This window comes from Schistocerca cancellata, chromosome 6 (assembly GCF_023864275.1).
Source record: "Schistocerca cancellata isolate TAMUIC-IGC-003103 chromosome 6, iqSchCanc2.1, whole genome shotgun sequence".
Classification (NCBI taxonomy): domain Eukaryota; kingdom Metazoa; phylum Arthropoda; class Insecta; order Orthoptera; family Acrididae; genus Schistocerca; species Schistocerca cancellata.
The window spans coordinates 630,523,234-630,667,412 of record NC_064631.1 but is presented as its reverse complement, the minus strand read 5'-3'; the positions used below and the strand labels follow the sequence as shown (position 1 = coordinate 630,667,412).

General features: G+C 42.1%; 1 protein-coding gene across 2 annotated transcripts; it reads right to left on the bottom strand.

Annotated features, from left to right (window-relative positions):
* Positions 1-37,712: 37,712 nt before the first annotated feature.
* Positions 37,713-125,937, bottom strand: LOC126088110 (luciferin sulfotransferase-like). Of its 2 annotated transcripts, none has more exons than XM_049906205.1 (6): positions 125,753-125,937; positions 125,566-125,665; positions 74,969-75,107; positions 68,032-68,152; positions 39,694-39,788; positions 37,713-38,034 (listed from the first exon to the last, which is right to left on the bottom strand). In XM_049906205.1, the coding sequence occupies exons 1-6, from the start codon at positions 125,826-125,828 to the stop codon at positions 37,771-37,773; spliced, it is 795 nt and encodes a 264-aa protein (XP_049762162.1). In that variant the 5' UTR covers positions 125,829-125,937; the 3' UTR covers positions 37,713-37,770. The 2 variants fall into 2 exon arrangements, with proteins under 2 accessions (XP_049762162.1, XP_049762163.1); XM_049906206.1 differs by having other exon boundaries at positions 125,566-125,609.
* Positions 125,938-144,179: the final 18,242 nt, after the last annotated feature.

Sequence of the window (144,179 nt, the reverse complement as noted above, 5' to 3'; positions counted from 1 at the left end):
GACCAACGCCAGGACAACCGAAAATATTAGCGACGATGGAGATCCCAGAAGCTCTACGTCTTAACAATTGGCGTCTAAACACAGTCAAGGCACAGTAACCACTCAAAGACAAAAAATGAAAAACACCAAAGCTGTACAACTACACGCCGTGGAGACTTCCTTGCAGCTCTCTCGCAACCGACCGACCGACTCACTACTCCAGTACGCAGACAGCATTTATCTACCCAGTGGATATCACAGAAGCTACAAACGGTTCCACGTAAACACTTTCATCAATCCTAAAACCAATCACCGTGGAACAGGAAGAAATAACAAGTCACAAAAACAGAGAGTTTCCATAAGCGGTCTGCTACCTAATACACGTCGTCCGATGAGACGATCGACCGATCGACGAACCAAGGTCGTCCCCACTCATATTATGAGTGTCGGCAACGGTCGGCCGAGTCTTGGCTGTCCGGAGCTCGCTGCAGCTCCAACCCGTCTCAACTCGATGTACGATTGAAACTTGGAGATACGGCTACCCGGGCACACTGGCTCGTACCCAGCCATTCAGAGGTAACACTTGCCTCGTTGGTCACGACATCTCTGCACAAGGAAGGAACCGACCCACGTCCGGCAAGATAACCAACTGACGAGGCCCAGAAACGGTCAAAAGACCAAATACACTTCGCCCCGTGAGACGACCGACCGAATTACCAACTAGCGGTCGATCCCGCTCCAATCTCCTTCCGTCGGAGAGTTCCTGTGTGAGGCCATCGTTCGGCAAGTACTGGCTGTCCGCACCTCACTGGCGCTCCTTCCCCCCGACTGAACTCACGACAGACAACGACCCGGAAAGACTATCGGTCGCTCCAGAGATGGTACGACAGTTGGGTTGTTTTGGGGAAGGAGACCAGACAGCGAGGTCATCGGTCTCATCGGATTAGGGAAGGATGGGGAAGGAAGTCGGCCGTGCCCTTTCAGAGGAACCATCCCGGTATTTGCCTGGAGTGATTTAGGGAAATCACAGAAAACCTAACTCAGGATGGCCTGACGCGGGATTAAACCGTCGTCCTCCCGAATGCGAGTCCAGTGTCTAACCACTGCGCCACCTCGCTCGGTGGTACGACAGTGCACGTATCGATAAGCGCTGCTGCTGCCACTCATGGATAAGCAAACAAGCAACCAAGTGACGCCAGTAAATCGAACTAAAAGAAAAACGACGTGACAGAACCACAAAAACAAGATGACGAGCAATAAACGGCAAGACCGCGAGCTACACACGGCTGAATCACGTCTGCACCGTACTGTCATGGTACGAAATTCCAAGATAGTCCCAGTCAGATGTAACGCACTCTTTAAGCGAAATTAACGATAGTGCACATTCTGGCGGACATCTCCAGTGCTAGGCATGGAATGTCAGAGGGGGGGGGGGGGGGGGGAAGGGAGACGGGGCGGAATGTCGATGTAGGCCAGGAGCAAACGCCGGCTCGTCACTGAGACTCACGTTGACTGCTGTGTCACGTACTGTGTTGAGGAGGTGTGACACCACGTGAGTGTTTAATTTGGGCATGGTTCGACCGCTGGCCCGTATTGAGGTTGTTGGCGATTCAGCATGTCCTTCGTAGACGGGAACTAAAAGATACGTTATATAGAAGTCCCAGAAGACCACAGCGTAATAGCTGGGAAAACTTTGGTAAAAAATTTTCTACCGCCAAAATCGCTTCAGTACGTCTTTATTTCCGACAATCGATTACGACAGATTTTGCTGTCATTTTCTGGACTTCAAACACTTTTCCTAAGGAGTCTATCGATACCATTTGTCCCAATAAAGAAGTGTGTGCGGTCTTGGGGCATAAACATAGGAACTAAGCTCCTTCTCATTTCTCAGTATGAGAAAATTCAATCGGAGAATATTTGCAGTTTTAAGCTTTCCGTCCCTGGTAGTCTGCTGTTTACAGATTTTGTTCTTCTTAAAAGAGGAAGTAGAGCTCAGACTTTTACGGTATTGCTCGTGAGTGCACTTCGAAGGGCTATGTGGATCCCATAAGAAACGTTCGTTTTGCCGAATCATAATTTAATTACTAGCATTGCATTCATCAGCGAATCATTGCTTATGCTGCTATGAGTTTCTACCGTTGTGTAAGTGTACAAATTGTGACTGTTCGCGTAAAGAGATTTGAAAGCTTTTATCTCGCCATAAAAATTCAAAATGTCATTCTGATTGATAGTCAGAGATCTATTCTACCATTGTGTAAGTTGCTATAGTGTTCTTCAGTTCGATGACTGGTTTGAGGTAGCTGTCAACGCTATTCTACGCTGTGCATGCTGCTTCATCTCTGAATAACTATCGCAATCTGCATTCATTTGGACCAGCTTGCTGTAGTCGGGAAATGGACTCCGTCTATAATTTTTACTCTCACACTTCCTTCCATTATATAACTGCCAACTTCTTGGTGCCTTAGGAAGCAGCTGCGCGGTGTAGCTGAGCGGTCTTTAGCGTGTTGCCACGGTTCGCACGGCTCCCCTCGTTGGAGGTTCGAGATTTCCCTCGGGCCGGAGCGTGTGTCCTGACCTTACGGTAAGTCAGTTTAAATTACATTAAGTAGTGTGTAAGCCTAGGGACCAATAATCTCAGAGTTTGGTCTGTGGTGTCACCGCCAGACACCACACTTTCTAGGTGGTAGCCTTTAAATCGGCCGCGGTCCGTTCAGCTACGTCATTTGCTACGACCTAGCAAGGCGCCATTAACAGTTACTATTGATACTGTAAAACATGTACCGTCAAGAGCTATGTTCACCAATTATGGATTAATGTTAAGTATTCCAACAGATACGACCTTTTTTGCTAAAGTCTAACTTCCTTGTCCAGTTCCAGACCTCACGCCAGCCTGCGTGAGCTTAAACGCGTGCCTTTCGGCTTCCTCATAGTGGATTGGCTGTCTTGCCAATCCACAACATGGTCCCCTAAGAACTTATACAAATTTCCAAATTTTTCCTTAGAATGCGTCCGATCAACAAATTAGAAGTGCCATAAGTGAACTTTTTTTCCAGTTGCCTACAGAACGTCGCACTGGTTACTCTATGTGCCCCTCTAATGTTCAACAGTCTTCTTCAAAAGCTTTTGATCCCGCCTTGTCTGAACTGCTTATCGCCCAAGTTTCCCTTCCATGCAAGGCTACACTCCAGACAAATACCTTCAAAAAGCACTCCCAAGCACTTGCAGTTACACTAGATAGTATCAAGTTCCTATGTTTCAGTTTTGTCTGTTGCCAATATGCATTTTATATCCTTTCTTGTTCTGCCATCATCAGCAGTTCGGCTACCCACGAAACAACATTCGTTTACTACGTTCAGTACCTCATTTTCCAATATGCTTCCGTCAGCATCGCCTGTTTTAATTCTACCACTACCGTTGTTTTAGTTTTATTGATGTTTAAGACACTACCCATTCTGTTGAATTACACTTCCAAGCCGTCGCCGTATCTGACAGGTTTAACTATTATAAGCAAACCTTACCAATGTAATATCTTCTCTCTGATCTTCGTCTCCCTAGCTAACCACTCCTCCTTTTCCTTTCATGATTGCTCAATTAACAGATTGATTAACATCTATTGATATTCATAGGTGCTTCTATTTTCTCTATGTACCTCTTTACATCTCCTAGGAATTCTACTACGTCTTGTCTTTTCACATAACTCTTCCCTGTGCTGTCTTCTTTGTTTCCTCTATCAAATATCAATTCGCATTTTTTCCGTGCTTCAGTGAATCGTTGCACTCTCAACAAACTCTAATTCTTTGAATCTGTACCTTACCTATCGCCTTTCCGAAATGTCTTTAGTTTTTATCTGCTGTCGAAGTTCAGATCTACGCCTGAAAGTGTTTTTCAATTTAAAAGCTGCGCCATAAACCTTAGTCATTCAGTTACAAGATCAGGCTGATACTTTTCGATTTCGCCAGCTTTCTTCTTCATGTGCAAGTTCCCTTCTTTACAGATTATGTGCATAATATATCTTTGCGTACATGCAGACTAAAAATGGAAAATTGACCAATTTTCTCTAGTATCTATTGTGTACAGTAACCCGTGTTGAGGAAATGGAAATCTTGATTTCAAGTAACTCTCCTTGTGAAGCTGATTTATTCTGCAACACGTGTAAACTTCTATTACTTCCTTTTGTAATGACACACTGAACCGTCACATAGTTTTATCGATATATATTTCTTCATTTAATATTGTTACACATTTTAATGATCAAACTCTTCAGATCAAATGACACTACATTGAAACTAACGACTGCCGCATACATCTGTATCCTAAATCTCTAGCATAGAGAATTAAGATTATGGTAGTATTCATAATCTGAGACGTACCATGCGTTATATTTTCGATATTGATAGGTCACTGGCATTCCTTTCAGTGAGAACAGCTCATGTAAAAAGTTTCAATTGACTCGTAATGACTACGCATTAACATTGCAGCTGTACCACTTTAACGATGCTTATATATCGGAAATTACCACTATAAAAAGGTTTTATCCTGATTTTCGTCAGCAGTCGTTTTTTGTTTAATTTCGTCGATGGTTATTTGCATATGTTTTTAATGTTTCAGCACCACGAATGACCGAATTTTGAAATGTCAGTAATTTTTTATGCTACCACCAATAGTGGATGATAGTTTTATGAAAATGTCTGCCATCGTACTGGTGAACTGAAAGAAAGTCATATGACAAATCGCTGTACTGGTGGGACTCGAACGTCCACTCCAACGACCATCAGAAAATTTCATACGAAAGAGTTGACTTTTCCTTTTTTTTCTCTTCAGACGCTATAACTCTAACTTTCAAGAGTCAACTTAAAAAAACTATACAGTTTTTCATTGTGCTGCGTCATATCGGTATTAGCTATTTCTCCTCAAGAGGTGCAGCCAAGAATCAGTTTTTTTTTTTTTGATAAATTCTTTATAATTACGAAACTGCAATCTCTTACACGGCCTAGTCATCAAAATGCTTAATTTGACGCACTCCAGGTTCGCTTGCGCAGAAAATTCGTGTAGAGACACCTGATTAAATTCCTCTTAAGTGCTGAATTCAGTGATCTGCCTCTTTCCGAAGACTTGGGCAAATGAAACCAGCTGGTCACGATGGAAATCTGTTCCGGAACTTTCAGATCAACACTTTTGGATGCAGGCTGTTCGATCTGTCTGAACAGCGCATACTTCCGCACCAAAACAAATGTTTTCTAATTTTGTCCTCTTCGACCTTCTGGTTAACTATACCGACTAGCACTGATGGCAGTACAGATTACAGCTTATGCTGCAGAGTCTACCTCATGACTGACATAATTTCTCCTCTTCTATCCACGCTACTTTCTTACTGTCTACGTTGTCTATCCTTAAAGAATTCTGCACTTGATGCCTGCCTGTATTTCTTTAAACAGGACAACACATGTGTTTGCTCCTAATTTTTCAAGTATGGTCCTTTCTTAAATCCCATCACAACGCTACAGCACCTGCTATACATGCTTCCTGACCTGTGATACGTCGTTTGACTTCCTCTTTCGAATCCCTAATTACATCAACATCCCTGAGGACACGTTCCACCCTCCACTTCCAGGAACCCCTCTCCCCTACCTCCCCTACATCCCCCGAACTCAGCTCTGAGACACATTGTTTCCTTCCCACACTGGCCCATAATCCCCAGTGTCAACAAGCGGCTTCCTTGCATGCTTCATTTCCGAATGGGCTAAGCTAGTTGTTGCACATGCAAATGTCCAGTCCATGCTAGCTCATCTCAACGATTTCCGTCATGTATTTCAAGACGTAGAAAGCCGTGTAATAACATTGTTGGAGACCTCTCTCAGACCAAGTACTCCGAAAATTTCATAATACCTAGACATCTACCTCTTTCTAGGGCAAAACGAAACTGCAGGGGTGCAGCAGAGGCGTACGTATTCTGTGATTTATCACCTATGGTGCTAGAAATATCCAACAATAATTGAGATGAACAAGTGGAATATATGCTCATAGAGATAAAATCCCTTAACAGAAATCGGCTGATACGTATCTTATACAAACTTTGTAAAGTAGGCGGGATTGCCTGCATCAAAACTGCACTTTTAACTCTCGTATCGACATATTAGCATATAAGTATGCCTCGTGATTTCTTCTTCTTCCTCTTCTTCTTCTTCTTCTTCTTCTTCTTCTACGTTATCAGGCTCAGTGGATCACACGCTGCTACAAGCTTCCTCCTCCATTGTATTCTGTCCATTGCTGCTATCCGCCATCCGTTCACATCTGTTAATCCTTGGTTTAAATCATCACTGAATATGGAATACATAGGAATATAAAAAAGGGAGGAAGGTTTATGTGTTTAGCAAGAGTAATAGAAGGCAGATTTCAGACTACCTAACAGATCAAAACGAATATTTCTGTTCTGACACTGACAATGTTGAGTGTTTATGGAAAAAGTTCAAGGCAATCGTAAAATGCGTTTTAGACAGGAACGTGCCAAGTAAAACTGTGAAGGACGGGAAAAACCCACCGTGGTTCAACAACAAAGTTAGGAAACTACTGCGAAAGCAAAGAGAGCTTCACTGCAAGTTTAAACGCAGCCAAAACCTCTCAGACAAACAGAAGCTAAACGATGTCACAGTTAGTGTAAGGAGGGTTATGCATGAAGCGTTCAGTGAATTCGAAAGTAAATGTCTATGTACCGACTCGACAGAAAATCCTATGAAGTTCTGGTCTTACGTTAAATTAGTAAGTGGCTCGAAACGGCATATACAGACACTCAGGAATGATGATGGCATTGGAACAGAGGATGACACGCGTAAAACTATAATACTAAACACCTTTTTCCAAAGCTGTTTCACAGAGGAAGACCGCACTACAGTTCCTTCTCTAAATCCTCACACAAACGAAAAAATGACTGACATCGAGATAAGTGTCCAAGGAATAGAAAAGCAACTGAAATCACTCAACAGAAGAAAGTCCACTGGACCAGACGGGATACCAATTCGATTCTACACAGAGTACGGGAAAGAACTTGCCCCCCTTCTAACAGCCGTGTACCGCAAGTCTCTAGAGGAAATGAAGGTTCCAAATGATTGGAAAAGAGCACAGGTAGTCCCAGTCTTCAAGAAGGGTCGTCGAGCAGATGCGCAAAACTATAGACCTACATCTCTGACGTCGACCTGCTCGCGTATCATGTAGTTTCTGGAAACCCAGAATCTACTCTGTAGGAATCAACATGGATTCCGGTAACAGCGATCGTGTGAGACTCAACTCGCTTTATTTGTTCATGAGACCTAGAAAGTATTAGATACAGGATCCCAGGTAGATGCTATTTTCCTTGACTTCCGGAAGGCGTTCGATACAGTTCCGCACTGTCGCCTGATAAACAAAGTAAGAGCCTACGGAATATCAGACCAGCTGTGTGGCTGGATTGAAGAGTTTTTAGAAAACAGGACACAGCATGTTGTTCTCAATGGAGAGACGTCTACAGACGTTAAAGTAACCTCTGGCGTGCCACAAGGGAGTTTTATGGGACCATTGCTTTTCACAATAGATATAAATGACCTAGTAGATAGTGTCGGAAGTTCCATGCGGCTTTTCGCAGATGATGCTGTAGTATACAGAGAAGTTGCAGCATTAGAAAATTGTATTGAAATGCAGGAAGATCTGCAGCGGATAGGCACTTGGTGCAGGGAGTGGCAACTGACCCTTAACACAGACAAATGTAATGTTCTGAGAATACATAGAAAGAAGAATCCTTTATTGTATCTTTATATGATAGCGGAACAAACACTGGTAGCAGTTACTTCTGTAAAATACCTGGGAGTATGTGTGCGGAACGATTTGAAGTGGAATGATCATATAAAATTAATTGTTGGTAAGGCGGGTACCCGGTTGAGAATCTTTGGGAGAGTCCTTAGAAAACGTAGTACATCAACAAAGGAGGTGTCTCACAAAACACTCGTTCGACCAATACTTGAGTATTGCTCATCAGTGTGGGATCCGTACCAGATCGGGTTGACGGAGGAGATAGAGAAGATCCAAAGAAGAGCGGAGAGTTTCGTCACAGGGTTAACTGGTACGCGTGATAGCGTTACGGAATTGTTTAGTAAACTCAAGTTGCAGACTGTGCAAGAGAGGCACTCTGCAACGCGGTGTAGCTTGCTGTCCAGGTTTCGAGAGTGTGCGTTTCTGGATGAGGTATAGAGTATATTGCTTCACCCTACTTATACCTCCCGAGGAGATCACGAATGTAAAATCAGAGAGATTCGAGCGCGCATGGAGGCTTTCCGGCAGTCGTTCTTCCCGCGAACCATACGCGTCTGGAACAGAAAAGGGAGGTAATGACAGTGGCACGTAAAGTGCCCTCCGCCACACACCGTTGGGTGGCTTGGGGAGTATAAATGTAGATGTAGATGTAGATGTAGAACACTTCTAGGGTCTCCCTGGGGTTCTCTCTGCTGTAAGTGTGAAATCCAGGAGCTTCCGAGGACATCTGTGATCTTCCCTCCGGGCAACATGACCGGTCCACTGCATTTGTTTGGCTTTGACAGTTCCTGCTATGAAGGGCTGCTGGTGAAATTCCTCAAGCTCTTGGTTGTGTCGAATCCTCCATTCCCCTGTGTCTGCATCGAGAACCGGACCGAAGATGTCCGGAAGCACTTTTCTCTCAAATCGAGGAGCTTATGGAAGTCCTATTTCCGGACATTCCATGTCTCACAGCTATATAAACAACAGTCTGGATCAGGGTTTTGTACAGTCGATTGTTGAACTGTCTGGTGAGATATCTGGAGCAAAGCAGTTGTGCTAGGCTGTGGTGAGATCGGTTTCCTGCCTGGTGACAGTAGCATAAATTTTCTATGCAATTGGATGGACAACTCAGCTTGCTCCGACCCTTTATACGAACAGTAGATATATTTGCAAAGAAATCTCCAAACGGAGTAATTCGTAATTCTTAAGTATCTGCACCTGGCATGTCGGGCCATGACATAATTTTCATGGTGCACTACCTAGAATGTCCCAGAAAGGAACCGCAACGGACTACATACCTTGACATCTGAACTAGCAACTGGAGGCGCAAGAAATTCCTTAGCTGGAGTCCTCTTGTCCGTTCTCGGACATAAACGGAAAACGTCATGGGTTTACTAGCAAATTAATCAACTGTATGACAAATGTGCCCCCTTAAAGAACGGAAAAGCAAGAAGGAAGCCAGCAGCTTGGCTAAAATACTAAAACAGCTCACTAATCTTAGAGACGCTGCATATCGGGCAAAAAAATAGCGCTCCGGCCCTGCAAATCATATTACGCACAAGCAGAAGCGGAACCGAGTCAGTTAAGTTGTGATAAATGCAAAACGCAGATTGGCCCATACATTAAACAACAACATAAATAAGCCACCTGTCCTATGGAAAATCCAGCGTGGTCTTGCTACCGACGTAAAAACTGCAGTTGATCCCTTTGTCGCAGCCGATGAACGGAACCAGTACTTCACAATACTTGCAAAGACAATTGAATCGTAAAAGAACAGAGACTTGTTGATAACTTCATGGAGGAAAAGACTAAATTCTATCTAAATCGTATTATCTGTAACGGTCAAAAAGGTCATCATGCGAATCAGATGAGCTTCTGGACGCCATGGCTGATTACCGAAAGATTACTGCTCACTATAACAGATATTTTTAACCACTCATTAACCAAAACTGTTTTCCCTGAGGCCTGTAAAAAAGGGAATGGTTAAACCATTACCTGCTGGAACAACCTCTGATTACCGACCTATCTACGCTCTTCCTGCATTGTCCAAGGCCTCAGAATATATTACCCATGGCCACCTAGCAAAATATCAAACCACAAATGACCTACTAGATGAATACCAGTGAGAATTCCGTAAACATCGCAGCACAACATCTGCCTGTACCTTGCCCTTATCACGTAAATTTCTGTTACGGTACAGGTCTCGTGAGCGACAGCTGCCACCCATCATTATTTTCAATGTTATTCTAACAACGACGAAACAAAATAAGCTATATACTTTCACAATGATGTAGGATTTAATTATCAAATTACACACTCCACGCTTCAACAACAATATTACGTGAAAAAAGTTGCTACTCACTACATAGCCGAGACGATGAGTCACCGATAGGCACAACAAAAGGATGTTCACAATTAAAGCTATCTGCCAATGACCATCGCCAACAATAGACACACATACGCATACGCCCACACACTTAAAGAAACACAACTGACACACACGATTGCCTTGTATATCTTCTGTAGTCATTTAGGATAACAGTCAAAATTCGGTAAAGATTCGTTTAACTGATGATTTTCCGGTGCGAGAAGCTCCATATCGATCCCCCCACCCCCCCCCCCCCCCCACCCATCCACCTCTCCGCCGAAGGTAAGGACGTGACTAAATGTCAATCACTTGCTAGGGACGGGGTTATTACGCCGTCCACATCACCTTACGCTTCCCCTAAAGGACAAGATGAAGATTACAGGTCAATTGTTGATTACAGGTCACTAAATCATAAGTTAATTCTGGAATCTGTGCCGCTTCCTAACTTGCACAATGGTTTTGCTTGGTTTTCTGGGGCTTGTTACTTCACGTCGCTTGACCTTAGTTAAGTCTATTACCAGATACTGTTGACCGAAGAATCTAGCCATGTTACTGGATTCTGCACCGACTGGAGTCTGTAGTTCAGTTGGGTGCCCTCCGACTTATTTACTACCGCCACGGTGCCGTCACGCCGGTTGGATCATGTTCTCGGAGACTTCAAGTTCAGCTGCGTTTGTAACTACCTTGATGACTCTCGTGTATATAGCTGTCCATTTGACTAGCCCTTGTGTCATTCCGAGGAAGTGTTGAAATGTTACAGCTATTAAATTTAAAATTAATAGTAACCACTACAGGCCATGTTGTCCATGTCCCTTTAAGTTCTACCATATGTTGCTGTACTTGGAGCTAAGGGAATGTACTAGTGTGTTTAGGCGGGTAAAAACTTAAGCTAACTTTCGACATCAATCAGGGCAACTCATGCACCGAGAACTGTGAGATGCTAGACATCGTTCTGCCTAGTGAATAAAGCATATTGCCACGAGATGATAGTGTACAATTAATGGAATTAGACGAAGAGGGATTAGGACTGAACCACCTATCTCTACAGTTCCGAGGGCAGAGGCAAAGGCTGAAGTAATCACGGAATATAGTGAGTCTGAGTCTAAAGAACCCCGTGAGGAGTAACAAGTTTTCCCTAGCGATTCCGAGGCTTAAGAAGTTTATTACAAATAAATAGGGTGTATCGCATTAGCTTTAGGCAGGTAAAACTTTAACGCGTTTCTCCATGCAGATGAGTTGATAAACGTGAGCTTATAACTATCAGAGGAAGATAACGACTCAGATGGAGGTGAATTTGAATATATGAACGGAAATTAACAATAACGATAGAGGGGCTATAGCACTACCTTGGGGAACGCTGGATATTACCTCTGTTTTACTAGACGGCTTTCCGTCTATGAACTGTGACTTTTCTGATCGGAAATCACGAATCCAGTCGCACAACTGAGGTGATACTCCGTAGGCACGCAGTTTGGTTAGAAGACACTTGTGAGGAACGGGGTCGAAAGTCTTCTGGAAATCTAAAAATATGGAATCATATTGATATCCCCTGTCGAGAGCACTTATTACTTCATGAGCATAAAGAGCAAGTTGTGTATCACAAGAACGATATTTCCCGAAACCGTGCTGACAATTGTCAATAAATCGTTTCCTTCGAGGTACTTCATAATGTTTTAATACAATATATGTTCCAAAACCCTGCTGCAAATCGACGTTAGTGATACTGGCCTGTAATTCAGCGGATTACTCCTACTTCCGTTTTTGGGTATTGGTGTGACTTGAGCAACTTTCCAGTCTTCAGGTACGGATCTTCCTGTGAGCGAGTGGCTGCATATAATTGCTAACTATGGAGCTATTTTATCAGCATACTCTGAGTGGAATTTGACTGATATATAATCTGGACCAGAAGCCTTGCCTTTATTAACTGATTTAAGCTGCTTTGTTACACCGAGGATATCTACTCTAATGTTTCTCATCTTGGCAGTTGTTCTTGATTGGAATTCAGGAATATTTATTTCATATTCTTTGGTGAAGAAGTTTTGGAAAGCCGTGTTTAATAACTCTGCTTTAGTGGCACTGTCATCAGTGACTTCACCGTTGTTATCGTGCAGTGAAGGTATTGATTGCGTCTTGCCACTGGTGTGCTTTATGTATAAGTAGAATCTCTCTGGGTTTTCTGCCAGATTTCGTGACAGGATTTCCTTGTGGAAATTATTAAAAGCATCTCACATTGAGGTACGCGCCTTGTTTCGAACTTCTGTAAAACTTTGGCAATCTTGGGGACTTTGCGTTGTTTTAAATTTGGCATGCATATTTCGTTGCTTCTGCTACAACGATCTGACCCGTTGTGTGTACCATGGGGGATCAGTACCATCACTTATTAATGTATGTGGTATATATCTCTCAATACATGCTGCGGGAACTAGATTAAGAAATGAGACACTAAATGTAGTAAATGAGTTTTGCTATTTGGGGAGAAAAATAACTGATAATGGTCGAAGTAGACAGGATATGAAATGTAGACCGGCAATGGCAAGGAAAGCGTTTCTGAAGAAGAGGAATTTGTTAACATCGAGTATAGATTTAAGTGTCAGGAAGTCGTTTCTGAAAGTATTTGTATGGAGTGTAGCCATGTATAGAAGTGAAACGTGGACGATAAATAGTTTAGACAAGAAGAGAATAGAGACTTTCGAAATGTGGTGCTGCAGAAGAATGCTGAAAATTAGATAGGTAGATCACTTAACTAATGAGGAGCTATTGAAAAGAATTGGAGAGAAGAGAAATTTGTGGCGCATCTTGACTAGAAGAAGGGATCGGTTGGTATGGAATATTCTGAGGCATCAAGTGATCACCGATTTATATTGGAGGGCTGCGTGGAGGGTAAAAATCGTAGAGGGAGACCAAGAGATGAATACCCTAAACAGATTCAGAAGGATGTAGGTTGCAGTAAGTACTGGGAGATGAAGAAGTTAGCACAGGTTAAAGTAGCATGGAGAGCTGCATAAAACCAGTCTCTGGACAGAAGACTACAACAACATATCCCTCAATTGCTGCCAATACTATCTCTTTGAAATCATTCCACAACTTTTCTACACTTACTTGATAGATCGGCAGGAGTGAAGACTGTCTCTTAAAAAGGCGTTATTCGCATTTTTATCAGCTGTTTTAAATAGATATACTTCGCGTTTCATTTTGATGGTTGTAGGTGTTACGGTATTCAGTCGAGCACCAACTGCCCTGTGGTCGCTAATCCCTGTATTTGTCACAATACTCGCTATTTGGCCACGATTATTTGTTGCTAAAAGTTAAAGTATGATTTCGCAACCATTTACGCTTAGAGTGGGCTCATGAACTAATTGTTGAAAATAATTTTCTGAGAAAAAAATAAACGTCTACGAACCAATTGGCTCCGTGTGGTACAATTTTGCAACGAGCGTTAGTTAATCATCGCTAACATTTGGTTTAAGATCCATGAAAGAAGGTTGTGTAAGTGGAAGAGATCTGGAGACGTTAGAAGGTACCAGACTGATTATGTAATGGTTTAGACAGTGAGTTAGGAAAAAGATTTTAAACTGTGAGACATTTCCAGGGGCAGATGTGGCCTCTGACCACAATTTATTGGTTATGAACCACAGATTCTAACGGAAGGAATTGGAAAAAAGGTGGGGAAACTAAGAAAATGGCACCTGATTAAACTGAAAGAACAAAATGTTGTTGCGAGTTTCGGAGGGAGCCTTGGCGAACGGTTGACTAGAACAGGGGAAAGGAATACGGTAGAAGACGAGTGAGTAGTTTTAAGAGATGAAATAGTGAAGACAGTAGAGGATCAAGTAGGTAATTGACAAAGCCTAGTAGAAATCCTTGGATGAAACTGAATTTAAAGTAACCAAAGGATAGAATTTAAAAGTGCAGCAAATAAAGCAAGTGGAAGGGTATAACAGACAGAAAGTGTAAAGCTACTAAGCAGGAATGGTTAGAAGACAAATGTGAGGATTTAGGAGCATATTTCACTAGGGGAATGATAGACGCCTTTGGGCAAAAGAGAAGTATCAACATCAAGAGGAAGGAAAAACAGAAAGGTGAAAGCGGTATGTAGAGGGTTACACAAGGGAAACCAAATTGAAAACAATATTAGAGAAAGGTAAGTGGACGTTGAAGCAGATGAGAGGGACAATATGGTACTGGGAGAAGAATTTGACTAAGCTCTGAAAGATCTAAGTGGAAACAAGGACCAAATAATAGATCTACGTCTACATTTACGTCATTACTCTGCTTTCACAATAAAGTGCCTGGAAGAGGGTTCAATGAACCTCCTTCAAACTGTCTCTCTACCGTTCCACTCGTGATCGGCGCGCGGGATAAACGACCACTTAAATTTTTTTTTTGAGCGCTGATTTGTCTTATTTTATCGTAATAATCATTTCTTCCTATGTTGGTGGGTGTCAACCGAATATTTTTGCAATCGGAGGAGAAAACTGTTGATTGAAATTTCATGAGAAGATCCGTAGCAACGAAAAACACCTTTGTTTTAATGATTGCCACTAGAATTCACGTATCATGTCCGTGGCACTATCTCCACTATTTCGAGATAATCCAAAACGAGCCGCCCTTCTTTGAACTTTTTCGATGCCATCCGTGAGTCCCACCTGAGCGGATCCCACACTGCACAGAAGTATTCCAGCATAGGGCGGACAAGCGTGGTGTAAGCAGTCTCTTTGGTAGACCAGTTGCACCACTGAAGTGTTCCGCCGATGTGAGGATTTGTTTTACCCACAACACTCAATTTAGGTTATTTGTAATTGTAATCCCTAAGTATTTAGTTGAATTTACAGCCCTCATATTTGTGTGACTTACCGCATAATCGAAATTTAGCGTATTTCTGTTACTACTCATATGAATAACTTCACACTTCTCTTTATTCAGGGTCAAGCCATTTTTATCACCATACAGATATCGTATTTAAATCAGTTTGCAATTCGTTTTGACTTTACAAGGCGGTAAATGACAACATCATCTGCAAGCGATCTAAGAGGGCTACTCTGATTGTCTCCTACGTCGTTAATATAGATCAGGAACAATGGAGGGAGTATAACACTTCCAATGGGAATGCCCGATATTACTTCTGTTTTACTCGATGACTTTCTGTCTATTTCTACGAACTATGACCTTCCTGACAGGAAATCACAAATCCAGTCTTACAACTGAGGCGATATTCCATAGGCACGCAGTTTGTTTAGAAGACGCTTGTGAGGAACGGTGTAGAAAGTCTTGCAGAAATCTAAAAATATGCAATCAATTTGACATCCCCTGTCGACAGCAGTCAGTACTTCATGAGTATAAAGAGCTAGTTGTGTTTCACAAGAACGATATTATCTAAATCCGTGCTGAATATGTGACAATAAATCGTTTTCTTCTAAGTAATTCAGAATGTTCGAACGCAGTATATGTTCCAAAACTATACCGCAAATGGACGTTAGTGATATGGGCCTGTAATTCAGCACATTACTCCTGTTTCTCTTTCTGGGTATTGGTGTGACTTCAGCAATTTTTCAGTCTTTAGATGTGGATTTTTCTGTGAGCACTTGTTCTTGGCTGGAATTCAGGAATATTTCCTTCGTCTTCTTAGGTGAAGGTGAATCGAAAAACCGTGTTTAATAACTATGCTTTAGTGGCACCGTCATCAGTGCCTTCACAGTCGTAATCACCCCATGAAGGTATTGATTGCGTACTGCCAATGGTGCGCTTAATGTATGACCATAATCTCTACGGGTTTTCTGCCAGATTCTGAGACAGAGTTTCGTTGTAGAAATTATTATAATCATCTCGCATTGAAGTACGCGCTATCTTTCGAACTTCTGAAAACTTTGCCAGTCTTGGGGATTTTGAATTCTTTTAAAAACCTTACCCGTTTTGTGTACCATGGGGAGTCAGTTCCATCAACCATTAATTTATGCGGTATATATGTCTCAATTCACGTCGATTCTATATCCTTGAAATCATTCCACATCTTTTCTACTCATACTTGATCAGACCAGGAGTGGAGACTGTCTCTTAAAACGGCGTTAAGAGCATTTTTATCAGCTTTTTTAAATAAAGGTACTGCATTTTTTATGGTTGTGGGTGTTACGGTAGCCAGCCTAGCAGAAACTGCTTTGAGATCGCTAATTCTTGTAACAGTAATGGCACTCCCTATTTGTCCAGGATTATTTGTTCCAAAGAGGTCAAGTATACTTTCGCAACCATTTACGCTTCGAGTGGGCTTATGCACTAATTGTTGAAAATAATTTTCTGAGAAAGCATTCATTACAGTTTCGGATGACGTTTTATGCACATCGAGGGTTGATTTAAGTCACCACCTACTATAATTCTATGAACTGGGTCCTATTTGAAATGAGACTCAAGTTTTCTTTGAACTGTTCAACTACCTTACTGTGTTTTACCCGCCCCCCTTTAGACAGACGACCTTTCTACGGTATCCTGAGACCCTCTAACCTAAAAACCGTCCAGACCCTTCCACACAGCCGCCGCTACCCATATAGCCGCTTCCTGTGTGTGGTGGACTCCTCACCTATTAAGCTTAACCCGGAAACCCACCACCCGACTGCGCAAGTCAAAGAATCTGCAGCCTGCACGGCCACAGAACTGCGTGAGCCTCTGATTCAGACCCTCCACTCAGCTCTACACCAAAGGAACATAGTCGGTTCTATCGATGATGCTGCAGATGGTGAGCTGCGCCTTAATCTCAGAAGCAAGACTGGCAGTCCATACCATTTCCGCTAGCAGCACGAAACCAGAGAGAATCTCCTATGATACAAAACGACACACGTCATTGGTACCCACATGTGCCACCACCTGCAGTTTGCTGCACCCTGTACCCTTCATGGCATCCGGAAGCACCCTTTCCACATCCGGAATGTCTCCCCCCTCGCTATGCATACGTATTGCACATTGCCTTCCTTCCCCTCCTTGGCAGCCATTTTTCTAAGGGGCCCATTATGCTCCTAACATTGGAGCTCCGAACTACCAGCAAACCCACCCTCTGTGAAATCCCAGATCTTGTGGGCCGAGAAGCCTCCTCTGGAACAGGGTGGACGACTGAACCCGGCTCAGAGACTTCGTCAGCCACAGATTACGCCCCAAACGTGATCGTCAAACAAACCGGGGGGCCCTACGATCGGCCATCGGAAAGTCTTTCGATGCCTGCCAGACTTTGGAATGATCTCCCACTCGACCACCGGTGAGGGGTTAACCTCAGTGCAGGCAGTACCCGGAACAGCCACAGCAACGGACCGATCGACGGACACGTGAGACCTGCTCGACGTCCCTTGCATCCCCGCTTCCAACCCCCCACAGTGATGCCCCTTGGCAGCAGGTTCAAGCTGTGTGACGGAAGCCAACACCGCTGGAAGTTGGTGATATTCCGTCAGGACTATTGATAGCCTTGGGAGAACCAGCCATGACAGAACTCTTCTTTTTGGTATGCAAGATGTGTGAGACACAAGAAATAACCTCTAACTTCAAGAACAATCTAGTAATTCCAATTTCTAAGAAATCAGTGGCTGACAGGTGTGAAATGACTGAACCATCAGTTTACTAAGCCGTGACTGCAAAATACTAACACTAATTCATTACGGAAGAGTGGTAAAACTGGTAGAAGCAGACCTTGGGGAAGATCAGTTTGGGTTCCGGTGGAATGGAGGAACACGCGAAGCAATACTGACGGTGCGACTATTCTTGGAAGATAGATTAAGGAATCGAAAAACTACATTAGTAACATTCGTAGACTTGGAGAAAGCTTTTGACAATATTGACTGGAATACTCATTTGAGATTCTGAAGGTAGCAGGGGTAAAATTCAGGGAGCGAAATGTTATTTACAACTTGTACAGAAACCAGATGGCAGTTATAAGAGTCGAGTGACCTGAAAGGGAGTGAGACAGGTTTTTAGACTATCCCGATGCTATACAATATGAACATTAAACAAGCAGTAAAGGAAACCAAAGAAAATATTATGTTTAGGAATTAAAGTTCAGGAAGAAAAATATTTGCGGAAAGTTTGAGGTTTGCCGACGACTCTGTAATTCTGCCAGTGTATTACTTGTAAGAGCAGTTGAATGGAAACTACAGTGTCTATAAAAGTGTATATAAGATGAACATCAGCAAGAGCAAAACAAGGATAACGGATTGTACCTGAATTAAATGAAGTCATGCTAAGGAACTCAGATTAGGAAACGTTTGTAGTGGATGAAGTTTGCTTCTTGAGGCATCAAAATAATAGATTACGGCGGAAGTAGAGATGATATACAATTTAGACTGGCAATGGCAAGGAGAGTTTTTCCAAAGAAGATTAATTTGTTAACACCGATTATAGATTTAAGTGTTAGGAAGGCTTGTCTGAAGATATTTGTGTCGAGTGAAGCCATGAAGAAAGTGAAACATGGACGGTAAACAGCTTAGACAAAAAGAGAGTAGAAGCTTTCGAAATGTAGTGCTACAGAAGAATGCTGAAGATTGCTCGAGTGTTAGTGGTCCGTACCAGGTCGGATTGAAGGAAGACGTCGTATCAGTTCAGAGGGGGGCTGCTAGATTTGTTACCGGTAGCTTCTAACAACACGTCAGTGCTGCGGAGATGCTTCGGAAACTCAAATGGGAATCGCTGGAGGGAAGGTGAAGTTCTTTTTGAGAAATCTGTTGCGAAAATTTAGAGAACCAGCATTTGAAGCTGATTGTTGAAAGATACTACTGCCGCCAACATACACTGCGTGTAAGGGCCACGAAGATCATCATCATCATCATCATCATCAGCCAATTCAATCATTAGATGATGTGGCCTCTTTGAGTCGTGGATTCAGGTAGGCTTTCAGAAGTCTTCTCCAAGTGGAACGGTCTTGGCCAGTTCTCTGCCAGGTGTTACCAGCGATCTTTTTGATGTCTTTGTCCCATATGTCTGGTGGCCTTCCTCTAGGCCTCCGGTGCTCTCTCGGACTCCACTCCAGTACTAGTTTCGTCCATCTGTTGTCTTTTCTTCTTGCGACGTGGCCAGCTCACTGCCATTTCAAGGAACCTACTCTCACAAAGATGTCATTAACCTTCGTCAGAGACCGGATGTCATCTGCCCTTTTCCTGTCCTTTCTTGTATAGCCCAGCATTGATCTCTCCATTCAGTGTCCATGTCTCGCATCCGTACGTCATCACAGGAAGAATGCATTATCAAATACTGCTTTCTTCAGATTTACTGGCATTTTTGATCTGAATATTTCTGAATTCTTCCCAAATGCTTGCCAACCAAGCTTGATGAGTCGATAGATTACTGGTCTTATGTCTCCCTTCATATTTATAATCTGGCCAAGGTAGACATATTCACTGTCCACTTCTAGTAGACTGTCCTTGACTTTCACATCTCCAGCTGGGACCCGTTTGTTGGATATTACTTTTGTTTTGGAAAGGTTCATGTTCAAGCCAACCAGCTGACATTCCGATGCAAGATCTGTAACTAAGTTTTGGAGCTCTGCGAATTCTTTGGCCAGTAAGGCAATATCATCAGCAAATCTCAAGTTGGTAAGCCTTCTTCCATTAATTCTAATTCCCTTACCTTCTCAGCTCAGCTTTGACATAGCCATTTCCAATACAGCAGAGAACAGTTTTGGGGAGATGGGATCGCCTTGCTTGACACCCCTCATGATGCGGAATTCTTGAGTTGATTCGCCGATGTTAACATAAGCTGAATAATTCTCGTAGATTTTCCTGAGCACTTCAATGTATGCTGCTCCCACTCCTTGCTCACTCAAAGCTTGGAGGACAGCTACATGGCTAACGGAGTCAAATGCCTTTTCAAAGTCAACAAAGGCAATGCAGAGAGGCAGAGGCAGTTGGTATTCATTCGCTCTGCTTATCACTTCACTAACGGTCAGAATTTTGTCAATAGTGCTAAAATTGCTTCGGAATCCAGCTTGTTCTATAGGTTGGGCTGAGTCTAGGGAGGAAGATAAGATACGAGAAATTAGGGCTCATTCGGAAGCACACAAACAGTCGTTTTTCCCTCGCTCTATTTGCGAGTGGAACAGGAAAAGCCGGCCGGAGTGGCCGAGCGGTTCTAGGCACAACAGTCTGGAAGCGCGTGACCGCTGTGGTCGGAGGTTCGAATCCTGCCTCGGGCATGGATGTGTGTGATGTCCTTAGGTTGGTTAGATTTAAGTAGTCCTACGTTCTAGGGGACTGATGACCTCATAAGTACTCAGAGCCATTTGAACCATTTTTTCAACAGGAAAGGAAATGACAAGTCGTGGTACAGGGTACCTTCCTCTAGGCACGGTACGCTGGCTTGCGGAGTGCATACGTAGATGTATATGTAGATGTAGATTAGATGGTCAGTTTAAGTAACTAATGAGGAAGTACTAAATTCAATAGGGGAGAAGAGAAACCTGTTTCATAACATGGCCAAAAGAAGGGCTCGGTTGATAGGACACATTCTGAGACGTCAAAGGTCAAAGGATCACCAATTAATATTGGAGGGAAGTGTGAGGGGTACATTTGTAGAGGGAGACCAAGAGATGAATAGAGTAAGCTGATTCAGAGATATGTAGGTTGCAGTAGTTACTCGAAGATGAAAAAGCTCGCACAGGCACATTACCATGGAGAGGCGCATCAAACCAGTCTTCGGACTGAAGATCACAACAAGTACCCCAGTCCCATGAGGCAGTAGGCAGTGCACACGACGTCACATACAAATACTTGAGTCTGATGAATGGATGATAGCCTATTAGTTTGTATATTTTGTGGATACTGGTTAGAGGAGTGCTAATATTATCTGGAAGAAGTCTGTTATTGAAGCATTATATGTATTACAGAAAGGTGAGTACTGCCTGTGACTGTAATGATTTGGTGAAGAGTTTTCTAACTTGAAATCTGAGATAATGTGGTGCCATGACAGAGTGTTTTGTGTTTTGTTATGTTGTCAGCCATCTCTTATGCTTGTCAGCCTTACGAGTGTTCCGTTACAGAAAAAAATCTAATGTGTGTGAAATCTTATGGGACTTAACTGCTAAGGTCATCAGTCCCTAAGCTTACACACTACTGAACCTTAATTATCCTGAGGACAAACACACACACCCATGCCCGAGGGAGGACTCGAACCACCGCCAGGACCAGCCGCACAGTTCATGACTGCAGCGCCCAAGACCGCTCGGCTAGTCTCGCGCGGCTCCGCAACAGACATGCGATATGTAGGCTGACCAATCGTTTGTAGGATTCAAGAATTTCAAAGATGAGGGAGTATTTGTTAGGGAGAGGAAAACCCGTCATGATAATAATGGAATACATCCGAAAAAATGGTTCAAATGGCTCTAAGCACTATGGGACTTAACATCTGAGGCCATCAGTCCCCTAGACTTAGAACTACGTAAACCTAACTAACCTAAGGACACCACACACATCCATGCCCGAGGCGGGATTCGAACCTGCGACCGTAGCAGCAGCGCGGATGCAGACTGAAGGTCCTAGAACTGCTCGGCCACAGCGGCCGGCCGGAATACATCAGCACATGCTGCCAGCGCAGTTGTTAGCAGTAGGGTGTGCCAATAATTAAAGCATGCTCCGCTAAGTAGAGAGGATTGCATGAAGCATCAGCGAATTCACCAGAAATGCATCATAAATCACACATGATGTATATTAACTATATGTCCACGAAGGACTAACGATTTCGCTTTTACTACATTGTCGTTGTGTTCCAGTAACCGTCAGAAATAAGGCAACTCCAAAATTTTTTTTCAAATTCCATGAACACTGTTGGTCAATATTACTCACTAATTGCTTGATTTCAGACTGAAAGGCCTGGTACACCTAGGCTCCCATGACAAATATAACAAAAAAATTTAGAGTCATTTTTCTTGCAATCAATGATTTGTTTGTTCATTTGTTAAAAGGCCCAGGACGTGAGGTTGCAAAGAAACCATTGAGTGAGAGGTCACAAAAGCCATTGACGTTTACGGCATTCGACGCCGTACGTATCGTCTACCTCGTAATCACAATACTGGCAGGTAATGGAGAATGGAGAAGGACAAGAAGGTATTCAATGGTGAGCACAGCATGAGGCTACGGAGCGTAGTTGAACTGCTTAGTCGAGCAGTAACACACTGCAGCGTTACTGTGCAGGTGGTGTTGATACAAAGCAGAGCAATGGCAACAATAAACATAGCAAACATTGCATTATATCTACGACAACAGTTGCCGAAGTTGACATGTCATCAGAAAGAAACCCAAAGAATTTGTCAGAGTAATAAAGAAGTGGCAGATGTAATATTAGTGTATCTGCAAGAAATGTATGGTGTCATATCTCGGTTATGCGGACAGCGTACATGAGGAGTACAATTATGAAAGTACGTGCTTTACAAGTGAAAGTGATACTGAAACATGTGTCGAGCCATGTAGTTAATCATTCTTGTCGGGCAGGGAGCCACAAATCGCGTCTTCAGTTAAACGTAGCAAAGGACCGTAATTGAAATTGTTCGAGTGGATACCAAAGATAATTACATACATGGAATATCATTAGCAGCACAGTAAAAGAAAGAACATATTTCGATTAACTCCGCAGCAGTGTAACCATGTAGCGCATAGGTATAGCTACGAATAATAAAGGAGTACAAGATGCACTTATTACAAAAATTGGTGTTGCGCGATTCAAGGACGCTGGGTACAATTTACAGGATGTGCTTGATAGTGACTTGCTAAGTTTCACACATCAAAATATGCATGACTTCGATTATAGTAGTTTCAAGGGAAGCAGTGAATGGTTGCATAATTTCAAACACTGCTGCACAATTTGACGACGAAAGATAATGAAATTTCAAACAAATCATCAATTTAACGATGCACAGCAAACTGCCAAATCGACGGACAACTTGTATATCTGATAGACAAACTTATCGCATCGCGCTTATCCCATCATTCAGTAAGGAATTAGTCTTCAACCCCGACCAATCAAGATCGGAAGGAGAACCATTGAAATCAGAGGTACCAAAATATTTGTATCAAGATCAACTAACAATAGCCTTAACGCATTCGTATACAAAAATGGAGACTGTTAATCTGGATGGAAAATTGTTTGAAAAATTATTTATGGTGCGACGATTGTTTCTCATGTGCGTTATCTTGCAAGGCAGTAAGGAATATTTCCGACACAGCAAGCAAGAGTAAAAAAATGGCCGTAAGAGAACTACAAAGAGATATGAACACTGCCTTTTGCCGACATCTTTTCAAATTAACTTGCTTTTGCTTGATTCCTGGTCTAAGTGTAAAAATCATACTGCTTAAGAGCGAGCTATCCCTCAAAAGTGTGTGACATTGCAATTCATACCACATGGAACAACTGGAAAATTCAGCTTCTGGATGTTTGTTTTTCTGTACCTATAAGACATATTATCACACTAACTACAGCTACGCCTTAAAGGATAGCGAGATTCACGATATGCTCCACGTCAGATTGTTTCGCATTCGGCTGCATGCCATAATATTCCATCACTCCGTTATACCAACAGGCCTATGATTCTATGTGCACTCTTGTAGAGTGGATTCCTTACAGAACGTCTTGCGTGTGTTGTAACTCACAAAGAGCTCACCTCCAAGTTTGATGGTGTGAACCTTTGTGATCACTGTGGCTCGCTATTTTTCATTCGGTGTTGGTGATGCAAGTCAATGGTTTGTTTTCAACATTTCTTGAATGTAGAATGTGTTCATTTTGTGCAGCATATCTCGTACGTCCCATAGAAGGTTGATATCTGCACGTCGCAGACACTCATTTCCTGTCGACCTCCTGATGCATATGGTGAGTCATTAGGAAGGTAATATTTTTTACTATCGTTATTGTTAACAAAACACTGTTAATCGAGCCTTACTAAAGATTGAACTTGTGACCTCGCACACATGGTGTTCCGTGTTAGATGTAGAACTTTGGGAGTCCATGGAGGCAAGATATATGTGCAGTTACCACTCTTATGAGTAATTGTAGCTTCTGAAGATCTAAGAGCCACCACATTCTATTATTACTTGCTCACTTTGTGAGGCCAGAGAGGTGTAAATAGAGGTGATATTAAGAAAGGATATTGAATGTCATGTATACTATGTAAATTTGTTTCTGCATGTCTATTATTCGTATATAACATTGAGGGAAACTTGATCGACACAATATGAGATGACGAGGCGGACAGATGATCAGAGGGGCAGCTCTCTGAGGGAGCGATGCCAGGTTGACACAGTGTTGAGACGAGGAGGAACTTCCTTGAGTGATTGCTGTCGAGGGACCGCCACCCGCACCGCCCCCACTGGGATGGATTTCGGAGACCGCCTGACTTTTGGTGCGTGAGTACTGCATCTCTATACCAGCACAGTACACCCACTTGATTGTTTCCTCGCCCTGGGCGTTCCAGCACCACCGATGCAGGGAAGACACCACAAGAGTTAATGGCATGCCGGGGCTTAAGGTAACTGTGACGTCAGCCGACAAGCTCCTCACAGAGCATGCTACAGAGGACACCAAATCCAGATCCACAACATTAATTGGCAGGGAGGCAACAGGTAGACCTTATACGTAAGTGGACATGTGTAGGAGGACTTCACAACTCATTGTTGTGTTGCCCAGCAAGCCAGGTTAAATATACGAGTGGTATTCATCTGAAATTGCTGTCAACTCTTACTTGGTTTTTCAGTTAAATCTTGAATCATGTAATTCAGGCTCATTCAGGTTGAAGTAGCAGATGAAGTCATACTCTTAGTTGTTACTGTGTGAGAAAATTATTAGACACTCTTCACAGCATAACTATTTGTAATGGGACGTAAACTTCTAATCTTCCCACCAGCTGTTGGAAAACTGGTCAGATATTAGAGTATGATATTCATGAACTTTCTTGTGATAGACACTGTACGTAATCTGACAAAGAACGAAAAGGCTATAGTCTCAAACTTTGGTGCTGTCCAGCACATTATTTAGGATTGGTTAATTGGACGAGCTGCTAACTTGAACCTGAGTTGCATCAGTCTTCCGCTAGAAGAACTGATAAATCTACGAACATTAATTCTTTCGTTTCCATGTTGTCTCGTGTGATGAACGTTTTGTGAGAACAGTCTGTCTGATGAATAGCGAAAGTGCCTCAGAAAAGTGAAATGTATTTAAGCATACGTGTTTGGTTTTTGCTTTTATCTTTGATCTCTGATGGAAAACATCAAAGACTGGCCTCTAGTCGCGAGCAACTGTTATTTATTAATACAATAATTTTGATACACACTGTCAATGGTGTTGAAAATTGTTTATTTTTTACTCATGTGTTGTCGATCAAAGACGATACTTGAGCAGTAATCCTATCACACACCGTCAACAGTGTCACAATTTTATGTATTTGTAAGATTATGATTAATGTTTTGAAGACATGCTGTAGTTCTGTTTGCTACTGTGAACAGTTGATGTCATAATCGCGACATTTATTTATCACTATGTGTCTCAATATGTCTGAGACTGTAGGTCAACTATTTGTGTATGAGACTTTCTCTATTCTTTGATATTCATGATACTTTAATGGCATTTTTTTTTACTCATTTTGTATGTAGTCACGATTATTGATTGGTGAGGTTGAGAGAACACAAACTTGTACTTTCAAATAATCATATACAACAGAAGAGTTGTACAGTTTGCTTTTATTACTTTTGGGTTGTCACTGAATATGATTACGTAAGTATTAATGTGTTATTATTAGTCTTGTTATTTGGTGTTATAAATGAATGATTTTCTATTGTGACACAGTAGGTGTGGATGTATTACTTAACAGTAAACTAATTTTGAGGATGTGAGGATTTTGAACACAAGCCATCCACGAGTGTGTGAGGTTATCAACTGCCTTCATGTATGAACATTGTAAAACTATTTAGTATATACGTGTAGTACTGTATTAGCTAGTGTTCCTCTTTTTCATTATAAACATTGCATAGATTGCACTCTTCATTGCCGTAGTACCCGAGGAATGTCAACAATGGCTCTTCTGAATGGCTCTTCTGTAACAGTGAGACAACTTTATAATTGTTTCTTCTTTCAAACTTCCATGTGGTTTCTTTTCGAGAGTAGCGTTTTGTGGCCGACATTCCTTTACCACATTTCTCAGTCCTGTTCCAAGTTGTTTCGAAATGTGATTCACACACTCTTCCTTCAAAATTTCTCTGATCCCTTAGTAATTAAGTTGAACTAATTATATCTTCATCTACATTTCTTTTTCGAATTTTACAAAACACTTTCGTATTATATCATTGCATGTACGAATGAACATACTCAAGCAAAAACATTTTTCACCAAGAATCAGTATATTCTTACCACACTATCCCCTTAAAAGGTGTATCCATTATAAGGCTTAGAGTCAGAACTCTCTTCTGTGTTGCCTTTACTCTAGTCCAAGTGATCGTCATTTAATACAAAACTTGTAAGCAGGCTGTGCGATACTTCACTCTGAGTGCACATAGAAGTGCCTACATAAAACCGCCCTGATTAAAATGCCCATGTCTGTCAATATTAAACCATGAAGGTACTATTATAATGCGATCTGACTTCATTTCATGAACAATGTCAACATAGGAACTACTTACTTCGCGCTAAGTGTACGTAGTGCATAAAGAATGTTTAATTCATAGTAAAAATTAAGTCTGCTTGATAAAAAACTATTATTTGATATTGGAAAAGTTTAAGAAGTTACTCCTTATATCCAGAACATGTGTAGTGATCATACGTGGCTCTTAATTGTAACTTACACTTTTTACTTTAAGAAACATAAAGATATTGAATGACGCTAGAATGCTGCATTAAATACGGTACAATATCATATTCTACTCCCAATATTTTGAAGAAAACTTTGCATCTGGGATCTTTAACAATCTTACTAAAAATTCTGCCAGCGGTCTTACTCTAAGTAAATGAATACGCCACATGAAAAGGAATTATCACTGAATAAAAAGTCGTGCTGAAGGCACTGAATGATTTGTAAGACATAGTTTTTGCAAAGAAACGTCATATAAGTGGTCTCAGTCTGGTGATGGGAAGATAAATAAATAAATATAGGAATATTTCATATCAGTTGTTGATTATAATAACCGAAAGATATAGTAATTTTGGACGAAAGGACATGGTTAATATTACTTGAACTACGCTGTATCTATACCACAGAAAAGCAAACACTTCATTCGCAGGGTACTCACAAAACTAACTAAAGGGAAAGAATTTTTAGGCGAATGTAAAACCAATATACGCAGATCGATTACCAATCAAACGTGACGCACAGAGAAAACGATTTGTGTCGCACACCAATCGATGCTTGTCACCCATTGTTACTCATGACGGGTCACTACAGGCGAGAGCACCTTACATCAGTATGGCTCGCCAAGCGAAGCATTTTTGCAGCAAATATCACATCTCGTCTACTCTGCACAGAAAAATGCAGGTCGCAATTCCTATTATTAGTTTCCACATATAAACCCTGATTGTAATCAGCAAACAGTCTCTTTCACTCTCAATATACCTCACGAGAGCCACGCTTTCCTCCTCACAAAATGGTTCAAATGGCTCTGAGCACTATGGGACTCAACTGCTGAGGTCATCAGTCCCCTAGAACTTAGAACTAGTTAAACCTAACTAACCTAAGGACATCACAAACATCCATGCCCGAGGCAGGATTCGAACCTGCGACCGTAGCGGTCTTGCGGTTCCAGACTGCAGCGCCTTTAACCGCACGGCCACTTCGGCCAGAATTTCCTCCTCACAAGTCACGCCAGAGATTAGATGAGAACACACAGGTCATGCTGTCCGCATTGACCATATTGAAAGAATATCGTCAACACAAACCAGCAAAGGTGAGCCAGACTGACTACCCCACAGATTTTGATAAGCGGTCACAGATTATCATAGCAAAACTGATTGCAAGTTAAGAGACGTGCAAACATAAGTAATTTGCAGTTGACATTTATGACAGGCGCTTTCAAGTTTCATTCCCAATCTTCTGTGTGTCATTGGCGTCAGAAATTTACAAGCATGTACTGTTTGTGCAGGCACTCCACTTTTATCTGCCATTGTAATTTTCAAGATTATGTGGGCAAAGTTCTTCTAGAAGTCCGCTAGAATGTCTCCACCCTCATTGATTCTACACGCGTGATTGAAAGACAAGGTGATTAAAATTAAGGTTAAACTTTCAAAACGCTATAGAAATAACAACACTGGTCAGAATGATGTCAAATTGCACCGGGATATTATCTGAGAAGGGGAAAACGTATGGTAGAAGAAAAAAAGTAGTGTGAAAATTGATGAAGAGATTGCGCTGTATTTGTCAGAATACGTAAATGAAAAACCTGTCATGCGCACGGCTACATGGCATTTCCTCCTTTCGTGCCCGCGACGTTCGCCATGACTGTCTTAATGCAGGATCGCGCTCTGCTTGTAAAGCTATATTACAAGAATGATGACTGTGCACACGTCGTTCCGGACACTGAAGGGTTTGAAAAAAGGCGTTGGTCCGATGACAGAAAATGATTCGAAAAGACGGGTTCGTTTGGTGTGCAACCTGGTAGAGGGAGGAATCGAACTGATTCGACGTCAGTGGAAGCAGTGGCCACAGCAATGCAGGAGGAGACGAGTTGTGATACGTAAACGCGTAGTGCACGGAGAATTGCCTGGCCAGCGGACATAACCGTGAGCACGGTGCGTAAAATCCTACAAAACGTACTTCTTTGCTATCCATTCAAAATTACCCATGTGCACGATTGGCTTCCTGTTGACCTATCAGCAAGACAGACCTTTGTTCGCACGTAAGTGGACAATTATTGGCCGTCGAAGATTTTGTGGACAGACGAAGCCCAGTTCCATCTGACAGGATATGTCAATACACAGAATTTTCGAATAAGGGCAACGGAAAATCCATACGCAAATCAACCGGCACATCCTGAAATGGTCACTGTGTGCTGCGGGTATACGGCATCCTCTATCAAAGGGCCATATTTTTTCGAAGAGACAGGTGCTTCCGGTCCTGTTACCTGTACCGTCAGTGGTAAACGCTATGTGTCTTTTGCACAACCACGTCATTCCAGCACTCCAACAGAGAAGATGTGTGGATTAAATCATTTTTATGCAAGATGGTACCCCTCCGCACATTGCAAATCCAGTTAAGGGGAGCCGGAGGTGCCAATGCTGCCCATGTTAAAATCACTAAGTTTGAGGAACATTTATGAATAAACTACCAAATAGAATAATTTGAATTTTTGTTTACATATAGAGTGGTTTAGTATTGCAGTTATGACAGAGGGATTTTGGAGTATCTTTTCTAGTTTCCTTCCAATTATTTTTTTTATTAATGACCCAATTTTTTACAAATAATTGCTTTATAATTAAACTGAAATGAAACTACTGAACATATTGCCAAATGGCTGTGTTACAATGTACGTTTGATCACTGGGAGTGCTGTATAAAAATTTCATCTCTCTAGTTTGCGTGGATTTTGAGAAAATGTTCCTTATATTCGAAAAATTCTAATTTACAGGAAATGGCTATCAAAGTTACTCAATACATTCCTGCACTATAGGATGGATTATCAGGGTCTTCTTCTTCATCCTCCAAAAGCTTCCTCTTCTGTCTTCTTTTCTGGCCTGTTGTTCCATCATACCTCAATTGCGTTTCTCTTCTTTCTGCTCCTCTTATCCTTTCTTTGTCAATATTTCATAGTACTCGTTCAGTGTTAACCCCAGCTGTAAATCCTAATGCCTTCAGAACTTCACACTTGAAACTGTTCCCTTTGTTGTAGGTTGCTATTGCATCATAAATGCCAAAGTGCAGTCTTTTTATGCTTACAAAGACCCTTTTAGGAATCATTTTCCAAATCAAATTGTTTACGCTCTCAATAGGATTCTGCATCTTTCCGTGTAGACATTTGTGTAACAATTCTGGCTGTGCTAAGTCATGAAAAATTGGATTTATTGCATTTATGACAGCTGCTGGCAAACCATGTTTGTGATCATAGTCCTTTCTTGCATTATATTTGCACCAGGAATCTTTTGGCCACAGGCTGTGTTGAGGGTATTCATTGGAAGAGGCAGTATGAAGGAACAATGCCCACACTGCTTTTCGCATGTCACTAACATTACTAGTATTTTGCCTTATAGCATACCCATAGTATCTCTGTAGACGTTCAATCACCTCATCAGTAAGCCTGCCTCTCCCTCCTATTGTCTTTCCATCACTGAGCTTACTTGAACACAAAGTTTGTTTGAGCCTTCAAAGCTGTGCACCCATACGCTTTTGCACATGCCCAATGCATTCCAACTTTTCAACTATAAATTCATTTCCATATGGTTTCAGTTCCCCTATAGCCTTGAAACCTTTGGAGACACCATCCCAAAGGTAGTATTTGTACCTAACGTTGTATCTGGGAACTGAACGTTCAAAAATTTGTTTCACTTCATCCACTTCCATTGCTCCACTTGATCCACTAAAATTTGCCTCACAGGTTCCACTGTGCTCTCCTTTGATTTTATTTTTGCACCTACAATGTTTTAATAATATTGCAACATCTATCACTTTTGCACTATCACCACAAGTAGCAGTTACAACCCCATTCAGGGATATATGACCCCTCTTCTGCCAGGAACCATATAATGCTACTACCATATCCCTTGAACCACCGTTCATTTCTACAGATTCCTCCACTGCTTCCTTCATGGTTTTCAAAGCCACATCTTCTAAAGAGGATCCGACCAGTTCACAGTAGTACCCAAATTTGCTTGGAGGCGATGGCAAGTTCATAATACCACAAAGCAGTTTACCAGCAGCAGACCCTTTTCCAATGGATCGAAGACCATACACAAGTCGAACATTCACATCAAACACTCTAGATCGTCCATTTTCACCAAAGAGATTGACACGTGAATTGTAGAAAGTCACTTGATACTTACAACATGCACAGATTATCTTCATCTCACAAGCTAAACAAAAGTGCTTTGTTATCTCTAGTCCCACTCCTACACTTGAACACATTTTTCACAGAACACTTTCTTTCAGCACAGAAGATAATAATCCAATATTCAGTACTTCGTTAATATCATCACTGTCAGTAACATATTCACGAAATCTGTCACTTCCGTCAGTCAGCTTCTTGCTAGAAGATGTCACAGGGCTGTGGCCGGCCATGTGTTGCTTAGCAGAAGAACGCACTGTTTCAGTAATTGTAGAATCGCAACTTGGTATTAGTGTTAATTTTCTTTTCACTACGTTCTTGCTCTTCATATACACACGGTTACTAAAACGTGGCATCTTAACCAGAACAACGCTTTACACAAGAAGTATAATACTACCAACAACAGGCGCAACAGTGAACTAATTGGAAACGGTAAACAGCAAAGGGACGATGTTCCGCGCTCTTAGCGCTTCATTTGTCACAGAAAACAATGTAGCCAACCCTTGCACACTCGCTGTATGCGTAACATAAGGCGCTGTATGCGTAACAGGCCGATAAAATCCCAAGCAGTTCCCCAGGAAGTCACGAGAGGGTGTTAGATGCATTTAGCAGCCGCCAATTTCCTCTGCAGACGTGGGGGAAGTTGGTAATAACTCCACTTCTAGGGCGAGTAGAACAATAATTCAAAGTTTACATTAAAGAGGAATATTCCAATTAATTTTCGGCAGCAAAAAAGTCTCCGGCCATCCTGATTTAGGTTTTCCGTGATTTCCCTAAATCGCTTCAGGCAAATGCCAGGATGGTTCTTTTGAATGGGCACGGCCGATTTCCTTCCCCATCCTTCCCTCACCCGAGCTTGCGCTCCGTCTCTAATGACCTCGTTGTCGACAGGACGTTAAACACTAATCGCCTCCTCCTCCTCCTCCGGTAGCTAAAAAAAATCGTTATTTTCTGGATTTGACCTCCTCCAGCTTCCCTTAAGCGCCCACTGAAGCGACATCTCAGAAATGCTCCATACCTTTTTCAACTATATCTGCTCCTCTTGTGGTTTTCGAACAGTGTATTTGCTACTAGTTACTGAAAAATCATTTATTCTTTGGATTATCTTTTCTCACTACTCCATATTGTCTTTGCGCGTCGTATTCTCCTGTATTCCTTCTTTCCCGTTCGTTAAAGGTCGTTATACAGGGCTATTACAAATGATTGAAGCGATTTCATAAATTCACTGTAGCTCCATTCATTGACATATGGTCACGACACACTACAGTACTACGTAGAAAAACTCATAAAGTTTTGTTCGGCTGAAGCCGCACTTCAGGTTTCTGCCGCCAGAGCGCTCGAGAGCGCAGTGAGACAAAATGGCGACAGGAGCCGAGAAAGCGTATGTCGTGCTTGAAATGCACTCACATCAGTTTGTCATAACAGTGCAACGACACTTCAGGACGAAGTTCAACAAAGATCCACCAACTGCTAACTCCATTCGGCGATGGTATGCGCAGTTTAAAGCTTCCGGATGCCTCTGTAAGGGGAAATCAACGGGTCGGCCTGCAGTGAGCGAAGAAACGGTTGAACGCGTGCGGGCAAGTTTCACGCGTAGCCCGCGGAAGTCGACGAATAAAGCAAGCAGGGAGCTAAACGTACCACAGCCGACGGTTTGGAAAATCTTACGGAGAAGGCTAAAGCAGAAGCCTTACCGTTTACAATTGCTACAAGCCCTGACACCCGATGACAAAGTCAAACGCTTTGAATTTTCGGCGCGGTTGCAACAGCTCATGGAAGAGGATGCGTTCAGTGCGAAACTTGTTTTCAGTGATGAAGCAACATTTTTTTCTTAATGGTGAAGTGAACCGACACAATGTGCGAATCTGAGCGGTAGAGAATCCTCACGCATTCATGCTGCAAATTCGCAATTCACCAAAAGTTAACGTGTTTTGTGCAATCTCACGGTTTAAAGTTTACGGCCCCTTTTTCTTCTGCGAAAAGAACGTTATAAGACGCGTGTATCTGGACATGCTGGAAAATTGGCTCATGCCACAACTGGAGACCGACAGCGCCGACCTCATCTTTCAACAGGATGGTGCTCCACCACACTTCCATCATGATGTTCGGCATTTCTTAAACAGGAGATTGGAAAACCGATGGATCGGTCGTGGTGGAGATCATGATCAGCAAATCATGTCATGGCCTCCACACTCTCCCGACTTAACCCCATGCGATTACTTTCTGTGAGGTTATCTGAAAGATACAGTGTTTAAACCTCCTCTACCAAGAAACGTGCCAGAACTGCGAGCTCGCATCAACGATGCGTTCGAACTCATTGATGGGGACATGCTGCGCCGAGTGTGGGAGGAACTTGATTATCGGCTTGATGTCTGCCGAACCACTAAAGGGGCACGTATCGAACATTTGTGAATGCCTAAAAAAACTTTTTGAGTTTTTGTATGTGTGTGTAAAGCATTGTGAAAATATCTCAAATAATAAAGTTATTGTAGAGCTGTGAAATCGCTTCAATCATTTGTAATAACCCTGTAGTTCTCCAAGTTTATTAGATTTTTACCTCCAATTACATTATTGAATTACAAATAACAACCGAATGTATTTCAGAAAAAGCTCTCCTTAATGAAAATACACTCCTGGAAATGGACAAAAGAACACATTGACACCGGTGTGTCAGACCCACCATACTTGCTCCGGACACTGCGAGAGGGCTGTACAAGCAATGATCACACGCACGGCACAGCGGACACACCAGGAACCGCGGTGTTGGCCGTCGAATGGCGCTAGCTGCGCAGCATTTGTGCACCGCCGCCGGCAGTGTCAGCCAGTTTGCCGTGGCATACGGAGCTCCATCGCAGTCTTTAACACTGGTAGCATGCCGCAACAGCGTGGACGTGAACCGTATGTGCAGTTGACGGACTTTGAGCGAGGGCGTATAGTGGGCATGCGGGAGGCTGGGTGGACGTACCGCCGAATTGCTCAACACGTGGGGCGTGAGATCTCCACAGTACATCGATGTTGTCGCCAGTGGTCGGCGGAAGGTGCACGTGCCCGTCGACCTGGCACCGGACCGCAGCGACGCACAGATGCACGCCAAGACCGTAGGATCCTACGCAGTGCCGTAGGGGACCGCACCGCCACTCCCCAGCAAATTAGGGACACTGTTGCTCCTGGGGTATCGGCGAGGACCATTCGCAACCGTCTCCATGACGCTGGGGTACGGTCTCGCACACCGTTAGGCCGTCTTCCGCTCACGCCCCAACATCGTGCAGCCCGCCTCCAGTGGTGTCGCGACAGGCGTGAATGGAGGGACGAATGGAGACGTGTCGTCTTCAGCGATGAGAGTCGCTTCTGCCTTGGTGCCAATGATGGTCGTATGCGTGTTTGGCGTCGTGCAGGTGAGCGCCACAATCAGGACTGCATACGACCGAGGCACAGAGGGCCAACACCCGGCATCATGGTGTGGGGAGCGATCTCCTACACTGGCCGTACACCACTGGTGATCGTCGAGGGGACACTGAATAGTGCACGGTACATCCAAACCGTCATCTAACCCATCGTTCTACCATTCCTAGACCGGCAAGGGAACTTGCTGTTCCAACAGGACAATGCACGTCGCATGTATCCCATGCCACCCAACGTGATCTAGAAGGTGTAAGTCAACTACCCTGGCCAGCAAGATCTCCGGATCTGTCCCCCATTGAGCATGTTTGGGACTGGATGAAGCGTCGTCTCACGCGGTCTGCACGTCCAGCACGAACGCTGGTCCAACTGAGGCGCCAGGTGGAAATGGCATGGCAAGCCGTTCCACAGGACTACATCCAGCATCTCTACGATCGTCTCCATGGGAGAATAGCAGCCTGCATTGCTGCGAAAGGTGGATATACTTTGTACTAGTGCCGACATTGTGCATGCTCTGTTGCCTGTGTCTATGTGCCTGGGGTTCTGTCAGTGTGATCATGTGATGTATCTGACCCCAGGAATGTGTCAATAAAGTTTCCCCTTCCTGGGACAATGAATTCATGGTGCTCTTATTTCAATTTCCAGGAGTGTACATACAAAATTAGAAGCGTGGTTCAATTATCACAAGTATGGGACTTCTGTGAAATTACGGCATTAGGATAAATCTAACTTCAAACGTGGTCATTGCCACATTCAAATATGTCTCAAAAAAGTTTAAATACAGCCTAATACTAATTTATAATTCTATGAAACATTCTGTTGAGCGAAAACAGTTAACTAAACGATTCCTGAGCATTTGCTTCTTATACATTCTGGCTGAATGTAAATTTCCTACATCGTCACATGTTTATTAACGTTCCCGGTACGTTCAACTGCGTCGTAATGTAGCTGGACGACCGACCCACCAATGCTCTTGCGTTCTTCAGCGAACGCCTCAGCGAAGCAAGCTACATCACGGTTAGGTCAAAGTTCCTGCGAACTTCCGGGTAATTAGCCCTCTAAATGCCACGAGCTCTTCTTGCTGTGAAGGATCCTTAGCAGAAGCGGAAGTAAAGCAAAATTACGCATTGGGGTATTTATCTTTCATGTGTACTTATAGGCATGAAAATCTAGCTTGGGAAACAGTTATGAAACGTCAAATACTTGAATCGTAAGTGCTTTGGCGCTTTAGCGATTGGCAAGGAGCCAGAAATATACAAACTCTTTCTCTAGAGGAAACTACAACTTCGCTTGTAGTAAATGAAATGTGACATTTTCAGAACGGATGTTGAAAGATAAATTAAATAGCTCTTATATCATGGAATTATTCGTTTTGTTGAGGTACTATTACTACAGGTAGGAAAATGTCCGTAGGCCAGTATGTTTGGAACCAATAGCTTTAAAATAATTGAGGGTTCAGTTAACGAGGGATAGGGAAGGCGGAAGATCGTGACGAAGATGTTACGAATAAATTTGAACTTTCAACTCCCACGAATTATTGCAAGTATAAATTTTACTATCTGTTCAGTATGAAAATAACTGACGGTGAGTTTACCAAATAATTATTTTATAATAACTGAAAGAAAAATATTTAAGGTATGAAAATGAATTTTTGGCGCCATAAAACAACAGTTCGAATATTTTCCATCATTAAACTTTGTTGTCCTTTTCTCTTCCAATTTATTAGTTCTTGATGGTTCTATACTAAAGATCCAGACAATTTTTTACTGTAGGCTGGCCGTCAGTCTTTCAATATACTAGTAATTCTAACCCCTAGGTTCATGTACTACTTCGGAATCTAGCTCAGTAAACTTAAAAACCTAGATGGGGTATTAAAATGACGCAACAGAATAGTGATGACTTCCTCATATACTGTTTAACCTGCACTTCGGAAAAGTAAAAGAAAGAGAAGTGGGAATGAAGTTTAGTGTGCATGGAAACCAAGGACAGTATTTAATGTTCATAAATTGCAAGTTTTCACGGGACGTATATAAAAGAAAGAATGTATCATCGTCCAAGTACGAATTCCTGGCCAAAGAAGCATACTGATTTCGTAATAAAGGCCTTAATTTGACAGCGTATCTGTAGAGTACAACGTTGCATGGAAGAGGAGTGTCGACTGTGGAAAAGTAGGGACATTAAGAGATTCGTATCGTTTGATATGTGGTGTTACAGATGGATACTGATTATTCATAGGAAATGTAAGTAATGAAGACGTTGACCGTAGAACTGTTTGAAAATGACTGAATGGTTGACATAAACTACAATGGGGGGTACCTAGTGAATTAAGATATCCGGAAATAAATTGCATATGCCAGCGAAGAACGTAGGGTGAAATATATACTGGAAAGAGTGGAAGATGTTAGCTGTAAGTGCTCCTATAACATGGCGAGGTTGAGAGGCCATATCAAGTTAAAATTCCGAACGGCCATGGGGATGGGGGGAGCGAGTGAAAACCGATTAGCGAAGAATCCGTCCAGTGAATGTGGATGTAATGTCTCATTTGGACGCTAAATTAACTAAAAGGTGCTTTCATGAGTTGTGCAGTTGGCAGTACTTTCAGCCATGTACTCTACAGAGGTTTTCAGTGCAGGTTTACGTACTGATGTAGATATCATATCATGAAAATCGGTACCATAGACGAGCATCGCTCTCTTTACTTACACTTTAATTTGCAGCAGTCTAGCCACATTATTAGATTCAGTGGGCTCGTTATGTACTTTTGGAGAATCTTCAGCAAGGATATGTAGTTCTACGTGGAAAAACGGAGTAGGAAAAGAAAGAATTTTAAGCTATTTATTCTGAGAAATATTTGTCATTCATGAATGTTTTATTTTTGAGCTTCTTATCAAAGTTTTTCAAATACGTTTACCCAACGTAAGATGTTCGTTGTGAAGGAAAACATAAGACATCTCATGTTAACGGATTACTCACGAAGATGATTCATTGAGACAGTGCTTTAAATCTAAGAATAATTCATTTTAGAACAGGTTACCGAATAATAAAGTATGTACATTTCTGGCACAGCGACGTTACTACAGACGAACTGCACAGATTTTATTTCATGTTTTACCTTCATATTTCTTATACATGCCGTAGTTAACGCTAAATAACATACTGGCAAATGCTTTATGTAATTGAGATAATTATCCTGAAACTTTAGTAACAAAAAAAGGAAATGGCAAAGCGTCATGGCTACCCGTAGTCATTTCTCATATGAACAACAGAAGCGGCGTTTGACGATCCGTAATTCTACTGTCAAACATTACACAGGCCCGGTGTACCCTGTACCCTGAAGGGACTCTTCATTCCATCTGTCGAAACGCGCTAACAATTCCGGGGTCAGCCGACCGTCAACGTCGTCGTTTCCTATGCCCAAAGGGTCCTCCCTGCTGGCAGCTATCCGGAGCCCAGTGAACCGCCTCAGTGACTGAAACGTCTCCAAATGTTCCGTCAGCATGTTCACTTCTTGGTCAGTCAGCCTCTTGCCTAGGAAGTCTGCAGTTCTTTTGATGATGGCCTGAAGACACTGAAACGAGCGAAGAAAACATTTACGTGCATGTAACTTAAATGGAGTTAATACATTGTAATACTGAAATAATTGTTGATTATTTAATCTTTGACTATGAGTAAGAACGTCCCGATTTCGATTCTTGACACAACTGAATATGGGATAAAAATTGTAACAGCGATCGAATACTTTCGGTAAAAGCAGTCTCCCTCTTTCTGGAAACAGATTTGTCAAAGACGGATGAGGAGAGGAACACAAGTGCGAGAAATATCGAAACCGTATTGTTCGTCCACCATCTAGCTTGAGTACGAGTTATGAAGAGAAAGTGACCAATTATCAGTCAGTTTCTTTAATTGCCGTGATTACATAATTGCTCTGTTTCTAACAAATAAAACTCAATTGTCACCTGCCTGTTCCTTATCATCATAAGAAGAGGTAGCAGGATAACAGGCGCTTACACATGTTTTTAACCAACATCTAAATCTACATTAATACCGAGTTACTACTGAAGCGGGCATAACGCTGCGTGAAACTGTTATCGAGTTTAAGTTGTTTGTAGAGCACAACTAATTAACACCATAAGAGCGAAACTGTGACACACGTTACTATACACCAATTAAAAATTTTTATTTGATTCCGTGAAGTTATCTTCTAACAATATGTAATGTTTCTATCTTATGATGTGCCTACGAAATAGTGATAAAAATATTTGAAGACTTGTATCGATAGTAGATTTATAGTGGCAAGTAATAGTTAGAATAGCTTTGTCTTAACTACCGTCAAGATATTTAATGATGAAGAACATCTCACTTACTCTACATTCGATCATCAATGACTACGTGTCATCTTACGAAGTCCATGTGCTCTTAGATGGTCATAAATTGCTATCACAGGTTTTCAAACCCTTTGAGGTACGAAATTCTCTTTCAGCATATGAAATGAAATGAGCAGTACTCAGTTGATATAAATACACAACAATGACTTGCTCCAGTCCCTACTACTAATGACGTTGACAAGAACCAGACATGGAACGTATACTTTTCTCTACTTTTAAGTCACTTTTCTGTGACATACCTTTAAAGCGCCGGTCATTCTACAGCCCAACAGTTTAAATGCGCAAAAAAAGTTAGGAGATATACATGATGCATAAGCAAAAATCCGGCTGTGAATTACCGAGTCTCCAATGGCATTTTAAATGTGTAACTCTGCATCAACAAACACTGTAAACTCAGTACAGAATTGGAAGAACATATTGAAGCTTAAATCTTTGAGAGACTGAAAACAAAGATATTCGAATGACTGAAGAGAAAAAGGGAGAAATTATTCGACAAATTTTGGTGCCGGAAACGGATGTAGTTGGTGGATAAGTGTCAAGAAGCAGTAAATAATAAATATTTCTCTAAAATTCTCATATTCATTACATTTGTCAACAGACAGTTTATACAAACAAATGTTTCATCTGTTATGTTCCGAAATGTTACAACTATCTACCGTTCTTCGTAATGCTCCGGTCTTAGTTGTAAAACTCATCTACCATCGTATGCTATACTCTACTCTGTACAAGTGGTTTTGCATGTACGTTGTGTATCGTTCATACGTGCTATGAAAAGTTGTGCACATTTTGTTACACACAATGAAATATGATGAACGCTCTAGTTTTAACTGAAATTCCATTACCTGCTTCATTTCTTCTACTGTGTTGAAAAGTAGGTGCGGTTCTCCCGTCTTTTTCCAGAATCCCAACACATGGTTCCAGTATGGAGTGTAGAAAACTGAAAAATTGAAACAAATAATTGACTATATGAAATCAGCACAATTAATATGCATTCTGTGCCCTATAATGCAGCACAAAAGATGATATTGGCTTGGCATGTTGAGATCCTTTGTACATACTCTGCTGGCTCTTAAAATCGCTACTTCAAAACTATAACAATTAACGAAATTTATCGTAAGGACTGTGCATGTGTAGTAACGGTAGGAAGAATATGTAATTATGTCTATAGCTGATTTCTGTGTATACATCATGCGATATTTAGTAGGCAGTGTTACCATCTCTGGCGCGGCGTAAAGGAGCAACCAAGAACCAAGAGTTGTTCTAAGTGACGCGGTGCTAGTGTTGTTTCCAGTGTTGTTGTGCGGACTGGGGTTACTCATCTCTCTTTTCTTTCCCGCGAAAAGAGGAGACGCAACGCGACAATTGTCGCCGTTCTGAGAACCCATAACACTCCGCTCGTTATGTGTGTGGATACCTGCTGTGCTGTAAACGAGTCACTTCCTGAAGCAAGGTACTTGACGTGGATGTAAGATGCTGTACGGACGATACAAAAATATGTCACCAGCAATGCTAGTACGGTGGGGTCATTCAGATCCCACCTGGCATTGAATATGGCCCTCTCGAAGCTATCGATTCCGTGTTCACATGACAGTCATAGGGTCACAAAAAACGTGAGCAGCAACAGCAGACTAAATTGACCGCAATATTGGCACTATCAAACAACAACCCTAAAAACAAGCCAAAACGCGTTGTGGGATGGCAAGAAGGGGATGGTTAGAATAGTGTCAGTATTTCAGTCTCGAGCTGCAGGTAACATTCTTTATTTAAGCAGTTTCGGTCTACATACCATCATCACGTTCTCTTGAACAAATTACAGCGAGTCTTGGTCCGGCAGACAGTTTAAATCTGCCAGGAAGTTTTATATCAGCGCACACTACGCTGCATGGTAAAAACTGGAATCATCCCCCAGGCTATGGCTAAGCCTTGTCTGCGCAATATCCTTTCTTCCAGGAGTGCTGGTTCTGTGAGGTTTGCTAAAGAGTTTCTGTGACGTTTGGAAGATAGGAGACGAGGTACTGGCGGAATTAAAGCTGCGAGAACGAGTCGTTAGTCGTCGTTGGGTAGTTAAGATGGTAGAGCACTTGCCCATGAAAGGCGGAGGTCCCGAGTTCGAGTTTCGGTTCAGCGCACAGTTACAATCTGCCAGGAAGTTTCATATCAGCGCACACTCCACTGCAGAGTGCAAGTTTCATTCTGGATATTGGTTAACGTTTACTGACTTCAACTTAGGACGGCATTGTACGCAATGAAGCTTACCAAGTACTAAACCAAAATGTTGATGAAACTGAACACATATATTTGAAAATATGAATGGTACATGAAAGTTCTTGATTGTCAATGTAATTCGAAAATAATGTACCTCACCCATTGAACGTGCATTATTTGTACTTTTAATGAGAGTCAGTATTAAAAGTCTATTAGAAGGGTGTTTATTAAAACACGCTACCCGTTTCCCTTCGAATTTTGTTCAACTAGAAGGACTTTGGCTAGGCTCTAACTTCAATTGTTCTTTTTTGCGTCTGGATGTTTACACATTACGAAGACTCTCGGCTCTCAAGTGTTTTAAGTGCGTGTATGAGATTTTACGTTTTATACATGTTAGAACTGTTAACAAGACACAGAGCATGAACTGCATATAGTGCCGTTACCTAAATGTAAACAATTTTATGGCTAATATATAGAGACATTTTTCTCTTTAATTCTGAAAAGGTGACATTATGCGCTGCATTTCCCAGTAAATATTATTTTTAATTATCTATCTACATCTACATCTACATCCATACTCCGCAAGCCACCTGACGGTGTGTGGCGGAGGGTACCTTGAGTACCTCTATCGGTTCTCCCTTCTATTCCAGTCTCGTATTGTTCGTGGAAAGAAGGATTGTCGGTATGCCTCTGTGTGGGCTCTAATCTCTCTGATTTTATCCTCATGGTCTCTTCGCGAGATATACGTAGGAGGGAGCAATATACTGCTTGACTCTTCGGTGAAGGTATGTTCTCGAAACTTTGACAAAAGCCCGTACCGAGCTACTGAGCGTCTCTCCTGCAGAGTCTTCCACTGGAGTTTATCTATCATCTCCGTAACGCTTTCGCGATTACTAAATGATCCTGTAACGAAGCGCGCTGCTCTCCGTTGGATCTTCTCTATGTCTTGTATCAACCCTATCTGGTACGGATCCCACACTGCTGAGCAGTATTCAAGCAGTGGGCGAACAAGCGTACTGTAACCTACTTCTTTTGTTTTCGGATTGCATTTCCTTAGGATTCTTCCAATGAATCTCAGTCTGGCATCTGCTTTACCGACAATCAACATTATATGATCATTCCATTTTAAATCACTCCTAATGCGTACTCCCAGATAATTTATGGTATTAACTGCTTCCAGTTGCTGACCTGCTATTTTGTAGCTAAATGATAAAGGATCTATCTTTCTGTGTATTCGCAGCACATTACACTTGTCTACATTGAGATTCAGTTGCCATTCCCTGCACCATGCGTCAATTCGCTGCAGATCCTCCTGCATTTCAGTACAATTTTCCATTGTTACAACCTCTCGATACACCACAGCATCATCTGCAAAAAGCCTCAGTGAACTTCCGATGTCATCCACCAGGTCATTTATGTATATTGTGAATAGCAACGGTCCTATGACACTCCCCTGCGGCACACCTGAAATTACTCTTACTTCGGAAGACTTCTCTCCATTGAGAATAACATGCTGCGTCCTGTTATCTAGGAACTCCTCAATCCAATCACACAATTGGTCTGATAGTCCATATGCTCTTACTTTGTTCAATAAACGACTGGGGGGAACTGTATCGAACGCCTTGCGGAAGTCAAGAAACACGGCATCTACCTGTGAACCCGTGTCTATGGCCCTCTGAGTCTCGTGGACGAATAGCGCGAGCTGGGTTTCACATGACCGTCTTTTTCGAAACCCATGCTGATTCCTACAGAGTAGATTTCTAGTCTCCAGAAAAGTCATTATACTCGAACACAACACGTGTTCCAAAATTCTACAACTGATCGACGTTAGAGATATAGGTCTATAGTTCTGCACATCTGTTCGACGTCCCTTCTTGAAAACGGGGATGACCTGTGCCCTTTTCCAATCCTTTGGAACGCTACGCTCTTCTAGAGACCTACGGTACACCGCTGCAATAAGGGGGGCAAGTTCCTTCGAGTACTCTGTGTAAAACTGAACTGGTATCCCATCAGGTCCAGAGGCCTTTCCTCTTTTGAGCGATTTTAATTGTTTCTCTATCCCTCTGTCGTCTATTTCGATATCTACCATTTTGTCATCTGTGCGACAATCTAGAGAAGGAACTACAGTGCAATCTTCCTCTGTGAAACAACTTTGGAAAAAGACATTTAGTATTTCGGCCTTTAGTCTGTCATCCTCTGTTTCAGTACCATTTTGGTCACAGAGTGTCTGGACATTTTGTTTTGATCCACCTACCGCTTTGACATAAGACCAAAATTTCTTAGGATTTTCTGCCAAGTCAGTACATAGAACTTTACTTTCGAATTCATTGAACGCCTCTCGCATAGCTCTCTTCACACTACATTTCGCTTCGCGTAATTTTTGTTTGTCTGCAAGGCTTTGGCTATGTTTATGTTTGCTGTGAAGTTCCCTTTGCTTCCGCAGCAGTTTTCTAACTCGGTTGTTGAACCACGGTGGCTCTTTTCCATCTCTTACGATCTTGCTTGGCACATACTCATCTAACGCATATTGTACGATGGTTTTGAACTTTGTCCACTGATCCTCAACACTATCAGTACTTGAGACAAAACTTTTGTGTTGAGCCAACAGGTACTCTGAAATCTGCTTTTTGTCACTTTTTCTAAACAGAAAAATCTTCCTACCCTTTTTAATATTCCTATTTACGGCTGAAATCATCGATGCCGTAACCGCTTTATGATCACTGATTCCCTGTTCTGCGTTAACTTTATCAAATAGTTCGGGTCTGTTTGTCACCAGAAGGTCTAATATGTTATCGCCACGAGTCGGTTCTCTGTTTAACTGCTCAAGGTAGTTTTCAGATAAAGCACTTAAAAAAAAAAAAAAAAAAAAATTTCACTGGATTCTTTGTCCCTGCCACCCGTTATGAACGTCTGAGTCTCCCAGTCTATATCCGGCAAATTAAAATCTCCACCCAGAACTATAACATGGTGGGGAAATCTACTCGAAATATTTTCCAAATTATCCTTCAGGTGCTCAGCCACAACAGCTGCTGAGCCAGCAGCATTAATGAAGAAAATGTATTTATGTTTGAGTCCGCTAGGTTTATCATTTTTAAATAGTACTGTACAGAGCTATAAACTATTTATTTTATCTTTTACGTAATTTCTTTTAATTTAAATGGTGTCTGTTTTTCCGGGCCAGCAAATTTTAAACTTTTTCCATCGCATTACGACAATATCCTATTTAGCTGGAAGTCATGAATTCCCACCCGCCATTTCTCTTTCTGTCCCCGTTCTCTATTTCAGTTATTGGACCCAAAAATAGACTTCGAGAAACAAATATGACTGCTGATGTGTTGTAACTTCTATGCCGAATAGAGCATCAATGAACTGTAGCCTTGTTGTCAAAATTTTTCTTAGAAGAGGGATTTTCTCTAGCTCTAGCATAAAGGGAAATCCCAAACTAAATTCGTGTTATGATCCAAGTCTTAGTGTTTCCAGCCGGAACAAGAAAGACGTGTATTCTGTTGTTCACGTCACTGATATTACCGATGACGTGATTATGGAATGACATTTTTTGAATGCGTTTCCCAACAGCTGTAGAATATTTTGGAAGTTTGAAACACATAGCTGTTTTATTTACTGCAGATTTCAGTACCAAACCATCACTACGGTATGAAGGATCAATTAGCAATCACACGTCGTATTGACAGATACTATGACACATGAGTGATAAATCATTTTTCATGCTGTGATGGTGCTTTACTATCGAAAAGGTTGTACACAAGAAACAAATAAAATATTTCTGTGCTGTGCATTTCAGGAAATACGCCTTAATTAGCTACGTAGCAGTGTGTAGCATCTACACTCCTCCATTCTCCTAGTTACGCGAAGTGTTAGTGACGTCGGGATACTATTAACCAAATTGCAGTAACACGTACTGTAAACTACACGACGATTTGTTACCACACTTAACACTGTAGTCTGCTGCAGGCTAATGACTACAGACGATGAGCTAATAGGGCCCTACGTGGTTTATCTGTGAGGATAAATTATAAACGTGGATTCAAATAATGGCAAACGTCGCCGCTAACCTCAAGTAGTGTAAATAGTTTTGTAGAGGTTCAAAATTATACACTGCTGCGTTGCAGAACGTGTTCCTCTAAGCATTTGTATGGCACCGCTCAAAAATACAAGACATATTTATCCCTGTATCAAGAGCCCTGCCAATCTTCCAGCCGGCCGGAGTGGCCGAGCGGTTCTAGGCGCTACAGCCTGGAACCGTGCAACCGCTACGGTCGCAGGTTCGAATCCTGCCTCGGGCATGGATGTGTGTGATGTCGTTAGGTTAGTTAGGTTCAAGTAGTTCTAAGTTCTGGGGGACTGATGACCTCAGAAGTTAATTCCCATAGTGCTTAGTGCCATTTGAACCAATTTTGAGCAATCTTCCAGTGTCCGCCTCTGTCATGTGGTTGAGGTATAAGAGCGTCGTTGAATGATTACTTTTATATTCCATAAAGGACGATTGGAGATGCTATACCTGATACCACGTAGTTTTCTGGTGTTAAGAATTTATCTCTGTCCTGTTGATCAACCGTATGCTGCTATTAAAGCTAGAAAATGGTGATAGGGTTCAGCCACACGTAGAGTACCACCGGCATGGAACATATTAATATCGTCAAATACAGCTAATGGATTCTTATCGTACGCTCTACCTCTAAACATAGCGTTTGGTAATAATGTAACGCCTGAATAAATCAACAACGGGCTTCCATTTATCGACTCTAAATGCAAGGTAAATTGTGTGTGTCCTACGAAAACTTTTAGTACATAAGGTGTACGCGAGAACAGTCAGAAAAGCATGTCCTTTATATAAAGAATGAACACCACCTCATCACCTGGGAAGAACTACTGTTGTGCAAAGTATAGGCAGTGAGCGATGCACAGGATTCAACTGCGTGGTGTATTTGCTTAGCAGACGATGGAAGAAACAGTATATTAGCTGAATAGGATCAACCTCACTGTCTCTTACGCCTCTGCAATCGTGTTCCTCGGCGTCGCCAGTCTCACTGTGATACACAGGACGTGGTTGCTTAGTAATATCACATACCCACAGTTTATGTCTTTGCATCAAACTAACTACGGACCAGTAGTCTTATGATCAACTAACCCCGACGCATAAACGACTCATTACGAATCTGCTCAGTTCACATCTTCATATACTCAAATACTCCACAAGCCACTGCGGAGGGCACTTGCACTAATACCATCAGATTCCTTTCCCTTTACTTTCGTGTAATGAACGAGGTGAAAACACCTTTGCGCGTGCCCTATCTCTATTTTTTTCTCATGATTTTCTAAACGCAACAGACAGGGTTTCGCGAGAACTACGTGGTCTTTTTTCCATTAATTCCTATTTAAGTTCTCCTAGCATTTCTCTTACTCTAATCAGTAAAGGTATCATTAAACCTACTAAAGTGCAATACTCTTTATTACTCAATAAGGATGGATATGCAACTATCACTTAACGGTTCACGAAGATAGTCCGCGCTCTGACGTCATAAACTTGTAGACACACACCAAGAGAAGACTACAGAGAGTCTTTGGTCACTCAAGTACATCCGCACCGACGTATTCGCAACCAAGTTTGGACCCAAAATGCAGCCCAGTCACGTACGCAGAGCGCCAGCGAGGTTGACACATGTGGACAGCACGATACGGAGTGAGATAACACTGCAAGACGTAAGAGGCCAGGGTACGGTAATAGGTCGTAGGTGCTCTCATCGGCCGTAGCTTTATTGAGCGTATATCTGACCAAACAATTACAACACCCACCCCCCTCTCCCGTCTAACTGGTCCGTTGGGTTGAAAGTGTCCTTGTTGATAGCTGGATCACTGTACTGGAAGGCTATTGTGTGTTGTTGTGAATGGGCAGTCCCACAGGATTTTCGATGTCCATCTCGACACTGGGTGATTGCTATAGTTGCGCTGTGTCCTCTACTTGTGGCGGGAACTCAGTTATGATGTTGGGATTAACTGGTGTTGGTGTTCCAGTGTCTGGTCTCTGTGTCCCCAATCCATCACTGAGGCCCGCCGTACCTGTTGTTGGTAATCTGCTTCTGTCTGGCTCCAGGGCCAGTGGTGCTTGGCTCGAAGTTGAGACCGTTGGGCTTGGGGGCAGGTGGTTTATATACTGTACTGGTACGGCACCATTGGCTTTCTCGGTGCAGCTCTGCCGTCCAGGGGTGGCTTAAGTGACGTTTTCTAGATATCCTGGAACTCTTTCGGAGATGCGACCCAGTACCTCTGTGCGCTCCGTGCCCTAGTGCTCATGAGCACCTTAAACGTGCAGGCGAATCGTTCGGCTTCACCACAGGAGGTTCGTTGGAACGGCTATTTTTAGATGCATGATGCCACATCGAGAACTCTAGATGAGAACTGAGGGCCTTTGTCCAAATTGATTGCATTTGTGGCACACTGAGTGGCTAATATTATCGACAAGGGGCTTATTGTTTCTCTTGGTTTAGTATTTGGCATTCGAGTAACATACGAAAATTTAGTGTATGTCTCGATGACGATGAGACACATCTCTAGGAGGAATCCACGTTTACGGCCTCTCACTGACGTATCGGCGTTGCCAGTCGAAGAACCGTTGCGAGGATATTGATTCGGTTGACGTGCGGGTTCTGCAGGACTTTTCCCTCTTTATTGACATACATCGTGCAAAATAATAACCCTCTTTATTGACATACATCGTGCAAAATAATAAAAAATCCTGGTAAAATTAAGAAGTATACCTCTGAACGTCCCAAGAATAAAAATAAGATTTTTCGGAATAGCAAACGGGAAGTTGCGGTACAGAAAATGGCCCACAGATCACAGGTGTCTGTGTGTGTGTGCGTGCGTGTGTGTGTGTGTGTGTGTGTGTGTGTGTGTGTGTGTGTGTGTGTGTGCGTGTGTGTGTGTCTACGTGTTCATGTGTGTAGTGATTGAAGTGTTATGAAACTATGTGTGTGTGTAGAGTTTGCAGTGACTGATAGTGAGATAGGAGTGAACATAGTGGCATTACATTACTTAATAAGTTATTTACAAAAAAGTATTGTATACCAGGAGTAAAACTAATGATTGATTCTAACTAGAATTTTGTAAATGTATGTGTATACGAATTAACTTATTTTAAATTGGTCTAAACTTGGTAATACTTTGACATGTCCTATATCCTTGTAAAAAGAGATCTATGATGAATAAAGCTACTACTACTAATACTACTACTACTAAGTGTTGATACAAAATAGGCAGTTGGTCCTCTCTCTAACCTGCGTTATGACAAAAAGTAGGCGTGTCATCTTGCGAGTTCCTTCATGTGTCATTCTAATGTGGGCAGCGTGTTAAACGTTTATGACAAGCTGACACATTTCACTCATAAGTGGTTTGTATTTCAGTATTCCTGAAGTTCATGGACCCTTCCTTTCATTCCTCCTTTCATCGATCAACTCAAGTATTTCTTATGTTAACCATGATACTTGGCATATAACACGGATTCCCTAGTAGATGCCGTGTTTCTTGACTTCCGCAGTACGTTTGTACAGTTCCCCACAGTCGTTTAATGAATATAGTACGAGCATATGGACTATCATACCAATTGTGTGATTGGATTAAAGAGTTCCTAGATAACAGAACGCAGTATGTCATTCTCAATGGAGAGAAGTCTTCCGAAGTAAGAGTGATTTCAGGTGTGCTGCAGGGGAGTGTCGTAGGACCGTTTCTATTCACAATATATACAAATGACCTTGTGGATAACATCGGAAGTTCACTGAGGCTATTTGCGGATGATTATGTAGTATATCGAGAGGTTGTAACAATGGAAAATTGTACGGAAATGTTGGAGGATCTGCCACGAACTGACGCATGGTGCAGGGAATAGCAATTGAATCTCAATGTAGACAAGCGTAATGTGCTGCAACTAGATTGAAAGAAAGATCCTTTATCATTTAGCTACAATATAGCACGTCAGCAACTGGAAGCAGTTAATTCCATAATTTATCTGCGACTAGGCATTCGTAGTGATTTAAAATGGTATGACCATATAAAATTAATCGTCGGTAAAGCAGATGCTAGAAAGAGATTCATTGGAAGAATAGTAAGGAAATGCAGTCCGAAAACAAAGGAAGTAGGTTGCAGTACACTTGTTCGCCCACTGCTTGAATACTGCTCACCGGTGTGGGATCCGTACCAGATTGGGTTGATAGAAGAGATAGAGAAGATCCAACGGACAGCAGAATCATTTGGTAATCGAGAAAGCCTTACGGAGATGATAGATAAACTCCAGTGGAAGACTCTGCAAGAGTGCCTCTCAGTAGCTCGGTACGGGCTTTTGTTGAAGTTTCGAGAACATACCTTCAGCGAGGAGTCAAGCAGTATATTGCTCGCTCCTACGTATATCTTGTGAAGAGACCATGAGGATAAAATCAGAGAGATTAGAGCCCACACAGAGGCATACCGACAATCTTTCTTTCTACGAACAATACGCGACTGGAATAGAAGGGGATAATCGCTAGAGGTACTGAAGGTACCCTCCGACACCGACACACACCGTCAGGTGGCTTGCGGAGTGTGGATGTAGATGAAGATTTAGAACTCCTTTTCCTAATTTTATGTTTTCATCTTCTGTGATTGCCCTTTTTGAGATGTACATTCGTCTTCTACTTAACTGCCTATTTCACTTCAAGTGTATCTCCTCATTCCTTAGTACATCCGTATCCTTCTTGCCTGCGCAGAGTCTCTTAAACTTCAGCCTACCGTTCATTACAGTTAAATTTTATCTGCCTCTATATCAGCTCCTGTGTACACCTTACAGTCCGGTATCAGATTTGAGAAACTCCGTCTGTGCATGATGTAAGGCAACAGAAATCTTCCCGCATCTCCCGGCCTTTTACAAGTATACATCATCTTTTTGTGATTCTTGAAAAGAGTATTCTCTATTGCTGGCTGATATTTATTGCAAAACTCAATTAGTCTTCCTTCTCTCTCATTCCTAGTACCAAGCCCATACTAATCCGTATCCTTTCTTTTATTCATTCCCCTACAACCTGTACAGTGGGGACCGTTACTGAATGAGTTTACTAGCATAAAAATTAAATTTGTATTTTTTACTTGATGTTCGCCAGTGCCTTCAGCCTGGCGGTAAGTTGCAGTATCTCGGTTACGTTGCACAAAACCGGATAGAACCATCATGAAAATCACGTGCTGAACCATCACAAGCGAAACCCACGTGTTGCTGACGAGGTAACGTTATCGAACTGTGCGTCGTACGATGTGACCGACCAATAGGGAGGCTTGGAGGTGGTCAAGTGTGGGTGGAACCGCGGTCGGCTGCCGGGAGCGGACAAGCCGTTCGCTCTCTTCTGCTGGAAGCTTCCAAACCGACCAGACGCCCTCCTCTCCTGCCCTCTTGGGCGACAGCCCATTCAGTCCGGCAGCTTCTCTAGGCCTGCCTGTTTACGGCATTAAACTCCCATGAACATAAAAATATGTTTTCTTCACTGTTGCCTACAGATTTCCCCTCCTGGCCATTCCTGATGCATTACCAAACCGCATACCTGTCCCCCATGTCCATTAGATTTTCCTCTTCCTATACTTGCTGAATTCAGTAACCTCATAAACTTTCTCTATCTCATTGCCCTCTGCTTACAGTGACGGCTTGTGTACCTGAACTATCGTCGTCGGTGTTGGTTTGCTGTCGATTCTGTTGAGAACAACCTTATCACTGAAGTGTTCACAGTAACTCACTCTCTTCTTCCCATCCTATTCATAACTAATGCTATGCCCGGTATACAATTTTATGCTGCTGTTGGTATTACCATATGCTCATCTGACGACAAATCCTTGTCTTCTTTCCAGTTCGTTTCCCAGGCCCCATATATCATGATTCAGCCTTAGCATTTTCCTTTTCAAATTTTCTAACTTCTCTCCAATGTTAATAATTTTTACATTCCACGTCCCTACTCTTAGAACGTTATGCTTTTGTTGGCTACTCAATCCTACTCTCATTGTCACCTCCCGTTTGGCAGTCTCCCCTCGGAGATTCAAATGGTGGGCCAGTCCAGAATCTTTGGCCTAAGGACAGATTATCAGGAAACATGTCCTGTGGATACATATGACGTACCTTTAATGCACTGATTTCTATTGCCTTCTACATCCTCAAGTCGTTGATCATTACTGATTTTTCCACCATTTCCCACCCAAGGGGAAGAAGGTACCATGAAACTCTGTCCTTTTTCCCAAGTCCGCTGACTGAATGACGGTGGCTTCTTACTACCGGATATCTTCGGCCAACAGTGCTGACGATTTTAATCCAAAATTTGAGCGGTGGCGGGATTCTAACTGGAGACCGAGAACGTTTTAATAAATGGAGGTACCTGCAAACCACGGATGCCTGCCCAATCACTACCCCTCTCCAAATCAGCCGTGGTTAAAAGGCAAACATACCGATGATAAACACTGGTAGGAGAATGGTTAAGAATAAATGGTTTGCTAATATAACTAAGGTGGCAGAATAGAATGTCAGAAGGTAAGCAAAAAAAAAAAAAGAAAAAAAAAGAGCTAGAGTTACGAGACACTGTAAAGAAGACCAATCAAGGTAGGTACAGCTTCCGTAATTGAAACAAAGAAAAACCTACAGTATAGCACGGATATGGGCAAATGCTTCTTGCTACATAAAGGATTTCGGAAACAGGAGAGAGTAAGGAATGGGTTGCCATTTGCATAAACAAAAATACGTGAAAAAAGAATTAAATAGTACAGTTATATCAATGAAAGAATAATGATTTTATTTGTGGAAGTGATGAGACATAACTAGAATATCATTGTAGTTCAAGCGCCTAGGCATGGAAAAAGATTTCTATGAAGAAGTGCAACCAATTTCGGACAAGTACATCAATAAGCATCAAATAATATTGGCAGGACGCCTAAAAGCAAGGGTAGGAAATAAACACGTGAGTTTGTAGGAAAGAAGAGAGAATACATCATAAACAGAATTGAAAGATTGCTTACAGATTTTGTTTCGTTTAACAAAATAAATGTAACCAACGCTTTCTTACGGAAAAAACCACATCCACAGTCATCTCGAGGATCTAAGCTCTTATTGTCAACATTATCGTGAACGAAAATTTTAAAAAAGTAAGAGATGAAGAGGATATAGAGGATATTCCAGATTCTGATCAATTCTTGATAGTATCTCAAACAGATGTAAGCACCAAATGGAGATAGAACTAACTATTGACAGAAGATACGGCTTTGAAGAAAATCTATTAACTATATAAACTAACTGCGGACCTCATCTGGCATCTGTACCAAAAGAGACTTGGTCAATAACTAGAGCAGAAAGAAGAAGCGTAACTTGTAGAGAACGAATGAAAAAAGTATAGAAACTTTATTTAAGCAAGAAGTTGCGGACGTTTTAGGAAGAAAGAGAAATGTAAGAAGGAAGAAACTGTTAAAACTTTGGACATCTGAACTAAAAGTTGTAAAGTTATAAACAAAAGAGAAGTGCAGCAGTGATGAATGAAAAATAGTTAAGAAAGTCCATTACAAATAATGCAGCGCAGGAAATAACTCAAAATGCCAAAAACTGCAAATGAGAGATGAAGCATGTCGGCATCAACCACTGCTAGGAAGAGGGGAAGGTGGAGACTATGTAAAGAAACACCAATACCACAGAAGATGCTTTGTAAATAAAAGCGAAACGCATCTGGTGTAGTTCTTTTTAATTACATTGCAGTCAGCTCAAGACAGATAGTACATGATAGCAGCTGCTATGGAAGATGGCCACACAAACAAGGGTATTAAAAAAAGAAGAAGCTCATCTTAAGTGTCTCAATGAACTGCTAGAGGAGAATCATGAAACTTACAAAGAAGAGAAGAATGCAGTAGATCGATCAGTGAAGCCAGCTCATGAACAATCTTGGGATACGTTTATTAGTGTAATACAAGACGATATTCACGGAAGGAGAATGACAGCTTATGAAAGAGTGAAAATGCTTAATCAAACATAAAAATAAATTCCTAGAAATAAATAACATCCAACAAGCAAAATGGATAGAACATGACATGAACCGGCGGTATGAGCAAACACGCTCCAAAGAGAACAAAAAAGATGAATTTGAAGTAGGATGCGTGGACGATTTATGTACAGATGAACTACGAGAAGCCCTCAACTCCTCAAAGTATAGAAGAGCTAAAGGTGTTCATGGCATGAACGATGAACTGCTGAAATATGTAGTCAACCTTCTACAAAAGTGATTACTACATTTATTAAATATGGGCTAGAGAAATGTAGCTACTCTAGAACCGTAGTCACTAATGAAGTTAATATCTCTATTTAAAAAAGAAAATTGCAATAGCTGCACGAAATATAGTGTATTCAGTATACTGAACACCAGATACCAAGTTAATGCAAGAACAGTGAACCAGAGGTTAAAATTATAGCTGAGACTTTATTAGAATAACAACGATTTCGGATGGGCAGGTCGACAAACATGTGCAATATTTATAGCTGAGACTTTATTAGAATAACAACAATTTCGGATGGGCAGGTCGACAAACATGTGCAATATTTATAATTATACAAACAGTCGGAAAACAGAGAGAATATAATAGGAAAACCCATTTAGCGTTCAGTGATTTTATTAAGGCATTCGATAATGCTCACAAAAATATACTACAGATAATTATGAAAAAACCTCCACTACACCAAATAACTGTTTTAAAATATCTGTACGAACAAACGATTGTAAATTTACTTATAAATAGTACTGTACGGTCACACATCCATGCCCGAAGCAGGACTCGAACGTGCGACCTTAGCGGTCGCGCGGTTCCAGACTGGAGCGCCTAGAACCGCTCGGCCACACCGGCCTGCGAAATATTGTCTTTGATTGATATCTTGATATCAGATTGCTGCTTGTAAATTAGTGCATGTTTCTGCCCCTGAGAATGAGGTAAAGATGTTGAAAATTGTAGTGAAGATCAATATTTGTTATAGAAGTCCGTAAGTGAGAACAGCGATAGTCCTGACAGCAGCAAAATTAAGTGTGATACCATTGACGGTACTGTGCAACAACACTGGCAGCTATACCATAGTCACTAGAAATTTCCTGAAAAAATTTAATCTATAACAATCTCCTATGTAATATTTTTACGAAGATCAGTTACGCCTTTTCCATCATCTGTGAAATTTGGTAAGTGTACTCTATGTTGGCTGAGAAAATAATTTCAAGCTCTACTAACGGTGCATCTCTAAAGGAACAGAACCACTGTGTCTTGAGTTCTTCAGAAATACTCCGTCCTCAGCTTGCTCTGAAATTCGAAGACGTGTCTGTGTTATCTATTCCAGTCGGGTGGGCGACGTGCCTCTGAAACGTGGACTCCTTCGCAACCCTGTCTTTCACATCCCTCGCTGATGAGGTCATTTGGAAACCCTGACGGTATTTCAATAAATCAGCCAGACTCCAAGGTGGGGGTGAACCGGCTGCTTGAGTGTGCTAGAACACGACGTAATTCTCTTGACATATTTCGCATCAAAATGGGGACGAATTGTCTGTAGATTATTCTGATTGCCAGATGGCAGAACGGTTAGAAAATTGAAGTCTTCGTCGTCGACCGACATTGGACCGTATAAATCTCGTATAAATTCATGTGTTGTTTCTTACGCACATTGCCACACGCCATAAAATATAAAATTTTGTAGTAAATATCCGGTTCCAGCCGCAGAGTTTCATTTTAATTTGTATGGACTGGCAGATTTAATTTAAGTCTCAGCTTCTCGCCTTAGATGTTTTCGCGTAAAAAGTGCAATAAAATAAGAAGCGGTGATTGCACAGGTATGTTCGAGGTTCTGCTATAGCATAACCAGGCATGAAAATCATTTGGCATCCAATTTTCAACGAAGGCTTCCTGAAGAAGGCTTTTCTTGGCACGAAAATCTTCAGTTCCACTCACCTATGTTGTTCGCCTCATCTCATAACGTGACATCTGGGCGTCGTTTCGGTATTATGTATTTCATGGAATCCAGAAAAAAACATTTTTTGTCTCTCTATCATCCAGTCGGCTGCTCGTGGTCTCACGGTCGCGTTCTTGCTTACCGAGCACGGGGTCCCGAGTTCGATTCCCAGCGGAGTCAGGGATTTTCATTTGCCTCGAGATGACTGGGTGTTTGTGTTGTCCTCACCATTTCATCATCATTCATGAAAGTGGCGAGTGGAGAGTTTGGACTGAACAGAGGTTGGTAATTTGTAAGGGAGCTGATAATAGCGCAATTGAGCGCCCCACAAACCATACATCATCATCACCATCATCTACCGCCCATACGTCTTAGTACATGTGTCGCCGGATTACATTTCAATTTCAGATTCACTTGCACTTCTGTCTTTTATTTAGTCCTTTTGTTTGTTTCGCCGTCTGTGCTACTGGTTCCCAATATGCAAGCCTGCATTGTTTGCTTATGATTACTCAGTTACTGAATGACTTTCCCTTTAACAGACTTCGCCTTTCTGAAATCAATCAAATCTAGTAATACAAAGTAGGTTAAGTAGTAGAGCCAAGTCATCGACGAGATCATTACCGACTATGCACAAGCTCGTACTGGGGAGAGGATGGGTGAGAATATCAGCCCAGGCATCACGAACAAAGAGCCCTGACATTTATCTTAGTGCTTCAGGCAAATCACGGAAAATCTAAATTTCGTAAGGCGGGACGGGTATTTAAACTCCAGCCTTTGGAAAAGTAGCGCACTGCTTCACCTCTCTCGTTGCTGCTAATGTATCATAACAGTAAATTTTCATTTTGATATCGCAGCTTACTTCTAGTAACACTATTATGTTTTCCTAGAGATAACTTTAGTTTCTTTCCTATATAGTCCACCATTTCGTTGCCTTTCACTACGAAAAACTGAATAACACAACAACGTGCTATACGAAATCTTAATATATTTGTAATACTTACTTTTCGTTGACTTAGCCCCAGGAGAAGCCGTCCCAATTTTACAAAATGATCGTTTTAGTTACATTACTGAGACCACCTGTTGAAAGCCTCAACAACCATCTTTTGCAGAGGTGACCGACACGAGATAAGCAAGAAGATTGTCTGTGAGTTTTTGGAAGGGAAAATGTAAAGCAATGCCGACTCCAGTATTGTGGCCAGCTGCGCTAAATTTCTCGGTCGAGGGTCCATGGCGCGAAGAGCTCGATCGAGATCGGGTTTCACAGATTCTCGATTGGGGTAACATCCGGTGACTTTGATGGCCAGAGCAGAAGAAAGGTAATCTCATCCTCGTGATCTTCGAAGCATGCACATTGCAAGATCCCCTCCCTTCTAAACTGATACTGTTATTACTCAGCTTAGCCGCGAGTCCGTAGAGGGTGGTATATGCGACGTACAGTATGACTGGTCAGCATTTCCACCCGGAATTGGCGAGTGTAAGTTGAACCTTCATTGATCCGCCTTGGAGGGTCGTGTCGTCGGATTTCCTCCTACCTGTGCGCGGTGCAGCTTTCGTAAAGGTCGTCCCGTGCTGATTCTTCATTGGCGAATAGGATGTCTCTGTCGGTGGAAGCTAATTATCTGAAACTGTTGTCGATCAACTTTTCGGTATCTATTCACTGGAAATTAACATTCAGAATGCCGTAATATCACTTTTATTCCTATTAGATCAATAATGAAACACTCATGTTACAAGCTACTCGTATCCGAGAGCGTGGCTACCATCGAACAAGACAGGAAGAGCTCTTAACGCCTACTGCAGAGTTTGGCGCGCAGTCCGTATCTCTTACTAGTTTCGTCACAGTTAGTGGATTTCCGATCAAGTTCGTACTTACTAAGATATGCATTTGTTAATGAAAGGGTGTGAATTTTAACGGGGCAAAATAATTATTAATAGTTTTAAACATCCAGAGGCTCCTCATGGTATTCATATTGTCATAAATGACTTTAATTATTAAATATAAATAAATAAAATCGGTGACTTTGGCGCCAAGATGGCGGTACTTCCCGTCATGTATATCTCCCAAGCTAACGCTTGTTGGTACGGTCCAGCGCCGAGCCCCGCCCCACTACGCGCGACATATGGTCGCTTCGTCAACTAGCCAGCCAGCGTGGGAAATGCTCTCCGATTCATGGCTGGCTACGGACTATAGCACTTCCTAACTATCGTGAATACGTCAATGAGAGACAATAACTTATTAAAACTGGTAAAAATGTCTTCCTCGCGTAAGAGGCACCTTACAACATACACTGAGAGTTGTGTGACATGTGCTGCTGGTAAATGACACCGTGGCGAGGAAAAACAACCTGCATGTAAGGGTGGACATGGACCCCAAGGATAGATGAGTACTTGTGTTGATCCATTGTGCATTCGAGAATGACGAGATCATCCAGGATATGGCAAGAAACTATTGTTCAGACCATAACGCTCCCTGCTCCAGTCTGGACACTTTGCTTTCAGATGTTTCACTCCGTACACGCCAACGGCCATCTGTCACCACTCAGTGGACATCCATTTCCGATACTGGTGTGAAATTCCCTGCCTTCATCGCCGATTAACAGCAATCAGCAGCGGTGTTCGAATCAGGTGACTGCTGCAGAAGTGCAGCGCAGCAACGTTCGCTAAACGGTCGTTGAGGAGACGCTGTTGGAAGCCGCTTGGTTTATGATGGTGTTTCTCGTATGTTCGCATCTCCTCAGCCGCCGTTAACTTTTGTTATCTATGACAACTGGTGCAACACAGTTACCCCAGCAAACGTTTCCTACAGTACCATTTTGCCACGTGCGGTATACTTCAACCAAGCCGGCAGGCTAATCGTTAACAAACTTAGCCGTTTGGGAAATGCTCCACGCTTGATCCTAAAGTCAATGACCATGCCCTTTTTTAAAGTCGGATAAATCGATGGGCTTCCACATTACGACAACGACTGCAATGTTCATCGCACCCCACCTGACACGTTTTGTATACGCTTCACTGCTACTGCTGCCACCTTCCGTCTGTCACTGATTATTGCACGTTAACTTGCTCACATTTAAGCAAACAGACAGTGTGTAAGCAAGTAAGTTAACTCAGGGCCGGTTTGTGCATATGTTAAGCCGACGGTCAAGTGCAGAAAATATTTACCTGGAGCATTGATTTCATACCATGAGCGATTCCGGCATATAAAAACCCCCTTTTTCCTCTCCCCTCCTTCTCCCAGAGTGGATTTTCCTCCTTTCCCCCCTAAGACCCTGCATCCCCTTCACGACTGTGTCCCTCCCTAGTCCTTTCCTCCCCGGCCTTCTTCGGGGCGCCCCCGCCAGCTCTCCCCCCCCCCCCCTCTCCACGTCTCCACTCCACCCACCTATCTTCCCTTCTCGCTTATATCCATGCCTGTGGCAGATCCTCTGTTTGCTCATCATCAGTGCTACTTCAGTGCTGTGTTTGGTCCTGTTCTCCGATGCGTCAGGAGCTGTGATTTTAAATGTGGGCTTGTACATAGTGTTACTGTCGGTGATTGTTATGTGCTATGTCGAAATTTTTATGATGCAGTGTGTGTTTTTTTGTGTGCGCTACTTAATTTCGATTTGTATCTCCATTTTACACTCCCCCCCCCCTTTGTCTGTTCTCTTCCGCACTGTTCCCCCCTTTTTATATCTATGTACATTGTATTTTCTCCTTTCTGTTATTTTAAATGTATTCTTTGTATAATTCCTGTCTTTCGTCTGAAGAGCAGCGCATATGCTGCTGCCAACTCGCCCCAGATGGGGCATTGAAATACAATAAAGGAAAAAAAGGGATCGTCAGTCTTTACTTACAAAGAATTTATTTTTCACACATATAAAAGTATAGATGTGACAAGTCTTGGAGTTTTGCTGGCTATTTTCTATTGCCTGTTAATGTTTCTGATTAACTGTGCGGAACTGTTAAGATATTCGCAGCTTTGTTACTACGAAGACTGCCGTGTGTTCAGTTGGAAGCCTTCCATCACAGCTGCAGCATATGTATACAGAACTGCTGTTATGTTTTGCTACTTCAATGTCTCAACAATAAAATAACTGCCATTGACGCTATTTTTAACACATCCCCGCCCCCTTCCACACACACACACACACACAATCACCCACACGTTGACAGGCCAAGGTCGTTGTTTATCCTCTTCTCCCACCAAGCATGAATTTTTATGTTGTCGGCAGTGGATATTGTGAACGTTTAGGTGCCCTTGCTTCACATGTGATACTTCACCCTTAAACAAAACCTTAGCTTTGCTGACATAGTGGTCACCATTCTGAGAACTGTAACCGACTTTGAAAGTCATTCACATGGTCAGAATGACGTAAAAATGCAACGGAATATCATCGTAGAAGGGGGAAAACGCGTGGCAGATGAAAAATAAATAGTTACAAAATGTAGCAATAGATGGCTTTGTAAGCATCATAATTTAAATGTCGTCGTCTAGAAATGACAAATAAATTATACAAAAATGCCTAAGGTATATGTTTCACGTTGAACAAACTGTACTACTCATTGTTCATGGGTGTGCAAGTGTGGTACTGTTAGTTACGTAAGGCCATCCACCACGGCAAGTTAGTATCACACCGAATGGGAAAAGTCGGTTTTAAATTATTCTGAGGCCAAAAATCGCATAAAAAACTTCAACCAAAATCAAATCGGGTTATTCATTTCCATGTGACTGGCGCGAAACATGTTCAATATGCTCTCCACTGTTTTCTGCAATACGTTTAAATGGAGAAAGAGTGTGCCACAACTGATCGAAGTGTTTCTGGGGTCACGTTCAGAATGTGTTTCGCAGTGCGTGCCTGCAATGCAGCTACTGAAAACAGCATCTTTCAGATAGCCCCACAGCCTGAAGTCACACGGATTAAGACCAGGTGATGGCGACGGAAACGCTGTAGGGAACCGGGGGCTGATAATTTTAGAATTTCCGGAGTGGCGTTTAACAGGATTTTGCAATGTGTGAAGGCGCTTCATCTTGCATAAGAGCGATCCCACCCTCACATCCACGCTGTTGGAGATCTAAAATTACATGGCTGCTCAAAAGACACTCATAGCGCTTACCAGTGACGGTACAGGTAACAGGATCAGAAGCAGCTGTCTCTTCGAAAAAATAACGCCGTATGATAAATGATGCAGTAAACCGGCACCACACAGCGACCTTTCCAGGATGAAATGATACTGGTTGATTTGCGTGTGGATTTTCCGTTGTCCATATTCGACAATTCTGTGCATTGACATATCCTATCAGACGGAAGTGGGCTTCACCCGTCCACGAAACCTCCCATGGCCGATCATTGTCCACTTTCCTGCGACCAAGATGTACTAAAACAAAGCACTCTCTTGCTGGCAGGTCAACAGGAAGCAACTCGTGCACATGGGTAATTTTGAATGGATAACAAAGATGGATGTTTTGCAGGATTTTACGCGCCGTGCTCACCGTTATGTCCGATGTTCGGGCAATTCTTCGCGCACTACACGTTTGCACATCACCACTCGTTTTCTCCTACATTGCCGTGGCCACTGCTTCCACTGACGTCAATCAATTCGTTTCCACCCTCTACCAGGTGGCACACCAAAAGAACCCGCCTTTTCGAATTTACGAATCATTTTCTTCACACCCACGGCTGTCATCGGACCAGCACCATTTTCCAAACTCTTCAGTGTGCGGAACTTCCGCAGAGCGACGTGTGCACAGTCATCATACTTGGAATGATGCTTTACAAGCGGAGCGCGAGCCTGCATTGAGACAGTCATGGCGAACGTCGCAAAGAAGCCGTGTACCCGGCGTGTTTATACCAACTTCAGTGGGTGTGCGGGCAAGAGGTTTTTCATTTACATATTCTGATACAAACAGCACCTTCTAGTGATCGATTTTCACTCTATTTTCTTTGCTTTACGTTTTCCCCCTACTCCGATAATATTCTGCTCCAATTTGACGTCTTCCTGACCAGTGGCGTTATTTCTAAAACGTTTTAAAAATTTAAATTCAATTACAATAACCCTGTACTTAGTGACCAAGAAATGTGGATACGATGAAACTCCTTGGAATTTAGAATACTCGGAGCACTCCATTGGCTGATCCCATTCATAGATGCAAGCTACCTTGTAAGAGGTCCATGATTAAAGAATTTGTTCCTAGCGCAGTAGAGCAGATGTAATTTCGATGTATTGCTCACGCGCTGCATGCGATATGTAATGTATAAGAGAATCTCAGACCAGAGAGCAGTGTTGTATGCAGTAGTTGCTAGCGAGCAGTGGTGTGTGTGGAGTTGACTGGGCTGGTCGAGGGAGCGATGGCGGTGCCTGAGCGTTGTAGTATAAGGTAAAAGCAGCCTCGCGCATATGTAGTGTTGTTAAGTCAAGTCCCATGTAAATGTTTAAAAAAAAAATCCCTTCATAATAATCTTTCTCATGAAAAGGTAACTTTTGATAAGCATTCATTTCAATTTAAGGAATTCACTAATTTCTCCAATCCTTGGTTTTCTCGATTATTGAAAAGGAAAATCAATTGTTTCTTTTTTACATGACAAATCTATCGCCCAGCATTGCACTCGGCTGTGCCAGAATAGTTTCTTATAGGAGCAGATATATATGCGTTATCCGGCGACCTTATTGAGGTAAGAAATTTCAAATTATTCAGAATGATCTTTCAGGGCCAAGACGCAGCGCTGCTGACGTCCAAAATTCACCAGTTTAAATTCACAGTCATTATTGAAAGGTTATAAGTGAGTGACAATTTTTTATTGAGAGATTAGTCACATTTTATTATTGGTAGGTTACGAAATTTTACTGTTGGTAGGTTTTAGAGTGTATCTGTTGAAATGTCAATGTTATGGTTATATTTTTTACTGTTGGGAGGTTTCGGAACTCTTACTGTTTGGAGTTACACTAAATGTGAGTATTATTCATATTATTTTATTTTGTGGGGAGGTTACACATGGCGCTTATAACCTTTCAATCATTGACAGGAATGGGGGAAAGAAATACAGTAGAAGAAGAATTGGTAGCTTTGTGGGATGAAGTAGTGAAGGCAGCAGAGGATCAAGAAGGGAAAAAGACGAGGGCTAGTAGAAACCCTTGGGTAACAGAACAAATATTGACTTTAATTGATGCAAGGTAAAATATAAAAATGCAGGCGAAAAGGAATACAAACGTCTCAAAAATGAGATCGACAGGAAGTGCAGGGATGGCTAGAGGACAAATGTAAGGATGTAGAGGCTTATCTAACTAGGGGTAAGATAGATACTGCCTACAGGAAAGTTAGAGAGACCTTTGGAGATAAGAGAACAACTTGTATGAACATTAAGAGCTCAGATGAAAACCCAGTTCTAAGCAAAGAAGGGAAAGCAGAAAGTTGGAAGGAGTATATAGAGGGTCTATACAAGGATGATCTACTTGAGGACAATATTATGTAAATGGGAGAGGATGTAGATGAAGATGAAATGGGAGATATGATACTGCGTGAAGAGTTCGACAGAGCACTGAAAGAGTTGAGTCGGAACAAGGCACCCGGAGTAGACAACATTCCATTGGAACTACTGACGGCCTTGGGAGAGCCAGTCCTGTCAAAACTCTACCATCTGGTGAGCAAGATGTATGAAACAGGTGAAATACCCTCAGACTTCAAGATGAATATAATAATTCCTATCCCAAAGAAAGAAGGTGTTGACAGATGTGAAAATTACCGAACAATCAGTTAAATAAGCCACAGCTGCAAAATACTAACACGAATTCTTTATAGACGAATGGAAAAACTAGTTGAAGCCGACCTCGGGGAAGATCAGTTTAAATTCCGTAGAAACACTGGAACTCGTGAGGCAATACTGACCTTACGACTTATCTTAGAAAATAGATTAAGGAAAGGCAAACCAACGTATCTAGCATTTGTAGACTTAGAGAAAGCTTTTGACAATGTTGACTGGAATACTCTCTTTCAAATTCTGAAGGTGGCAGGGGTAAAACACAGGGAGTGAAAGGCTATTTACAATTTGTGCAGAAACCAGATGGCAGTTATAAGAGTCGAGGGACATGAAAGGGAAGCAGTGGTTAGGAAGGGAGTAAGACACGGTTGTAGCCTGTCCCCGATGTTATTCAATCTGTATATTGAGCAAGCAGTAAAGGAAACAAAAGAAAAATTCGGAGTAGGTATTACAATCCATGGAGAAGAAATAAAAACTTTGAGGTTCGCCGATGACATTGTAATTCCGTCAGAGACAGCAAAGGACTTGGAAGAGCAGTTGAATGGAATGGACAGTGTCTTGAAAGGAGGATATAAGATGAACATCAACAAAAGCAAAACGAGGATAATGGAATGTAGTCGAATTAAGTCGGGTGATGCTGAGGGAATTAGATTATTAAATGAGACACTTAAGATAGTAAAGGAGTTTTGCTATTTGGGGACCAAAATAACTGAAAATGGTCGAAGTATAGAGGATATAAAATGTAGACTGACAATGGCAAGGAAAGCGTTTCTGAAGAGGAGAAATTTGTTAACATCGAGTATAGATTTAAGTGCCAGGAAGTCGTCTCTGAAAGTATTTGTATAGAGTGTAGCCATGTATGGAAGTGAAACATGGATGATAAATAGTTTGGACAAGAAGAAAATAGAAGCTTTCGAAATATGGTACTACAGAAGAATGCTGAAGATTATATGGGTAGATCACATAACTAATGAGTAGGTATTGAGTAGAATTGGGGAGAAGAGGAGTTTGTGGCACAACTTGACAAGAAGAAGGGACCGGTTGGTAGGACATGTACTGAGGCATCAAGGGATCACAAATTTCGCATTGGAGGGCAGCGTGGAGGGTAAAAATCGTAGAGGGAGACCAAGAGATGAATACACTAAGCAGATTCAGAAGGACGTAGGTTGCAGTAAGTACTGGGAGATGAAGAAGCTTGAACAGGATAGAGTAGCATGAAGAGCTGCATCAAACCAGTCTCAGGACTGAAGACCACCACAACAACAACATATCATCGGGAAAGAAAAAGAAATCGAATCTTCAGAAAAGAACTTCAAAATGCATTCAGTTTCCTATATATTATGAAACTGTGCCTGGTTTGCAGTCACACTGTTCAGCAGTTGAGAGTCGTGTATGAGTGTAAACAAAGTTTCTCTTCCTACAGAAACATGAAAATAACCATGTGTTTTCTAAAATCCGGGGTTTTTGATATGGGTGCAAAATGTCAAGAAAATTACTGCTACCCCGGTTTTGGCGTCAAATTAAACCCCAGCTCGTATAAATCAACTGTCAAATAACAAAAGTATGTAATTTAACGTATGACTTTCGTGGAAATTTAACTGCAGTCCCAAATTTTGATTGACTCCTCATGCTTTCCATCAGTATATTAAAGAAATACTGTATATTGGGTATTATTTCGTTTTATGCATGGAAAGGAGCATAAAAATTGAGAAAAAGAAAAATTTTGACGATATACACTTGTACGTTATTACAAAAGGCTCATGGGTCGCGCAACCTGCGTTAAAAATGATATTTATTCTAAACGCTTGATTATCTGGAACTCCCGATTCTGTCGCTTTCATTCCTCAACGAGCCCTGCGTATACAACAAATTTAGACGAAATCGGTGTTGATGAGTGGGCGCGGTGTCCTTGTGAGTTATGTTTGGTTGCAGTGGTTACTATAGGATAGACGTCTGTCGTACTTCTCTTTTCCGTGGGACAGTCGACTGCGGAAATTTATCATCCGTATGTCTCTGTCTGGGTATCCGCAATTGTTAGTCATCAACTTCTAAAGATATCTAAGTTTCACGAAAAAATGGTTCAATGACTAACTGTAGCACCAAATTTGAATCTGTCTCAGGTTTTCGACTACTTCTCGCGTCGCCAACATCAGAAGATTTCAGAGTGTAGTGAGGTTATATATGTAGCTGGCCGAAAATACTAGCGACCTACTCATATAACTGACGATGTTCTGAATACACATAAATGATCTGACGGAAAGAGTGAGCAGCTAGCTGCGGCTATTTGCCGATGAACCTGTAGTGTACATCTACATGAATATTCTGAAAGTCACAATTAAGTGTATGGCAGATGGGGGAAGTATCGTCGTTGAGTGACAGTAGAACAATACAGGATGATATAGAATTTCTGTTTGGTATGATAATTGGCAGCTTGCTCTAAAGGTAGAAAAATGTAATTTAATGAAGATGAGTAGAAAAAACAACCATATAAAGTTCGAATACAGTGTTAGTAGTGTGTTGCTCCACACATTCAAGTCGATTACCAAGGTATAACACTGCAGAACGATTTGAAATGGAACGAGCACAAGGCGTATGGTCGATATCGGTTAACTGGGAGAGGTTTAGGAAAGTCCAGCTTACTTACAAAGGAGACGGTGAATGGAACTATCGTGCGAACCATTCTTGTGTACTGCTAGAGTGTTTGGGTTCACCACAAGATCGGATTAAAGGAAGGCATCGAAGCAATTCGGAGGCACGCTGTTAGATGTCTTACGAGTAAGTTCCATCAACACACGAGTGTTTCGGAGACGTTCCGTGAACAAAAAATGGGAACCCAATGAGGGATATTCTTTTGGAGAAACACTATTGAGAAAATTTAAAGAACAGGCATTATCATCCGGCTGCAGAACGGCTGAACCCCTGCCAAAACTGCACGTAGCGACCGCAAAAGCAAGGTACTCCAAATGAAGGATCGTACTCGGGGTCAGTTTAAGACCCAAGCGGCACAAGATACGGCTTGCAGCGCCAAGCTGGGAAGGGAAACACAGGCTCTACAATTGTAAGGTTGCTTCACAGGACGTCTCACAATAACAGCGCAGTGGCCGTTTGGGGCGCTAGGCTTAGAAGAATTATATACAGTGCGTATCACAATTAGTTCAAAATGGTTCAAATGGCCCTGAGCACTATGGGACGTAACTGCTGTGGTCATCAGTCCCCTAGAACTAAGAACTACACTCCTGGAAATTGAAATAAGAGCACCGTGAATTCATTGTCCCAGGAAGGGGAAACTTTATTGACACATTCCTGGGGTCAGATACATCACATGATCACACTGACAGAACCACAGGCACATAGACACAGGCAACAGAGCATGCACAATGTCGGCACTAGTACAGTGTATATCCGCCTGTCGCAGCAATGCAGGCTGCTATTCTCCCATGGAGACGATCGTAGAGATGCTGGATGTAGTCCTGTGGAACGGCTTGCCATGCCATTTCCAGCTGGCGCCTCAGTTGGACCAGCGTTCGTGCTGGACGTGCAGACCGGGTGAGACGACGCTTCATCCAGTCCCAAACATGCTCAATGGGGGACAGATCCGGAGATCTTGCTGGCCAGGAAAGTTGACTTACACCTTCTAGAGCACGTTGGGTGGCACGGGATACACGCGGACGTGCATTGTCCTGTTGGAACAGCAAGTTCCCTTGCCGGTCTAGGAATGGTAGAACGATGGGTTCGATGACGGTTTGGATGTACCGTGCACTATTCAGTGTCCCCTCGACGATCACCAGTGGTGTACGGCCAGTGTAGGAGATCGCTCCCCACAACATGATGCCGGGTGTTGGCCCTGTGTGCCTCGGTCGTATGCAGTCCTGATTGTGGCGCTCACCTGCACGGCGCCAAACACGCATACGACCATCATTGGCACCAAGGCAGAAGCGACTCTCATCGCTGAAGACGACACGTCTCCATTCGTCCCTCCATTCACGCCTGTCGCGACACCACTGGAGGCGGGCTGCACGATGTTGGGGCGTGAGCGGAAGACGGCCTAACGGTGTGCGGGACCGTAGCCCAGCTTCATGGAGACGGTTGCGAATGGTCCTCGCCGATACCCCAGGAGCAACAGTGTCCTTAATTTGCTGGGAAGTGGCGGTGGGGTCCCCTACGACACTGCGTAGGATCCTACGGTCTTGGCGTGCATCCGTGCGTCGCTGCGGTCCGGTCCCAGGTCGACGGGCACGTGCACCTTCCGCCGACCACTGGCGATAACATCGATGTACTGTGGAGACCTCACGCCCCACGTGTTGAGCAATTCGGCGGTACGTCCACCCGGCCTCCCGCATGCCCACTATACGCCCTCGCTCAAAGTCCGTCAACTGCACATACGGTTCACGTCCACGCTGTCGCGGCATGCTACCAGTGTTAAAGACTGCGATGGAGCTCCGTATGCCACGGCAAACTGGCTGACACTGACGGCGGCGGTGCGCAAATGCTGCGCAGCTAGCACCATTCGACGGCCAACACCGCGGTTCTTGGTGTGTCCGCTGTGCCGTGCGTGTGATCATTGCTTGTACAGCCCTCTCGCAGTGTCCGGAGCAAGTATGGTGGGTCTGACACACCGGTGTCAATGTGTTCTTTTTTCCATTTCCAGGAGTATATTTAAACCTAACTAACCTAAGGACACCACACACATCCATGCCCGAGGCAGGATTCGAACCTGCGACCGTAACGGTCACGCAGTTCCAAACTGGAGCGCCTAGAACCGCTCTGCCTCACAATTAGTATTGGTGGAAAAAGGAGGTGGATGCTGGCACTCAAAATAAATCGCTTGTGCGGAAAAGTGTTTCAAAACGGTCCTGCTTGTATCTGCGTAAACAGAAAAATCTTTTTCGCTTGCACTGTCTGTGAAAGGAGCACAAAAGGAAGTGAGTAGTAGGGTTCTAGGTACCTTCTGCCATACCTCCTGCAGTAGCTTGCGAAGTGTGTAGATGTAGACGTATAAGTCGCCGAAAACTTCTGATTGGTTAGAAATGTTACGTGGTAGTAATTCCCTGAAGCATTTATTCGAGAATGTCGTCCCCAAAAAGCTGCGTTGTCATATCTGAGATTCCTGTTGAAATACGCTAGAATTCATACACTCGCCACATTTTGTCTCTTAACCCTGTCCTGTCACTCTCTTCTAGTCACCATGTAAGACCAGCCTATTTACCAGTTTTAACAAACTTCTCTATTATAAACATAAATATTCAGGTACTTATACTTACTTACGTTTCCTAAAAATGCATTCATAAATCCTTCCATAGTACCACTGTAATGTGACGTTAGTTTGTAATGATTGTACAAAGATACTGCAGTATCCTTAGGATTTCTACTAACGTAGATAACCTGAAAAAATAAAAACAACGTTTTATGTAAGTCGCTAGAAATGAAAGTTTATAAAACTTACGAAATTCAGAAAGGTACAACTTAATTTTATTACAATGTTTGGAATGATTCTCGGCCAGTACCTCGAATACAACATCAATGAACGCCAGATTAGCTAAATTTTTTATAAATGTGAAAGGATGACACTGAATTTCCATTTGTGTGTGTCTGTGTGTGTGAGTAGGAGAAAGAGAGAGAGCTGATATGTATTAAGTGCACTGAAAGAGGAACGAGACGAAGAAGGACTAACGTGTCATTTAGTTTTTGTATGTTCAACCTACAGGAAGTCTTGGGGACGACGGCGGTTTACTATTGTCAGAAAATGAAACACCTACAGCCATCTTTACGATTTTATTTATTTTGCTGCAACCAGTTTCGGCGCTTTAGTGTCATATCTTCAGGCTGTAGTAGACATGTCACAGACTGGAAAGTTGATGCATTCCCTGTGAGGGCACCGAGGCCCCAACCTCAAGCAAGACGGATATGGGCGCAAAGCCACTAGCATATGCACAAGTGGACTGTTCACTGAACTATCATGGCACATTCAAGAGCGTCTATAAACGATGGTACTTGGTGGTTCTCTAAAGGGGGGCAAAATAGTCAACAGGTTTTTATTATTTTCTTTTACTATTAAGGGGTAAAACGCACCATGAAAAGTAATTTGGCATTTTAAGTAGAGAGGGACTATCTTCGAAACGATGATCGACGAAATATAAAAAAAAACTTTTCATATAGAAGTCGACACGTAACTATTATTCTTGGAAACTGTACAGTCAACATTTTTAATAATGTAAAATTTTGCAAAATACCCCATCACCATTAAATGATCCCGAAAAAAGAAACCTTTTGTTACAATAAAATTAAAGAAGCTTTCAAAACACAGACATACTTGAGCCATAATGCTGGTTCCTGATATACCATTTCTGAAAAATAAGCTGTACACAATGTGCTGTCGAACCTTTTTTAGCGCGCCTAATTAAAATATCTGAAGTTTCATTTCCATCCTAATTATTTATTTCACTGTTATCCTTTTTATTTTTTATATTGTAACTTACGTTTTATATTCATGGCTTCGTTGTTTTTTAGTTTATATATATTGTTAATTAAAAATAAGAAGTAACTCATTATTATGACAGAAAATAATTGCAGTAATGATAGCCTGTAAAATAATGCTTAAATTTACGATTCCTTTACACAATGCCCCGGGAGTAGACAACATTCCATTAGAACTCCTGACGGCCTTGGGAGATCCAGTCCTGACAAAACTCTACCATCTGGTGAGCAAGATGTATGAGACAGGCGAAATACTCTCAGACTTCAAGAAGAATATAATAATTCCAATCCCAAAGAAAGCAGGTGTTGACAGGTGTGAAAATTACCTAACTATCAGTTTAATAAGTCACAGCTGCAAAATGCTAACATGAATTCTTTACAGACGAATGGAAAAACTGATAAAAGCTGAACTCGGCGAAGATCAGTTTGGATTCGGCGGAAATGTTGGAACAGATGAGGCAATACTGACCCTACGACGTATCTTAGAAAATAGATTAAGGAAAGGCAAACGTACATTTCTAGCATTTGTGGACTTAGAGAAAGCTTTTGACAATGTTGACTTTCAAATTCTAAAGGTGGCAGGGGTAAAATACAAGGAGCGAAAGGCTATTTACAATTTGTACAGAAACCAGATGGCAGTTATAAGAGTCGAGGGGCATGAAAGGGAAGCAGCGGTTGGGAAGGGAGTCAGACAGGTTTGCAGCCTGTCCCCGATGTTATTCAATCTGTATATTGAGCAAGCAGTAAAGGAAACAAAAGAAAAATTCGGAGTAGGTATTACAATCCATGGAGAAGAAATAAAAACTTTGAGGTTCGCTGATGACATTGTAATTCTGTCAGAGACAGCAAAGGACTTGGAAGAACAGTTGAACGGAATGGATGGTGTCTTGAATGGAGGATATAAGATGAACATCAACAAAAGCAAAACGAGGATAATGGAATGTAGTCGAATTAAGTCGGGTGATGCTGAGGGAATTAGATTAGGAAATGAGACACTTGAAGTAGTAAAAAGGTTTTGCTATTTGGGGAGCATAAGAACTGAAGATGGTCGAAGTAGAGAGGATACAAAATGTAGACTGGCAATGGCAAGGAAAGCGTTTCTGAAGAAGAGAAATTTGTTAACATCGAGTATAGATTTAAGGGTCAGGAGATCGTTTCTGAAAGTATTTGATGGAAGTGAAACATGGACGATAAATAGTTTGGACAAGAAGAGAATAGAAGCTTTCGAAATGTGGTGCTACAGAAGAATATTATATTATATGGGTAGATCACATAACTAATGAGGAGGTATTGAATAGAATTGAGGAGAAGAGGAGTTTGTGGCACTACTTGACAAGAAGAAGGGACCGGTTGGTAGGACATGTTCTGAGGCATCAAAGGATCACAAATTTCGCATTGGAGGGCAGTGTGGAGGGTAAAAATCGTAGAGGGAGACCAAGAGATGAATACGCTAAGCAGATTCAGAAGGATGTAGGTTGCAGTAAGTACTGGGAGATGAAGAAGCTAGCACAGGATAGAGTAGCATGGAGAGCTGCATCAAAGCAGTCTCAGGACTGAAGACAACAACAACAACTCAAAGCACATTAAGTGAATGCAAATTTTCCACGAAATATACATGAGGGGAAGAAGGCACTAGAAAACAAAATTCAGCAAGATTTCAAATTGTCAAGGATGATCCTCTAAACTTTGGTAACCCCTGTCGAAGAGAACTGATTGTGTACCACTGAGCGCAGCTTGATCATTATGTTTCTCCTCTCTCACTCGAAAAGAAAACGTCTTTGAAATATATTTTGATTGGTCACACGTTTTGTTTACCATTTTTCGCTCCTGTAAGAAGGATATTTGGGGGCCCAAAAAGAGATTCTCAAATTGTTGGTTCGATTGTAAAACGTAACTAACAATTTAAAACAATAATATATACTTCAGATAATTTAATTTGATGTGTTGAAAACACTCTGACAACAGAAGGATATTTTTACTCTTCAGCGGAGTGTGCTCTGATTAAACTTCCTGGCATATGAAAACTGTGTGCCGGACTGAGACTCGATCTCGAGACCTTTGCCTTTTTTTTACGGCTGTTCATTATGTTCGGTATTGTTCGTTGCGTTTGGTCCGGGTGGACGTCACAGGGCAACCGTTGAAGTTGATCGTTGATTCTTTTACTCAGTTTTTTTTTATTACAGAGGGCAGCCAGTCCTCTGATCGAACACACTGAGCCACCGTGCCTTTCTTCCAGGAGTGCTAGCTCTGCAAGGTTCGCATGAGAGCTTCTGTGAAGTATGAAAGAGAGGGGTCGAGGTATTGGTGGAATTGAAGCTGTGAGGACGGGTAGTGAGTCGTGCTAGGGTAGCTCAGTTGCCAGCACGGTAGCTCAGCGTGTTCGGTCAGAGGGTTAGCTGCCCTCTGAAACAAAAAATTGAGTGAACGGATCGACGAAGAACTTGAACGGGTTTCATGGTACGTCGGCGCCGCCGCTTCTTCTCGAAAGGCAAAGGTCCCGAGTTCGCGTCTCGGTCCGGCACACAGTTTTAATCTGCCAGAAGTTTCATTTCGACAAAACATTTTGTACGGCTTATTTTCCAGAAATGGTATTTCAGAAAGCAACTTTATTACACAGGAATGTATATTGCTTGAAAGTTTCTTTAACTTATGTTCCAACAAAAGATTTAATATATCAAAATTAATTAATCGTGATAGGGTGTTTCGTAAAATTTCTGATTATTGCAAAATTTCATTACACAATTTTCAAGAACATTAATCACCTGTCAATTTTTATATGAAAAACGTTTTTATGTATCATAATTTCGAAAATATTTCCTCTAAACCTATAATGCCAAGTTACCTTTCGTGATGTGTTTTACTCCTTAAAAGAAAACTGGGCACAAGTTAAGAAATTATTTGTTGCACAAATTTTTCCCCTCAGCACACACGCTACCTATCATCAAGATCATTTTTGACACGTGGGAGTTTTCCCTTTTTATCTGCTTCTACCATAATTGCTGGTAGGCTATGTTTCAAAAGGTTGTTTTCATTTCCATTAGTTCTTCCACAACTTTGTATAAGTACAAACTAGTAACAGTTGGGGAGTGTGCTCTCTAACTGTGCTACATGAGTTATCGAATTGCATTAAAAGAATTATGTGCATTTATTATTGTTGGACCCTATTCATTGGTTTGCAATGTATTCACGTGTAGACGCAGTAATCAGTAATTAATGGCTCGCTGATACATGGGAGACGTTAGCTTCACTGCAGTGAATGCTCCTTCCTGGTTTCTTATACCTGGTGCTGGCGAGCACATTAATTAAAGTTTTGACCTTCAGATTGAGTGAGCAGTCCACTTACTTACGTTATAGATGCACGGCCATTCCCGCCGGCATTTCATCGTTGGGTTGTTTTTGATACAAGTCTGATGGGTGTGTATGCAGTACTCGTGAGTCCCATATTTGACTCATAGTGTCATATTGTGTTTTCACACAAGGCAAAAATCTTTGTAACCCTATTTTTGGACCATTCACTGTGCGGAAGATTGCCTATCCATCTGTGGCACGATCTTAAGATAGGACCGTTGTAAGTTTTGTAATAGGGATTTGGGATGTCGCTCCGTTAATACTTTATATTTTATTTCAACAGTGGTTTCCCCTCCTTTAACTGGGGACCTTTGTCCCTTTATGTAGGTCCTCTCCTGCAAAAGGCTTTCTGGTAGGCATGTGATAAAAGAGTATATACCATTTCATGCCATGTACCAGGAGTGCATTGTTTTGACATGTTTTAACCTATTTTAACCATAGTTATGCATGCTTTACGGACTCATTTTTTAATGTACAAAGGGCGTTCAAAATGTTTTGCGCAGTCGTCTCTAATTTCTTTATTTTTTTGCAGGAGGAGAATGAAATATTTTGTGTGCATACTTGAAACATTTAGCTGTAAGTTGGTATGTAAAAGTATTTTGTTTTATTTATAGGTCAGCCACAATGGACCGTGAAGCATATGTCAGGCTGCGACAACGGTCGGTGATGGAATTCCTTTTCAAGACCGGCGATGGCTCTGCCACATCGATTCACAGGAAGTAGCCCCCTGTTTATGGGGAGGAGACAGTGGATTGCAGAAATATCCAGCGATGGTTCCAGAGGTTTAAAGAAGGTGATTCCTCTCTACTGGGCAATCCACGATTCCGTAGACCATCGACGGCAGTCGTGATGTGAATAAGGAGACCATTGATCAAATCACCACAAATCACAGATGTATGACGACACGACGGATTGCTGAAATGACTCGTTTGTCATTGGGTAGTGTGGTATCACTGGTATAGTCACCAGGGTACAGAAACATCTGTGCACGTTGGATGCCTAGATTATTGACAAGAGAAAAGAAAACGGAGGAAGAATGTGTGCGACGTTCTCATGAAGACCTTTACTGAAGGGTGGAAACAGTGTTTTGACGGAGTGATTACCCAAGATGAAACATGGTTGCTTGTGTCAGAACCTGAGAGCAAAACCCAATCAATGGTGTGGCGTCATCCGGGTTCCCCTCGGTAGAAGAAACCAACACTTTCACGAACAGCAGGCCGAAAAGTGATGGCCTCCTTCTTCTGAGATCAGTGTAGTGTCATTTTAATTGACTTTTTGGAACCTGGCTCCACAATTAACAGGGACCGTTATTGATAGTCATTCGACATGCTGCGACGTGACATCAGGACCCATAGATCACAGCTGCAGCGTCAGCTCATGGACTACACAATACAATTCCAAAATCCAAACAGCCCTTTTGCCGCAAGAAAATTCAAGAAAATGCGTTGGAAAATTGTTCCTCATTCTCCCTACAGTCCGGTCCGGACTTGGCTGCGTCTGATTTTTACCTCTTTGGTCGTCTGGAGGCCCACCTGCGCAGTAAAACATTTTATAATGAGAAAGACCTTATTTCCTGTGTCACGTGATGGCGTAAAAAGCAATCTCCAGAATTTTACCAAAGAGCATTTACATCATGGAAAGAACGTTGGGCCAGATGCGTTACAACTGATGGAGGCTACACTGAGTGGGCTCAATACATAGTTAAATGGTCCAAGTATGTTCACAAAAACTTCATTCTCCTACTGAAAACAATAAAAGAATTAGATACGATTGTACAACACGTTCTGAACGCCCTCTGAACATATGGACCATTTTTGAAAGAATTTATGTTGGCTCTGTTTAGATTTTCTTGTGTTAACAGTGTTTACAGCTGCTAGTTTCAAGATGCACCTGATGATGCGATACAGGTCCTGAAATGGTGTAGGGCTTTCTTTTTTAGAAACAAGTAATTTTTTCAACTATAGCGGATTTTATCATTAATGTCCGAGAATAGATTATGGCAAACACTTTGAAATACGCTGATTCCAATGCCGTTCCTACGTAGTGCTGTACTTTAGTTCGAAGTAGCGTATATATATAACGCCAACGTACTAATATACTAAGCCCAAAGAAAGCGCGATGTCGAAATGGACTCATCGAGACGTATTACTTTAGTCTCATATATGTGATCTGTGACAGTTCGGACTGAACTTTGACATCGAAGTAAGCTTTCACTGTGGAGGTTTAATTTAACAGTTTTCGTTTCGGAGAAAAATGATAGCAATGAAAGTGAAATATTTCTGTCGGTATTATACAAAATGAATCATATTTACTACAGCGAAAGAACGGTAGATATTCCCAAAGTGAAACGTGAATGCGTTGTTACGTTTAGCTGACCTTTGGCTTCACGGTCCACAGGCCGTCTGGCAACAGTTCCACTGGTAGGTGACTCATGATGAAACGTGGGCGCTCCATTCTGTCGCAGAGGTCCACTGCATAACTCACTTCCGGGATTCTCAGAAGGATACTGTTGAATCTGGAAAAGATAATTACCAACTAACAAATACTAGATAAAAACGGTACGTGTGACGATGGTAGAGTTTGCAGATGAACAAGCGACCCATTATGTACTTAAATGCATTTGTGCCCACACTTTGAACTTACAACATAATGTTTCTATAAATGTACTAGGAAGAAGAGGACTTCTCTTTTCATATCAGTAGGTGACGTATAATAACGATGGTAAGGTGTTAAAGCTTTCAGAACCACTGTATAATCTATAGCTGTAACAGATTTCGTGAACTGGACTCACACGAGAAATCTGCCAGTCGGCTTATGCTTGTTATCGGTGATATTGTATGTATCTGAGTAAATCAGGAACAGTTGAGTTGTGACTATTCGCTGTTGACACTAAAATGGACCACAAAAGGTTAGAGGTGCGAAACTTATCGATTCCTCTTTAGAAACGAGACGGGAGTTAGATTTCGGCAAACATTAGCTATGAAACGCACTGTGATTACGATTAATGGTAACTCTCGCTATTGACCTGAAGTGGTTTAGGGAACACCCAACTTTGATCAAGATGGCAGGTAGAAGATTTGGAACTCGTTTCTCCAAGAATTCAATTCCAGCCCATTGTTTGTGTAGTATCTTACAGTGTGTTGTACAAAAGGAGGAAACTGATGTGGACGTTATAAGTGAACCAACATTGCGCTCAGAGTTTAACAGAACCCTAAATGATCTGTGTTCAAATAAGGAAACAGAGGACTCTGATGTACCTTCGTAGTTACTGAAACATGTGGCAGATGTAATGAGACATCACTATGACGGTGAGTCAGTGACATGCGCCAGGTCGGTTTGCAAGTTCCGGTGTTATGAAGCAGTTAGGCCTATATAATCAAGATTCGTGTGACAAGTGCCCTGTGTTACAGTAGCAATTCACTTTCAGTATATCTTCCGTCAATTCGCTCCTAAAATCAAAAACCGTCAAACAATATGCAGCACCGCCAACGACACACAGACGTACGTTAGACTGGCAGTACCGTACACAGTATCACTGGTGTCACTGAAGCCAGCAGTTTAGAATAGCAATATGGCGTTGACGCAAAGGACATGTAAACAGCTGTTCACTTACTGGTAAAACACTCTTGAGAAATGGAAAAAAACTGATACAGCTACGTTACCTTTAGAGTTTTAACATAACGGCCAGTACATTTATCGTGTTTAGATGTCATCTTTCGTACAGCAGACGAAGGAAAGGAACATGAGTCAGTGTAATAATAACAAAAAAAAATCTCACGCAATTTTGCTTTTGCATTGTACGTAAGCCTAAAAAAATTACATTACAGTATGTGCTATCTGAAATACCGGAAGTACTTAAATAGCTAGGTAATGTACATTTTACGGAGTTTAATAATCTAGTATTAGCAGACGTAGCTTAGTGATGTGCTCTTAACCAGTTCAGCTTCGGATTTTCTTCGAATACTACGCTCGTTATGGAAGTCCATAACCAGAACGTGCTATTTGTCGTTGATAGCAAGTGTTCTTACGAAAATTACAGTCTGCTTTAAATGTGTATATATGTAATACTATATTCTTCTCGTAACACGATTCTTCACTCCATGTGTTCAACTCAGCTAGTTCGCAAATATTTGCTCAGCTGCTGAAATTCTTTACACAGTAAAGCTTACAACACCATTTCTTTTCAGAAAATCTGATACTAAGAGTTGTGGCCGCATCGCACGGCATCGTTCACGTCAAGGCTGGGCTGAGGTTAGTGCCCTGCTAGAAGCATAGGACGCACTCAGACTGGTTGTCCAAATCATTACTGATGCTGTCGTACATCAGTGACGGACAAACTACAGGAAATTCCAGAGGTGAATGAAAGCGAAATCTTGTTCTGAGCAAATCATTAAAACAAACTGAGAATAGAGCGCTATAGTGACGAATCATGTGAGCGAGAATCTATGCCTACAGATGACGATGATAGCGTTGACAGAAGTCGTAGATTGGGGCGTAGGACGCTAGGGTCTACTGAATCTAGACTAATAATAGTGACATTCATATCGTACAGAAGGGGATGTGTGATCTGAAGACAGGTTTGACATTGCGACAGGATCTCATCTCTGAAAGATTAAACTTTTTGAACACCGCAGTTTTGAGATTTGGGCTACAAAACGTATGGAGAAATGATGGCAATATAATGCTGAAGACCAAACATGGAAAAGAGATCGGTCTGCAATTCAACAAAACTTGGAAGCCTTACTGAGGTTGCTAAAAACATGTCAGCTCTTGGTGCAGTTAGTTTCTGTGTTTACACTGTTATTTGTAGATTATAGTTAACCCTAACTTAAATACTGAGTTAACTTTTTCGTTTACTTCATTACTAATTTATTTTTTATTGTTTCCTTTTTATATGTAACAAATTAGTCTTACTTCCATATTAATTTATCAACTTATTACAATGTTATTCTTTACTATTTGATCCATCGTCAGCAACTGTATTTTCATATTGCCGTGGTCTTGTGGTTCTTAGTGCTTCTACAAAACTGGTACTACTATTTTATTGCAACCTTCTGAAGAAGGGCACTAAGTGCCTGAAACCGGTAAAAGGAAGAAACATTCCCTTTGGCAACTGGTTGCTGATTATTTCAAACAACATATTATTGTTGTTATTCATCATTAGCGACACTAATGGTATACACTGTAGTATTCCGTTCACTTTGCTTTCAACATGGTTGTGTACAGATTATTATTTCTATGTTTCCTTGTCAGGAGACAGCAGTTTATCGACTGATGCACCCCACGAACCATCGCCACGAAACCATCATTTTCCCTGAATATACTTGATGCTCTCACTTCCGGAAAACTTCGATCCCCCTACTTCAGTGCGTTTTCATTGTCAGTATCATTTCCTCACATTGCCGCTACAAACACTCATATCGTTTAATACTATTTGTGATATTAAAGTAGGTATTTCTTAGGTGAGTATGATGTAGGAAAAGTACGGTATGTATGAAACCATGCTCCGATGTAGGAGAGGGCCTTATCACGCAAATAAGGTTAGGTCAAATAAATAATCAAAATGTAGCAGATAGACTGTTGTTAGAATAGGAGTTAAAAATATTAACTAATGAGTTATGATCAGATTTCCAGCATAGAATTTTCGTTACTGGGGAACTAAAAATTAGTGCCGAACATAGAATGCACTGTCAAACGATAAAAAAGGTTAGGAGGAAAGAGTATATTGAAGGCTTCTACACGGAGGACGAACTATCTGTGGGGGAAAATAAGAAATTGATGTTTTGGAGAACATATGGGATCCAGCAACAGAGTTACAATTTAACAAAAGTTTGAAGACCAAAAGGCAGAAATCATAGATAACAATCCTTCCAAATTTATAAAATCTTTAGGAACTGGCATCCCAAGAATAATTAAAAGCAGTGTGTAGGATTTATGTAACTGCAGATATATCTTCCGCCTCTCAGAACAGTTTCAGCTTGTTAGTTTCTCCCTGTTAGTACCGTAGAGACCTGCTTTTGTTTCTGCTGCACAGATGTGCTCTGAATTAATGCCATGTTTAATTGATATTATACTATTTTATGTTGAATCCATTTTCTAGTGGAGATTAAAATTGTGCTATGGGAGTTGCTTTAGCACAGCACAGTTATGAGAACCTGTAGGGTATGGGTTCAATATTAACGCAGAAATCTATCATCTATTAAAACAAATAATATTTTGTCAGCTGTAGAGAGCATTCGTTAATAAAAGTTACGGCAGTGGAGAGGCACTTCTCGCGAAAGATAATGGGGGCAAGACTTATGGAAATTAAATGCAACTTTGTGGAATGGTGTAGATAGGAAAAGTATGATTATAGAAGTTGTTTGAAATTCTAATAAATATTGGTAATAAATGTAGCGAAAGACGGGAGGTATACAGTATCTACAAGAACCAAGAAGCAAGCCATGGTAATGGAAGAGAATAAGAAAAGTTATTAGATTAAGAAGGGCGTAAGGGATGATGCAATTTTTCTTTCTAATTGTCCATTCTGTACATCGAAGAATCAACGACGGACGTAAAATAGACTTTCATGACTGTGGTTATAACTAAGGTTAGAAGGACGGAATATTTTCTAATGACATTCCATATGTTCACTACAAGTGACAACTGATTACAGGACGTGAGGTAAATGTCGTGTGACTAGTGCCTCCAGTCTGGTAGACCGTTCGCCGGGTGCCAGTGTTTCGATATGACACCACTTCGGCGACTTGCGCGTCGATGGGGATGGATTGATTACGATTAGGACAACCCAGTCCATGAGCGGAGAAAATCTCCGATCTGGGACCTTAGATTTGACATTCTGTCGCTCTGACCACTCAGCTACCGGGGGCGGACGCAGAAATTGAGGAAGGGGATGAACAGTCTCATGGGGACAGAATATGGATTCAGAGTGAACCAAAGGAAGATGAAAGCAATGACGTGTGGCTGAAATTACATTACCGAAGAAGTTAACGTCTAAATTGGGCACCACGCAGCAGACGAAGTGAAAAATTTCTAAGATCTTGGAGGAACAATAATACGTGATGATCGAAACAAGTATGATATAAAAAGCAAGGAAGCACAGAGAAAGAGGTCAATCCTTGCTACATGACCCTACTTGTAGGTCTTAATGTTCCGCAAACATTTCTAAAAGTAGACAGCTGGAACACCAGCAATGTAAGGAAATGAATGATTCACCTTTTTTCGCTGCTGCCGGAAAGGCGATATTTGAAAAAGATTAGGACAAGCCAAGAAGGTTTCTTCCTTGGAACAGATATCCGATAATGAAAAGGAAATGTCAAAGAAATTCCTGAAAGAATACGTCTTGAGCTCAGTGTTGTATGGGAACGTCATGTAGAACATCGAAAATTCGCAGAAGAAAGAATCTGAGAGATTTAGGAGTGGTGCTACTGGAGAACTAACGAAAAGAAAGAGCACAAAAATAATTTCTGAAAATAAGAAATGAGATATGAGGGAAAGGGAGGGTACATGTTACTGGACCATCTACTGCGGCATCCAGAAATAGTTAGCCTGGCGTTCGGTATCCAGAAATAGTTAACCTGGAGTTCGGAAAAAAGTAGGGGCAGATAAAAACTGAAACATATCATAAAGGATGAGGCATATGGTAGTTACACAGAGGTGGAGTGAGGACAGCATTAAAACAATTAAAATACTGATGACATAAAAAATATATAAATCTACTAATCGGTGCCATGTTTTCGACCTACTATTGACACGTGTGACAGATAAATATTCCTATTGCTCTGTTATACGCGGCTTGGTACTGACTTTCAGCAAACATTTGGAACACAGAAAAGAGTGGAAAATCTTGTGTTTTACAGTGTCACACTTGTCAACAAACATGAAGCAAAGTAAAATCGATGGATGCATGTTAGACTGCACTTATTAGAAGTAATTACTTTCTCAATCAAGAGCAGTTTGTTTAATGTGTTGTATATGTTTTGAAGTGTGCACAAAATAAATAACTTCGAAGGCTACGTAATGGGAAAAACTACACTAACTACTATCTTTATCAAATAGTCTGTCCCTAAACTCAAGTAAAGCCTATCGTAACTAACGCAGGAAATAATGACTAAAGCACCTTAAGGACGAAGACAATTTGTGGTAGTAAATTCGGGCAAGAGAAAGAGAGCCCCTTCAGTCATACCTATATTAATAATATGAGGAAATTATTTTCACGATATCAGGTTTCATTAAAGCACAATTCGAAAACGAGTTCCTCATAAATGTTTCTGACAACAAAGTGTACGGCGAGGTAGAGTGAAAGATCCAATGCTTGATGGATATTTCCTTTTCAGCTTTTAATGGCGTAAAAATGATACGCCAATTTTCTGGAAGGGTGATTGAAATTTCCATCGTTTCAACTCTTATTATAGATGCGTAACTTTCTTCTGAGTGAGGCAAGAGGATTTTGGCTCACTCAAGGGATGACTGAAATTTCCTGGACGAAATAACAGTCGAAGAGATGGAATCTGCGCGTCTGAATGTCTGATAATTAATTAATTACTTACGAGGTGTGTTTCATACCTTGATCTTTGTTCGTTGTACAGCACTCTTTAATTTGAGTCTTGACTACCAAACTCAGCCAGCCAAGGTCGTTAAGAGGAATTGATTATAATGTGAATAAAAATGCCGCATTCTATCCCAACGGTTCACGCTGTCTATGGCAGAAACAATGAAAGAGATAAATCAGAGTTTCAGAAGTGGCAAAAATGTCAGAGCATCAATTATTAATGATAGGATTTGTTGATGACATTTCTTCACTTTGTGAAAGCGAGGAAGAATCGCAGAGTTTGAAGAATTAAATGTAATGTCTGCTGAGTACAGAATATGATTCGGAACAATCGAAGAAAACACGAAAAATAGTGAAAAATAGTGGAAATTGGATTACTTACAAATTTATCAAAATTGTGTACCACCTGTTAGACAAGTGAAGTAATACAGTTATCTTGGAAGTAAAGGAAAGTACAATGAAGCAAGGAGATCATAAGGAACAGGCAAGGAAAGCCTTTCTCGCTAAAATAAATTTATACATGACTCATAATCCAGCATTTAAGAAGTACATTTCTGAGAATGTAGGATTGTTCAGAGAATAACACGAAAGGAAAATGTGGAATTTAGGAAAAGCGGAAGAGAATCTGAGAGAAAGGATGCTGAATATCAAGACGAGACAAAATGAGTTTTTCACAGATTCGCCAAGGAAAGGAACCCACTAACAAGAATGACGGAGAATGCGTTAGCACAAACCTTAAGACAAGAGAGAGAAACCACTGTGTTTGTGGTGGAATCCGTAGGATGGGGGTGGTGCGTGCCTGGAGGGGAGAAGGGCAAAAATTACTGGAGACTACAGAAATAGGAATATTGGGTACAGTTGTCATTCTTTGGTGAAGTGATTAACAAGGGAGACAAAGTCGAAGGGAGGGGGGGGGGGGGAAACACTTCAGCAGGCTTTCAGAAGAGTAGTGATTGATTTCAACAAGCTATCATAACCAACGGTTTACTATCATAGTGGAACTGTCTGTCTCTAATTAGTCTTATTTAATCTCCGACCTTTCATGTTTTTTAAATAAATGTTTATTTTGCCACTGAGATTTTCTTTCATTTTTCCATAATAAATTGAAATTAGGGATTCAGAAATGGCGTCATCACAGGTATCTGTAGTGACACATTACGACGCAGAGAGATACAGTACTTTAAATTCTGCATCAAAGATTAAATTGAGAGGAATGTAGAATATAATCTCTGTAATTTTCATATTTGATTCTCTTTTGTTTCATACTCCAAGAAGGAGTTAAGATACACTATCGCTTGTTACATTGTAGGGGATGGACGCAACTTTTGCTGTGTGCTGAGAGGGAGCCATCTTGTTAGTATTTATGATTTGTGCGATGTGCATAGCAAGTCTTATTATCTTGTGAATAAAAAATAGTGAGAAGTATCTAAGTTTTACGAGACTTTTTTAAAGCGACGTAAAATTGTATTCCTTCGTTTCTACCGTCTTCGTGAAGGAAACCGAGGCTGACTTAGGAAGATACGCACGGTCAACAAAGAGAAGAACATCGATGGTGACTAATGAGTTAATATTGTGGCAGAAGGACTAACTCTACGTTTAAGGTGAGAACTCTGAATAAATCAACAATGACGTACAATTCAAAAGTATTATTGATCGGAATTGTAAATTATATTACAGGCAAATTTCACGCAGCACTGAATTTGTCGGCATTCAAGCCAATCAGTACAGTCCGTATAAAAGCCTTTCAAAAATCCTAAACTTAAAGTTCCATATCCCTAATTTTTTTCTTTTGAAAAAATCCATATTATTTTTATTTCGGCACATTTGTGAACCAGCGGCGATTTCGATACAGCCTTCCTTGTGGTAAACATTTGTATCCGCTAGAGGTAGTGGATTCTTGGCGATTTATTTAAAATATTATCTCTGCTACAGGAAGTAGAGTGTGACAAGCACTATGAGAATGACGAGGAGAAGTATACATCTGTACGTCTACAACAACACCCCGGAAACTGTGTGGCGGAGGATACTTCTGCAGCAACTGCTTATACACCATTCCCCGTTCCATGTGCGAATAGCATATGGTAAGGATGGCTGTCGGCAGAATACCATATTAGCTCCAAGTTCTGTGATTTTCTTTCACGAGGAAGCAGCATGTCCCCAGCATGTCCAAAATATGATCCCAGACCGTCCTCTCTCCCAGTTTCTATAGCAAACTTCTCTCTGATGTAGTCTTTACCACTGTAGTTTGTCGAGTACCTCCAGAACGCACTCGCGACAGCAAGACGATGCCGTCGTGAAACGCGTAGTAGCCGGACATAACCGTGGACCCAGTCCCTTCCATATAAATACAACCGACATTATTATGGAGCTTGCACAGGGTCTCGTTGACAACCTGGGTCCATGTCTTAATGGGGTGTGCCCCACATTCGAAGAATGCCATCAGCTCCAACCAACTGAAACTGATAATAGTTTGATCAGGCCACGGTTTTCCAGTCGTGTATGGTCCAACAAATAAAGTCACGAGCCCTGGAGATGGCACGTTCTGCGTAGGTCCTGTATTGGTTTCTGCGGTTATTTTACACAATTTTTCTTGTTTCTTAGCAATGACTACTCAAACGCCGTTGCTCTCACTCGTTAAGTGTAGTCCTTCGACCAATGCCTTGTCTGAAATTAGTTATCTCGTCACGCTCTTGCCACTGTGGAGCTCTGAATACTGAGCAATGGTATGTGCCATACGTCTAGCTTTAACTACCATTCCGCGTTCAAAGCCTGTTAATCCCTGTCGAGCGGCCTTAGTCTACGTCTACATCAGGGCTTAACAACTGGCCGGTTTTGAGAGCGAGTACTCGCGTCTGCTCAGGCACGTGCTCGCGAGCAGGTGCAAGGTCGCGGAATAGGGAGGGAGGGGAAATGCGCGTGCACGTTTGAATGTGATCTCGCGTTCTTAGCAGATTTAACTTTTTTTTTGGTCATCAGTCTACTGACTGGTTTGATGCGGCCCTTCTAGGCGCTCAGTCCGGAACCGCGCGACTGCTACGGTCGCAAGTTCGTATCCTGCCTCGGGCATGGGTGTGTGTGATGTCCTTAGGTTGGTTAGGTTTAAGTAGTTCTAAGTTCGAGGGGACTGATGACCACATTTGTCAAGTCCCATAGTGCTCAGAGCCATTTGAACCATTTTTTTGATGCAGCCCGTCACGAATTCCTTTCCTGTGCTAACCTCTTCAACTCAGAGTAGCACTTGCAACCTACGTCCTCAATTATTTGCTTGACGTATTCCAATCTCTGTCTTCCTCTACAGTTTTTGCCCTCTACAGCTCCCTCTAGTACCATGGAAGTCATTCCCTCATGTCTTAGCAGATGTCCTATCATCCTGTCCCTTCTCCTTATCAGTGTTTTCACATATTCCTTTCCTCTCCGATTCTGCGTAGAACCTCCTCATTCCTTACCTTATCAGTCCACCTAATTTTCAACATTCGTCTATAGCACCACATCTCAAATGCTTCGATTCTCTTCTGTTCCGGTTTTCCCACAGTCCATGTTTCACTACCATACAAAGCTGTACTACAGACGTACATCCTCAGAAATTACTTCCTCAAATTATGGCCGGTATTTGATATTAGTAGACTTCTCTTGGCCATCAATGCCTTTTTTGCTACAGCGAGTCTGGTTTTGATGTCTCCTTGCTCCGTCCGTCATTGGTTATTTTACTGCCTATGTAGCAGAATTCCTTAACTTCATTCACTTCGTGACCATCAATCCTGATGTTAAGTTTCTGGCTGTTCTCATTTCTACTACTTCTCATTACCTTCGTCTTTCTCCGATTTACTCTCAAACCATACTGTGTACTCATTAGACTGTTCATTCCGTTCACCATATCATTTAATTCTTCTTCACTTTCACTCAGGACAGCAATGTCATCAGCGAATCGTATCATTGATATCCTTTCACCTAGTATTTTAATTCCCCTCCTGAACCTTTCTTTTGTTTCCATCATTGCTTTCTCGATGTACAGATTGAAGAGTAGGGGCGAAAGGCTACAGCCTTGTCTTACACCCTTCTTAATACGAGCACTTCGTTCTTGATCGTCCACTCTTATTATACCCTCTTGGTTAATGTACATATTGTATATGACCCGTCTCTCCCTATAGCTTACCCCTACTTTTTTCAGAATCTCGAACAGCTTGCACCATTTTATATTGTCGAACGCTTTTTCCAGGTCGACAAATCCTATGAAAGTGTCTTGATTTACTTTAGCCTAGCTTCCATTATTAGCCGTAACGTCAGAATTGCCTCTCTCGTCCATTTACTTTTCATAAAGCCAAACTGATCGTCACCTAGCGCATTCTCAATTTTCCTTTCCATTCTTCTGTATATTATTCTTGTAAGCAGCTTCGATGCATGAGCTATTAAGCTGATTGTGCGATAATTCTCGCACTTGTCAGCTCTTGCCGTCTTCGGAATTGTGTGGGTGATGCTTTTCCGAAAGTCAGATGGTATATCGCCAGACTCATATATTCTACACACCAACGTGAATAGTCGTTTTGTTGCCACTACCCCCATTGATTTTAGAAATTCTGATGAAATGTTATCTATCCCTTCTGCCTTATTTGACCGTAAGTCCTCCAAAGCTCTTTCAAATTCCGATTCTAATACTGGATTCCCTATCTCTTCTAAATCGACTCCTGTTCCTTCTTCTATCACATCAGACAAATCTTCACCCTCATAGAGGCTTTCAATGTATTCTTTCCACCTATCTGCTCTCTCCAATGCATGTAACAACGGAATTCCCGTTGCACTCTTAATGTTACCACCGTTGCTTTTAATGTCACCAAAGGTTGTTTTGACTTTCCTGTATGCTGAGTCTGTCCTTCCGACAATCATATCTTTTTCGATGTCTTCATATTTTTCCTGCAGCCATTTCGTCTTAGCTTCCCTGCACTTCATATTTATTTCACTCCTCAGCGACTTCAATTTCTGCATTCCTGATTTTCCCGGAACATGTTTGTACTTCCTCCTATCATCAGTCAACTGAAGTATTTCATCTGTTACCCATGGTTTCTTCGCAGCTACCTTCCTTGTACCTTCTTTGTACCTTCCCAACTTCTGTGATGGCCCTTTTTAGAGTTGTCCATTCCTCTTCAACTGTACTGCCTACTGCGCTATTCCTTATTGCTGTATCTATAGCGTTAGAGAACTTCAAACGTATCTCGTCATTCCTTAGTACTTCCGTATCCCACTTCTTGGCGTATTGATTCTTCCTGACTAATGTCTTGAAATTCAGCCTACTCTTCATCACTACTATATTGTGATTTGAGTCTATATCTGCTCCTGGGTACGCCTTACAATCCAGTATCTGATTTCGGAATCTCTGTCGGACCATGATGTAATATAATTGAAATCTTTCCGTATCTCCCGGCCTTTTCCAAGTATACCTCCTCCTCTTGTGATTCTTGAACAGGGTATTCGCTATTACTAGCTGAAACATGTTACAGAACTCAATTAGTCTTTGTCCTCTTTCATTCCTTGTCCCAAGCCCATATTCTCCTGTAACCTTTCCTTCTACTCTTTCCCCTACAACTGCATTCCAGTCGCCCATGACTATTAGATATTCGTCCCCCTTTACATACTGCATTACCCTTTCAATATCATCATACACTTTCTCTATCTGTTCATCTTCAGCTTGTGACGTCGACATGTATACCTGAACTATCGTTGTCGGTGTTGGTCTGCTGTCGATTCTGATTAGAACAACCTGGTCACTGAACTGTTCTCAGTAACACACCCTATGCCCTACCGTCCTATTCATAACGAATCCTACACCTGTTATACCATTTTCTACTGCTGTTGATATTACCCGATACTCATCTGACCAAAAATCCTTGTCTTCATTCCACTTCTCTTCACTGACCCCTACTATATCTAGTTTGAGCCTTTGCATTTCCCTTTTCAGATTTTCTAGTTTCCCTACCACGTTCAAGCTTCTGACATTCCACGCCCCGACTCGTAGAATGTTATCCTTTCATTGATCATTCAATCTTTTTCTCATGGTAACCTCCCCCTTGGCAGTCCCCTCCCGGAGATCCGAATGCGGGACTATTCCGGAATCTTTTGCCAATGGAAAGATCATCATGACACTTGTTCAATTACAGGCCACATGTCCTGTGGATACACGTTACGTGTCTTTAATGCAGTGGTTTCCATTGCCTTCTGCATCCTCATGTCGTTGATCATTGCTGATTCTTCCGCCTTTAGGGGCAATTTCCCATCCCTAGGACAAGAGAGTGCCCTGAACCTCTATCCGCTCCTCCGCCCTCTTTGACAAGGCCGTTGGCAGAATGGGACTGACTTCTTATGCCGGAAGTCTTCGCCGCCAATGCTGATTATATATCAAAATTTAGGCAGTGGCGGGGATCGAACTCGGGATCGAAGACATTTTCATTATGAATCGAAGACGCTACCCCTTTTTTTTATTATTTTATTTTACTAAAACATACATTTCAAGTATTCAACAGTACAATTAATGATTAAACCATTTGCAACATTAAAAAAAGAATCAGTTTTAAACTATTTATATGCTAAATATGTCTAATACAGTAATAATGGTAAAACAAACTTTAAAAGTGGTTACAGTATAACTTTGCCCAAGATAACTGAGATTATTCTAGGTACAAACTATTGTCACCCAATCAGTGGGTTTGTCTTCAAAGTTGAATTCACTGTTTAATTTGTAAACTGTCCATTGAATAAAAAATAATAGCATATTTAATACCAGTTTTCTTGACTATGAACCAGTTTAAATACAATCCAATTAAACACATACAATAACACAAAAAGAAACAAAAAAATACAAAAAAAAAGAAAAAGTTCCGGAAGCAAGGTTAAAGTAAATAATAATAAGGAACCAAGTGACTTATTTTTCTTCTGTTCGTTCTCGTTCAAGGTGTTGTAATGGTTTCACATATTTAACCAACACCCATTCTTTCAAAAATGATCTTCAGCATGTTGCCATAGTGCTTCTTGTGGTTGCGATACGTGCTGATTTTTGCATATTCACACTTCATGTAAACGCGGAATTCTATCTCGTTGTCCGACCCAAGTGTGTGGATGACATAACTAACATATTTTCCCATTAACCAGCTAATGTCGTTGGTTTTTAATTTCGGAAAGTATGTCATGTCCGGTCTCAGGAGGAGCGACGGCGTTATATATTGCGTAGAGGATCTGGTGAGAAAGGCGATTTGTTGCCTGATCCAATTCCAGTTATGCACATTGCCACCACAGGTGAATCTGTGGCTGAGTGTATCCACCAGATTACATTTTCCACAAAGGTGTGTCTGGTTTAAACCGATCCCATATAGTCTCTCGTTGGTGCTGATGACATTATTAACTGTTTTGTACCATGCGGAAATAGCGTCTGTAGATAGCCCGGCATAGTTGATGTTCCGCCATACAGCTTTCCAGTCACAATTTGGGAATTTCGTTTCAATTTTGTTTCTACCCTCATATAACTTCCTTTCAAGTATGATGTCGCGCGCTGTGATACGTGTGTTGCTTCTGATTTCGTCACTAAGATAACTTGCTTCGAGGAAAAAGTTCCTCACATACTGCAGACGGGCATTAATCCTTCGCACATCAATCGGTGCTTTCAGGCTATGGGGTGTCACAGCCTCAAAGAGCTTTGCGGTTATACATTGTGGAAGTTCTCTGAGTATATGGAAAGTCCGTTTGAGGAACAGAGCAGACGCTTTATTGCGAATATCCACCAAACCGAGGCCCCCGTTTCTGACATCCAGTATAACCGTAGTCGCACCAACCCTGAATATGTCTCCTCTCCATAAATAATTGGTAACAGTGGACATGATCCCTTTCGCTACTAGTTTAGGGATTGGAAATACCTGCGCAGTGAAATACGCTTTAGACAAAACGCAGGAGTTGATGAATCTGACTTTTTGCACCAGGTCCATAGTTCGATGGATGTTCTCCATTACAGCACCATGAACTTTCCTCCTAGTTTCCGTCCAGTTAAAAGCAGCCATCCGCATCGGACATGCCAATAAGGTGATTCCCAAAGTTTTATGTTTGTTGTCTTGTTTTGCCCATGCCAGTCGAAGGTGATCTAGGCCCCGTAGATTCAATATTTGACTTTTGTTTTCATTTGCTGTCGCTCCCGACGCTAGACAATATCTTTGGATTTCTCTTTCCAGTGTAACTGTCTCCTCCTTATTCCTTATTACAACGCCCACGTCATCAGCATAAGCACGTATGACAGTTTTCTCACCACTCAATGTTATGCCTGTTAATCTTGCGTGGACAGTGCGGAGGAAGGGCTCTAAAGATACTGAAAATAAAAACATTGATAAGGGACTGCCCTGTGGAACCCCTCGCCTTATCTGTATGGGTTTAGATGTTTGGCCATTGATTGCTATTTTCGCATTTACACCTGTTGCAATATTCCTTAGCATGTTCACAATCTGGGGGTGGAAATCCATTCTTGACAGCGTCGCAAAGAGGTATCTATGACTAACGCGGTCAAAAGCTTTGTTGAAATCTATAAAGATTAAAGCACATTTTATACTTGTCACTGAGGTAATTGCAATGACGTCTCTGTATGCAGATAGACTTTCGAATATCGTTCTGGTCGGAGAGCAAGATTGGTGATGACTCAATATTTTGTTGGAAAAGGCAGAGAGTCTTTTGTTGATAATACGCGAAATTATTTTGTAATCAGAATTTAGTAGCGAAAGAGGCCGAAAATTGTTTAAGTTGGTTTTGCCTTTAGTCTTAGGAATCAGTACTATTTTACTTTCCTTAAACTCTGCAGGGACCGTTTTTCCGTTCAGGACCTCATTTGCCATGGAAGTGATCTTATCCCCAATTATAGACCAGTAGCGGGCATAAAACTCCACAGGGAGGCCATCAAGTCCCGGAGATTTTTTGAGAGGTGAGTTACGCACTGCCTCATGCACTTCATCTTTAGTAATAGGTGACAGGATGTCAGCGTTGTCTGTTCCCGACAATTGTGGACCTAAAATAGTGAGAAAATCCGCGAGAGCTGCATCTTCCACTGTGGTAGGGGCATATAAGGTTTCATAGTACCTGTGGACTTCGTCCAGTATTTCTTTCTGGCATGTGAGCTTTGTACCAGTATGCGTCTTGACTTCATCAATAAAAGTTTGACGTCTATTTTTAGCATGCCGCACCAAGTGATACAGAGAAGCTGTTTCATCTGCTATGACTGATGTGGCTTTCGATTTAATTTTTAGTCCCTCCATCTGTTGCCGTTTAATGCTTAATAACTTGGCTTTTATTTTTTTGATATCATTCAGACGAATTACGTCATCATGTGCCTGTTTATATAAGTCTCTTAAAACCTTATAATAAAACTCCATTGTATTCCTCAACTCCCTGTGCCTCGCTGCACTATACTGCATGACAACTATCCGCAGCCTTGGTTTAGCCCTCCTTGTCCACCAGTCAAAGACTGTTGGGTGCTTGTCTACTGTGCGGAGGCACATAGTCCACGCAAACCTTACTTCCTGTTCCAGTTCTTCGTCAGTTAAAACAGAGATATTTAAGTTCCATTGGCCTCTGAATCGACGGGTTGGCTGTACACTTAGATTAAAGCAAGTTAAAAGTGTACTGTGATCGCTAAAATACACTGGAATAGTCTCAACGTTTAATAAATAATTTTGCAAATTTGATGACACGTAAATTCTATCTAGTCTGCTGCGGGAGTGGCTGGTTATATACGTGAACCCGACTGACGTCGGGTGCTGAAGTTCCCACACATCCTTAAGGTGTAGTTCACTTACTAACTTTTTTAACTGTGGCGAGTAGTTGAAGTTGGGTTGTTGATCTTTCTGGTTTAAAACACAGTTAAAATCTCCACCTAGTATAAGAGAACACGGATTTTTCCTCAATAAATAAATCAGTTCATCTTGAAAAAACTTCGCACGATCCAATTTGTGGGAAGTTCCTGATGGGGCGTAAAGGTTAATCACTGTCACATCGAAAATTTTTATGCCTATTGCTCTTCCTGATTCTAGTCGTTCGATTTCAGTCACCGGAATGCCTTCCCTTATAAGAATGGCTGTACCGATATTGGCTTCCGTAGAAACATTAACAATTTCAAAAAAGCCTGGGATCCGAAATTCCGCTATCGCAACTTCTTGTAGCAACGCGATATCTGTTCCGGACTGGTACAAGAATTCTTTTAGTGCTGCCAATTTCAAGGGTGACTGTATTTTATTAATGTTAATAGTAGTAATGCTATGAGCTTGCAGCACAGACATACCGGAAGAAGCTATTTGAGATGAGGTTAGGTATGATTATAGCAGCAAACGTGCTTCCCTACAAGGCACGATCTTTACAAGCTGTGTGCCCATTACATGTACTAACTGCCTACAAAAATTTGCATTGCTTTTAAACAAATAGCTTGAGAAGAAAAGTATCCTGAAATCCTGACAACGCATTGCTATAAGTCACTGTGGCCATTCTCTTTCTCCTCGTCAGTGTTGGCCCTGATGACTTCATATTTAATATTCTTTTTCTTTATGTCTTTCTTCTCTGGTGTGACTTTCGCTTGATGACGCGTGACAGCAAGACCCGGTGTCTGTCGCAGCCGCCGGCGGTGGCTAAATGGGGCAACGGCCGTGGCTTGCGAGTCGTCAATGTTTGGCTCCGGCGTGGTGTCTGTTGTGTTGTTTTGCTGGCGAGGCGGTGATGCTTGTGTATTTCCTCCTTCGGCGCGGCGTTGCGCTTCGGAGTCAGCAGGTTCTTTACCTGGTACTTCCTCGTACGGTTTGCACTGTATGGGTTGTGCACTTGATGCGGTTATTTCAGCCGTGACCTCAGGCTCAGGGTCACATTTCCGTGAAAAATCACTATCCGCTGCGTCACTATCTGTTCGTGGCGGTGTAAGTCCTTGTGCGGAAGTGGGAGCCACATCGACCGTCATTCCATCTCCTTTTTCCACTTCTAACAGATCTTCAGGACTGGGCTTCGGCCTCCTGGCAACTGGTGTTTCACAGGAAGAGTCCTCATCAACATTTCTTTCAGTGTCCTCTAGAGGACGCTTTTTTGTGGGAATCTCGCTGTCACGGGACGGAATTTCAGCAGTTAATGCAGGTTTTAAAGACGGAAAGTCATTAACATTAAGTGCAACATTTTCAGAGGTAGTAACAGGATTCACGACCGTCGCCGGCTCTGTTGTATTACTGGCTGGCAACAAATCGTTGAGTGTTAATTTCCGGCGTTGCGTAAGGTTATTTGTTAGCACAAATACACGGCGAGGGCAGTCCTGACGGAGGTGACCAGACTCGTTACATACATGACATGTAGGGGTTTGCCCTGAGTACTTAACATGCGCCTTGTGCCCGTCAACAAAGATGTGGGAGGGAATGTTTGCTTTCACTTCCATCTCCACGGAGCGAATGCCGTTAAAGCACTGCAGCTTGAAATGCGAAGCCCACCTTTCGTTGACTATTTGCCTGACAACCCCATACTTTGATAGGACATCTTTAATTTTCGAATTGTCTACTTCTATGGGAATATTCAAAACCCTAACATTCCTAATTACAGACTCGGAATTCCGGAGTTTGACAGTACTTTTAGTACCATCACGGTGTATAAATTCCGTTTCATAACCAAATTTTGCCAGAAAGCGGTCTACACTCGCGGAATCGTTAAACTTTACAAAAATGCAGTATTCATCAGAGTCCAGCTGCATGGTATGAACAGATTCAGAATGAAGGCCAATTACCTCGGTAATCCAGTCGTGTATTTCAAGTGCAGAGGGCTGTACTCGACGGGTGTACTTGTCGAAGGTGAAAATCACGGTGTTTTTTCTCACGGAGTTTGCCATGGTGTTCTGCAGCGAAGAAATCTCGGACAACGCCGAAATCCCAACGGCACTTCGTAGAAAGATGACACGAAAGAAGACCAAATGCGCAATTGATAACGCTTAATTCACGTGCAAAACGCCACAAAACACGAAAACACTGGCGTAAACACTGTACGTTCACGGGGCAAACTTGAGGAGCGTGCGACCGCTGCGGCAGCTAACGCCAGACTGCTAGACCACGGGTACATTCTCGCCATGTGAATGCTTTGAACATTTTACTACAGAGTAAAGATCTGCTAATTACTCATCTCATAGATCGAATACGAGCTTTTAAAATGAAAGTGACTCTTTGGGTGAGAGCTGTAAACAGGAAACCTAGATCATTTTCCTAAATTATCATCCATGCAAGATGTTCACAAAGACTGTGAACGTTATTCACGTAGTTTAGTTGATCAGCGCTTTCAACATCTGACAGCACTAGATCTGTTCTCTCCATATTCAGCGAATATTTAAGAGATTCGTCCTGAGCTCCAGCAAGAAATTATTGACCTGCAGTGTGACAGAGAATACAGATACAAATTTCAGAACAAGAAAAACATTTTGAAATTCTACAGACACTTCCCTCAGGATAGATTTCCTCGTTTGCACAAACTGGCGGCTACAATAATATCAATGTTCGGTTCCACGTATGTTTGTGAACAACTGTTCACTGCAATGAAATGTAACAAGACGCGCCTGAGAAATGCTTTGTCTGAACAAAATTTAAACTGCACGCTGCGCCTAAAATGCACAAGAACAATTACTCCGAACATAGACGCAATTGTGAAGGGCAAAAAGTACAAGATAACCGAGAATCCTACACTTCAGTGACACCTTTTATTGTGTAACAGTTCACAAATTAATGCGAATGTAGAAAATACACTAAGCTAATAAAATTACGTGGCATGTGTACATTCTCCGTTATTTGTTTCATTTGACGCAGTAATAATTCGTGAGTGATATCCCTGCAGGTGGTCGCGGATTTACATTGACTGGCGGCAGCTGTTGTGTTCCCCACGTGCCTTTCCCCACTCTCCGCTCTGGTCCGGTAGTGGGGGGTATCGTGCTCGCGCTGCTCCGTGCTCGCGCCTTGCTGCTCACAGCTTTCTCCGCGAGCACGTATGTTGTGAAACCCTCGTCTACATCCACATATTTAGTCCGCGAGCCACGGTACGTTGCGTGACGGATGATACACCCAGTACTACCAGAAGTCATTTCCTTTCAAGATCCACTCGTAAATAGGTGGGAGGGGGGGGGGGGGGGGCGAACGACAATCTATATGCCTCGGCATGAGCCTTAATTTCTCGAATCTTATCTTCGTGGTCCTTACGTGCAATTTTTGTTGGCGGCAGTAGAATCGTTCGGCAGTCAGTCCCGAATTCCGGTTATCTAAATTTTCTCAATAATATCTTGCGAAAAGTACGTCGCCTTCCGTCAAGGGACTCCCATTTGAGCTCCCGAAGTATCTCCGTAACAGTTAAGTATCGTTCTAACCTACCGGTAACAAATCTGGCAGTCCGCCTCTGATTACATAGGAAATCTTTTCACATGGATCATGTGAGTAATGTTGACAGTGCCGCCAATACACTACCCATTTACGCCGGGTGTATGCCATATGACGGCCATCTGTATGTGCGTATCGCCAATCCATGACTTCTCTCACCTCAGCCTATATAGTATGAAAGGCATCATTTTTGTGCTTCGTGGCTCTCGAAACTTCGTTGTTGAGTAAACTTCACAAGTGGAGACTAAGGATTCTATGGCTTTCAGTAGGGAACTGCAGTGAGGTAGGTCCGCAGCTCGCGTTCTAGTGGCTAGCGTTGCTGCCAGTACATCATGGGGCCCCAAGTTCGATCTCCGGCCGGGTTGGGGATTTTTCTCTGCTCGGGGAGTGGGTGTTTTTTGTCATTATTTCATTATTATTCCTGAAAGTGGCTAGACTCGACTGTATAAAGACTGGGACGTTGTACGGACGCTGATTACCGTGCAGTTGAGGGCCGCACAAACCAAACATCATCTGTACAGGTTAAGATAAGTTCTAACGGGTGGCAATATTTCACCATTACAGCAATTAGTAAATCTTCGTTTTACAAAGTCAGTCGTATTTTCCATAAAGCAATCTAGTAGTTATCAACGTGCCACACTCATTAGCCTTTTTAGTCGTCTTCAGTGAACTGAATCTGAAATCATATTGTTTGTTTTTGCATGTGATTTGTTTATATTCGAAGCAGTCCGCTACTTACTTTTTAGCTGGATAAACTGTTTCGGATTTTCGTTCGTCCCACCAGAATCCGCGCTTCCTTTCTACCGGTCATAGCTTAGGGGGTAAAATGTGCACTGTGTTGTAGTCATTTCCGTTGAACAAAAAATAAGTAAGGTTATACGCATGTAACTTTCAGAGGTATGGTAATAGCCGATTATAAATTTCAAGTGCAAGATTTTGTAATTCTATCGTTAATTAACAGTAGATTTTCTTAATACAAGAAGCAATCCACGTGTGGAACGTAAATGAATGTTAGACTGCAGGAATAAATAAATGTTGAAATTCTGAAAGGAATATTTAAATAATTTCTCAGGGAAGAGGTCATGCGAACTAATAAATCAAGAAAATGTTCAGTGGCCTATTAGCCCTGCCGATTGGCGGACTAAAATTTGTGTTTTCGTTGGTGGTGTATTTGGAAGAGTAGGGAATGCAGCGACTACCAGTGTGAGGATGGAAATTGGGGAGAATTTGATGACACAGGCGTTTCAGAAGACAGTTCTGATGGAGTGGTACGGTGATAGAGATTTAAGAGGAACGTTCAGCGTCAGATGTGGTTTAAGTCTTATAGCGGCAGTGGCGTTAGGATGAGGTGAGAACTGAAGGGAAACGGGCTGGGAGGGGTGTTGATGCCACGATCTGTGAGGTAGGAGGGAAGAAGCGGCTTTTGTACTTTGTACGCCGGCAAAAATATCCCATGTTACCTTGGCGTATACCTCTAGATACGAACTGCAGTTGGGTAAACGCTGCAGTGAACCTTTTCTCGTGAACTCGCTCTAGGCGCTTAGAACCCTCTGTTGTGAGGCAAAGTTGCCCTCCGAGACAGCTGGAGAAAAAGATTACACGACTCGCCAGCTACTGCTACGGTCGAAGTGTCCAGAGCAGCAGCAGTAGCCTGCCGGCCCTGTCGGGAGCACACCGTAAATAGGCGAAGAGAGAGGAACATTTCCACGTTCACAAAGAAATTAATTCCGACCTCTCGTTAAGCGCTGTTGCGGGGTCTAGGATGCACATCAGTGAAGAGAACGGCATTTCACGGGTAAAATAGAAACTGCTTCCCTCGAAAAATTTAAGGTACCATATGTACGTACATCCATCAAACCTCATTAGGACATATCTACATCTACATGATTACTCTGCAATTCACATTTAAGTGCTTGGCAGAGGGTTCGTCGAACCACAATCATACCATCTCTCTACCATTCCACTCCCGAACAGCGCGCGGAAAAAACGAACACCTAAACCTTTCTGTTCGAGCTCTGATTTCTCTTATTTTATTTTGATGATCATTCCTACCTATGTAGGTTCGGCTCAACAAAACATTTTCGCATTCGGAAGAGAAAGTTGGTAACTGAAATTTCGTAAATAGATCTCGCCGCGACGAAAACCGTCTTTGCTGTAATGACTTCCATCCCAATTCGCGTATCATATCTGCCACACTCTCTCCCCTATTACGCGATAATACAAAACGAGCTGCCCTTTTTTGCACCATTTCGATGTCCTCCGTCAATCCCACCTGGTAAGGATCCCACACCGCGCAGCAATATTCTAGCAGGACGAACGAGTGTAGTGTAAGCTGTCTCTTTAGTTGACTTTTTGCATCTCCTAAGTGTCCTGCCAATGAAACGCAACCTTTGGCTCGCCTTCCCCACAATATTATCTATATGGTCTTTACAACTGAAGTTATTCGTAATTTTAACACCCAGGTACTTAGTTGCATTGACAGCCTTGAGAAATGTACTACTTATCGATTAAACGTATTCCAACGGATTTCTTTTGGAACTCATGTGGATCACCTCACACTTTTCCTTATTTAGCGTCAACTGCTACCTGCCACACCATACAGCAATCTTTTCTAAATCACTTTGCAACTGATACTGGTCTACGGATGACCTTACTAGACGGTAAATTACAGCATCATCTGCGAACAACCTAAGAGGACTGCTCAGATTGTCACCCAGGTCATTTATATATATCAGGAACAGCAGAGGTCCCAGGACGCTTCCCTGGGGAACACCTGATATCACTTCAGTTTTACTCGATGATTTGCCGTCTATTACTACGAACTGCGAGCTTCCTGAAAGGAAATCACGAATCCAGTCGCACAACTGAGACGATACCCCATAGGCCCGCAGCTTGATTAGAAGTCGCTTGTGAGGAACGGTGTCAAAAGCTTTCCGGAAATCTAGAAATACGGAATCAACTTGAGATCCCTTGTCGATAGCGGCCATTACTTCGTGCGAATAAAGAGCTAGCTGCGTTGCACAAGAACGATGTTTTCTGAAACCATGCTGATTACGTATCAATAGATCGTTCCGTTCGAGGTGATTCATAATGTTTGAATACAGTATATGCTCCTAAACCATACTGCAAACCGACGTCAATGATATAGGTCTGTAGTTAGATGGATTACTCCTACTACCCTTCTTAAACACTGGTGCGACCTGTGCAATTTTCCAATCTGTAGGTACAGATCTATCGGTGAGCGAGCGGTTGTATATGAGTGCTAAGTAGGGTGCTATTGTATCAGCGTAATCTGAAAGGAACCTAATCGGTATACAATCTGGACCTGAAGACTTGCCCGTATCAAGCGATTTGAGTTGCTTCGCAACCCCTAAGGTATCTACTTCCAAGAAACTCATGGTAGCAACTGTTCGCGTTTCAAATTCTGGAATATTCCATTCATCTTCCCTGGTGAAGGAATTTCGGAAAACTGCGTTCAATAACTCCGCTTTAGCGGCACAGTCGTCGGTAACAGTACCATCGGCACTGCGCAGCGAAGGTATTGACTGCGTCTTGCCGCTTGTGTACTTTACATACGACCAGAATTTCTTCGGATTTTCTACCAAATTTCGAGACAATGTTTCGTTGTGGAAACTATTAAAGGCATCTCGCATTGAAGACCGTGCCAAATTTCGCGCGTCTGTAAATTTTAGCCAACATCCGGGATATCGCGTTCTTCTGAACTTCGCATGCAATAGTGACAATGAACTGTTTTTCGGAAGAAGAAAGTTAAGAATCTATTACCTCACCATCTGTTGTCAGAGCATATGTTACTACCACTTACGAACATATCGGGGAAACGGAATCCGAGAGATTTTCAAAGTATGGATTCTAATATATTTCTCGCACCATCTCCGAATAAAGAACTAAATTCCATGAACAGTACGACGTCTTTGGCGACACATACTGGAAGATAACGTCACAGCCGGATAGGAAGAGGGAGATTACAGAATGGCATACTCGTGCGTTGGGAAAGGAAAGACTATAGAGTGTCACGCCGAAAGGACTGGCTCAGCTGCGTTTTCCTATGTGCAGTAGTTATCGGAACGAGCTGCGGGATACGGTTGCGTCTTTCGCTGTCCGATGCGCGCCGGACAGCTGTTGAAACGTTCTCCGCGCAGGGCGGTACGCAAAAGAACGTAAGATGTGAAAGTGGTGTCTTTTTGTAATTTGACAGCTGTAGATGATAGAGTGATACGAGAATTACCTTCTGACACTTTTTTTTTAATTCAGTGAAAATTTCGTACTATTGAAGAAAAGTAATGTTTAAGCTTTTAAGAAAAATCGGTTTATCGCTCTACTCAATATTTATCGCAGCCATATCTCCTAAATTACTTGTCGTAAACTAACATAATTTTGTAGTTGGCTTCAGTAGTACATCTGGATAACGCGTGCAAACTTTCTGGCCAATAGAGTCAGTAAAAACGATGTAATAAATTAAAATGTCACATACAACGCCGAAATTTTAGCAAACCAACGTCTGAAATGCTGCAAGCAACAAACATTTTCCCTTTACACTCTCTGTTTCTTTTCTTTTTTTTTTTTTGGGGGGGGGGGGGGGGGAAGGAACGTCAGGGTGAGGAAAAGTGTGGCAAAGTTTTGAATTTATTTTTTCGGTGTGTTGAGAGTCGATTTGTGCTACAGTTTCCGCTAGACGAGAGCAGTATTATGTGGTTCATCAGCGCGGCGCGAGCTATAGCTCGCTGCGACGAACATTTTGCAACGAGGAATATTTGGCCGCTACCTATGAAATGAAATTTACAAAACCATAAGGAGTATATTTGTAACAAAAGGAAAGGAATAAACGAGCCGTGCTAGCTATAGCTCGCTGAGTGGAAAATTTTGCTGAGAGGAATATTTTGCTACTATCTACGAAATGAAATTTGCAAAACCACTAGGAGTATATTAGTAACAGAAGGAAGGAATAAAAGCGCCTTAATAACAGAAATGAGTAGTTGTTACGAATAACTAAGTATAGGAAGAAATATCATTTAACATCAACCCTATTGTCTGGAAATATGAGGGTTGTCCAGAAAGTAGGTCCCGATCGGTAGTGAAATGGAAACGACAGTTAAAACCAGAAACGTTTTATTTGTAACAGTTAGGTACAACTTCCACCTACTTCTCTACGTAGTCGCCGCTCCAACTTCGAGTGTTGCCGTAGTGTTGTGTCAATTTTCCAATATCCTCGTCATAGAAAGCAGCCGCCTGTGCTTTCTGCCAGTATTGTGCAATGCTCTGCAGCTCGTTGTCGGTGGAAAAAACTTTATCTTCTTAGCCAGGGTTCCTCTGAGCAGGGGTGAGACTCAAGTTCATCCAATTAGGGACTGTATTGTGGGTGCTCAAACATTTCTCGCCGGTAACGCTGCAAGAGCGTCCTCATTGACCCTGCAGTGTGCGGCCGAGAATTGGCATGAAGAAGGAACTGCTCGACAGTTGTGGACTTCTTGGCAAAGGCGAAATCCCTAACGAGGCTCCCATACTAGGCGGGAGACGCTGTTCCCTACGCATCTTTACGTGCTCGCTGTTCACTCAAAACTGGAAAGAGCGACGCGACACGGTCGACGGGCATACTAGAGACACTGCCCAACACATCTGTGCAAAGATTTATCTGATTTTCCCAGTGGTTTCCATTTCGCGACCCATCGGAACTTGCTTTCTGGACAACCCTCGTAAAAATAAGATGTGAAGAAACTCAAGAAACAATTGAAAATATGCAGTTTTTTCGCGTCTCGTAGAGTTTGTTAATGGGAAATATTACGAACTCCCGTATGGACGAGGAAAGGAGATTAGTGTATAACATCCCGTCGATAATGTGGTAACTAGAGACGGAGCAAAAGGTCGGGTTAAGGAATGATGAGGAAGGAAATTGGCCGTTTCCTTTCAAGGGAACCATCTCAGCATTTGCCTGAAGCGATTTCGGGAAATAACGGAAAACCTAAATCAGGATGGCCAGACGCGTATTTGAACCGTCGTCCTTCCGCTTGCGAGTCTTCTCTCGGTCAACTTCAGTATGGTTCGCCAATAAAAGTTAGACTGTAGTTCCGCCTATCGCTGGCTAGACACGACAAATCAAAGATTGAAGGAAGGCAATTTCACCACCTCTAATAGGACCCTGACTCCTAAATCACCAAGGGGCATCAGTGTTACGGGTGATGAGAGTTTGTTCTTTGCTTTACATGTCTTTTACGGTATTAAGCGGAGGCAAGCTGTTACCAATGGTGCTAAGTAACACAAATGTATTGAAGACGAGGTCTATGCGCCGATAGAACTTCCTTTGCTTTTCAATTCGGCTTGGCTTGGAGACGATATGGCTGAACTGGGAAGACTTGCCACCTATTCAGTTGCTGATCACTTGTGGAAAACGTAACTATATCGGTAAAAGTTGCATATTCTGATGAATCTTCTGTAGCATAACTAGGAGGGTAGTCCCAAAAGCAAGGCCTCCTATTTTTTTATAAGTACGTAGACCTGTTCATTTCTACAATGGTTTGCATCAGTTTACAGCTTGAACATTTAACTATTTTTCGACATAATCACTATTATTGTCGATGCATTTTTGTAGACGCTGTGACAGGTTTTGTATCCCCATGTCATACCAGCTAGCCACCATGCTGTTCGGAAAGTTATGAAACTCTTCTTTCACCTCGTCCTCGGAGCGGAATCGCTGGGACCAAAATTAACGCGGACAGGTTTTGTGAGACTGAAAAAACTCAAACGGACAATTCAGAACCGGAGAAGAGGAATGTTGAGCATGGGCGTACGCATTCTCCATGACAACGCTCGCCCACACATCGCTTGGCCAACCTTTGCTCTCCTCCAAAAGTTTCAGTGGAAAATAATGACCAACCCACCCTATAGTCCTGACTTGTCATCCAGTGACTATCACCTGTTCCCTTGGTTGAAAGAACGTTTGACCGGAAAGCGATTCAGCTCCGACGATGACGTGAAAGAAGAAGTTCATAACTTTCTGAACAGCATGGCGGCGAGCTGGTATGACATGGGCATTCAAAAACTGTCACAGAGTCTACAAAAATGCATCGACAGAAATGGTGATTATGTGGAAAACTAGCTAAATGTTGAAGCTGTAAACTGATGTAAGCCATTGTAGAAATAAACAGGTCTGTGTACTTATAAAAAATTGGAGACCTTGCTTTTGGGATTACCCTCGTATCATCGTCACAATCAACTACAGCGTTTGTATTTTGTAATTCATTTTCTGTATTTCGACAAAATCATTCCGTACATTAAAAAAATCAGACAGTTTAGGTGTTTTAGATATAACAGCATGTATCTTTCTCTACTTTTTTGTCTCTTGCTTTACGCTTTGCACTTCCAGAAGCGTAGTGGCGCTCAGTATCTCTCTGTCTGCTGCCCATGGTGGTTATATCGATCTGTGTAGAAGGGAAAATAAATTACAAAATAAAATGGAACACTACTATTTATTCGGATTGCGTAACGCTTAAGTATCGTAAATCATATACATCCATTTTCTATTGAAACTAACGAGAGTTGTCTGCGCAAATGCTAAGCTATAGAGTTTTTCACGCATAGAACTTTTTCGAAAGATACGTGCCGCTTAAGCAGAAGCGAGAGTCGGCTAACTAGCACTATACGAGAGTAGGGCGAAACCGACAGTGGCCTTCCAAGAGTTGAGACTACCACAACTTCCCACCTATCGAGATCTGTTGAATCTCTGACCATAAAATTTATGCGGGAAGAAGCAGGAAACGAGTCGAGGGTGAGAACTCAGTTGTTATTTGCCCATAAATACAAACTCAGCCACATCTTTAAGTTATTCCTAGTTAGCGCTCTCAACAAATCATCATCCATTTGGCTTCATGTTTTACATTCAATAAGGGATGCACGCTGTAAAACGTCGGCTCCCGCAAACGGTCTAGCTTGATAATGTGGGCCATATAATGAGAGTATGCAGTTAAGACCTGACTCTACTCGTGAGCACTGGTTGTTCGTCGCTCGCTGGGCCACATTACGGTCATTTAAAGCCTACGCGCAAAGTACATACTTAACCTCCACTTGCAGGCTACCCACGAACTACAGTGTGGCAGTGCCTGGATTTAAGTGGAAAGACAGACAAATTGAAACGGTTGAATGTAAAATAGAGAGAGCTAGTAAACACGTGACTGACTAAAAGCATTACTTTCCGGATATTACACATGCAAATTGAGGTTTATGGGCTTTTCTGTGCGCTCTTATTCATACGTTTCAGTATCGTAGCAGATACTGTACACCACTTTCGAAATGAAGACGCAAATCATGAACGGACTGGTGGTATGGACAATGGACGCTAAAATGAGGAAGTAAGTGATAATGAAGACTGTTCTGAAGATTTAAAATCATCGGTAATAGCTCTAGATGATAGCGTAGGTGTACACGAAACTGCCTGTCACTTTCTGGAAGACTAAAAAGAAGAGAATCTTTCACAGCTGGCCAGAAGATTTTTAATTATTATAACAAAAACGATCTGCAAATGAATAGTAGATAGGGTAGAAAGCAAAATACGCGTGTGTAAATGATTTCAAAGCTCAAAATAATCTATCTACATAAATTTAATATCGTATGCTACAACGTGACGGTACGCGACGTTAACTTACTGAGCATGGGACGTTATAGCCACAATACAAGTGGGCCCAATTTTTAAAAAAATAATCGGTTACGTGGGTGTACGTATTCAACAGGACTTCTATTGTCGTGCGGAAGGTAACCCCTCTTATACAACAAGACAACTAGGTATAGTTACGAAACAGTCTTATTTACTGTGTGTGAAGAATTTTTCAACGAGACCCCAGCTACTATGCCTATGTGAGATTTCGTTAGGCCGACATTTTAGAAATCACGCATGGTCGTCCTCCTATCAAAAAGGGACGAAAGACGACAAGCTCGCGCAGTGCCCGCGTCAGTAATACTGTACATAACATGCCAATGGTATCTGCAGATCGACACTAGCTGCCACCTCTGTTTCTACTTTTAAAAGAAGCGAAGTGCATTCAAGGGGTACGAGAAGAGCAAAGTTTGTTTTATGGGGATCATATTTTAGCACACAGGTCATTTTATAGACTGGGAATACTGACAGATGTCGCGAGAAGACATGTTTTCTGAAATTATACAAGATTACAGAAGATTAGTTGTCAGTCCGTAATATTTTTCTGGTGACAAAACCTTGTCGCTGAATGAAGAAAATGGAACTAAAGAGCCTGCTGTTTCCGGAATTACGATAAAACCAGGTGGAATGAGATTGCCTTCTGGTTTGGAGTTGTCACAAGTCTGGATTGGTCTTCACATTGACCGCATCCAAGGCTCTCCATTGCGGGGAGGGACTGTCTCAAATAAGCCCGGACTTGTTTCTGCTGTCAGAGAATGACTGGAAACAATATATTAATAAACACTCTTTGCTAAAAAAAATTACTAAATTGTTTAATTCAATGGACATTAGAGAAAGCAAATGCCACGCACAATTAACCGCTCCCTTGTACAAGTATTTTTTCCGCAACTTCCCGCGAAATATTGGTTTGAAACTGTTCACGTGCTATATTAGCCTGTAACTTCTATCAGTCTTCTTTACTTTGTACATTTTTATACTGCCACCATTTCTACCCGTGACATCGTCCGCTCATAAAAGACGCCGGCTAGGGTGGCGGCTCACAGAGCTTTGTCGTCCTGCCGGCACAATTGATTGCAGCAAGCGACAGTGTCATGTGGCGCGTAACAGCACGTGCTTTTATGGCAAGACTACGATTACTTTGATTCTACCTGGCGTGCCAAAATGAAATCTTTATCACATTTTAAGTTAGACCTGGAAAAATACAACTGGGAATCTCATCGTATTCCGTACATCAGTTTTTGCGCCTACAGACATACACACAAAAATTCTGAAAGTTATATTTTTCGCTTCGATAGCTGTTGCATAAAACACCCTCACATTCAGTTTTCTTAAAGACCTCCTACCTACAGCCATCTTTTATCATATGTGTAAATATACAATGCAGTGGATACCACTGGATGCATCACTCAAAGAGTACCGGCTTATATGCAGCATTTCTATGTACAATATTGAATGATTTTCTTTGCCAATGTCTTGAGTAGTCGAGTGGACGTCACTCCAGATCACCATGCTTTGAAAAATTGTTAGAGGTACCGTTAAGTAGCATGAACTAAATGTCACTAAGAAGCAAATGCTAGCCATCTAGGTTATCCCTGACACACCGATTACCCCGTTCTCCATAGTGACACCATAAAACTCAGTTCGCAGGGTGTGTCTACATTAGTGTTAACAACAATGAACGTAATTTTCAGTTCCACTCATACAACGACACTTAGAACCAAGGACTCCGCTCATTTCTTTTCTTTTTCAGGCTGCCGGTTGTTAAACAACGTCTCGTTTATGTTATAGAAGTAGTTTCCCGGAGAAATCATTATAGTTTATATAACGACCGACTCATGAGGGGATTGCCAGCAAGAAATATAATAAGTCATCTTCGTAAGAATTTTAATGAGCCTGTTAATATAGGTGGAGACGTACAGAGCTTGACATTTTTGCCAGGCCAATATGAGGTCGCGAACATTAAGAAATCCCTGATTTCGAGCTGTTTTATTGCGATTCGCGGGTAACAATGTGACGCGGTCACGCACCTTCTATAAGCAACAAGCCCCAACACAATATACAGAGGTCAGCAGTTCAGGGCCAGGGAAGAGTCGAACAGTTCGGGAGTTCCTGCCAGCAGATGAACCTCGGGTGTCCGTCAGCCGTGAGAGACAGTTATGTGCGTAGAGGATTCTATTCAGTTAAGCTTGTAGACTAAGAGGACTTAGGTACCTCTGGACTGCGGGTTGTTAGTCTCTTACGGCTTTCTTGTACCTATGGTCACCTACAGTGTGACGTGTAACGGATCCTGAGTTTTCGATCTGAGCAATATGTAACCGGTTGCTTATCATGATTCGAGCCAGCCAGGCTATTTGTTGTAGAAGTCTGAGTATCTAGTCAGCACCATGTATGTTCCACGATCACTGAAACTGCGAACCATTGTCTTTGCCCTTCGATAAGTTCATGGAAATTCGGTAAGAAGCAAGAAAATCAAAACCAAGATACCACTCAAGAGCTCTTTTCTTCATTTCCACCTCCCTAGCCTGGTACCCGAGTCTTTCTTTCTGTCTCCAACCGTGGAGACCCCATAAACCTGAGATATACCCTGCTGCCGAATTATTCCCTTACACCAAGCCGCTCGCGTACCAAGGAGTCGGGAGACCTGACAAATATCACGTCGCTTCGTATTTGACTGACGGATTCACCCTAAGCATGTTGCGACCACCGTCGGATCAGGAAGCTAGATTTAATGCTGCCTTTGGGCTTATCTAGGCGCTTCAGTCTGGAACCGCGCGACCACTACGGTCGCAGGTTCGAGTCCTGCCTTGGGCATGGATGTGTGTGATATGGTTAGGTTAGTTATGTTTACGTAGTTGTAAGTTCTAGTGGACTGATGACCTCAGGTGTTAAGTCCCATAGTGCTCAGAGCCATTTGAACTATTTGTTAAGTGCGACCTTCTTAATGCAATAACTGGTTTTAAGGAGTTTAATGAAGTGGCTATGTGAAGTAATTGATAATTGCTATGCTTAAGGTTTCTATAAAGGCCTGACAAATTAAGTTTTTTATAACTTTCTCTTAAGGGACTGTTTATTTGAGTACTGAGTACGTTGGATTTCTAATTGTATTTACAAAGCTTTATCTAGTGGCTCGTCCACAATTTGTAACTGTCGAATTCCTTAAAAGGCGTAATGTCAATAAACTATCTTGATTATAAATTGTGACTACCAACCATGATTCCATGCCGCTCCCTCATTCATGGTATCTATGGTATGATGGGTAAGTGTTATACAAATAGGGAACCACGTACCAGTCACGTTTGTTGCTTTTAATCTTATGGGAATCGTTATGACACTAGTATCGACTGCAAAAAGCGAAAATTCTGCTTAATGAATGTTAAGTGAATTGTTATTCACATATTTGAAGAACCGTCATCTAGCCCTTGGTCTATGTGTAGCAACTTTCACTAGCTATCGTAACGTCCTGGGTCAATAGTTTGACCCCCGTCATTGTTTAAATTTCCATTAGAAACTATATGCAATGACAGTCGATGGCGTTCGGCATAAGAACTCACCTCCGTTCTGCCCGCTGCTCTGCCAAAGAGAAGCAGGCAGAGGTCCAGAGCACTCCCTCGCCTTTGGGGTTGGAATCTGCCCCAAAAAGGTTTAAAAATCAGCAAGGGTTAGCGCAGTGAGGATGCAGAGGGCACGAAACCCTCTGCCTTAAAGACTTATTCTAAGGACATATGACCTGTAATTGAAAAAAAATGTCTCGGTGATCCCTCCACTGGCAAAAAATTGCGGACTAGTCCGCCATTCGGATTTCTTTTGGAGTCTGTAAAAGGGAGGTGGCTATGACAAAATGTCTGAATAACCAACGAAAGGGTAACGTTTTGCGGATCGAGTCGTGAGATGGTGGTGGTCAGTGAAGTGAAATGAGGAGATGACAAGGATATCTGGTTAGATGAGTCAAGAGTAATACCAAGAGAAGTAGAAAATAAACGGAAGTAGGATTCGTTATGAGTAGGAAGACATGGCAGAGAGTGTTTTACTGTTAACAGTTCATTGCATAAGAATCGACAACAAACCAACACTGACAACAATAATGACTAAACGAAAACAGATTTGGTTGTAATGTTGAAATTTCTGTTTATTTAGTCATCAATTACACTCTTCTGGCCTAATTCAAGGCATCTTCAGGTTGGCATCGTCAGGTTTGAATGTTCATAAACAATTTATGGACATCGACGATAAAACATCCTTAAAAATAGATTGCCTTCAACGTGTGTCAGAAAAGTAGTTGAGGAAAATATATGCTCCCATCATGTATTAAAAGCAAATCGTCCTATAACCTTGCCAGACGTGTAATGTGGTCAGTAAATACAAGGCAGGATGAAACCTGTACAATCTCTCATATGATAAATCTGCTGGAAGCGACGTTCTACATCCTGCGAAGACATACAGAGTCAACAATTTTTCAATTGTGTACGCCAGTGTTGTATGCCGAAGATGAAGAGATAGAGAAAATGTATGACGATACTGAACAGGTAATTAACTACGTAAAGTGAGATCCAAATCTAATAGTCAAGAATCACACATACTTGGAAAAAGCAGTGATATACGGGAAGATTCTGGTTTGATTACTAATAAGATTTGTAATGATGAATAGCGGGTTGAAGTGTAAGAGGCTAGGGAGGAAGAAGCAATGCGTAGTGAGGTGGGGTACGGAGGTACTAAGGGACGAAGAGATACGTTTGACGTTCTCTGAGGCTATAGATGATGCAATAATGGATACCCTTGTGCGCAGTTCAGTTGGAGAACGATGGACCAATTTTAGAAAGACAACCACAAAGGTTGGAAACAATAACATGCATACAAAGAAGGATGTAGTATTTCGCTCCTAATATTCAATCTGTACGTCGAAGAAGCAATGACGTAAATAAAAGATAGTTTCGAAAATGGGATTAAAATCGAAGGTGAAAGTATACATTGATAACATTCGCTGATAGTACTGCTATACTCAGTGAAAGTGAAGAAACTTTACAGGACTTGTTGAATGAAATGAAAATTCCAATGAGTACATGTATATGTATATGTATATGTATATGTATAGAGAGTAAATCGAAGGAAGACGAAAGTGAAGAGAAGTAGCAGAAATGAGAACAGAGATATACTTTACATCGGAAATGGGAACCACGAATAGACGACGTTAACGAATTCTGCTACGCAGGTAGCAAAACACCAGTGATGGACGGAGCAAGGGGGGCATTACAAAGCAGACTATCACAGCGAAGAGGGCATTCTTAACTGAGAGAAGTCAGCTGGTATCAAACATTGAACTTAGTCTCAGACATAAATTGCTGCTAACGTACGTCTGAATCACAGAATTGTATGGTAGTGAAACGCATTTGAAATGTGGGGTTACAGAAGAACGTTGAAAACTAGGTGGATTGATAAGGTACGGAATGAGGAGGTTCATCGCAAAATCGACGTGGAATGGAGCTAACGGAAAACACTGGCAATAAAAGTCAACAGGATGATGGGAAATATTTTCAAGATATCACTGAATAATTTCCATGGTGCTAGAGGGAGGTATAGAGGGGTACAACTATAGAGGAAGACAGAGCATGTAATACATAACGTTTATAATTGAGGTCCTAATTTGCAAGTGCTGCTCTGAGACGAAAAGTATGGCACAGGGGAGGAATTTGCCTCAACCCACATCTATCTAGTAAAATGAAAGAAATAAACTACGAATCATCCAAGGAGTTGCAGCGCCCACTATGTAACGTGGTATAATTAGGATTTACATGTAAGACATGTAACCAGATTCAGCAGAAACACAGGGTGGTATATGGCTATTACTTCATTAAAATTAAGATAAAAAATAGCTTCATTGCATATTGGACTGCCTGGTAGGCTTAGATAGTAATATACGGGATTTATAAGGTGATGTTTCCTTGCTCAGTGCTACACAGTTATTTTTATTCATTTATTGTGTCAAATGTGAAATGAGTAATATACACAGTCAAAGTTAAAGGAATTTTTCTGTAGAACGTTGGTCTCTGAAACCACTGTTATTCTTTGATAGTTTTGTGTGTAAGAGGGTGTACTAAAACAAACGAAGATGGATGTTAAACTAAACTGTAAGAATGTATTTTTTACGGAAAATTCTACATCTACATCTACATCTACATCTACATTTATACTCCGCAAGCCACCCAACGGTGTGTGGCGGAGGGCACTTTACGTGCCACTGTCATTATCTCCCTTTCCTGTTCCAGTCGCGTATGGTTCGCGGGAAGAACGACTGTCTGAAAGCCTCTGTGCGCGCTCTAATCTCTCTAATTTTACATTCGTGATCTCCTCGGGAGGTATAAGTAGGGGGAAGCAATATATTCGATACCTCATCCAGAAACGCACCCTCTCGAAACCTGGCGAGCAAGCTACACCGCGATGCAGAGCGCCTCTCTTGCAGGGTCTGCCACTTGAGTTTGTTAAACATCTCCGTAACGCTATCACGGTTACCAAATAACCCTGTGACGAAACGCGCCGCTCTTCTTTTGATCTTCTCTATCTCCTCCATCAACCCGATCTGGTATGGATCCCACACTGATGAGCAATACTCAAGTATAGGTCGAACGAGTGTTTTGTAAGCCACCTCCTTTGTTGATGGACTACATTTTCTAAGGACTCTCCCAATGAATCTCAACCTGGTACCCGCCTTACCAACAATTAATTTTATATGATCATTCCACTTCAAATCGTTCCGCACGCATACTCCCAGATATTTTACAGAAGTAACTGCTACCAGTGTTTGTTCCGCTATCATATAATCATACAATAAAGGATCCTTCTTTCTATGTATTCGCAATACATTACATTTGTCTATGTTAAGGGTCAGTTGCCACTCCCTGCACCAAGTGCCTATCCGCTGCAGATCTTCCTGCATTTCGCTACAATTTTCTAATGCTGCAACTTCTCTGTATACTACAGCATCATCCGCGAAAAGCCGCATGGAACTTCCGACACTATCTACTAGGTCATTTATATATATTGTGAAAAGCAATGGTCCCATAACACTCCCCTGTGGCACGCCAGAGGTTACTTTAACGTCTGTAGATGTCTCTCCATTGAGAACAACATGCTGTGTTCTGTTTGCTAAAAACTCTTCTATCCAGCCACACAGCTGGTCTGATATTCCGTAGGCTCTTACTTTGTTTATCAGGCGACAGTGCGGAACTGTATCGAACGCCTTCCGGAAGTCAAGGAAAATGGCATCTACCTGGGAGCCTGTATCTAATATTTTCTGGGTCTCATGAACAAATAAAGCGAGTTGGGTTTCACACGATCGCTGTTTCCGGAATCCATGTTGATTCCTACATAGTAGATTCTGAGTTTCCAAAAACGACATGATACTCGACCAAACACATGTTCTAAAATTCTACAACAGATCGACGTCAGAGATATAGGTCTATAGTTTTGCGCATCTGCTCGACGACCCTTCTTGAAGACTGGGACTACCTGCGCTCTTTTCCAATCATTTGGAACCTTCTGTTCCTCTAGAGACTTGCGGTACACGGCTGTTAGAAGGGGGCAAGTTCTTTCGCGTACTCTGTGTAGAATCGAATTGGTATCCCGTCAGGTCCAGTGGACTTTCCTCTGTTGAGTGATTCCAGTTGCTTTTCTATTCCTTGGACACTTATTTCAATGTCAGCCATTTTTTCGTTGGTGCGAGGATTTAGAGAAGGAACTGCAGTGCGGTCTTCCTCTGTGAAACAGCTTTGGAAAAATGTGTTTAGTATTTCAGTTTTACGCTTGTCATCCTCTGTTTCAATGCCATCATCATCCCGGAGTGTCTGGACATGATGTTTCGAGCCACTTACTGATTTAACGTAAGACCAGAACTTCCTAGGATTTTCTGTCAAGTCGGTACCTAGTATTTTACTTTCGAATTCACTGAACGCTTCACGCATAGCCCTCCTTACGCTAACTTTGACATCGTTTAGCTTCTGTTTGTCTGAGAGGTTTTGGCTGCGTTTAAACTTGGAGTGAAGCTCTCTTTGCTTTCGCAGTAGTTTCCTAACTTTGTTGTTGTACCACGGTGGGTTTTTCCCGTCCCTCACAGTTTTGCTCGGCACGTACCTGTCTAAAACGCATTTTACGATTGCCTTGAACTTTTTCCGTAAACACTCAACATTGTCAGTGTCGGAACAGAAAGTTTCGTTTTGATCTGTTAGGTAGTCTGAAATCTGCCTTCTATTACTCTTGCTAAACAGATAAACCTTCCTCCCTTTTTTTATATTCCTATTAACTTCCATATTCAGGGATGCTGCAACGGCCTTATGATCACTGATTCCCTGTTCTGCACTTACAGAGTCGAAAATTTCGGGTCTGTTTGTTATCAGTAGGTCCAAGATGTTATCTCCACGAGTCGGTTCTCTGTTTAATTGCTCGAGGTAATTTTCGGATAGTGCACTCAGTATAATGTCACTCGATGCTCTGTCCCTACCACCCGTCCTAAACATCTGAGTGTCCCAGTCTATATCTGGTAAATTGAAATCTCCACCTAAGACCATAACATGCTGAGAAAATTTATGTGAAATGTATTCCAAATTTTCTCTCAGTTGTTCTGCCACTAATGCTGCTGAGTCGGGGGGTCGGTAAAAGGAGCCAATTATTAACCTAGCTCGGTTGTTGAGTGTAACCTCCACCCATAATAATTCGCAGGAACTATCCACTTCTACTTCACTACAGGATAAACTACTACTAACAGCGACGAACACTCCACCACCGGTTGCATGCAATCTATCCTTTCTAAACACCGTCTGTGCCTTTGTAAAAATTTCGGCAGAATTTATCTCTGGCTTCAGCCAGCTTTCTGTACCTATAACGATTTCAGCTTCGGTGCTTTCTATCAGCGCTTGAAGTTCCGGTACTTTACCAACGCAGCTTCGACAGTTTACAATTACAATACCGATTGCTGCTTGGTCCCCGCATGTCCTGACTTTGCCCCGCACCCGTTGAGGCTGTTGCCCTTTCTGCACTTGCCCGAGGCCATCTAACCTAAAAAACCGCCCAGCCCACGCCACACAACCCCTGCTAACCGTGTAGCCGCTTGTTGCGTGTAGTGGACTCCTGACCTATCCAGCGGAACCCGAAACCCCACCACCCTATGGCGCAAGTCGAGGAATCTGCAGCCCACATGGTCGCAGAACCGTCTCAACCTCTGATTCAGACCCTCCACTCGGCTCTGTACCAAAGGTCCGCAGTCAGTCCTGTCGACGATGCTGCAGATGGTGAGCTCTGCTTTCATCCCGCTAGCGAGACTGGCAGTCTTCACCAAATCAGATAGCCGCCGGAAGCCAGAGAGGATTTCCTCCGATCCATAGCGACACACATCATTGGTGCCGACATGAGCGACCACCTGCAGATGGGTGCACCCTGTACCCTTCATGGCATCCGGAAGGACCCTTTCCACATCTGGAATGACTCCCCCCGGTATGCACACGGAGTGCACTTTGGTTTTCTTCCCCTCCCTTGCTGCCATATCCCTAAGGGGCCCCATTACGCGCATGACGTTGGAGCTCCCAACTACCAGTAAGCCCACCCTCTGCGACTGCCCGGATCTTGCAGACTGAGGGGCAACCTCTGGAACAGGACAAGCAGCCATGTCAGGCTGAAGATCAGTATCAGCCTGAAACAGAGCCCGAAACCGGTTCGTCAGACAAACTGGAGAGGCCTTCCGTTCAGCCCTCCGGAATGTCTTTCGCCCCCTGCCACACCTTGAGACGACCTCCCACTCTACCACAGGTGAGGGAGAAGCCTCAATGCGGGCAGTATCCCGGGCAACCACAGTCGTAGTCCGATCGGGGGATGCGTGGGACGAGCTGGCCGTCCCCGACAAACCCCCATCCGAACCCCCACAGTGATGCCCATTGGCAACAGCCTCAAGCTGTGTGACCGAAGCCAACACTGCCTGAAGCTGGGAGCGAAGGGATGCCAACTCAGCCTGCATCCGAACACAGCAGTTGCAGTCCCTATCCATGCTAAAAACTTGTGCAAAGAACGTCTGAACTAATCTACAGAGAGCGCAAACAAAACGACACAAAATTGAAGCGGTTATTAAAATACAAGATTGCCTAGTAAATGCAGTAATGCTGCCACTTGTGCACTGCTGACACACTGCTCGGCGGCGGAAGGAGACTACGCGATTTAACACTATTCGAGTACTAAAACGTGATGCTACAACTCTCAAATACTATAATACGCCCGAAATTTATGAATTAAACAATGCAAGTACCAAAAACACGCAAAGAAATTAAGAATTAAACTATGTAACAAATGAGTGAGCTAGGAGTATACGACTTGCTGCTGCAGCTGCTTATCCAACGGCGGCAGGGAGCACACTGACTGTGACCAACCGACACTGGTCGTTCAAAACAAAAACAGATGACAGACGACTACGCGAATTTACACTATTCAGGTACTAAAACGCGATGCTACAACTCTCAAATACTATAATACGCCCGAAACTTATGAATTAAACAATGCAAGTACCAAAAACACGCAAAGAAATTAAGAATTAAACTATGTAACAAATGAGTGAGCTAGGAGTATACGTCTTGCTGCTGCAGCTGCTTATCCAACGGCGGCAGGGAGCACACTCTGCTATTGACTGTGTGGGTCACGGTGTTTAAATGAAAGCTACTCGTACAGTGCTAAAACTAACAGCTCCAATTTCATAATTTTCTTACGGACTGGTACGTTCGACGCCTATTTGTTTCCATCCCCGAGAACATGGCGGAGGTCGGTTCAGTTCACTTCACTGTGGTCGCGGTGTTGTCTCTCTAAGTTATTCAGCCTCATTGACAGGTACCAGTTACGTGATTTTTTTACTCTTTCCGGGACACAAGCAAAATTAAAAGACATCGGAGTGGCTTCATTTGATGAAACGGCTGAGAAGATCAATAGAAGCAACCGTGCATTGAAGAAGGAAAATGCAGGCGAAATATCAGAACCAGAAGTTCAATCAGCAGTTACACTGTAGAGGCCGGTCCATCATGGAAAATGAATAGCAACTTTGAATCTAGTCTTCTAGCCATCGGGACATAATGGGGCACCTAATTCAGCTACCACCCTGACAACCCTTTAAAACTGTCGACAGGTCTCTGGGCTTTGGAAACCTGAGGCACAAGTGGTCAAGTCGATTTGGAACGATGTTGACAGCCGCGGTGAGCAGCATAAGAAAGTCATTTCGGTGGGAGCTCCAGCTGTATTTTTGTGGCTTTTCCTGATTATGCAGATCTTCAATTCAAACACATTGGTTGCAGACGATGATTTGAAGGTGTGTAATGTAAATTTAGGATGCAATGTACGCTAGTTTGCATTTCGTTGGCAAGGGAATTGGTGTGAGTAAAGGAAATGTGAATCGAGGATCATGGCTCTATCACTGCATGAAGTTTATTACGGAATGTGTGGAGTGTTAATATTGAGCCCCCGCTTAGGTGAAGAAATTGAGTAATAACAAGAACTGTTACGATATTGTTGTATTTAAATGTTCTAGTTATATCATTTTGTTTCTACTCTTGTTGTCTCGTGTATTAGACAGAATTTTCGTAATACCAGGAACTTCAACAGAAGAACTTAACGCTTTGGAAGTGACTAAATCCATAAGAGATCAGGTAGGTCAGATGATAGCGAATAATACAGATATGCATAAGCGATTATATACTTTCGAACAGAATAATGCAGAACTGCACCAGTAGCTGGATGCAATAAAAGAGGACAGGGTCTCGTCCCGTTTGACTATCCTCACCCTACATTCAGCTACCGATGAATTAGTTAACTTTTTTGGGCATCTCTGGGTAGATTTAATACCATTTATAGGTAACCTGTTGTCAATTGTAAAGTTGGAACATTGTACTGACGACCAGTTCTTACAGGGGACAGAAGAAGTGAAAATGTTACTTATCATAATGAGCTAGGGAATAATTAAACATTTGGAACTCAGGGAAGGGCTGGTACAAAGTTATAAAAGGGGATATTGCTACAGCCGCCCGCTGTGGCCATGCGGTTCTAGGCACTTCAGTCTGGAACCGTGTGACCGCTACGGTCGCAGGTTCGAATCCTGCCTCGGGCATGGATGTGTGTGATGTACTTATGTTAGTTAGGTTTAAGTACTTCTCAGTTCTATGGGACTGATGACCTCAGATGTTAAGTCCCATAGTGCTCTGAGCTACTCGAACCATTTGAACCAAATTGGTACAGATTCTTTAATAAACAATTACATGGGGTGTCGCAAAAGCAGAAAGTCGATAAGAGTTTTCTAGGTAGAAGGCAGGGAATATAGGTGAATACGTATTAGTTGACGGGTAATGACGAAATGAGTAGAATCATTCTTCAGGAAGCAGAACCTAAAGCAAATACACTCCTGGAAATTGAAATAAGAACACCGTGAATTCATTGTCCCAGGAAGGGGAAACTTTATTGACACATTCCTGGGGTCAGATACATCACATGATCACACTGACAGAACCACAGGCACATAGACACAGGCAACAGAGCATGCACAATGTCGGCACTAGTACAGTGTATATCCACCTTTCGCAGCAATGCAGGCTGCTATTCTCCCATGGAGACGATCGTAGAAATGCTGGACGTAGTCCTGTGGAACGGCTTGCCATGTCATTTCCACCTGGCGCCTCAGTTGGACCAGCGTTCGTGCTGGACGTGCAGACCGCGTGAGACGACGCTTCATCCAGTCCCAAACATGCTCAATGGGGGACAGATCCGGAGATCTTGCTGGCCAGGGTAGTTGACTTACACCTTCTAGAGCTCGTTGGGTGGCACGGGATACATGCGGACGTGCATTGTCCTGTTGGAACAGCAAGTTCCCTTGCCGGTCTAGAAATGGTAGAACGATGGGTTCGATGACGGTTTGGATGTACTGTGCACTATTCAGTGTCCCCTCGACGATCACCAGTGGTGTACGGCCAGTGTAGGAGATCGCTCCCCACACCATGATGCCGGGTGTTGGCCCTGTGTGCCTCGGTCGTATGCAGTCCGGATTGTGGCGCTCACCTGCACGGCGCCAAACACGCATACGACCATCATTGGCACCAAGGCAGAAGCGACTCTCATCGCTGAAGACGACACGTCTCCATTCGTCCCTCCATTCACGCCTGTCGCGACACCACTGGAGGCGGGCTGCACGATGTTGGGGCGTGAGCGGAAGACGGCCTAACGGTGTGCGGGACCGTAGCCCAGCTTCATGGAGACGGTTGCGAATGGTCCTCGCCGATACCCCAGGAGCAACAGTGTCCCTAATTTGCTGGGAAGTGGCGGTGCGGTCCCCTACGGCACTGCATAGGATCCTACGGTCTTGGCGGGCATCCGTGCGTCGCTGCGGTCCGGTCCCAGGTCGACGGGCACGTGCACCTTCCGCCGACCACTGGCGACAATATCGATGTACTGTGGAGACCTCACGCCCCACGTGTTGAGCAATTCGGCGGTACGTCCACCCGGCCTCCCGCATGCCCACTATACGCCCTCGCTCAAAGTCCGTCAACTGCACATACGGTTCACGTCCACGCTGTCGCGGCATGCTACCAGTGTTAAAGACTGCGATGGAGCTCCGTATGCCACGGCAAACTGGCTGACACTGACGGCGGCGGTGCACAAATGCTGCGCAGCTAGCGCCATTCGACGGCCAACACCGCGGTTCCTGGTGTGTCCACTGTGCCGTGCGTGTGATCATTGCTTGTACAGCCCTCTCGCAGTGTCCGGAGCAAGTGTGGTGGGTCTGACACACCGGTGTCAATGTGTTCTTTTTTCCATTTCCAGGAGTGTAGATGCGTTCTTGAGGGGCCTGCCACCTGATATGTCAAGAAAGGTGTCTGCAGAATTTACAAAAATTCTGGCCGGTGCTGTTTCCAAAGGAAAGCCACTGGTGGAAATAAATGCTATGACAAGAGTTCTGTCTTCCTATAGTTAATGTTTCATTACCATTGAATGCCGTGCTCCAAACGTACATTCTCAGCAATTTCTTCCTCTGATGAAGGCCTATGTGTGATACCAGTAGGCTTCTTGTGGCCAGGTATGCCCTCTTTGCTGTGGCAGTCTGCTTTTTATGTCTTCCTTGCTCCGTCCATTATTGGTTATTTTGCTGCCTAGCCAGAAGAATTCCTTAACTTCGTCTGCTTCATGATCCCCCATTTCTGATATTAACTATCTCGCAATTCTCATTTCTACTACTTCTCATTATTTTCGTCTATCTTCAATTTATTCTCAGTTCATATTCTGTCCTCATTAGACTGCCCATTCCATTCAACTCATCCTGCAGTCCTTGTCCACTTTGGATGGAAGTGTTATCAGCGAATCTTATCATTGTTATCCATTCACCGTGAATTTCAATCCCACTCACGAACCTTCTTTTTGTCTCCGCCATTGCTTCTTCGTTGCACAGATTGGCCAATAGAGCCGAAAGACTACATCCCTGGTTTACGATCCTATTTTATCGGAGCACTTCGTTCTTGGTCTTAAATAATCGTTCCCTCTTGGTACTTGTACTTTTAGCATATTGCATGGCTTTCCTAATAGCGTACCCCTATTTATCTCAGGATTTCGAATATCTTACAACAATATACGTGGTCGAACGCTTTCTCCAGGTCGATAAATCCTTTTGTTCAGCGTTCCTTCCATTATCAAGGGCTTCTGGTGCCTTCACTTTTCCTAAACCCAAACTGATCGTTATCTAACTCATCCTCAAATGGTTCAAATGGCTCTAAGCACTATGGGACTGAACAGCTGAGGTAATCAGTCCCCTAGAACTTAGAACTATTTAAACCTAACTAACCTAAGGACATCACACACATCCATCCCCGAGGCAGGATTCGATCCTGCGACCGTAGCGGTCGCGCTGTTCCAGACTGAAGCGCCTAGAACTGCTCGGCCACAACGGCCGCCTAAAACATCGTCAGTTTTCTTTCCCATTCTTATGTACATCATTCTTTTCAGCAATTTGGATGAGTGAGTTGTTAAGCTGATGTGCGACAATTCTTGCACTTGTCTGATGTTGCTATCTTCGTTATTGTTTCGATGATGTTTTTCAGGAAGTCTAATGGTATACCGCCAGTCTCATACAATCTACACACTGTTAAGAGGTTGCCCACTGGAAAGGTGAGAAACCCTTATTTCAGACTTAAAAAAAGAGACTGCGAGTGCCTAGACCAAACTCTGTTTCACACGAGCACGTATTGGGAAAATTCACACTTCTCTCCACAGATGGCACTGTCCTTGAGTCATGAACACCCATAGGACAGAGACACACTGCTTCGCCACGGGAGGTCAGGCTGTTGATTGGGACAATAGAGATATGCTCAATGGCCGCTTTCGCACAACCATCTGAAAAATAAACTTGTTCACAAATTAATAATTATTGATCCATATATGTAACTGAGGAGCTACTATGCTCGTCCCTAGCAGAAAAAAAGAGTATATTTGGAGACTGGGACGCGCTCACGACATCTGCATTAGTTTGTCATCTTATTTTAAAAAAGTATTATGTATATTTTCTGAACCATAAAAGAACTATGTCGGCAACGAATCGTTCGGTTGCAACGAACAAGCTGTCAGTGGATACATCACGTACAGCTGTATCGAACAGTCACAACAAACTCACTGAAAATGTACACATTTTTAAATGACAGGCCGAAATGTGCGTTTCGTGCAGTAAAAGAAATTTTCGTGCTAAATAACTGCAAAAATCGTAAAAGCAGTGACAGTACTATAAACCAGAAATGAGAAGGAAATTATTAGAATGTATAGTTTAAATTATTTCTTAATACTCGTTCCAAAACACCTGAAAAACTAAGGGCAGACGAAGAAAAATGTTACTTATAAAGAAACTATGAGAAATATCGAAAACGAACGACAGAATGAGATTTCTTGGAAAATTTCCGTATCGACCCACACATAATGGACATTTCAAAATTTTAAATTCTTAATTCCAGCATTCCTCTTACTAAACCGTTGATTTGACTTCAGTAGTCGTAGATCAACAGTTTTTAACAGGGGGTTCGATACAACCTTTTTTCGGGGCGGCCTCTGTGAGTAATTGTGTTTGATGAACGGGAACAGAGTCGCGGTTTGTGAGCGCTGAATTACTCTAAGTCGCCTACCCTGGATTAAATAGTTTCGTTGTGGGTCGCCTTCTTCTCGATTTGCTTCTGTGGAATTATCAAATCTGGAATAGAGAATTTAGTGGGGTGTTGGTTGTGTGTGTGGCAAGCTCGTGCGGCAGTTTTTAGTTTTAGGCTGTCGCACCCAACAACAAGTTGGACTAAATTTTTAGTGTATTCACAATTTCAAGTATGGACAACAATCAGCTCCAGAATGTAATGACATCATCATTATCATCATCATTTAAGACTGATTATGCGTTTCAGCGTTCAGTCTACAGCATAGCCCCCCTTATACAGTTCCTACATGATCCCCTATTCAGTGCTAACATTGGTGCCTCTTCTGATGTTAAACCTATTACTTCAAAATCAACCGAATCCAGGTACCTTCTCCTAGGTCTACCCCGACTCCTCCTACCCTCTACTGCTGAATCCATGAGTCTCTTGGGTAACCTTGCTTCTCCCATGCGTGTAACATGACCCCACCATCTAAGCCTGTTCGCCCTGACTGCTACATCTATAGGGTTCATTCCCAGTTTTTCTTTGATTTCCTCATTGTTTTCCTGCCATTGTTCCCATCTACTAGTACCTGCAATCATCCTAGCTACATTCATATCCGTAACCTCAACCTTGTTGATAAGGTAACCTGAATCCACCCAGCTTTCGCTCCCATACAACAAAGTTGGTCGAAAGATTGAACGGTGCACAGATAACTTAGTCTTGGTACTGACTGCCTTCTTGCAGATGAGAGTAGATCGTAGCTGAGCGCTCACTGCATTAGCTTTGCTACACCTCGCTTCCAGTTCTTTCACCATGTTGCCATCCTGTGAGAATATGCATCCTAAGTACTTGAAATCGTCCACCTGTTCTAACTTTGTTCCTCCTATTTGGCACTCAATCCGTTTATATATCTTTCCCACTGACATTACTTTCGTTTTGGAGATGCTAATCTTCATACCATAGTCCTTACATTTCTGATGTAGCTCTGAAATATTACTTTGCAAGCTTTCAATCGAATCTGCCATCACAACTAAGTCACCCGCATATGCAAGACTGCGTATTTTGTGTTCACATATCTTAATCTCACCCAGCCAGTCTATTGTTTTCAACATATTATCCATAAATAATATGAACAACAGTGGAGACAGGTTGCAGCCTTGTCTTACCCCTGAAACTACTCTGAACCATGAACTCAATTTACCGTCAACTCTAACTGCTGCCTGACTATCCATGTTAAGACCTTTAATTGCTTGCAAAAGTTTGCCTCCTATTCCATAATCTTGTAGAACAGACAATAACTTCCTCCTAGGAACCCGACCATATGCCTTTTCTAGATCTATAAAGCATAGATACAATACCTTGTTCCACTCATAACACTTCTCCATTATTTGCCGTAAGCTAAAGATCTGGTCCTGACAACCTCTAAGAGGCCTAAACCCACACTGATTTTCATCCAATTGGTCCTCAACTAATACTCGCACTTTCCTTTCAACAATACCTGAGAAGATTTTACCCACAACGCTGATTAAAAAGATACCTCTGTAGTTGTTACAATCTTTTCTGTTTCCATGTTTAAAGATTGGTGTGATTACTGCTTTTGTCCAGTCTGATGGAACCTGTCCCGACTCCCAGGCCATTTCGATTATCCTGTGTAGCCATTTAAGACCTGACATTCCACTGTATTTGATGAGTTCCGACTTAATTTCATCCACCCAAGCCGATTTATTGCACTGCAATCTATTGACCATTTTTTCCACTTCCTCAAATTTGATCCTATTTCCATCATCATTCGTATCCCATTCTATCTCGAAATCTGAATCATTACTGATCGCATTTTCACCTACATTGAGCAACTCTTCAAAATACTCCCTCCATCTGCCCAAGGCATCCAGAGGATTCACCAGCAGTTTTCCTGACCTGTCCTAAATACTTGTCATTTCCTTCTTACCTCCCTTTCGGAGACTGCTAATTACACTCCAGAATGGTTTTCCAGCAGCTTGACCCATAGTCTCCAACCTGTTTCCAAAGTCTTCCCACGATTTCTTCTTTGATGCTGCAATTATCTGTTTGGGTTTGTTTCTTTCTTCAACATAACTTTCTCTGTCTACCTGGGTTCTGGTATGTTGCCATTTTTGATACGCCTTCTTTTTCCTTTTACAGGCTGCCTTGACTGTATCATTCCACCAACAGTTTGCTTCATCCTACTTTTACACACTACTGTTCCAAGACATTCTTTAGCCACTTCTAGTACTGTGTCCTTGTACCTCTTTCTGAGATCGCTGTTATGTAAGTGTGCCTGATTTCCTTATCCTGAAGTTTCTCCACTCTTATCCTCCTACTTATGGACCTGACCTCCTGCACTTTCGGCCTCACAATCCCAATTTCACTGCAGATTAAATTATGATCAGTGTCATCAAAGAATCCCCTGAATACACGTGTGTCCCTCACAGCCTTCCTGAATTCCTGATCTGTTATTATATAGTCAATGACAGATGGGGTTCCCCTGCCTTCCCAAGTATACCGGTGAATTTTCTTATGTTTAAAAAAGGAGTTTGTGATTACTAAGCTCATACTGGCACAGAAATCCAAGAGTTGTTTCCCGTTCCTGTTGGCCTCCATATCCTCTCCAAATTTACCCATAACCTTTTCATACCCTTCTGTTCGATTTCCAATCCTGGCGTTAAAATCACCCATGAGCTGAACACTGTCCTTGTCCTTTACTCTAACAACTACATCACTGAGTGCCTCATAAAAACTATCCATCTTATCTTGATCTGTCCCTTCACAATGCGAATATACTGACACAATCCTAATTTTCTTGCTAGACACTGTCAAATCTATCTACATCAGTCGTTCGTTTACATACCTTATTGCAACTACGCTGGGTTCCATTTCTTTCCTGATGTAAAGCCCTACACGCCACTGTGCTATTCCTGGTTTGACTCCTAACAGGTAGACCTTGTATTCTCCCACTTCCTCTTCTTTCTCACCCCTTACCCGAACGTCACTAACGGCTAAAACGTCCAGCCCCATCTTACTTGCAGCCTCTTCCAGCTCTACCTTCTTCCCAGAGTAGCCCCCATTGATATTAATAGCTGCCCATCTCATTACCATTTGTTTGCTAAGTCGTATCTTAGGAGTCCCTGGTTTGTCAGTTAGAGATGGGACTCCGTCACCTCCAAAGGTCCGAGGCATTTTGCTCTGATTGTTGCCAGCATCATATTTAAAGTACCAGAGAAGCAGGTTGCTAGCCTTACTTGCCACGAGTCCCATTGGGTTTTACCCCTAACCGCTGAGGGACTAACCGGTGGATTTGGTAGTCTTTGCCGTATGAGCGCAAAGGTGACCACGACTCAGAATAAATTCGAGATGCCCAGCCTTGTTCCAAAGTAACTGGTATCCCGACTGTCGGGACCACTTACTTGGCCACTCATACGTTGCCCGTGGTTCATGAACTAGGACATGACTACAGGAACCCACACCATGAACACAGAATGTAATGACGACAATGGAAATTTGTGTCGGACCGGTACTCGAACCCGAATGTCCCACTTACAGAGAGTGGTCGCCTTACCATTTGCCCATGCCTGCACGATTGATGACTAAACCAAGACTTCTATGTTTCTTCAACCATGTGTCTATAACCTCTACTAGCATATCCGTTATGTATATTCCCTCACTGGGAGACATTGCACTTGAAGGTCGCTTGACTGGGCAAGCGACAGAAGAGTTACAGAAGATCCAACGAAGAGCGCAGCATTTCCTCACTGGATCGTTTAGTCAGAGCGAGAGCGTTACAGACTTACCTAACAAACGTTGCACAGTAATTTGGAGTAACATAGGTACTGCAATATCGTATTTATACGCCGACACCGGGCTAGTTCAAATGTTCAGATGTGTGTGATATCTTATGAGACTTAACCGCTATGGTCAGTTCCGGCCCCGGTAGCTGAGTGGTCAGCGTGGCGGAAAGACAATCCCAAGGTCCCGGGTTCGATTTCCGGCTGGGTCGGAGATTTTCTCCGCTCAGGGACTGGGTGTTGTGTTGTCCCAATCATCATCATTCCATCTCCATCGACGCGCAGGTCGCCGAAGTGGCGTCAAATCGAAAGACCTGCACCTGGCGAACGGTCTACCCGACGGGGGGCCTTAGCCACACGACATTTCATTTCATTTCTTCAGTCCCTAAGCTCACACACTACTTAACCTAAATTATCCTAAGGACAAACACACACACCCATGTCCGAGGGAGGACTCGAAACTCTGGCGGGACCAGCAGAAACAGTCCATGACTGCAGCGCCCTAGACACCGGGCGAGTGACTTTCAAATTTAGAGCCGCGCGCGATTAGCCGAGCGGTCATAGGCGCTGCAGTCATGGACTGTGCGGCTGTTCCCGGCGGAGGTTCGAGTCCTCCCTCTGGCATGAGTGTGTGTCTTTGTCCTTAGGATAATTTTGGTTACGTAGTGTGCAAGCTTAGGGACTATTGACCTTAGCAGTTAAGTCCCATGAGATTTCACACATATTTGAACAAACAGTTTAGGCAAGAAGGAAATAGAAGCTTTCGAAATGTGGTGCTACAAAAGAATGCTGACGATTAGATGGGTAAATCGCCTAACTAATGTGGAGTTACTGAATAGAATTGGGGAGAATAGGACTTTGTGGCACAACTTAACTAGAAGAAGGTATTGGTTGACAGCACGTGTTTTGGGGCAACAAGGGATCACCAAAATAGTATTGGAGGGCAGCGTGGAGTGTAAAAATCGTAGAAGGAGACCAACAGGTGAATACACTAAGCAAATTCAGAAGTATGTAGTTTGCAATAGTTACTTGGAAATGAAGAAGCTTGGAGATGAGTAGCATGGCGTGCTGTACCGAAACAGTCTCTGGACTGAAGACCACAACAACAAGATATATGAACTTTGCTTGAGATATTAATTTAGTGTGATCACTTTCTGTGGTAATGTGCATGGCAGATTGTCGATCACGGCAGTCATTATTGACTATTATATTCGGTTTTCTGTAGTTTTGTTGTAATATTGGTTATGCGTCTTTTTAGTGCAGGGAGCTGGAGACTTTGATTAGTTTCGTTTGGCAGTATAACGCAAATGATATTTGTGGCACAGTAAACAATCATTTGAAGGATTAGAATGGGCGTAGCATGATTTCGAAGTAACATATTGCAACTAGAATTTGTGTAGTCGGGCCCCAAAGGATCCATATTGCTGCAGGAGCATGTGATGCATTGTTATTCTGAGGCGGGAGAAAAGTGCAAAGTGGTGTGCAGATGGCCTTGGAGTGGCCTCCCTGTTTCCAGAGATCAAGGAGGCGTTGGTTATATTTGACGGACCAACCACCAGAGCGCGTTGTAAGCTGTTATGGAAAAGGTCGAACTACGGGTGTAGGACGGTTGGAGCTGCGCATAGCAGAAACGTAGATTTCTTGAGGAACAGTTATGTAAATTCTGACGGGATCTTACTCAGGAAACATCTATGTCAACTTTCAGTGTATCATAGCATGTATTTTTGTACTTAACCTAATCCGCCCTCCTGACACCTCGCTACAAACTCTACAAAATAACTGATAAAAATCTAGAGGAGATCAAACTATTGATTATATGCTATTAATCTGCAGTAATTTAATGAAAGGGAGCAACAGTCTCAGGAAATAAATGATTGAAGAAAGATGTCGGAAGCTCATCTATAAATAAGACTTATTTCATTAATTAGCGACTTTTTTAAACTTTTTTAATTCAGTAGGACTCTTTGTTGTGCGACAGTCTTTTGGTTCCTCTATAACTTAACATATACCACGAAAATCTTGGATGAATCCTAAAAGGCTAATGGATTTGTAATTATAACTCAAGATAAACATCAGTTTTTGCAAATATGAATCTCGAATGTCTATGTATGTTCTAATTTTGTGTTTGGAAAGAAATTATCCGTATGTAACTCTATGAATAATACTATTTTAGTTAATCTAAAATTTGCATATAACATTTTAAGCTAATCGTCACACAAGTAATATTACAATGTAATGGGAAATGCTGGGTAAAAATATACATAAAACGAAATAAAAAATCTAGATAAGCTTGTAGCAGCTGAATGCGTTTGCGTGAAAATCTGTGCTCTATTTACTATTAGGTCCTGTGACAGGGAATCATGTAACATTCATAAATACCAGTGAATGACAGCAGTTAGCGATGGTTTAGAAACTTACTCCAGACACGGGAACCTATCGACCAGGTCCACGTTCCTCGCTGTCTGAAAATCCAAGTCCTTCATTAGCAACCACACCATCTCTCGTGTCAATGAAGAGCCTATGTAAGATTATATTTTTTTTCAAACAACAAAAATAATACTATAGAGTATTTTCAGAAAATACAGGTTGTCCTTACGGTACTCACCACACTTTGGGAAAGACACAACCCAAACATCGTCTTCATAGACTTTGAAATTCTTTATCTTTAGGGCGATTTCCATGTAGGCTGCAGGCAGAACGCATTCAGAGGGTGACACACGGATGACACCTTGACTAAACACGTCACTCCCATTTTGAGCTACGTAATCGAAATTTTCGTCCTTGAAGGGTTCGTATTTGAAAGTTGTCCTGTTTGAAAAGAAAATAGTTCAATTAGGTGTTTACGTGCAATTTAAAATGATAGGAAGTGACCGCGTTGCTGAGATACCAATGCAAGTTCGGATGAGCATACTAAACCTGGATCTAAAACTTTTACTAGTTATTTGGCTGTATCCCGTGAGTGGCTTTATTCCAGAATCCATGACCTTCAATGGTTATTTATCGGATAATATGATCTATCGTTACGACATGTCCTCTTTCTAAGACATGACATGTAGATCACGGTATTGTAAATGCTTTAGACAAGAGAGCGTTACGTTCTGGCAACCAAAGTAAATATTTAACTGGACATTTCACTGCCCTTTGGTGAAATTTAATTTGTGACACAGGCCCAGTGGCTAAGCGCTTTATGACAACTTCTGTGAAAAGTCTACAGTAGCTTGCAAATTAAGCAAAAAGTATTCGAAGTCGTAATACACTCTTTGCTTTAGTTACGTAGTGACAGGTCGTAGAGACGACTGAGAAAGTAGCCATTCGCAAGAAGAGAGGCGGATGGGAAGCTGTTTAATGTCCCGTCGTCTTGAAGCCATTAAAAGAAAAGCGTCATCTTGGATTATACAAGGATGAGGAATGAAGTCGGTTGCGACCTTTTTAAGGAATGTTCTTGCTACTCATACGAAATGATTTAGAGTATGTAGTAGATTTAAGTGGACGATTTAGGAGATGGCGAGCATAAGTCTTCCACATGGTGAGACAGATCCGGATGTATGGTGTATAGTCTGTGGACACTAGAAGAGTCACTCAGTTAACTCGAGTATCCGAGTATTTCTTAAGTAATTGGAATCTACATGATATTATTCTCGCTAAAATATTCACACCCACAGAAGAGTCATTAATGAACAAGTTCCTTCTAACATAACGCAGACATTACTTAAGTTTTTCGTGCAATAAGGTTTAATACGTACCAGTCAATGGCAAAAAGGTTTCAGTATTTACAGTGACAGAGACTGTCAACATATACAGATGTAATGGTTTGAGCGTGAAGATGGGAAAAGACTTACTGTTGTTAGATTACATTATTACCGATCTGACATTAGAACAGATAATATCGAAGAATACCTGAAGGACATAAATCCGGAAGAAAAGTGATTGTAAGAAACGCAGGTACCATACACATCTGAGTGGAATATTCCTAAGATAATGAGATTCTTCTGTGATAGTACGAAGCGCACAGAATCGCTAATCCAGCGGTTCTTGAATTTTGCTCGTCGTTATAGGACTAGAGGCCGGGAGTATTGAAGGACGAATGGCGCGTTTGATCTTGACTTAGTTTTGTTAGCACAGGAGTGGCGAGGGATCTTCAAACTTGTCCAGTGTCAGATGCCCGAGGAAAATCGTTGTGCACGAAGGGAAGGCTTACTGTAAGTACATTCCTCGGGGAGATGTTTCAGACAGGTGTTTCGTAACTTACTGCCTCCCCTCACGTGTCTTCCGAGATGAAGATGAAGATAATTTTATGGTTTGTGAGTCTTCCCTCTTTTCACGTGCGATTCTACAGGTAAAAAGTGTCAGGATGAGTCGATGGACTTCATTAAGGATCGGGAATGAGGTGACTGGGAGGATGTATCCCATGATGTACTTTGTAAGTTGGGTGGTGTACTGTAAATTATACTTTGAGGAGAGGAAGGTACTTGGGTTCAAAATATCCTCAACCATGCACTGTGCAAGAGACTGCAGAGACTATTGTCTTAAAAAGAGAAAGAAAACGTTGTAACATTTAAAAATGTAATATCAACTGCAATCCACAAATATTGTCTTAAAAAGAGAAAGAAAACGTTGTAACATTTAAAAATATAATATCAACTGCAATCCACAAACTCTATATCAAGATCAATAATACATGAAAGACTCGTAGAGGTATATTTCAGGGAATAAATCCCCTGTAACTTATATCACTTTGAAATAAACTTGCTATTATCTCTTATGCTCTAAGACTGTGTATGAGTAAGATATCTTTCTTCTCTAAATAGTTACTTATTTTTACAAGAAGAAAAAATGAAGGACAGAAATACGTGTCTTGCGATATAGCAAATATTTCAAGATCTGCCAAAAGATCGAAAAGTGTTCTATGCAGTTTATTTCTTTCATTTGCAAACGTGTTGAATGACTTGCTGAGGGAGCCAGCCACAAGGTAGCCCACAGTGGTAAAGAAAGTCCACCAGAGACTCACGGGACAGTCAAAGGCCAAAGTATGGCAAGTTATCCGGAGAATAACCAGCAACTACTGTTACCAGTTGCGTCCAGTACAGCAGCGGCCCGTTCTTCTCTTTCAAAAGAACTTCCATATTCATGGCTAATATTCCTGTATACAAGGTGTTACAAAAAGGCACGGCCAAACTTTCAGGAAACATTCCTCATACACAAGGAAAGAAAGCATGTTATGCGGACATGTGTCCGGAAACGCTTACTTTCCGAGTTAGAGCTCATTTTATTACTTGTCTTCAAATCACATTAATCATGGAATGGAAACACACAGCAACAGAACGTACCAGCGTGACTTCAAACACTTTGTTACAGGAAATGTTCAAAATGTCCTCCGTTAGCGAGGATACATGCATCCACCCTCCGTCGCATGGAATCCCTGATGCGCTGATGCAGCCCTAGAGAATGGCGTATTGTATCACAGCCGTCCACAATACGGGCACGAAGAGTCTCTACATTTGGTACCGGGTTTGCGTAGACAAGAGCTTTCAAATGCCCCCACAAATGAAAGTCAAGAGGGTTGAGGTCAGGAGAGCGTGGAGGTCATGGAATTGGTCCGCCTCTAACAATCCATCGGTCACCGAATCTGCTGTTGAGAAGCATACGAACACTTCGACTGAAATGTGCAGGAGCTCCATCGTGCATGAACCACATGTTGTGTCGTACTTGTAAAGTTACATGTTCTAGCAGAACAGGTGGAGTATCCCGTATGAAATCATGATAACGTGCTCCATTGAGCGTAGGTGGAAGACACTAAAATGAGCTCTAACATGGAAATTAAGCGTTTCCGGACACATGTCCACATAACATCATTTCTTTATTTGTGTGTGAGGAATGTTTCCTGTAAGTTTGGTTCAAATGGTTCAAATGGTTCTGAGCACTATGGGACTTAACTGCTGTGGTCATCAGTCCCCTAGAACTTAGAACAACTTAAACCTAACTAACCTAAGGACATCACACACATCCATGCCCGAGGCAGGATTCGAACCTGCGACCGTAGCGGTCACGCGGTTCCACACTGTAGCGCCTAGAACCGCACGGCCACTCCGGCCGGCCCTGTAAGTTTGGCCGTACCGTTATATAACACCCTGTATATAAGGTGAAGCAATATCAAAAGAACCACCCTCCGGGTAAGGGCTGTCCAGGATACGTACAGTTAAGTCTGGTAGCTTTCCATCTCCTCTCGTCTCGCTTCCAGATACAAAAAGGACACCTATTTATATACGGCTTTCTCCACATGAAGGCTTTCGTTTGGATAGTCCAGAAACGTTAGTTTGTTGCGTGAAATCGCTATTTCGTAAACCATAATATACTAACTGAATCATGATATTTCAAATGCGACTATTGGCACATTTTCCACTGGAGGAATGAATGAATGAACATGTAATAACGCTGACCTACACCAAGATTTCGTGAAAGATGATATATATTTTCGCCTTGTTTGATCTCGCTGTCTAATAACGACATATATGTCCAAACTCATATAAATGAAGTATCAAAGTGTCGTAATCGGGTTTGGTTCCTTACCTGCACTACAGCTAGTGGTTAAGGACGGATCATTCGCAAGCCCTTAGTTAAATATTCACTTCGCAGCTACAGAGAAACAAAAATAAAAAAAGCTCGAGACACTGACGTGGTAGTATTTTACAAAGAAAACTGCGGATTGTGGAGACCAAGAAATAAATTTTTATAAGTATCCTTCAGCCAACAACGCTCATTTTTCTTTATTTAGGTAATCTTTCTTTATTTAGGTTTTTCATGTTAACATTGAAACTTTGTGGTTGCTGTTCAAATCTGCCTTCCATTCGAAACGAAATGTAGAAGTCTTCTGACACTGAAAACATACTACATCTACTACGATAAGCTTAGCAAAAGTCTTTCATCAGATTGACATGCGTTCATAAAAGGGAATAATCCACGCTGCCCTTAAGAACGTTTGGCAAGTTGAAAGTTCTAAATACATGTGGCCTATTCGCGTTGAAAGAGACACTTTTCTGGTAAATATTTCTTTTAATTAGTACACGCTCTGCAACTATGGAAACACGGAGTACCGATAAATTCCCGAAATAACAGATAGATTCGTATTATAAAGAGAACAATCCTCTCGAGATTCATTATATTAACCGAGTTCCTAAACTCTTCGTAAATGATTCTCGACAACAACAATTGCTCAAAGACAATGACACAAAATAATTGTTATTAGTGTATAATATGTGTAACGAATCTTCTAGGGTAGACAGCGGGCATATTTCTGTGAAAACCGTATACGGACGTGTAACATCTCCTAGTCACAAACACGAAACATTGCTTTTGGTAATAAATTTTCCACTCTACCTGATTTTGAGCATCAGTATCCACATGTAACAATTCGTCGCTTTACGTACCACATTTTGAAGGTGAATTTCTCCTTTCTAAATCACAGTCACATATATCAATGGGATGAGTGAAAACATCAGAGCAGAGAGCTACGGTAACCAGTCTGAATGTCACTGAACTGCCCTACTTCTGTGGTAGCTGTATCTGGAATCCAGCTTCCGATAAGAACTTCTTGATAAGAGCAGTTATCTGAAACACACGAGGCTTCTGTTCGCGATACACCGTCACAGACGCAATTTCTGATACCTACTGTTGAGATCACTTTTTCCAGTGAACACTTTTTAATGCCACATCTTGTTTGTTGTAACTAAAATTGCAGCACGCACTTTAAACAGCTTTTCTCAGTTCTAGTTTCGTAAGCAGATTGCAGTATGTTGTTTCTCTCTAATATCCTTAGTTTCGTTTCATTTCTCGTTCCATATATCGTAAATCAATCTCAAGTAAGCTGAAAGTGGAGCTAAAGGCGTTCCCGTTAGGGAATATAAGAGAAGGTGTTTCCAGTCAGTGCTACCATTAGCTTCAACCCCAGGAGTAAGCTGTTAACGTTGTTAGGAATCGAGTCAGTACAACTATTCGTAATTTATATCCAGGAGAATATGTGTGTGTGTGTGTGTGTAAATAATTTATTATAACATTAACATGTTATTGAACTTGAACAAGAGCTTAATTGAGATGTCTTGTCGTGTGCTATAGAAGTAGAGCGAACGATTGGATCGGAAAATAAGTTAGCTGGATTACTAACATTACTTCGATAAGCAGCTGATATATCCTTGCAGGTCCCTTACGTTGGGAATCTAACGTCCTCACACGAGTTACGAGAAATTATGGAAATGTTTGATGTAGTTCATTAATATAATGAAATTAAAACAGTATTCAGGAATTTGATATGGTGCTAAAATGCGAGACTGCAAGAACACATTGACCGAGTAAAAGTCTGACTAGTTATTATAGACTATGTAAGACAATGTAACATTGATAATTTGCAATATATCGTGACAGTTGTATCACAACTTCTTTTTCATCGATGTATGTCCGAAGTTACGAAGCTGGTTTGAATGGCTTCAGATGTTCCACGTAGTCTCAATCAGCCCACTCCCCACTTAAGTACAACTCACAGAAACTTAGTACAACCATGATAAGTTATCAGAAAAGCGATGTCTTTCAATGTCGTTCAAGTTGGGCGTGATATTTTTCAGAATGAAATTTTCACTCTGCAGCGGAGTGTGCGCTGGTGTGAAACTTCCTGGCAGATTAAAACTGTGTGGCTGACAGAGACTCGAACTCGGGACCTTTGCCTTTTGCGGGCAAGTGCACTTGCCCACGAAAGCCAAAGGTTCCGAGTTCGAGTCTCGGTCCGCCACACAGTTCAACCAGGAAGTTTCATACCAGCTCACACTCATTTGCAGAGTGAAAATTTCATTCTGGAAACATCCCCCAGGCTATGGCTACCTGGAAGTTTCATACCAGCGCACACTCCACTACAGAGTGAAAATTTCATTCTGGAAACATCCCCCAGGCTTTGGCTAAGCCTTATCTCTGCAATATCCTTTCTCTCAGGAGTGCTAGTTCTGCAAGGTATGCAGAAGAGCTTCTGTGAAATTTTGGAAGGTAAGAGACGAGGTATTTGCGGTATTAAAGCTGTGAGGACGGGTAGTGAGTGTGATATTTTTGGTTTGAAAAAATCAAATGGCTCTGAGCACTATGGGACTTAACATCTATGGTCATCAGTCCCCTAGAACTTAGAACTACATAAACCTAACTAACCTAAGGACATCACACACATCCAGGCCCGAGGCAGGATTCGAACCTGCGACCGTAGCAGTCGCGCGGCTCCGGACTGAGCGCCTAGAACCGCTAGACCACCGCGGCCGGCTTTTGTTTGAACGTCGGTCATGTTATCAAAACGTTTATTCTGCATGTGAATTTCTGCAGTTCGTTGTTCTGCAGTAGAATGCCTCGTAACCGATTATAATATTTTCTAGAAGTCCCCGCGTTTTGAATTTTAAACAATTCGTGCCAGGCGTCCGCAGATCGTTGTCTTTGTTCGGGAGTCAATGGATATGCCGGGGCAGTCTTTGCACACACTTTTTCTAATTTAAAACGCTGGAGAATTAATCGAGCACCTGATTTACAGGTGTTTCTCCTTTGCAATCCGCGAGTCAACAACGTCTACACACTACGGCCGCATGGTTCAAATGGCTCTGAGCACTGTGGGACTTAACATCTATGGTCATCAGTCCCCTAGAACTTAGAACTACTTAAACCTTACTAACCTAAGGACATCACACACATCCATGCCCGAGGTAGGATTCGAACCTGCGACAATAGCGGTCGCGCGGTTCCAGACTATAGCGCCTTTAACCGCTTGGCCACTACGGCCGGCACTACGGCCGCATGTCCAATATCTTAGGCTAACAGTTGACAGGTCGGATTTACATGTTTTGTTTACCGTAGTTCATTCAAGCTACTACCGCAGTTACTGCGGCATCGTCACTTATACGTCAGGAACAGCAGTATCGGAACTTTCTAGACATCCGCCGTATATAACGGGTTGTAAAATGAAAATCGAACAACTGCCACGACGTAACTAGGGAACGGTTCCCTTCAAAAGCAATCAACACAAGCGTTAAAATATTTATACCATTCAGAGATGACACGATCTATTCCTGTTTCGTAAAATCCATTCAGCCACTGACAAATCCACAGCAGCACCATTCACACATTCTCGTCCGACTGAAACCGACGTCCACGCATGTCCTCCTACAGGAGCGCCAATGATGTGAGGATCATACTGTGAAGAATTCGGGCGTAACCTTCGTCCGATTGGCAGTGTTGGTGCGGGGGTTGTCGTGTAACGCGATGATTTCATCCGACAGCATTCCTGGGTTTTTTGACTTTCCGGCGTGTCACAGTTTCTGCAAAGTGTCTTCACAGCGCTGTGGACTGATTGCTCGAGGAACTCGTCGAGCGGTGGATCCTGCAGTTGAAGAAGTTCACTTGCGTGACGAGCTTTGGATTTCTTCGGCGAGGCAGATGTTAGATGTTTCCACTGTTGGCTTTTCTCTTTATCGTCGGGCTGTCGGATGCTATAACCCTACTGCACACCATCGAACACGACACTGCCAACCGGACGAAGGATATACTTCAGCGTTTTGATTGGAAAACAATGCAACATCCTTCGCGCTCCCCGGATCTTTTACATATGATTTTCACACCATTATTGACCTGCAGAAAGACTTTTATAGTCGCGTATTTCAGTTGGATGGCGAAGTGCAAGGGTGAGTGCGGATGTGGATCAGTCAGTAGCAGACCGCGTTCTACGAAACAACCGATTTTCTCGCTGTACACTGAGATCAATGTCTTAACTTGTGTGGTGATTACTTTCGAATGGAGTTATTCCGGCGTCCCATTGTGACGGATGTTCCATTTTCATTGGACTTCCCTCATAGTTAGTCATTCTGCACTACATATTCAAGTGTAGATCAGTTATTGCTTCATATTGTAAACAAAACATCCGCCGGATAATCTTAAATATCGCATTGACTGTATGCAAAGACCTCTAAGGAAATTAATAGGAAGATAACCATGGATAACGCAATGTCTTTTGGAGTAATGTGAAAATAGCATATGACCTTTAGTTACAGCAATCACGGAATCTATTAAGACGTGAGGATTGGTTATAATGTTCTGTTCTCAACAAGTGTATCCAGGAACCATGTTTATTCTGCAACAGATCGTATTACAGGAATTATCGGAGACTTTTCTCCCCCTGTCCCGTTTTGTGTTTCATCCGTTTTACCACTGGTTTCATGCGGCCCGCCCCGAATTGATCTCCTGTGTCAATATTTGAACCTCATAGCAGCGCTTTAAACCTGCATCCTCAATTACCTGTCCACTGCATTACATTCTTTGCCCTCCCATAAAGTTTCTGCTTTCGCCAGGTCCTTCTGCTACCATGTAAGTAATTCCTCGATGTCCTGACACGTATTATCATCGTGCTCCTTCTTCTTGTCAGCGTTTTCCCACATTTTGCTTTCTTCGTCCATTCTGTGGAGGCTTCCTCATTCTTTTATTTCATCAGAATGCCAAATATTCAACAACCAATTACAGCGTCACGTCTCAACCGCTTCGATTCTTTTCTTTTCTGGTCTTCTCACAGTGCATTATTCACTACCTTACAATGCTGTGCTCCACATGTTTATTCTCAGAAAATTGTTCCTCAGAGTAAAGCCAATGTATGGTACTAATAGACTTTCCTTCATTGGGAGTACCATCTTTTCCCGTGCTAATCTGCTCGTTCATACTTCGTTCGTGGTGTATACTTTGCATGCAAGGCAGCAGAATTCAATTCCCAACATCTGTTTTGTGGTTGACAACAAATTTGACGTTAAGTGTCGCTCCGATACCTTTCCGGCTGATTCTGTCCGGTTTACGCTGAATCTGTATTCTGTAATTTGAAACACATTTGTATTCATTACCAGCGATGGCGAGGCATGACAGAATCTCTGACCAGAGAGTTATTTATCGTTGCTAGTCTGCGCTTGACCGCGCGAGTGTTCAGTTGCGAGTTGTACTCTGTCGGCAGTAGTGTGTGGCGAGTCGGCAGAGGGAGTAGACAGTTGGAGAGTAGTGGCTGTCGGCAGTAGTTGTAGCGAGTGGACGGTTGTACTGAGCGGGCGTCGGCATGCGTCGACGGCGTCCTATTCTTCCGAATCTGGTCAGGATTGTGGTGGACGATATGTATATTATTGTAGAAGGTATTGAAGCAGCATTGCGCTCAGCTAATAACGTATGTTAATTGTAATTAATTTGTTCAAAATGATGCCCCAATAATAACTTTTTATAAAGTAACTCATTTAAAGAAAAAGATTCATTTCAAGCTAAATAATATTTCCTATTCATTCCCTCCAAGAATCAAAATTAAATATAGGCCAGCATTGCACGGAGCTGTGCCGAAAAATAAGAGCAGATATAGATGCAGTTTTACTGAGGTAAGAATTTTGGTTTAATTATTTCACAGGACCATAGGTCAGCGCTGCTGTTCTTATAAAATTTGTCAGGTTTAATTATTGCTGTTGAGTTGTTACATTCAGTTCATGGCTCATTTTTATTATTCAATTTTGTGGGAAGACAACATTTAGGACTTTTTTTTATAATCATTGACTTTCAAATTTCATGCGGGGAGGTTACAAATTATTAGACAGTTTGACCCATCTAATACGACCTATAATTCTTCTCAAATTTCACTGAGGATAGCAATGCCATTAGCGCATTTTATCATTGATGCTCTATCATTGCCGCGTGGGGTTAGCCTAGCGTTGTAAGGCGCTGCAGTCATGGACTGTGCGGCTGGTCCCGGCGGAGGTTCGAGTCCTCCCTAGCTCATGGGTGTGTGTGTTTGTCCTTAGGATAAATTAGGTTAAGTAGTGTGTAAGCTTAGGGACTGATGACCTCAGCAGTTAAGTCCCATAAGATTTCACACATATTTGAACATTTTGAACATTTTGCTGTGTCATCCGGAAGTTTAATTACACTCTTGGACAATTCTTTCCTTCATTGCTTCTTCGATGACGTGTAAAATAAACAGTATGGGGACGTGCTACATCATTATCTCATATCTTTTCAATCGAAGCACTTGGTTCCCCTTATTAATTGTTCCTTCTTAGTACTTGTAAATATTGAATAAATACGTCTTTCCCTATAGCTTATTCCATTACTCCAACACTGTACACCATTTTAAACTATCCATCATGTTTTCTGTGTTGACAAATAAAGTGAAAGTCTGTTAAATTTTGACAAGTCTCACTTCCGTTATCAAGCTCATCATTAGAAGTAGTCTTCTGGTGCCTTCAACTCTCCTAACGCCAATACGATCGTCATCTAACAAATCCTCAAATTTCATGCGGGGAGGTTACACTTGGCGACCCTGCCAGGATCGTATTTCTTTGTGAATCTTCTGATAAGTAGTCAGATATCTGCTCTTATTTACTTAAAAATAATTAGTATTTGGCGCAACGCTTTTCTAATTTGTCAATCTTTCACCCACAGATAATCGGCAATTTGTTGCTCTTTGTTGTAATAGTTTTTGTTGGATTTTGCATTGTTTTTGTTTCATTATTGAATTTTTTGATTTGTGTAAAAATGCCGCGAAAAACTGTTAATAGTACATCGCGAGGTATAATGAGTGAAATAACCGAATTAAACAACTTGACCGTTAGTACTGGCGACATGTAGTATAAAGATGACAATCCTCTGTTTACTGACAATCAGTGTTTACCGACCACTAATATTGATTTTTATCCTAGTGATGAACAAACGAATTCAATTGTGTCCTCTGTTAATTTGACGAAAATTGATGACGCGGGGTGTTCTGTTGCAATGAGCGCTGCCCAGCTTAACACACCCGGTCTGCAGGATTTACGTGACGAACGGACAGATATTTTTAATGAAAACGAATAGTGTAATCAGAATGCGTCGGATTTATTTATTTCCGAGGTAGTGACTAACAGTGCGCGTCCAATAGGCAAACCTTTTTGTGAATCACAGAATGACCAAATGGTCACACAAAACGTGACAATTGCAGGTAAGTCATCAAACAGCACAGAGAATAGAGCCGGTAATATTCACTTGGATCAAATTGTGGCACTATTGCTACAACAATTTGATAAAAAATTCTAACAACTTAATGAAAATAGTGAAAATCTCAAACAACAACTTAATGAAAATTTCAAACAACAGAATGGAAAACAGACCGAGAATCTCAAACAACAATTTAGGGAAAATTACAAACAACAGAATGAAAATTTCAAACAACAATTTAGTGAACAGTACAAACAAGTTAATGAAAAATATGACAACCTTAATGAAAAGTTAGACAACAATTCCAAACAGCTTAATGAAGAACTAGACAACACTTCCAAACAGTTGAATGAAAAATTAGACAACAATTCCAGACAGCTTAGTGAACAGATTACAGCCGTTGCCGCACAATGTCATGATACTAAAGTACAGTTACGTGAGGAAATTGAGGCTTGTGCTAGGAAAAGTAGTGAAGAAATTAGATCAGTTGCTCAAGAATTAAGGGATATGCAAACAACTACAACAGAAGCACTTAGAGACGAAATTAGTGCAGTCGGTAAACAATGCTCTGAGAAGGCTACACAATTATGGGACGAGTTTAAATTGATGACAGCAGAACTTTCGCGCACAATGGATGCAAAGATAGACGAGAAATTCGAACAACAGAACAGTCAAATTGACGAACGTCTTAATCACCACCTACAAAACAGTGATACGCGTTTCTGTAAATTTATACAGGAACAGAATAAAGTAAAGCGACAAGTCATGGAAACAATTACCGCACAGAGACGGGAAGATAAACGTAAGTTGTTTGCGAAGGCAAAAACATACGTAGACAACAATATTGTTACAGTGTCCGACGAAATTAATACCATCAAACAGTTGAACACAGAATTACGTGATGAAATTTCCGATCTTAAATCGAAAACAGACACACACACAGCAGACTTTCAGACAGTGACAGACAGACTCGAACAATTACAACTGACACAGGATTCCGATGTCATTAAAGCAGATGTTAAAAAATTGAGCGAAACCACACGTAAAATACAAAAACAAATTAATGCTTCTGACACTAAAAACGATGATCAGGTAAAAATACTGACTGAAAAATATGATGAATTGGCCAGTCGTATTGATGTTATCGAAAGTAATAATGACAGCGAATCAGACGATACTGCACCGATTTTGTTTAACCAAACACCTGAATTCCAAAATTTACAGCGGACAATCAATGAGATCGATTCGTCTAATAATACATTACGTAGAAAATTGTCAAGTTTACAGCAAGAGGTAACAGAGATAAGAAATATTTCAGTTAATAACACCTCACAGAATACGCCACGTAGCGAGCATTTGTCACACTCATATAGCCGGTGTAGCTTAAGCAATTTACAGAGACTACGCGACTTAAAATCCGAAAAGCTACGCGACTTAAAATCTGAAAAGCTACGCAACTTGAAATCCGAAATGACACAGACAAACAGATTCTCACACAAACCTGAACGTGTTCACAAATTCAGAGACGATAACGTTGATTACGAGCAAGCTTTATCCGCAAGAAAATCTAAGGCATTTAATAATGACAGAGCACAGGTACACGCTTTGAACTGGATACGTCGATTTATTTTTGTACTTTCACTGCTGTCACCTGTAATGCAAAAACTAGCTTTGGACTTGATACAACAATTCCTTTTGAATTTTTACCGCCATTGCCTGTAATGCAAAAGCTAAAATTTATTAGCAGCGCGTAATAGACCTCAGGGGATTCATTATGCTTTAATGAATATGTGCCGTAGCATGCACAGGGCCCCGAGCCGTAGTAGTGCTGTTTCATCTTTAGTTTTCTGCACTGCTGCCTTCTCTTCTACTACCCTTTATATCTATCAAAATAGCTCTTTAACCACCACTCTATCTACGATTAAGAAATGAGTAATGAAAAACCGATAAGATAAGTTATACCGAAAGTGACAGTTCTCTTTAGACACTCCCGAAATGAAAACTACCGCCGTAACTTTAATAACAGATAAAATCGTAATCATCAGTATTTGTAAAATAATCAGCAATAGCAAACGCATTTTGGCAACAATACAAGTTATTCTCCGCAACAGCATCAAAGCCAGCCGGTTAGCATACCTAACCAACAATGTAATGCACAAGGTCAACCAAACTTTAATGTTTCGCCGCGTGCACGTATAGTCTCAGCTCCAACAAATAGTAACGCACGGCAGCAAGGAAATAACTATGTACAGAAAACACAGTATTTGAATTCCTATCGCAATGCACCGTATAGAAATGACTATCACGACAGACGTAAAAACAATGAGCACAATTATCAACATACGTTTAATAACAGTCGGTCTTACCAGCAGCAAAATGATCAGCAATAACATATTCTCATGAATGAACCAGACAGTAGGTATCATCCAGAGCGTAATACGTCTGGAAGAAATAGCAGAACAGTTCAAATAGTCGAAATGCCACAGAATCCTCCTGATTATAATAATACGACAGATAGAATTTGACTAGATACAGTACAGGTTGTATATTCCAGTAACGTAAGCAATACTTTTGACACACAGAATCTTGTTCACGAAAATGTTATTTGCAACATGCTTTGTTGAATGCACCACTTTTATCGCACCCAGATCTTACTAGAAATTTTTCCATTGCCACCGACAGTTCTAACACTGCTTTAGACGTACATATTTTTCAGGAAATTGAAGAAGATGGCTCAACAGTCATTAAAAACATCGCATTTGCAAGTCGCATTCTGTAACCTGCTGATCGAAATTATTCTGTTACAAAACTGGAAACATTATGTGTTGTTTGGGCATTTACGAGATTTCGGCACTTTCTTTATGGAAGACATACCACCGTTTACACAGACCACAGAGCGATACAATTTTTACTTCCGGCTAAATTTACACACGTCAGATTAAACAGATGGAAACTTTATCTACAGGAATTTAATTTTACTATTCTTCACATTCCCGGCACACAAAATATTGTAGCAGACGCACTATCCCGTTCTCTCAGCAATAATCAGCAAGACATCGCAACCAACTTCTGCAAAGCAAATTTCAGCGTCATGTACATCCAACAAGTTGCATTTCAAAATTTCATTTCATCGTTATTACAGGACATAGCACAAGAGCAAAGTAAAGACAACGTGTGGAAAGAGATTAAACACCTCTGGCAAGATAGGAAAAATGTTACCATTAGAGACCATTACACTGTACGCAATGACATTCTGTTTCGCCGCTCTCATCCAGACAGCAACAATTGGTTATTATGCATTCCCGACGAACTTGTTAACAAATTAATCTGGTATACTCATTTAAGTTACGCACATTACGGAGCTATAAAATGTTTTTTTTGTACTGAGACAGAACCGTTATTTTACCAACATGGAGAAACGTATTCGACGAGTCTTAGCGTCATGTAAAATTTGCCAGAAAGCTAAATCAGATACGACTTCACATATTCCTCCATTACATCCCATTGTACCTGTTAAATTAAGACACATGGCCGCTGTAGACATTTTTGGTCCGATTCACAGAACTAATAGAGGTTTTTGTTACATCTTTGTCGCTGTTGAACTCACTTCAAAATTTATTACCTTCACTCCGTTACGCAAAAATACTCCTAAAACTGTTTAGAAAGCATTTGTAAAACATTTTCTGTTTCATGTAGGGCATGTGTTGAAAGTAATTTCCGACAATGGACCACAGTTTCCATCTGCTATATGGAAACATATGTTACGAGCTTGAAACAATTCCCCGATCTATATATACAGGTACCATGGTTCATCGAACCCTTGTGAGCGATTAATGAAAGAAATTGGTAAACTGTGTAGAATATACTGCCACAAAACACATATTGATTGGGACACACACATACTCTCATTCCAGGATGTAATTAATTCCATACCAAATGAATCCAATATGCTATCTCCGTCCGTTATATGAAAAATGTTGAACCACCTAACAAAATTAAAGAATTAGTAAACTTTCCTATATCTCGTCGACTACGACACCATGAAATAATTGACATTGCGCTGAACAACATCAAACGTGCCGCAGAGCGCCAGAGAAGACAGCAAAAACAGGTTTGTACACGCCGTCAATTCCACATTGGACAGAAGATATTAGTACGTACACACTATCTATCCAACAAAGGAAAGAGTAAATGCAGTAAATCTGAGCTTCTGTACACAGGTCCATATCGAATTCGCAGAATTCCTCACCCCAATGTAGTACACGTCGAAACTTTGAGAACCAGAAATAGCATAGGGAACCACCACGTCTCCAACATCAAACCTTTTATTGAATGAACATACTTTATGATTTATCACACTGTAGTGCCATTTCCTAATTTTTTTTATGATCACTGATACAATTACACTCCTGGAAATGGAAAAAAGAACACATTGACACCGGTGTGTCAGACCCACCATACTTGATCCGGACACTGCGAGAGGGCTGTACAAGCAATGATCACACGCACGGCACAGCGGACACACCAGGAACCGCGGTGTTGGCCGTCGAATGGCGCTAGCTGCGCAGCATTTGTGCACCGCCGCCGTCAGTGTCAGCCAGTTTGCCGTGGCATACGGAGCTCCATCGCAGTCTTTAAGACTGGTAGCATGCCGCGACAGCGTGGACGTGAACCGTATGTGCAGTTGACAGACTTTGAGCGAGGGCGTATAGTGGGCATGCGGGAGGCCGGGTGAACGTACCGCCGAATTGCTCTACACGTGGGGCGTGAGGTCTCCACAGTACATCGATGTTGTCGCCAGTGGTCGGCGGAAGGTGCACGTGCCCGTCGACCTGGGACCGGACCGCAGCGACGCACGGATGCACGCCAAGAACGTAGGATCCTACGCAGTGCCGTAGGGGACCGCACCGCCACTTCCCAGCAAATTAGGGACACTGTTGCTCCTGGGGTATCGGCGAGGACCATTCGCAACCGTCTCCTTGAAGCTGGGCTGCGGTCCCGCACACCGTTAGGCCGTCTTCCGCTCACGCCCCAACATCGTGCAGCCCGCCTCCAGTGGTGTTGCGACAGGCGTGAATGGAGGGACGAATGGAGACGTGTCGTCTTCAGCGATGAGAGTCGCTTCTGCCTTGGTGCCAATGATGGTCGTATGCGTGTTTGGCGCCGTGCAGGTGAGCGCCACAATCAGGACTGCATACGACCGAGGCACACAGGGCCAACACCCGGCATCATGGTGTGGGGAGCGATCTCCTACACTGGCCGTACACCACTGGTGATCGTCGAGGGGACACTGAATAGTGCTCGGTACATCCAAACCGTCATCGAACCCATCGTTCTACCATTCCTAGACCGGCAAGGGATCTTGCTGTTCCAACAGGACAATGCACGTCCGCATGTATCCCGTGCCACCGAACGTGCTCTAGAAGGTGTAAGTCAACTACCCTGGCCAGCAAGATCTCCGGATCTGTCCCCCATTGAGCATGTTTGGGACTGGATGAAGCGTCGTCTCACGCGGTCTGCACGTCCAGCACGAACGCTGGTCCAACTGAGGCGCCAGGTGGAAATGGCATGGCAAGCCGTTCCACAGGACTACATCCAGCATCTCTACGATCGTCTCCATGGGAGAATAGCAGCCTGCATTGCTGCGAAAGGTGGATATACACTGTACTAGTGCCGACATTGTGCATGCTCTGTTGCCTGTGTCTATGTGCCTGTGGTTCTGTCAGTGTGATCATGTGATGTATCTGACCCCAGGAATGTGTCAATAAAGTTTCCCCTTCCTGGGACAATGAATTCACGGTGTTCTTATTTCAATTTCCAGGAGTGTATATAGCAGTTCATGACAAAATACCTTAATAGTCATAATATATATAGCAGTTCATGACAAATTACAAAACTCCGCCATCTCTCTCCCAACATCCACTACTGCTGGCGGCTCACCTCCAACTGCGCAACGCTACGCGCTGTTCACATCCAGCTGCCGCTGCCCAACACTACAATGGCAGACAACAATGCAAACTAGCCACAGACTGCACACAGCACAGCCAGTGATTTTCATATAGAGCGCTACGTAACGTTGCTAATAAGAAAACATAAACAGCCTACTTACATAAAGAAAACATAAACAGCCTACTTACATAAAGATAACATAAACAGCCTACTTACAATTTGAACATTTTGAACATATTGCTTTGTCATCCAGAAGTTTAATTACACTCTTGGACAATTCTTTCCTTCATTGCTTATTCGATGACGTGTAAAATAAACAGTATGGGGACGTGCTACATCCTTATCTCCTATCATTTCAATCGAAGCACTTGGTTCCCCTCATTAATTGTTCCTTCTTAGTACTTGTAAATATTGAATAAATACGTCTTTCCCTATAGTTTATTCCATTATTCCAACACTGTACACCATTTTAAACTGTCCATCATGTTTTCTGTGTTGACAAATAAAGTGAAAATCTGTTAATTTTTGACAAGTCTCACTTCCGTTATCAAGCTCATCGTTAGAAGTAGTCTTCTGGTGCCTTCAACTCTCCTAACGCCAATACGATCGTCATCTAACAAATCCTCATTTTCTTCTCTGTTCTTATACACAATATTGTTGTCAGCAGCTTGGATGCGTAGGTTTTTAAGAAGATTCTTCGCCAGTTCCCTTCTTTACCTGCTCTTTATATCTTCGGAACTGAGTGGATGATGTTTTTCCGAACGTCTGACGTTATACCACCAGTCTCATAGATTCTACAAGCAAACTTGAAAAGTCTTTTGATTATCATTTCCCAATGATTAGAATTTCCGTAAGATGTAGATATATGTTCTGTTGCTTCTGTTTAATTTGATCTCTAGTTGTAAGGTCCTCACATGTTTAATGCTGTTGTAAACAATGCACCTATACTGTACTGGTACATAGATTAATGGGAGCCCAGCGTGAGTAGTAAATACGATTCTTGGCTCTGTCTGGTGTTTTATTTGCGGTCGACTTGCTAGTCAGTCAGTTTTCCAGCTCTGGGGAATTCTTATCTGAGACACAGAAGC

Bases quoted from the DNA above. Each gene is read 5' to 3' on its own strand.
- LOC126088110 (XM_049906205.1), bottom strand. From the start codon at position 125,828: ATGGAAATCGCCCTAAAGATAAAGAATTTCAAAGTCTATGAAGACGAT. The intron at 39,789-68,031 runs GTAAGTATAAGT...TCAATTTTTCAG, and splicing joins TGCATTTTTAGGAAACGTAA to TTTTCTACACTCCATACTGG. The intron at 38,035-39,693 runs GTAATGGAATTT...CGCTCGTTTCAG, and splicing joins CAGTAGAAGAAATGAAGCAG to TGTCTTCAGGCCATCATCAA.